The sequence below is a fragment of the Molossus molossus genome, unplaced genomic scaffold (genome assembly GCF_014108415.1).
Source record: "Molossus molossus isolate mMolMol1 unplaced genomic scaffold, mMolMol1.p scaffold_m16_p_19, whole genome shotgun sequence".
Lineage (NCBI taxonomy): Eukaryota > Metazoa > Chordata > Mammalia > Chiroptera > Molossidae > Molossus > Molossus molossus.
This window is the reverse complement of record NW_023425354.1, coordinates 19929268-20071860: the sequence shown is the minus strand read 5'-3', so window position 1 is coordinate 20071860 and position 142593 is coordinate 19929268. Positions and strand designations below refer to the sequence as shown.

At 49.9% G+C, this 142593-nt stretch overlaps 2 protein-coding genes, 1 long non-coding RNA gene and 1 pseudogene across 5 annotated transcripts; all 4 read right to left on the bottom strand.

The window, feature by feature from the left end:
* Positions 1-38977: 38977 nt before the first annotated feature.
* Positions 38978-45802, bottom strand: MRPS23 (mitochondrial ribosomal protein S23). Of its 3 annotated transcripts, none has more exons than XM_036269879.1 (5): positions 45716-45802; positions 45073-45243; positions 41654-41731; positions 41325-41505; positions 38978-40754 (listed from the first exon to the last, which is right to left on the bottom strand). In XM_036269879.1, the coding sequence occupies exons 1-5, from the start codon at positions 45757-45759 to the stop codon at positions 40638-40640; spliced, it is 591 nt and encodes a 196-aa protein (XP_036125772.1). In that variant the 5' UTR covers positions 45760-45802; the 3' UTR covers positions 38978-40637. The 3 variants fall into 3 exon arrangements, with proteins under 3 accessions (XP_036125772.1, XP_036125773.1, XP_036125774.1); XM_036269880.1 differs by having other exon boundaries at positions 38978-40748; XM_036269881.1 differs by having other exon boundaries at positions 41325-41451.
* A 3238-nt stretch (positions 45803-49040) lies between these two features.
* Positions 49041-49976, bottom strand: LOC118634652. The gene is made up of 2 exons (XR_004960384.1): positions 49764-49976; positions 49041-49216 (listed from the first exon to the last, which is right to left on the bottom strand). It is a non-coding gene; the product is annotated as an uncharacterized LOC118634652 (long non-coding RNA).
* A 3960-nt stretch (positions 49977-53936) lies between these two features.
* Positions 53937-55040, bottom strand: LOC118634071 (annotated as a pseudogene).
* Positions 55041-55603: 563 nt separating this feature from the next.
* On the bottom strand, positions 55604-137087 carry CUEDC1 (CUE domain containing 1). The gene is made up of 11 exons (XM_036270014.1): positions 137049-137087; positions 74419-75043; positions 70003-70130; positions 64582-64708; positions 63717-63909; positions 62764-62847; positions 60447-60518; positions 59534-59627; positions 58738-58796; positions 57961-58031; positions 55604-55666 (listed from the first exon to the last, which is right to left on the bottom strand). Exons 2-10 carry the CDS (start codon positions 74737-74739, stop codon positions 57964-57966), a joined length of 1146 nt encoding a protein of 381 aa, XP_036125907.1. The 5' UTR covers positions 74740-75043; positions 137049-137087; the 3' UTR covers positions 55604-55666; positions 57961-57963.
* Between the last annotated feature and the right edge of the window lie 5506 nt (positions 137088-142593).

Here is a 142593-nt window from a genome sequence, read left to right as displayed (position 1 = left end):
ATAGATATTTACAAGGTGCAAGGAGGCCTACGGGAAGATTACGGAGGTGGGGGTGATATAAAAGGTGGATGGGGGGCTGAGGGCAGCTCATCAGTTGGGAAGTTAATGCAATAGTCTAGGCAAGTCATGGGTAGAGCAGTGGTGGGTGGTAGAGCTGGTGCTGTGGGATGGGCCGGGCTATAGAGGGAGGTGCCAGTCAGGGAGACTCCTAGATTTGGGGCCTAGACGACTGGGCACCCAGGAAGATCGTCTGCCATCCCCACCTCCTTTCTCGTCCAGACCTTCAGGCTCCAGTTGATCTCATTGTCCCCAGATGATTCACAGACCGAATCTATCAGCTTCATCACATACCCTCTCCGTGCCCCAGTTTCCTCATCCACAAATGAGGCCAGTAATGGTCATTGTTTACATAAATTTATAGCAAAGAATGAACAGTATATCTACATAAAGTGTTTTGGATGGTACCTGGGACATAATAAGCACTTGAGAAATGATAGCTCTGGTCTTCATCATCACTGCCATAGCCATCGTCATCATCATCATCATCATTGTCGTCATCCTCATCACATCAGTTATTTCCAGACTCCTATGCTGCACCACTGTGCTCCTTTCCACCCCAAGGAGCCATCGCTGTGTTCCTGGGCCTTCTTCCCGAGGCCCATGCACAGTCTACCATCTTTTCCGGTTTCATTTTCTGGCATTTCCAAGACCCCCAAATTGCTGCCCTGGAAGAACTTTTTCCACAAGACTAACTCACTCTCAAAGGGAGTGGAATTAAAATGGAGAATCCTCCCTCAGCTCCACAGCACCCCCTCCTTCTGCATCCGCAGCCGATCCCCCCTCCCCCGGCAGAAGGAAACAGTACAATCAGGACAGAAACTCCGACCCTAGGGCAGCGCTGCCAGCCACCTGACCGGCCAGCTGAAACCTGCTTGTTTCTTTTTCCGCTCCTGAATGCTCACAGACGTGTCTGTCTGCTTTCCGCTAAGTGACTTCCAAAAGAGGGGGACGATCAGATACTTGTAAATATTTTAATCTCTCTTTTCCTTTCTCTCTTGTATCAAAAGAAGTAGGGGTGGGTGAGGGGATGTTTTTCTCCTTTGGGGGTAGTTGAAATTGGCAAAGTCTGAAAACAACTTCATTTCCTGTCCTGGGGGATGATGGATGGTGACAGCTGACCAGGGAACTAGAGCGAGCTCTTAACCCCTTACTTGGCGCTAATCCTCCCACTCCACCTGAGAAGCTGAGAAGGAACCTGAACTAGGGAGTTGCCAACGCAGCCACAGACTGAAGTGGGGGTGGGGCGGGGTAAGCATGGGCATTGGTTTCTGAATTGCTGCAGGACCTTTAGACGAGGGAATAGCCCCCAGGAGGAGAGGGCAGGCGTGACCACTGGGGGTCTAAGACCAGACTGGAAGGAGACCAAGGGCAGACTACAAGTACGTGCAGCAGGCAAGAGGGCTGTTATACCTACCTCAGGAAGAACTGGACACTTGAAACAGGACAGGATACCGTCTCAGGTGTCAGAACCTTTGAAGTTTATATCTGAACAGGAAAATATTTGCTCTTGAAGGTGTGGTACATGGGAAAATGTCACTCAAAATTTTATGATTCAAATCAGGGCTCCTGTGAGAGTGTAAATTCATGCAAAATCTTTGAAAAGCCAATTGGTTAAATGAGTTAAGAGCCACAAAAATATCCATCATGTTTGACTCGGAAATCCCATTTTTGAAGTTGGGTCTTAAAGAAATGGTTCCAAATACAGAAAAAGATGTTTGCTATGGTATTATTATTATTATTATTTATCCTCACCCGAGGACATTTTTTACATTTATCTTCAGATAGAGCGGGAGGGATAGAGGAGGTTAGAGACACAGAGAAACATCGACGTGAGAGAGACACATCGACTGTTTGCCACCCACACGACCCCTATCAGGGCCAGGGACAAACTGCAACCCAGGTACGTGCCCTTAGCGGAAACCGAACCCGGGACTTAGCGGGAACCGAACCCGGGACTCTCTGGTCCGCAGGCCAAAACTGTAACCAAACCGGCCAGGGCGCTATGGTATTATTTATAATAGCAAAACAAACAGCACAGTGGAAACATCCTGCCTATTTATAGGGGGAGAGAGAGGTCAGGTCCATCTTCTGGGGGAATCATCTGGCAGCCTTTTATGAAGAGCACATGATAACATGCAGGTATTTCGTAACAAGGTTGGAAATGACAGTTACATAGAAATTTGTGTACCCTAGACTTTCAACCATCAGCACAAGATGATGGGGCCTGTCCATTGAGAAATCTACTGGAATAAAATAGACATAAATGTATTTATGCTTGTGTTTGGGTGATGAGACCATGGCTAGGGTTTTATTCTTTTTTGTTGTTTTTGTTTGTTTTCTTCTTCTTTGGGGGGGGGGGGGATATTTTCCAAAAGATTTTTAAATGGGGTAGTTCACTTTTGAAGTGGAAAATAATATTTGATCTTCAAATTAGAAAATCCATCTTTACCACCTAATTGAAAAGTTTTACATGGAAGTCATTTTTCCAGAATTTTTTTCATTCTATTGTATAGTCTACTGGTGTTAAAATTCTGCCCCTCCAAGCAGACTAATGCATCTGTGCCCCCTCAAAATGCCTGTGTTCCCTCAGCTTTCATCTGCAAGCAGGAAGGACACTGGTGGGGGCAGAAGCAATTATGGTAGACACAAGAAAACCCAGAGGAAGTTAAGATATCATCTTCCACTGGATGACCTGATTTTCCTAACACACCACTTTCTCTTGGTCAGATCTTACAGAAGCATCCGCCTGCTGTATTCCGAGATAGGCTGTAGCATGCAGATATGGAGGACCACAGAAATGGAGAAGGAGGAAGATCTGAGTATGAGAAATCATTCCTTTCATACCTACAGAAATGGTCGGAGACCTGAATGCTGAAAACAGGAGTGGGGTCCTGGGCTAGGCCTATGTAACACCTAACACCTTAACACCACTTAAAAGTCCCTTCCCAGCCCTGGCTGGTTTGGCTCAGCAGTTAGAGCGCTGGCCCTCAGAGCAGAGTTGTGGGTTCGATACCCAGTCAAGGGCACATACCTTGGTTGTGGTTTGGTCCCCGGCCCTGGTCCAGGTCATGTGGGAGGCGACCTATTGATGTGTCTCTCTCACATCAATGTTTCTCTCTCTTCCTCCCTCCCATTCTGTCTGAAGATAAATTGAAAAGTACCCTTGGGTGAGGACTTAAAAAAAAAGTCCCTTCCCAGCCGCCCTGCAAAAAGGAGGAATACCAGTCAGAAAGGACTAGTGGTCACCACCTTGAATATTAAACACACTGAGATGCTGTCAGGGCCGAACTAGGTGGGTGTGAGACAGGAAGCCCTAGAGGTGCCACCTGAGCCCCTGCTTTGAGTTCGTATTTCAAAGGGCTGACACCCTCTGTCAAAAAAGAAACAAATCAACAAGTCACTGGGGAGCCTGGGGTGAGCTCCTGGCAGAAGAGAATTATTGCTTAAAGGGCTTTTTCTGCAACCTTTTTAAGCTAGCCTGTAAGACTTGCCTCTTAATTATGACTGTTCTGTTTATGAAAATGAAAGGGATTGGCTGATAAATACATAAGGAAAAAACAAACTAAAAGGAAAATGCCAGCAGAAGCTCCTCACTTTGTCAGAGGCACCCCTGGTTTAGGAGCCTCCAGGTGGCTCGGAGGTTCCTGGATCTTTGAACCCTCTGACTTTCTCCCCACCCACACCGTGTCCATGGTCAATCTGGTTTCATCTGCACACCTACCATTTTCTCTTTCCCCATCAATTATTTGGAAGCAAATCCCAAATACTTCATTTTATCTATAAAGAGATATATTTATAGTCTTTTAAAAACCATTGTCACTATACCATGCTCAACCTAAAAAATGTTAGCACTAATTCCTAAATAACATCAAATATCCAAGTAGTATTAACTTTTCCTGATAATCTTATTTACTCGAATCAAGATCCAAATGAGGTCCTTATAATTATGATTGGCATGTTTCAAGACAAAGAGCTAAATTCTGAACTCTGAAATCACAAATTCCAAATTTAGGGCAGGTAGCAGAATAGCTGTCTTAACAGGTGCCAGTCATTAAAGCCAAGCATTCAGTCATTCATTCACTCATTCGTAAATATTTATCAGGGACCTCCAGTACACCAGGCCCCTGCACCACACTGGGATATAATGGCAACTATGATCATTCCCAGAGCCTGTACCATATAGGGGAGTCTGGTGAGAAAGGCAGACCTTGATCTAATGATTACACTAGTAAATGTGTATTTAAAAGGTTGAGAAGTACTATGAAGAAAGGTGCTACAGTCACCAATAACATAGAGTTTACATAACTCTAAAGGACGGAATTAGGATCAACGGGTTGAAGTGTTGGGGAATCAGATTTGGGCACAGTAGAAGGAAGAATTCATATATTCCGAAGCATGAAGGAAGCAGGAATAGATGATTCTAAATAAACAGAAAAGCCAAACACTAGAAACAGATCCAGAAATGACACAGATTATAGGATGTGTAGACAGGGTAGTAAATAGATATCATTTCTTATGTTCAAGAAGGTAGAGGAAAATGTGATCATGATAAGGACAAACAGGAAAAATATTTTATTTTATTTTATTTATTTATTTATTTTGGTACATGCCCCTAGTGGGAACTGAACCCAGGACTCGCTGGTCCGCAGGCTAACGCTCCAACCACTGAGCTAAACCGGCCGGGGCATGGAAAATATTTTAAAAGACCAAAGTCAGACTTCTAGAAATGAACAATACATCTGAAGTAAAAAATACTTGGGGTAGAATTACTGCAGAAGAAAAAAATAATGGACTTGAAGATACAGCAATGAAAACAATGCAGTGAAACACAGAGGGAAAGACCAAAATAATTGAACTTGGTATCAGTGAGCTGTGACACAACATCAAACATATATGTAACTGGAATCCAAAAAGGGGAAGAGAGAGAGGCAGGAACAAAACAATTTGAAGAAATAATGGCCAAAATATTTTCAAGTTTCATGAAAACTGAAAACCCATAGATACAAGAAGCTCAATAAATTCCAAGAACAAGAAGCTTTAAGAACACTACATCAAGCCATATCATAATCACATTACTTAAAACCAATAATAAAGAAAAAAACTTAGAAAGAGCTAGAGAAAAAAAGACACATTACATATAGAAGAATGGTGAAAAGAATGACAGCAGACTTTCAATCATAAACAATGCGAATGAAAAAATAGTGGAGTGACATTTTTCAAGTATTAGGGAAAAAACTACTAGCTTATGTTTCTATACACAGAGAAAATATCTTTCAAAAATGAAAATGAAATAAAGACCTTTACAGACATATGAAAGCTGAGAGAAGTCATCACCAGCAAACTACCAGTACAATGAAATCTTGATGTAGGTCCCTCAGGCAGAATGAAAATTATACCAAAAGAAACTTTGGATTTACACGAAGGATAAGCCCCAGAAATAGTAAATATGTGGTTAAATATAAAAGTCTCGTTTTATTATTACTTAAATCTCCTAAAAACTATTTGATAGTTTAAAGCAAAAATAATAATTGTGCCTTACAGAGTTGCTAACATACGCAGAAGTAAAATGTATGACAATAATAGTGCACAGGCCAGGAGGGGAGAAGTGGAAGTGCAGTGTTGTAAGGTTCTTACATCATATGTGAAGTGGTGTAATATTTCTTGAAGGTAGATTGTGATAAGTTAAAGGTGTAGTTTACAAATCCTGAAGCAGCCACTAAAAGAACAAAGCAAAGATGTTTAGCTAACAAGCCAATAAAGGTGATAAATGAAACCATAAAAAGAATACTTATTTAACACAGAAGAAAGCATTAAAATAGAAATAAAGGAACAAAGAATAGATGGCACAAATAGAAAACAAGCAACAAAATGGTACAGTGATACCTCGGTTCTCGAACATAATTCGTTCCAGGAGGACGGTCGAGAACCAAATTGTTCGAGAACCGAAGCAATGAAACCCAATAGGAAATAATGGAAACTGGATTAATTCGTTCCAAGCCCCAGAAAATGCCTATTTACTGGCCTAATTTGTATATAATATGTAGAAAAACATAAGTCTCAACAAGAAATAAAAGTGTACAGTATGTCTAAGGGTTAAATTCAGTGTAAAGCGTGACTCTCTCCACAAAGCGTGACTCTCTCCACAAAGCGTGACTCTCTCTCTGCACTCACACTGACGACGCAAGCAAGGCGCGCTGGGCCGAATGAACGCCATTCGGCTCAACTCGGCTCATCTCGGAAGTTCGAGTTCCAAATATTTGTTCGGATTCCGAGACAAAAGTTTCGCGAATCTCCTGGTCGAATACTGATTTGGTCGAGAACCGAGGCGTTCGAGAACCGAGGTATCACTGTATATTTAAACCTAATCACATCAATCAACACCCCCCATTAAAAGGCAGAGACTATTGTTCTGGCCAGGTGGCTCAGTCGGTTGGAGCATGGGCCTGTACACCAGAAAGTCATGGGTTCAATTTCCAGTCAGGGCACATACGTAAGTTGCAGGTTTGATCCCCGGTCAGAGTGGGCGTACAGGAGGCAACCGATCAATGTCTCTCTCTCTCTCTCTCTTTCTCTCTTCCTCGCTCTAAAAATCGACCTTTAAAAAAGGGCAGAGCCCTGGTCAGTTTGGCTCAGCGGTTGGAGTATCGGCCCGTGGTCAAGGGAGACCCAGGTTCGGTTCCCACTAAGGGCATGTACCTCAGTTTCAGTTTGTCCCCAGCCCTGGTTGGTCGTGCGGGTGGCAGCCACTCGATGTGTCCCTTTCACGTCGATGTTTCTCTCTCTTTCTGTCTCTTCCTCTCTCTCCCTCCCACTCTATCTGAACAAAAAATGGAAAAAGATGTCCTCGGGTGAGGATAAAAAAAAAAAGGCAAAGATTGTCAGATTGGATAGGAAAGCAAGACACAACTACATGCTTTTTATAAGAAATTCACTTTAAGTATAAAGAACAAGTAGGTTAAAAGTAAAAGGATGAAAAAAGATATCCCATGCTAATGCTAAGCAAAGGAAAGCAGGAGTTGCTCTAAATTATCAGACAAAGTAGATTTCAGAATAGGAATATTACCAGGGATAAGAAAAGGGTCATTTCATAATAACAAAGGAGTATATTCATCAAGAGGACATAATAATCATAAATATTTATATACCTAACAACAGAACTTCAAAGTGCACGAAGCATAATACCATTATTCACAGTCAACATAATTGGGCACATAGAAAATCAAAGAAGATATTGAGGATGCTTTAGAATTAATAAGTAATTTACCAAAGTCACTGGATACAAGGTCAACACACAATCTGTTCCATGTTAGCCATTCTGGTAGGTGTATAGTGGTATCACGTTTTAGTTTTAATGTGCATTTCCAGGATGGCATTTTAAGACAGTTATCAGCTCTTCAGAAATTTTATTTTGTAATGTGCTTGTTCAAGTCCTTTGTTCATTTTTCTACTAGGTTATCTGTCTTTTTTCTTTATTGATTTGTAGACGTTCTTTATATATTCTGTATGTGAGTCCTTTGACAGATGTACAGATGGCAAATATTCTCTTCCACTGTCTGTGGTTTGCCTTTTCACCTTGTTCCAGTTTTAAATTTACTACCTCCCTTTGCTTTGCTTTGTGATTCTGGAACTTTGTGACTCTGAAGATAATATTTCTCCCTTGCCAGCTGGCTTGCTAATATGCTTTGTCAGTGGAAGATACTGGAGGCTCATTACAAGGCTGGGTGAGAAAAAGGTACTTTTTTTCCTTCTGTTGTTCCATTTTTGCATGGAGCAGCAACTGGAGCTGTCTGTGCACAGGGTCCCTGCTGTGTCTACCACAGAGGTGGGCTGCCCTTCCTGTTCGGTGGGTGGCAAGTACTCTCCCGCCGTTTCCTTTGTCACCGCAGTAGCAGACAGGGTGGCAGCCATGCCCCCTCCTCAGAGACCTGAATCTCAGCCCTGCAGGGCTCCCCTTCTAGCTCCTTCCTTATTCACTCTTCCCTCAGCCCTGGGAAAAGTGAGTAACTCAGCTTCTCACAGTTACTACCTTTATTCTATCTTAGCATTCTTTTCTACCTTTTTAAATAGTAAATCCCCCTTTTTTAATATATGCATTACTCTATTTCTTTATGTTAAATTTCCCTGTTCATATTATTGGCATAAATTCTGTCCCCTGACTGGATTCTGACTTACACCCTTGTGGTAGTGGCATTTGGTAAATAAAAGTTCTCGATGTTAACATGCTTTGGCATTTTTGTCGATAATCAGTTGGTCCCACGTGTTGGTCTGGTTTCGGGCTTTCTGTTATGCGCCATTGGTCTATACAGCTGTCTTTTCACCAGCTCCACACTGTCTTGATTACTGTGGCTAGACAATAAGGTGTTAAGATCAGGTAGTATACATTTTCCAAGGTTTTTTTCAAAGTTGTTTAGGCTATTCTAGGACCTTTGAATTTTTACATAAATGTTAGAAATAGTTTGCTAATTTCTATAAAAATGTCTTCTGGGATTTAGTTGGGATTGTGTTGACTCTATAGATCAATCTGGGTTGAACTGACATCTTAACAATACTGAGTCTTCTAAGCCATCAACATTGTGTTGGTCTGTTTGGGCTGCCATGACAAAAGAGACTGGATGGCTTAAACAACAGAAATTTATTTCTCACAGTTCTGAAGGTTGGGGGCCCAAGATCCAGGTGCCAGCAAGGTAGGTTTCATTCTGAGGACTTTTTTCCCAGATTGTAGACAGCTGCCATCTTGCTGTGTGCTCACATTTCCTTGCGTGCAAGAGAAAGAGTACGCTCTAATGTCTCTTCCCATGTGGACACTAATCCTATTGGATCAGAGCTCTGCACTTATGAGCTTATTTAACCTTGACTGGAGGCTCCACCTACAAATATAGTCACATTGGGGGTTCAGGTTTCAACATACACATTTTAGGAAGGACACAACTTAATCCATAGCAAACATCATCTATCTTCCATTTATTTAGATCTCTTTTTATTGCTCCCAACCGTTAAAAAAATGTTTCGGTGTCTTGCACATCTCTCATCAAATGTATCCCGATGTATTTAATATGTTTGATGCTGCTGTAGATGACATTTTTAAAGATTGCATTTTTCAATTGCTGGTTCCTAGAATATAGAAACACAATTTATTCTTGTACATAATAGACCCTGTATCCTGAAACCTTTCTAAACTCACTTATTAGTTTTTGTTACTTTCCTCAGGCTTTTCTCCGTAAAAAACCATGTCATCTGTGGACAAAGATGGCTTTATTTCTAACTTCCCATCCGAGTGCATGCTTTCCCTTTTATTTGTTTGATTTGCCTTATCACACCAGCCAGAACCTTCAGTGCAATGTAGGCAGAAGGCTGGGAGCATTCATCCTCGCCTTTTCCCAACCTTAGGGAGAAAGTACTCCATGTTTCACCACATGGTATGACATCAGCTACAGGTTTTTCTTAGGTGTATTTGATCAGGTTCAGGAAGTTTCCTTCTATTCATAGTTTTCTGAGAGTGTCTCTCATAAGTGGAGAAATTTTTTCAACTACATTTTCCATTGAGATGATCATGTAGTTTTTCTCCTGTATTCTGTTCATAAGGTTAATTACATTAATTTATTATCAAATATTAAACCAACAGGGCATTCTTGGGATAAGCCCCACTACATCATGATGTATTATCCTTTTTATATATTTCTGGATTTGATTTCTTAATGTTTTGTCAAGAATGTTTGCATATGTTCACAAGGAATGTTGTTCTATAGTTTTCTTTCCTTGTAATGTCTTTGGTTTGGGTATCAGGTAATGCTATCTTTATAACGTGAGTTGTGAAGTCTTCTCTATTTCTGAAAAGAATTGTATAAGATTGCTATTATTTCTTCCTTAATGTTTGATATAATTCACCAATGAAGTTGTGTGGGCCTTGAGTTTTCATTAAAGGAAGACCTTTCAATTTATTAATTTAACTTCTTTAATAGAAATAAGTTTATTTGGATTTCTGTTTTTTCTTGAGTCAGTTTTGGTCATTTGTTTCTTTGAATAAATTTGTAAATCTCTCTTAAGTTGTTGAATTTATTGACATAAATTTGTTTATATTATTTCCTTCTTATCAGTTTAATGTTTGTAGGCTGTATAATGTTCCCTCTTTCATATTTGGTATTGGTGATTTGTGTCTGTTCAGTTTCCTTTGATCATTCTAGCTAGAGGTTTCTCACTTTTATTTATTATTTTTAAATGGCTTTTTTTCCATTAATTTTATCTACCATTTGTTTTCTAATATATTAATTTCTGTACTCATCTTTACAACTTCTCTACTTTTTTTTTAGTATATTTCGCTTATATTTTTCTTCTTAAAGTGAAGGCTTACATTGTTCATTTTAAACCTTTCTTATTTTCTATATAAGCTGTGTCTTAGTTGCATCCCAGATATTCTGATAAGTTGCTTTCATTATCATTCCAGTTCAAAATATTTGTGATTTCTTCTTCGACCTAAGGATTATCTAATTGTTGTTTAATTATCAAATATTGGGGAGATATTTTAGATACCTCCTTATTATTAAAATAGACTTTAATTTTACTGTGGTCAGAGAACCTACTCTATATTGTGTCAATTCCCTTAAAGCCATTAATTCCGGTTTTGTTGCACAGTATACGGTCTGTCTTGGTGAAGATCCCTGTGCACTTGAAAAGGCGGTCTGTTCTGCCATTGTTCAGGATAGTGTCCACAAATATCAATTAGGTTGTCAACTGGCTGACAGTGTTGTTTAGGTTTCTAGAACCTTACTGATTTCCTGTCTATTTTTTCTATCCACTACTGATCATTGCCGATGAACAGTTCTGTTAAGTTTTGGGTTCATGTATTTTGAAATCGTTACTAGATGCATTCAGATTTAGAATTGCTAATGTCTTCTGTTTTTAAGCTATGTTTTCTCCATACAGCTGAAGGGGAGAGAGAGAGAGAGAGAGAGAGAGAGAGGACAATAACTAAAAATACTTGTGACTGCATTTTTTCATAAATTTAAGTTTTTAAACAAATAGTAATAGAGATGACCAAAACCAGAATAAAATCAAGCATAATCTCTCTTCCAGAGAGATAAGCAGCAGCACCATTTTAGAACATCTTTCAAAACATTTTCCATGAATATTGTAACCTCCTGTATAAGCAAATAATCACAAACACTTTTCTGTCATTGTTATTATTCAACATTATTTTTAGTGGTCATATAATATTCCGTTATATAGATAACCATAATGAGATGGTGTCACATTACATGTACATTTATCTCTTCGATGTTAATCTCAATAGATATCCATTCACTGGAATCTCCTTTTCAAGTTGTTTCCCTTTGTTCTGTTATCTTTTCTCTCAGTTGAGGGTAATCGACAGATTTACTTGGATGAGCTCCATCTGCCTCCAAGATGTAGATATAAATGGTTCACAATACCGGCCCCAGCGGGAGCCCAGTCTCTGCTCCCGGAAGGGGAGAGACCGCAGTGTGGGTGAGAGCTGGGGAGGAATCACCTCGGTAATGCTGTCCCTCTGTAAATCTAAAACATCTCCCCGATATTTATAAATCACTTTGCACACAAATACTTGGCCCAGGCTTTTCTTTCAGTAAAATTTAGCCTTAAGACAGCGTCTAGCACTGGCTAGTGTGGCTCGTTGGTTGGAGCATCTTCCCATGCACCGAAAGGTGGCACGTTCAATTCCCAGTCAGGGCGTGTGCGGAGGGCAATGGAGGAACAAGAGATCTTTCTTTCTTTCTTTCTTTCTTTCTTTCTTTCTTTCTTTCTTTCTTTCTTTCTTTCTTTCTTTCTTTTTTCCTTCCTTCTTTCCTTCCTTCCTTCCTTCGTTCCTTCGTTCCTTCCTTCCTCTCTCTCTTTTTTTCCCTCTCTCTCTCTTTCTTTTTTTTGGTTAATACTCACTCAAGGATATTTTTCCATTGATTTTTAAAGAGATTGGAAGGGAGGGAGGGAGGGAGGGAAAGAGAGAGAGAGAAGGGACATCAATTGGTTGCCTCCTGTATGACACCAGCCAGGGCTGGGGATTGAACCTGCAACCCAGGTTCGTGCCCTTTGACCAGAATCAAACCTGCGACCCTTCGTTCAGAGGGCTGACTGACACTCTAACTGTTGAGCCAAACCGGCCAGGGCCAATGGATGTTTCTTTCACATTGATGTTTCTCTCTCTCTCTCTAAATCAATGAACATGTCCCCGGGTGAGGATTAAAAAAAAAAAAGACAGCATCTAAATATCACTTAAAGCATTACTTAAGGTGATTCTTCCCCCACTCTCACCCACACTGCTCTCTCCCACCTTCCAAACCCCAAAACACTGGTGTGCCAAACTTCGAGCAACAGGCTACCTAAACATCTACGCTTGCAGTAAAAGAATGATAGGGGTTTTTATTCACCTTACAAAAGAATTCGCGACAAGATTATAAACACAGGGAATTCCACTGTGCGTTTAAAATAAAATTACAAAATTTTACTCCCAAAAAATGACCTGAAGCAACTTTCCCAGAAATAACGTATCCTATATAAAGCGGTGCCCCACATAGCAACCCGATAGTCCGGAGACTTTGAAGTGCTCCTGTGAAAGTGGCTTTCTCCGGGGGCCCCCTGGTAAGTGTCTGACTCTTTGCCTCAGCCCCGTCATACCCTGAAGGGAGTTGCCATGGTGACCATGGGAGGGTGACCTCTGAAGTGAGTCAGGCTCAGAAGAAAAGGTTTCTGTCAGTGTGGCTAAGAAGCAGGGTGCTGAGATGCAAATGGCATTCCCCTTGGTCATTCAGGCATGTGTTTTACTGGTTGAGCCTTGCAGATGGGCTGGAGACGTGCAGAAAGTGCTCAAACAACTTCTGAGGCACAGGAGCTGACACTGGGCTCCCCCTGCTACCCATGAGTGGAAGCCGTAGCAATACACCGCGCCCTGAGCCCGGTTCAGACAGCTGCGTGCACCCAAAGAAAGGCCATCCCCAGGGAGGCAGGTTGGGACTGAATGGCTCTAATTAATTTATTATTGGAGTTCACTGATACAAAGAGAGGGTCACTACATATGTAAATGATGCTGTTTTATCCCAGGATCTCAGTGCACTTAACCAAGGAGATGAAAACTATATCACATTTGTTTAATTAGCTCATTTGAACAGAAGAAAAGCCAGGGAGAAACAAATAGGCTTGAACCTGCCCACATGGATTATTCCTCAACCCCTGACACGGAGACCCTGCTGAACTATTTCTTCATTGCCTTTTTTCATGGTTAATCCTCACCTGAGGATATTTTCCCATTAATTTTTAGATAGAGTGGAAGGGAGGGAAGGAGAGAGAGAGAGAGAGAAACATCACTGTGAGAGAGACACATCAATTGGTTGCCTCCTACATGACCACAGCTGGGGCCAGGGATTGAACCTGAAACCTGAGCATGTGCCCCTGACCAGGAATTAAACCTACGACCCTTTGGTCTGTGAACCAACGCTCAACCACTGAGCCAAACCGGCCCGGGAATACATAGTCTTCTATACCTTTTTTCCCCCAATCATTTAGATGTACAAACCATTCCCATGATGTCTCGCCCTCCACCTCACAGGCTTTAACACAGCTCTTGCTCCTTAACATTATGTTATGGTATCATGGGGATTCCTCCAGGTCAACAGAGATAAATGGAGTTCTTTAATACCTCCATGATATTCTATATAATATTCTGTTCTGTAATATTCTCTAATAGCATAATTTATTCAATATCTGCCTATTGATGGACCATTCTGATTGGATCCAGCTTTTGCTCAGATAAATAGGGTCAATTTTGTAAGACTATATTTATATATCTTATTGTATATATATTATATGTGTGCTATACTGATGTTATTATTTCTATAGGATACATTATCAAAATTGGAATCAAAGGATGTGTTCATTTTTACTTCTAACAGCCACCTTGAAATTACTTTCCCAAAGGGTTTAGCAATTCACGTACCTGTTAGCAATGTCTGACGTCCCTGTTTGCCCACGCACCTGCCGACACCGGATGCTCTCAAGCTTTCATTTTTGCCAGTCTGATGCGTGAAAATGGTATTAATTGTTGTTTGATTTTTCATTTCCCTGACTGCAAGGAGAGTTGAGTGTCTTTTCACATGCTTATCGGCCATTTGTATTCTGTCTTCTGTGAAATGCTTGTTCATATCCTTTGTCCATTTTTTTTAAGTGTTGTTGTTTCCTTATCAGGTTATAGATTAAGGATATTATTTATTGTCTGTCATAGGTATTGTCATTAGTCTTTTGACTTAGTGGGACTTGGTCATTTTTATCCTTTCCCTATCAACTCCACTTGTGAATGTCAGCTTTCACCATTTTTTCCAAGTTAATGGGAAAAGGTGTGGGACTAGGAAAATCACCCGGTGACTACAGAACAGAGAGGAGATTCAAGTGACCAGAGCAACAACTTTGTGCTGGGAGGCCAGGAAAATGAAGTTGGACAGCATTTAGCATCTATAATACTCTTACATCTGATAAAGGGATAGAAGCCTTTCTAGAATTCAACTTCTTTGTTCTGCTTTCAATGTCCCTCCTCCTCTTTAGCTCACTCCTACTCCTCCTTCAAAACTCAGCTCAAACATCACCTCCTCTGAAAGCCTTCCTTGATCCACCCACAAGCTGACCTAGAAGCCGTCCTGTAGAATTCTGTTCCAGCTCTGCTCATGTCATATCATAACCCACTGGTTTGCCTGTCAGTCTGCCCCTCTAGATGAGTGTCCCTTTGTGACAGGACTCACTTTGGACCCTGTGCATTCCCAGGGCCGAGCACCTTTGTGAATGGCTGGAACAACTGAGCAAACTTTTCTTTGCCACCACTGTGCCAGGTGCTGTGGCTGTTGACAGAAGATTTATAACACGTGCTCCCTGATATCAGAGTGATTAAAAACCAGCGAAGACATCATAACACACTACAATGGAAACAACAGCCTGTGAGAGCACCCACTTAGTACACTTTAACAGACCATTGTGTAATTGAGAATGTAAGTGTGACAGAAGTCTCAGGTGAGGGGGTCAGGGGAGAATTATGGAGAATGTGGGACTTGATCTGGATTTTGATGGGCCGTGGGATTTGGACAGGGAGTAAGAAGAAACAAGGGCAGCCAGGTACAGGCAGCAGTGGGCAAAGGGGTGGGACTGGAAAAGGGCATTTGCTGATTATGAAACGGCAGGGAGGCTAAACGGACCACAGCACAAAGTAGGTGCTGGAAGGAGGAGGGAAAACGAGTGAAACAGCACCTAGCCTCCCAGCAAGGATTTCTGGATTATCACGAACACGCACGCTGCCTCCCCAGATTCTGCTGGCTGGTCATAACACTCCGCCATCCATTCCAAAGATGTGTTCACATATGTGTCTCACTAAATTGTAAGCTCCTGGTCTGGAGTGTAGTTTGTAGAATTAATGCCCCACCATCACCAAAAGATGCCCATGTCCTAATCCCTGGGGCCTGTGAATACGTTGCATTAAGTGGCAAAGGTTAATTAAAGTTGCGGGTCATCCTTAAAACAGGGAGATTACCCTCCATTACGTGGGTGGGTCCAGTGCCATTTCATGGGTCCCCGACAGTGGAACAGGGGGCAGAGGTGGAGAGGCAGAGAGAGCTGTGACTGCGGATGGTCAGAGAGATGCGATGTGAGAAGGATTTGGCTTGGAAGATGGAGGAAGGAGGCAACGAGCCAAGGAATGGGGCAGGCTCTAGTCACTGGAACAGGCAAGAAAACAGTTTTTGCCCTAGAGCTTCGAGAAAGGAACACAGCCCTGCTGATGTATTGATTTTAGCGCGATGAGACCCGTTCCAGACTTCTGACCTCCAGAGCTGGAAGATAATAAATACTGTTTAAACCACTAAATTGGAAATAATGTGTTACAGCAGCAATAGGAAACCAACTTAAGAGGGACTGTCTCATCTGTATTTATACACACACATGACCTAGCTCCATCTACTACAGTGTTCAATAAAAGCTTATTTGGTGAAATTGCAAAAGGAATGTCAATTCCTCATGACCCAACACCCTTCCCAGGAAACACAAAGCAAACTATCAACATCCCTGGGCGTAGGGCCACACGCTCCAAGTCACTTTGCTCTCGGCACAGATTTTGTTTTTGCTATGATAAATAACACCACAGCAAACATCTTTCTTCTGGTTGTAAAGCAATTTGCTTATCCTCAGCAAAATTCCTCGGTCAGAGGCGACAGACATTTTCTAGACCTTGACCTTGCCAACTTACTTTCCAGAGAGTTCAAGTTGATTTACATGCTCACTTACAATCAAGTACCACCCCCTCCCAGCCCTGAGCCCAGCAGGCCCTCCTGCACAGCCCCCTCCCAGGACATTGAACTTGACCCTACGCCGATTATCAACAATGAGCAGGAATCTGGACCATTTGGCTATGGTGGCCTTCACCGTGGCAAGAATGACTTCTCCACAGCCATGAGGAACATTCCTTAGGGATACTGCTGGTCCCAGAGGAAGGAACCTGACACATCCCTAGTTTATTTTTAGTCAGCAATTACAGTGAAAAAAAAAATTTTTTTTTAAGAGTTACAAGAAATGATTCTCCTGTGTTCAGGAAGCTAGTAATTTTCCAGTGTCCCCGGATAGGTAGCCTGGGAATTGGAGCTGACTGACCCAGAGGGGAAAGCCGCGTGGTTTACAGGCCCGGTTCTTCCTTTCTGCGGGCCGGGGCTGCTGTCTGGGGTTTGGGCCCTGTGCTGACCGAGCCTGTCGACTGCTGCAGAGCACGGAGGGAGCAGGAGCGCGCAGCGGTTTCTGCACCTGCCTCCAGCCTGCAGGGCGGAGCCGGACCGGACCGCAGGCTGCCCTCCGCTCAGGAGTGCCTGCCTTCCTCTTGCGGGAGAAAACAGCACTGACCGTTCTGCTTGCCCTGCTCCCTCACTCGTGGGGATACCGTTCGAGCGAGGGCAGGTGACCGGCCGGAGGGGCTCACAGCGCCTCCCAGAGACGTGGGGGCCGGAGGCTCCTGCGAAGAGGGCCGGTGCTGCCTGGGCCTGCCTGACGTGGGCGGCGGGCTGGTGGCTCCCCCCTGTGCTCTCTTGCCCTCTGCCCTTTCCCTCCCGGCCCGGGGCACAGACGTGCCCACGTGAAACGGGGCCCTGAGAAATGTGCCCCTGCCCCAGCGGCGCGGGCTGGCACCTTGGATTGGCCCGCACGTGCTTGTGCCAAGAAGGGGACCGCTTTGGGGACCTTCACTGCACTCCCGGCCTCTTCCCACACCTCCTGTGACTGCGGGCCTCGCCCCCAGGTCCTCGGGTTCCCTCCAAACAAGCCCGCCTCCCGGAGAGGGTCCCCAGGCCTCGGGTTCCCTCCGAACAAGCCCGCTTCCCGGGGAGGGTCCCCAGGTCCTCGGGCTCCCTCCGAACAAGCCCGCTTCCCGGGGAGCGCCCCCAGGCCCTCGGGTTCCCTCGGAACAAGGCCGCTTCCCGGGGAGCGCCCCCAGGCCCTCGGGTTCCCTCCGAACAAGCCCGCTTCCCGGGGAGCGCCCCCAGGCCCTCGGGTTCCCTCGGAACAAGCCCGCTTCCCGGGGAGCGACCCGCTGCCTCGGCAGAAAAGAGCAACAGATATTTACAAACTGTCACTGAGCTGGCAGCTGAAACCCCCACTGGGCGAAGCCTGACCCTTCGGCGGGACCCTCCGTGGGGCCTGCTTCCCGCTGCCCCACGCTCCCCCACACCCCCCCACACCCCCCCACACCCTCCCACACCCCCCCACACCCTGGCAGAGCGAGCTGACCCCGCCTCCGCCTCGGGTCCCAGGCGACTTCCAGCCCCTGCATTTTCTCTGGCACTTGGAGGCTCCCCCAGGAGGCGTCATGAGACCGCAGCGGGAAATGAGGAACATATTTTTAAATCAGAAGGGGAAGCAACGTCTTTGTGTCAGCTAAGTGGCTTGGATCCAGGGCTGAGAGACTGTGGCGCGTTTCTCCTCGCAGACAGCAGGTGCTCTTCTAGATGTGGTTATGGCAACAAAATAAATGACGGATAATTGCTTTTGTGACAACTTGCCAATTAAATTAGACTCAGCAGAATAACATAATGACAATTTGTTATGCTCCGGTGGGCACTAACATACCAATCATAATTAAATGCTATGACTGAAATAGAATACGGCTCAACGCAGGAATATATAACCCCAATTCCCTCTCCGTGAAACATTATAGGTTGAGGCTTGATTTTAATTTCGGGAAGATAATGGCATTAGTGCATATCCAAGTGGGTCTGTGGATAGGCCTGTGGCGAGGAGCCGGTCTGAGTGGGAAGACTAGGCCTGTGAGGAAATGCCCAGGGGGCTGGACTCCAAGGTCAGGAGGAAGAGGTGAGCAGCCCTGCTTGTGAGGAGAGAGCTCCGTGGGCTATGCCTGGTCCCGCCAGCCCAGCTGGGAGGGCGAGGAGGAAGCCTTTGCCAGTGGCTTCTGCAGTAACATGTCCAGTGCTGTGGCAACTCCAAGGTCCCCACACCAGAATGTCCCAGTGCTCACCCTTCATGATCAAGGGGCACTGAAGGCCTACTTCATGCTAGGCATATACTTGGTATTCTTCATCCATAAGGCATTTTCTCCTCACAACCCTTAACTAAAGTGAGGAACCAGCCTCAGACATAAGGGACCCACTGAAAAATCAGTCAGTTCAAACCCAGATTGCCTGCCTCCAAAGCCCCTTCCTCCACGTGTCCACCGCCTCTTCTCCCCACACACTTGCTGGCCACATGACTCAGTAATGACAGTAAACACAAGGCATGGGAACATGGGGAGCAGCACAGAAGCAAGCACAGTGGAGGTACAATGTGTGCCCAGTCCATACCCAGGCGCCTGGTCACAGCTGATTGGCCAGGAGGGAACAGCTGACCCAACACAGACCAAACAGATCCTCCCTCTGGGAATTTTACAAGTGAGCTACTTCATTTCCATGAAATGGTCATGAATGGACACATCTGTCTCAGTCCATTTGAGCTGCTGTAACAGATACCATAGACTGGCTGGCTAAGAAACAATAGAAATTTATGCCCAGCCAGTGTGGCTCAGTGGTTGAGCATTGACCCATGCACTAAGAGCTTGCCGGCTCCATTTCCGGTCAGGACACATGCCCAGGTTGTGGGCCCAATCCCAGTGGGGGCGTGCAGGAGGCAGCCAGTCAATGTTCTCTCTCATTGATGTCTCTCTCTCTCTCTCTCTAATATCAATAAAGAAAAAAGAATTAGCCCTGGCTGGTTTTGCTCAGTGGTTAGAGTGTTGGCCCACAGACCAGAGAGTTCCAGGTTCGGTTCCCACTAAGGGCACGTACCTTGGTTGCAGATTGTCCCCGGCCCTGGTTGGGGTCGTGTGGGTGGCAACCACTCAGTGTGTCTCTCTCACATCAATGTTTCTCTCTCTCTCTTCCTCCTTCTCTCCCTCCTGCTCTATCTGAAGATAAATACAAAAATGTCCTCGGGTGAGAATAAAAACAAAAAAAAGAAAGAAAGAAACAATAGAAATTTACTTTTCACCATTCTGGAGGCTGAGAAGTCCAAGATCAACATGCTAGTAGGTGCCGTGTCTGGTGAGACCCACCTCCCGATTCAGACAGCCGTCTTCTTCATCTGCTGCCTCAAGGCAGAAGGGCAAGGGAGCCCTCTGGGGTCTCTTTGGCAAGAGCACTAATCCCATTCACGAGAGCTCCACACTCATGGCCTAATCACCTCCCCAAGGCCCCACCTCATAATACCATCGCATGGGGGATTAAGATTTCAACATATGAATGAGTGTGGGAGGGGGCAGGGGGTTGTAAACCTGCATCCATAGCAAGATTGATTTTGTAAGCGCATCCCTATGTTATAATATACATGCAGCACACGCGGCACAGAAAGGCAGCAACTCAGCTATCAAGTATTTGACCTAAACTAGATAATCTGATAATAATGAGTATTAATTATATATCCAAGTTTTAATATCTTTATTGATGTATTAATCCCAAACCATTCCATAAAAGATTGGAGAAAGTGGCTTTTTTTTTTTTTTTTTAGGAAAGTTTATTTGAAAGATAGACTCCCCACAGTGGGAAAGGGACCCAAGTGGGTTGCCCTGAGGAAGTGACTTTTTTAAAAATCAAGAAACATCCGGCCGGTGTGGCTCAGTGGTTGAGCATCAACCTATGCACCAAGAGGTTGCCAGTTTGATTCCTGGTCAGGACACATGCCCAGGTATGGGCCCGATCCCCAGTGGGGGGCATGCAGGAGGCAGCCAATCGATGTTCTCTCTCATCAATGTTTCTCTCTTTCTCTCCCTCTCCCTTTCTCTCTCTCTCAAATCAATAAAGGAAAAAAAAATTTAATCAAGTAACAATTTTTTAAAATAAGTTTAGAAGGGAGTTCTGTAGAAGGAAAAAGGATAGTTGAGGTTTCACTCTTTGTTCCTTAAAAACTTTACTATGCTTTTTTAAAAAAGTAATAATGCAAAAACCAATCATATAATACTGATATCTTCTTTAAAATGTTTAAAATCCACTCTCCTCAATCCCATGTCCCAACCATGACCACTGACATTAACTCAGTGTGTACCTTGGAGCCTTTTTCCCTGCCTGCACCATCCTTTGAATGTGAAGACAGACCTGATGCATGTATGGATATTACAGGATGTTTAAGATTTGCTTCATATAATCCATGGGTGGGGAAGGCAAGTGAATGGGGTGGAAAAAGAAGAGCCAAACATTGAAAATTGTTGCAACCAGCTAATGGGATGATCTTTACTTTTTATGTGCTTGAAATTTTCTACAATACTGGCTTACATTTTTAAATCCTGGTGTTTTGTTTTTTTTAATGTTTAAAAAATGGAATCATGCTTTATGTAATCACGCTTCAGTTGGCTTTTTCTCTAACATCTTGTTGTGGACATTGCTCCAAGTCTGTACAACATAGGTCAGTCCTATTCTGACAGTTTCCCATTACAAGAATATTCCACAATTTGTCCAACTGCTCTAACACTGATGGATTATTTGCAATGTTTTTCTATAACAGATAATACTAAGTAAACATACTTAGGCATGCATCTGTTCTCTCTTAAAGGAGGGTTTCTATATGGTAAATTCCCAAAAATATAGTTTCTAGGTCAAAGAGCAAATGTGTTTTACATATGACTGATACTGCCAATTCTTCTTCAAAAAATGTTGTATCAAGTTTCAGTTTCAACTGTGTACGTATCTTTTTGTCTGTATCCTTCCCAACACTGAGTACAAACAATCTGGTTAACTTTTGCTGATTTTGACAGGGAAAATGCATCTCATTTTGTTTTGTTTTCATTGTTGCTGAGGTTGAGCATCTTTTTATGCTTCAGATACCACACGTGTTTCTTCTTTGATGAATAGCCAGTTCCTCCCCTTACTCACCTGTCCATGGTATTTCTCTTTCTCACTGATTTGAAGCAACTCTGTCTATTATAGATGTTAACCTTTTGTCTAGTATATCTGTTGAACACATTTCTTCCATTCTTTAACTTTCATTTGTGGTATTTTTCACCATACAGTAGTTGTTGTCATTGTTTATTTTATTTATTTATTTTTTATTAATATTTTTTCTTTATTGATTTTAGAGAGAGTAAATGAGAGAAAGAGAGAAACATCGATGAAGGAGAACATCGATTGGCCGCCTCCTGCATGCCCCCCACTGGGGATTTGGCCCACAACCTGGGCATGTGCTCCAACTGGGAATTGAACCAGTGACCACTTGGTACATGGATCGATGCTCAACCACTGAGCCACACCGAACGGGCTATTTGTTTTATGTAGTCATAACTTCACCTGCTGTCTTCTGGATTTCAAGTCATGTTCAAAAAAACCCTATATTTTCTTCTGGTACTTTCATAGTTTTCATTTTTATTTTTAGATTTTTAATTTATTTGGGATTTATTTTGAATATAGTACCAGGAAAAAAAACAAAAAAACTACATTTAAATTTTCACTGAAATTCACAACCTATTCCCAACACAGTTTATTTCATAATCCATTCTCTACTCACTGGTGTGAAATGCTATCTTGGTCTATACAGTAAGTCCTCATTTCACTTCAATAGGTCCTGCAATTTTAAATGGAACTACATACTATGAAACCAATTTTACCATAAACTAATCAATATAAACAAGACTTAAGTTCCTACAGTATCTCATCAATGTTATAATGAAATAACATGGAATAAAGTGATGTTTTTCAAGGACCTGCTGTACTTAATACTTATATATAATGGGTTTTTTCTCCCTATACTCTCTGTTGTACTCCCCTGGTCTAATTGCCTATTCCTATACCTGTACCATGCTGTTTTAATTATCATAGCTTTATAATACATTTGATAGCTAATAGATATATCACATTCGAATATTTCAAAATTTTATTGGCTATCCTCATGCATTTATCCTTCCAGGTGAACTTTATTATCAAGTTATGAAGTTAAAAATAAAGGCTGCAATGGAATTTTACTAGAATTTCCTTAACTATATATATTTTAAGTTGGAAAGGATGGTCTAAGATGCTCTGGGTGAAAAGAAAAAACAAAAACCATCCACGGGTGCACACACAGACCCGGGATGCCACAGCTGAAATCTAGCAGACCCAGGATCAGTCCTGGAATGATCCCGCTCCATGCCCATGTCCCCCTCCACTCAGTCTGCTCGACAGTCAAATCTTGCTTTTGTTCTATTGGGCTCCAGCTCTAATTCCTAATTACATATGAGTTATGTGTTTCTCTGGCCTTCCAACCATGTCCTGTTCTCCTAGAATGGTGTAGCTGGTCTTCTTTCTCTTTGAACCATTCTTTAATCTGTTCCCATCCACTGAAGTTGGTCCTACCCACTGAAGCTCACCAGTAAGTTCAGGATTGGATGGTGTTTTCAGTGCCATAATAACAGAAAGAAACTTAGGAATCTTTTCGCTCTAACTCCCTTCTTTGACTTTATTTCCACAATACAGACATGATGGGAAATGACCATGGGCTTAGACAAACAAAGTCATAGAATAACTGGCAGGTTAGGAAAGGTGTTTTGACTTTTGTTAGCAACAATAACAGGTAACACCTTTCCCTGTGTCCTACAGAGAAATGGAAAGGAAATATTCTAGGACTATGTTGTCCAAGATTCCACCAGTTCCAGAAAAAGGGTGTCTTCATGATGACTGGGAAGGTTATCCTGGTCAACTTGAAATTTCTACCACTTCCTGATATTAGACTCCATGGGTGTCTAACTGGGCCAGGTCTAGACTGAGACAAGTGCCAAATCTGTACTTGGATGACCTTGAGAGTAAGTGACTCCTTAAATTTGTGCCTTAGTTTCTTTGCTTGCCTCTCCCTAGTCCTAGCCCTGGAGTTTGTGGTGGATACTGGGATCTTCTTCCCAGACCCCTCTACACCCATTCCAGTTGCTGGGACTATCAGCTGATGATGACTCACAGCGTCCCTCAGTGGGACTCACTCTGGCCACAGGAAACTGCCTTGTCCAGAATTACACCCCTTCCAACGCGCAGCCTATGGCCAAAGACTGGCTGAGGTGGGGATGCAAAGGCTCAGCCTCCTTGTCTCAACTTGGAAGGTCTCTAAAGAGCTATCCCAGCTCCAGAGCCTCAGTCCTACCACCAGTCAAGAAGTAACATGCTTGGTAGGCCTCATCAGGTTCTGGAGGTACCGTAGTCCACACCTGGGAACACTATTCTAACCCATTTACCAGGTAACGCCGAAGGCTCCCAGTCTTGAGTGGGATCCAGAGCAGGAAGGGGCTCCAGTGAGGTTCAGGCAGTCCTGCCTCTTGCACTGATTGACCTGACAGGCTCAAAGGAGCTACAGGTGTCTGGTGGGACAAGACAACATGGAGTTTTTGGCAAGTCCCAGGAAGAGAATAATACTATCAATCCCTGTGGTTCTGAAACCAAGCATAACATCTGCAGGAGAAACTACATACCAATTGAAAAGCAACTCCCAGATGCTACAGGACCCTGGTACAGATGAGGTATCTGACCAAGAGACACCAAGTGACCAGGCAACCAGAGCTGCCCATCATGAGCTGCTTTTGTCAGACCATCCGGTCACAAGAGGGAGGGTGAGATGAGGGAGGGAAGGAGTAGGGGGTTGGGGGGACCATGATGTCCATGGAGCAGGAGTTGGTTTGGAGAAGTTCTCCAAGCTGTCTCCCATGACCAGCCCTCCCAAGGCCCAATGCTGCCCACCCACCTGAGGGCAGGCAGGACCAGCAGAGATCCGTCATAAGAAAGAAGTGGTACACTCAGGATCAGCTAAGTAAGCTGCAGGAACATGTAGCTCCGATGCCCATGTCACACACCGGTGTTATCCCAGCCCCCTCTTCACATCTGTGGCTATATAAGGGGTCCCTTGTGGCCAGATGACAGAGGAGGAGAAAATCCAAGCCAAGTTCATAGATGAGTCAGCTCGGTACATGTCAGTGTGAGCCATGGCTGCTGGTACTTGGAGACAGGTAAGAATACATTTGGCACCCAGATGACCCACTGGGGGCATTTCTTGGTGTTTTCACACCTAGTTTTAATAATACATGGACAAGTATAAAAGTGCATGGTAGCGAAAAGGTCAGAACCCTCCCCAAAACACTCCTAATTAAACTTTGCATGTGTCTGTCCATCTCAGAGTCTGCTTCCAGTGAACCCAACCTAAGGCGTCCCCCAAAGTCAGGCAGAGATATTGAGAAACTCAAATGATGCTGACTCAGCTCTTCGACACAAGGAACCCCAACAATTGCACCGCAACCTACTAATCATTAGTTAAGCCTTTCATTGATCTATCTTCACGTTGGTTGTTTCCAACCTGTCCCCTCTCACCGGGGTTCAAGAAAATTACCCCCCCCCAAAAAGAGGAATGTAGCCTAAACCATACTTCATTAGTGACTTCCACTCATGTGCCCTTTTTCCTCACTTGAAATCATATGACTTGGGGACATTTTTAAATAATAATAGTAAACCATTAGCAAGACAAGGACAAATCCAGAGACCTCTGCTAGGGAGCTTGACCACGCTTGTCCTTCAAAAGGGAAAGGAAGAGAGATTAGCATTTATGATGTCTACAAGGGGCTGTTATACAGGAGTATTTTTAGTAAATGACAGAAAACAGGCTGAGTGATTGACAGACAGCCCCATTTGTAATCTGGACATCTTTAATAAAGTCTGCGATGCAGGATTATCAATCTTTTCTCACCTGGATTTCTCCCCTTCACAAGGAGATGGCCTTGATTTTGGAGGCCAGAATAAGTGGCTTCACTATCAAAAGGCTTACTGTAACCAGCTGAGCCCCAGCTGCCCGGAGTCGCAACAACTTTTCACGGGAAGAGTTTTTCTGACTCGTCACACATAGGGAATCAAGTTCTTTACACAAAACCTCCCTGTATTTAATGAAATGCAAGCAAAATACAAATGCTAACTTCGCCCGCCTGCTGGAATGCTGCTCCAAGAAGCTCAAGTCACAATAGCAAGTTTCATGTGTCGGCCGAATGCAAAGCTCTTTCCATCCAGGATCTGTCGACTCGGACAACCCCTTGAAGCAGGTGCAGTGCTATTCTTTTTTTTTTTTTTCCCCTTTATTGATTTTTAGAGAGAGAAGAAGTGAGACAAGGAGAGATAGAAAGATGAATGAGAGAGCCCTGGCCAGTTTGGCTCAGCGGTTAGATAGAGTGTCAGCCTGCGGTCCAGAGAGACCTGGGTTCGGTTCTCGCTAAGGGCATGTACCTCGGTTGCAGTTTGTCCTCGGCCCTGGTTGGTCGTGCGGGTGGCAGCCTGTCAATGTGTCCCTTTTACATCGATGTTTATCTCTCTTTCTCTCTTCCTCTCTCTCCCTCCCACTCTATCTGAACAAAAAAATGTCCTCGGGTGAGGATAAAAAAAAAAAAAGATGGATGAGAGAGAACATCGACTGGCTACCTCCTGCATGCCCCCCACTGGGGATTGGTCCCACAACCTGGGCATGTGTCCTGACCAGGATTCAAACTGGTGACCTCTTGGTTCAAGGGTCGATGCTCAACCCCTGAGCCACACTGGCCAGACTGCAGGGCTATTCTTATCCCCATTTTGCAGATGAGAAAATTGAGGCTCTGAGAAGTTTCATGATTTTCCCAAGATTACAAAATGTTTTAAATGTCAGAGCTCGAACCCCAACCCAGTCTGTCTAAGGGAGAGCCCATGTTTTTAACGATGTCATACTCCAACATCCTAAGGATTTGGGGCAATGTTGTCTATACATCATAGCATCGTAGCCACTTACATTTCAGATTTTCAGACTTATGTATCAAATTTAATATATTTTCTCTGACAATTTTAAAATGTGAGGTTGCATACGCCCCCCCCCCTTTTTGCAGGATGGGGGTGTGGTATATTGCATGTTGTCTATTTTTAAGATCTGTCAATGTATCTAAAGGTATTTCTTATTTCCATATTAGTAATAAAATTCAAATTATAATTTTTTTCCAAATTACAGTTTTTTTAAGGGACAAATAAAAGCCAAAAGGAAGTTCTGTGTTTGACATGCTTTGTTAAAAATAAACGTATTGCAGATAGCACCACATCTTTTCAAGTCTGCCTAATACCAGGTCAGGTGAATTTCCACGTGGAATTCTGCTGCCCAGAATCTCTCTCTTTTGGGGACAGGAGAGTGGAGAGGGGAGAATGCTGGCTAGTTAGCCGCATATTTGTCCTATAACAGCTTCTCTTTTATTGTTTTCTGTTCTCTGAAGCTATCTTCAAGCTTATCTTTTATTTAAACATAATAAGGAAGAAAAGTCGTTTATTGTTTGGAGTCCGATGGTTTCAATATCTAAAGTCTCTATAGATTTAGCTCTATTGCCTGCGTTTGCTGGTTCTCACTCATGGAGCGGGTTTGCTTGTGTGCCTGGTTACCACTGACCACAGGCCAGCATTAAACAAAGAGATTTTTATAGAATAATATGAGGTCCACTGTAAAGGTACCTATGCCCAGAGATGGGCTTCCTTGATGTGTCGGAGCCACACTGGGGGCACCTTACACCAGCTCCAAGGCCTGGGACCTCCTGTGCCAGGACAATCCGGGTAATCAGAACCTGGGTTGTCATTCTGCGTGGAAGCTGTTCCACGTCCAGCTCACTCTCACTCGAGGATGCAGCCCTGGAGGTCCCAGCGTACTGTGGAGAGGGCCTCCCCTCCTGGCTTCCATTCTGCCTTCTCTTCCCAGCGGGCTGAAGACCATCCAGGTCAGTAGCTCTCAGGGAGAAAGTGGTCTCTGTGTCCGTCTTCTCTGGTTCCTATTCTATCGCCTCTGTTGACCTAGTCATTTCTTACTGTCTTGTCAGCAATTTAATACTATTTAAGAAGATTTCAAAAAGTATTTTATGCAGCTTTTACTCCAGGGAGAGAGTTGGTCCAAAGAGTTTGGTAGGCCACTGCTAAGACGTCTCACCCTACAAGTCCCTCGAGAAATAATTAACAGACCAAGTTTGGGAGCCTAAAAATACCTGAACTTTGATTTATGTGTCTTAAGACAAAATGATCAATTTTTCAACATACTTTTTTTTTTTTTTTTTATCCTCACCCGAGGACATTTTTTCATTTTCTGTTCAGATAGAGAGAAAGGGAGAGAGAGAAACATCGACGTGAAAGGGACACATCGAGTGGCTGCCACCCGCATGACCCAACCAGGGCCGGAGACAAACTGCAACCAAGGTACATACCCTTAGCGGGAACTGAACCCGGGTCTCTCTGGACCGCAGGCTGACGCTCTAACTGCTGAGCCAAATTGGCCAAGGCTCAACAAACATATCTTTAATTGTGCTCACTGAGGTCTGGAGTTCACAGAAGAATGGTTTGGGGTCCTCAAACAAAGATGGGGTCTGGAGGTGGGAAGGGAAGATGATAAGAGTCACCCCAGCACCAGGCTCGCTGGCTCTGCCCCTGAGCAGCTGTACAACTCTGGCCAATAATGCCAACGCTTGGCTGGTTTTCTCCGCTGGAAAATGCCAATGATGATAATAATGCCTGTCTCACAATGTTGTCGTATGGGTTAAATGAGACTAAATAATACATGCAGAGCCTTTAGCACAATGTTAAGTGTCTGATAAACATGATGATTATTATTGTCCCTGAGATGCTGATGTCCTCAGACACACACACACACACACACACACACACACACACTCACCAGACTGCCCCCTCCTCCCCACATATGCACATGGACCTAGTCGAGAACCACGGCCTTGTTGAATGATGATTTGAATAAATCAGTTCCGATGATCTGGTTGCTAAGAACATCATTCTGAAGAACTAAAAGGCAGGCCTCCTGGATTTTATCTGCCTTAACTCGTTCTGTGACCTACAAATGGAAAGGACGACAATAACTCCGATGTGCACAGGACCTGGAGATCCCCCCGATATCAGGTCCCCCTGTAGCCACGGGGCAAATTGTGCTGTTGGGATAAAGCAGAAGGCTGTTTGAAAATAATCAAAAATTCTCTCAGGAAGCCCAATTATATTTTTACATCAAGAATCAAAATGCTGGTGCCGCAGCCGTCAGCCCGTCGTTCACCAACCTTTTATCCTGTAATTAAGCCAGATCTGCTGCTGGGCTAATTCTTCCCTGAATGACACCACCCTTTGAGCCAGCCCGTATGTCGGCAGAAGACTTCACTCCGATGATCTATTACACCAATACATCACCGCGGTGAGCTGCCTCCTTAATGATTTATCCATAACACATCATCAGAGAGAGGCACACTCATAATATATTGCTCAATAAGTCTAGGGGGAAAGCCACGAGCAGCGGCCGAGTCGGTGCCCTTACATGGATGGTGTCAGTCCGAGGGGCCCATGCTGGGCTCTCCCTCCCTAAACAAATGTTTATGTAGGTAGGAGGGCTCTCATGCCAATAGGCTTTTAAAATACGAAGAACCATGACCTTAAGAGAGGCCTATAAATCCAGAGCAGAAAGGCCCTCAGCGGGTAGTGGAGTCGAATAGGTAGAACGCTTTTTCTTTAAGCTCCTGCTTAGCAGAAGGCCAGGGCCATGCACTACACAACTCTAAGGGGCGCCATCGCATTGTAGTCTGTGCAAATGGTGCCCCCTAGAGTTGTGCAATATGCAGCCTCAGCCCCCTCACATGGTAGCCCATGTAGGAGGGCTGATCAGTGGCAGAGTCTCTGGCATCAGACTGCCTCGTTTGAATCAAGGTTCTGGGAATAATCCTGTTTCTTGGGCTTGCTGTGAGACTGAACAAGGTCCTGTATGCAGAGCACCTATCACATAGATGCCAGGCATGATGATAGCAGCCTTAACAAACCCTGAGCCAGGGAGCCTGTAGGTCCCGGGCCGGGTAGCACGCAGCCCCTGCGTATTGTGCTCTTTAATCTGTGGGGCCCTAATTTTCATGTATTTATAGCCTGTTTCTTTCAAAAGAAAAAGGAGGGTGAATGGACAAAAGAATGCTTACATACTGGGATAAAAATAAGTAGCAGGGAACATTAGGGCAAAGGGAAAGAAAGATTAAACAAAGTTTGCAGAAAAGTCGTGCATGAAAACACCACGAAGAGTGGGCCATGGGCACACTGCACAACCATCTAGAGAGCAACTTGGCATCGCCTAGAAAGCTGATGGGCACACCCGATGGTCCTGCAATCCCTCTCCCAGGGGTATGCCCTGGCTCAGAGCAACCTTCCCGCACACATGCACAAAGAAAGAGAGAATGATGTTCCCTGCCCACGATATGCTGGAGACAGCAACAAACTGTAAACAAACATCCAGCAACAGGGAAATAGATATATAATAATGACAGCCAGCTCCTAAACAGCATGCACAATACACTAGGAGTATTTTAAATGCTTTATGGCTACTAAAAATTACTTATCTTCACATCCACTCCATTAGGTAGGTACTATCATTAGCCCATTTTAGAGATGAGGAAACTGAGGCAGAGAGAGGTTAAGTAATTTGCCCAACGTCACAGAACTAGTTAGTGGCAGAGCTAGAGTTTAAACCCAGGCAGTCTGGCCCCAGGGCCATGCTCTTAAATACTACCTAATCATTTGTCTAGTCTTCCAGTAGAATACTATACAGCAGTGAGACGTGGATTAACTAGAGCCACATGTGTCAGCATGGCTAAGTGTCAAAGTATAATCCTTGAGTGAAAAGAACAAATGACAGAGGGATGGGTATAGTAGGAAACCGCTGACATGTTTGGAACATGCCAAATGCATTTGGTACAGATGCATACGTTTGGAGAAAATGTACTGTTTTTTAAATGGGAAGACTATCCAGGCAGATATTTAGCCCAGGGGTGAGGAAAAGACAGTGGGCACAGAGGGCTTCCTTTGTATTAAATTTTGCATCTGAAACTGGGTAGTGAGCCTGTTGAGGGGGCAGTGAGGAAATCTGAATATAGACTGGTTATTAGGAGATATTAAATAATTACTGTTAGTTACCATTTTGTTAGGCTTTCTAATGGTATTGCGTTGATGCAAGAAAAGGTCTTATTTTTCAGAGAAGCAGGCTTAAGCCTCAGGTGAGAAGTCATATCTGGACTTGCTTTAAAACCCTTCAGAAAAAAGTATCGATGAACAAATATGAAACAATATTAATAATGGTCAAGTCTATATAAAGAACATCTCACTCGCCCTGGCCAGTTTGGCTCAGCGGTTAGAGCGTCGACCTGCGGTCCTGAGAGACCCGGGTTCGGTTCCCGCTAAGGGCGCGTACCTCGGTTGCAGTTTGTCCCCGGCCCTGGTCGGTCGTGCGGGTGGCAGCCACTCGATGTGTCCCTTCACATCAATGTTTCTCTCTCTCTCTCTGTTCCTCTCTCTCCCTCCCACTCTACCTGAACAAAAAAAAAAGAACATCTCACTCTGTTCTCTCTACTTTTATGAATGGTTCCATAATGAAAATGTAAAGCGTGAAAGGATTTTAAATAAGTACGTACTAAGTCTTGGAATGTGCTTTCTCGGCACACCCTTTCACTGTAGACCCAAAGAATAGGACTTCTGAGGTCTTGTAGTTCAACCCTTGATGCTACAAATGGCTAGGAAGGTGTAATGATGATCCAAGCCACACAGCCAATGCAGCAGATGGGCTGGGCCGGGCTGGGGTCTCCAAGACTGTTCCACACCATCCTCTGCCTCAGTTTGGGGCTAAAGGAGCTCTTTGTAAATGTCAGTAAGCAATGGTGGTGGTGCACCCAGCTCTTTTTCTTTTTAATGCATATTGCCTATGGGTCACTGAGTTCTCATATGTAAGAAAACTTGATCATACCCTGAAAGTTTCATTGTTTTCCACATGACAGTAAAGTACATTTGAGTCCTTGTGACTTTAAATTACCCCTTTGGGGTTTAGCAATGTATGTGTCGGCTAAGCAATAAGCATCTATCATCTATCTCTCATTAATATTCATTCTAGCCTGGCCAGTGTGGCTCAGTGGATTGAGCATCTTCCCATGGACTGAGAGGTCCCGGTTGGATTCCCAGTCAGGGCACATGCCTGGGTTGCAGGCTTGATCCCCAGTAGGGGGCGTGCAGGAGGCAGCCAATTGATGTTTCTCTCTCACATCAGTGTTTCTATCCCTCTCTCCTTTCCTCTCTAAAAAAAATCCATAAAAACATATTTAACATATATTCATTCTAAGTGGCCAAAAGCTCAATGCAACTAAGTCCTGCAGATGAGATTTTCCTAAATTTGAACTTCTTGACTTTACAGGTATTCAAAGTGCTTCTTTTAAGAAGTCATTCTGGGTACTTCAGTCATCAAAAAAGGAGGAATAAACAGTTGCAATCTTGAGAACACGCCGTATTGGAGGCTAAAGAGTCGCCCAGAAAGCCAGGTGAGGCTTGGCTAGAACGCGGTGGGACTGCGGAACATGCCGGGGCCCTTGTCTGCCTGCAGCTCGGGTGACCAGCCCCCTCCTACCTATGGGGCCTGTCTCCCACAGCCCCCTTCTTTTCTCTCACACCCAAGGGGGAGAAAGTCAGGGTGGGGCAGGGACGCCGAAGACAAGCTTTGCCTTAAGATTTAAATTGGCATTTTCTGGGTATGACTGGACAGGAAAACCACATGTCTGGACAGAGAAACCAGGAGACAGGGCGCAGGCACACTCACTGAGGTGAGCCGGGGCCCTCCCTCTCCCCAGTCTGAAAAGGGGGACCCTGTCCATGCTGTGAGAATCCAGCAGCAGTGGTACCACAGCCATTGTCCCTCAAATTCGACCCTGAGGGGCTCGAAGCCTGGAGGAACCAGTGCGTGCCAGGGAGACAGCTGCAGCGGAAGTCGGGCCTGAGAAGGCAGCTCCGGAAGGGCGGAGACCATGGCCTGCTGCTGAGCTAAGCAGGGCCATTACCCTCGCTTAGCAGGAGTCGGGGAGCTAGGGATAAAGTCCAGGATCATCCTTTCTCCGTGTTTGATGTTCAACAGATAATCCTCAGCATGCTTAGGGTTTGAACTGAGCACCCCAGAAAGTGGTCTGAGGAACAGTCCAGCATTTCCTGCCGAATTCTGGAACAGGCAGAGACTGGACCAGTCATCCTCAGCGCCCCTACACCTCTCCTGAGTCCGTCACCCCTGGCTCTGCTCCCCTTCTCGGGGGGCCCAGCACCGGCAGCTCCAGAGCATTCTCTTCATCACTGCATCTTTATTTTGTGCAACTGTAGAAGGTTTGAGAGCTGACATAGTTCTGCCCCAACCAGCATCTTGTTTGGGTTCTGTGCCCCCAAACATACTTGCTGCAGAGATTATTATCCCATGCTTTAGATGGGGAAACCATGCACTTATTCATCCATTCACTCAACAAATACACTTTCAAAGATCTATCAGGCGCCAGACCCAGCGCTGGAACTGAATGAGGCTCAGAAAGGTTACGGGACTTGCCCAAGCCCAGATCACATCGGGAGTGGCAGCACCAAGATCTGAATCCAGTTTTTCCGACTGAGACCTAGAGGGGAAAGAGGCCGGAACGCTTCCTCCGTAAGGCACCTGGGTGGCAGTCTGAGCTCTTATACTCCCCTGGACTAGCCTCCCGGGCGGCCAGAGGCGGGGTTCCACAGCCCGCCTGCAGACCGGCAGGGTCAAATGCAGCGAGAGGGGCCCAGGACAGTGAAGACATGAATAGATCCCCTGGCCCTCCAGGCCGCTCTCCCAGCCCACCACCTCTCAAGAGCAGGAGGACCAGAGAGTTTCAGAAATGCCTGTCCCAATTATTGAGCAGCTTGGGGTGAGGCGGGGGATGGGAGGACAATGTCTCTGAGGTTGGACCCATTTTCTTCGTTGGGTCTCTAGGTAGTGACCCTCCCTTCTCTCCACAATCTGGGGTGCAGAGTAGAAGAAAGAAAGGAGAAAAGTTCATCACAAGGAGGGCAGGAGGAGCATCAATGAGGAAGGAAAGAGACAGAAGGAATAACTACGTAAAAGCAAGTTTTTCAACGAAAGATACCAGCATTAGTTAGTTCCAATAATGAACAGGCTCCCGGGATGTTCTTTGATTTCCTTCTTTGTCTTTTGAAAAAATGGTTTGATTGATAGATTGATTGATTTGGTGCTAGAAGGCTGGAGGAAGGTAGAGACAGCAGAGACTTGGGGGAGGGGTTAAACACGTGGCTGGTGGAAGGGCACACAGTCCACTTCCCCTTCCTTCTCCATTTTAATCGCACGCACACTGGTCCCCACCTTGTGGGAATCAACAGTTGCTGAGCCCCTTCCAAGTGCTGAGAACGGAGACCAACTCATGCCAAGAATTTTGTTCATGTTCTCATTAAGTCCATATAACAACTTGATGAGGTAGATGCTAGTGTTCTGGTTTCACAGATAAGGGAATGGAGGCTCAGGTTATTCACTAATTCACCTAATGTCACAGGCAAAGCCATCGATCAGGGTTTCTCTCCAGGGCTGGGTTTTTTCCACTGCTCTGCACTGCCTCCCCGCCTGCCGCCTGGTCTCCCCCTCCGTGCTGCACAGCAGATTCACAGATGTGTCACTGACAGGAGAAGGTAAGAAAACACTGCTCTGGGCAGAGTCTCCAGGGGCTCAGCACAGTTAGCTCCTTCCTCTCCTGCTCCTATTGTGGTACAAACAGCGCCGGTTTCCCCCCAGGCCTTTGTCATTTGCCCCCCAGCCTAACTGCTCCCGTCTCTACCCTATCCCACACACTCCAGGACCTCAGCTTCCGAAATCTCAGCCAGAATATTATTTTACAAGGACACTCGTCAACCTTGAAAGGCAAGGTACCCCGAGGCAAAGAAATAAAATCATTGTAGTTGAACAGCATGATAGTGCAGCGCCATCTAGTGGTGCTGGGGCCAACGGTCCAGGCCCTGACATTTGCAACAATCGATATCTCATTATTAACCATAATCATGACCTAGTGTTTACTTTTGGAGAAGCGTTCAGTAGCAAGGGATGCCGTGCACTTTTCTGCATGTTTCAGAAGACTGCGATCCTAAATGCCACACTGACTATTAAACAGTGTCCTGCCCATGAGCAAACAGGAAGGAGCGGGGATTGATTGTATATATATCTTTTTCATCTGAGCTGCTCACCAAAAACAAAGCATCCATTGAAGCCACTGACCTTTCACTAACTGCTGGAAGGGAAATGCTTGATAAATAATAAAGAGACCACTATTGGATGTTGCTTAGAACCATCTTTTAATTAAAAGAACTGAGCCACTGGAAGGTCAGGTGACTGACATTTAAGTTTCAGTCCAGGAAACGCATCCATCGAGGGTAAAACTAGACCCAAAATGTAATTTCATTGTCAGCTAGCATTCAACAAAACCCCCTCTCTGTAATCTGCACAGATGGAGGGGGCAGCGGCTGCTACATTTTGTAGGGGACACAACACTTAACTTCCCGCCACCTTGGCCTTCCCCTAGCAACCTTCCCACTTTCGTGCTGCAGCAATAGCCACTTGTCTGGCTCAGCATCTCCACAGAAGCTGCTCCAGGGCTAGGCCCCTCCAATCGGAGACCCGCCTGCCACGCTGAGTGCTTCCCTAGCAGTGACACAAAAGCCATTTCTTGTCTTTTCCACAGGGGAGCAGGTGCCCTTCCTCCACCAGCCAAGGTGACCTTGACCAAGCTGCTCACTGAAGCTGCTCAGGCATCCATCTCACTGAGCACCCTCCAAGGCTCAAAACACATGAATAACTAGCTGGTCGGTCCTCCACCTTTTGGCTGTTCTGGAATAGAACTCAGGAGCAGAGAGACCAGGAACGAAGTAGCAACCTCACCCCTCACCCCTTACATGAGTCACTTTTCTTGTTCCTGACTCTACAGTCCCCTAGCTGAGGCCAGATTGCTTTAACTGTCGGAGCCACATCACGTCACATACCCCACGCTCCTGTGTGGTGAGGACACTGCCAGGCCAGCTGAGAGCCGAGAAGGATGGATGAGGCCCCACACTCTCGAGTGCCTCATCTGGACTCCCAAGAGCAGAGGCAGGCACCAGTGCTAACCTCAGAGGAATCGTATCATCCTACTGGAGTGACTTTGATTAACAAAAAGAACCCATAGAATGTTTTTAAGTGGTGAGTCATCATGTATTTAGAAAAGGGTATCGCCCTGGCCAGTTTGGCTCAGCGGTTAGAGCGACGGCCTGCGGTCCAGAGAGACCCGGGTTCAGTTCCCGCTAAGGGCACGTACCTCGGTTGCAGTTTGTCCCCGGCCCAGGTCGGTCGTGCGGGTGGGAGACACTCGATGTGTTCCTTTCACATCAATGTTTCTCTCTCTCTCTCCCTCCCACTCTACCTGAACAAAAAATGGAAAAATGTCCTCGGGTAAGGATAAAAAAAAAAAAAGGGTATCATTTTAACAAAAATTAGGAACCCCTTGGAGGCACAGATTTTTCCATAATAACATTTTCATTGTCTGCGAACACAACACTAAGTATTACACAGAATTACAAAAAGAAATGGGCTGGCCTTTTAAGGGCACACAAATCAAAGATCAGGTCTATCCAGAAAAAGCAAAAAAAGAACTCTGTAAAACCCCATGAATCCAGGACTATTTCTTTGGGTCTCGCTGTTTAGATGATGGAAGATGTGGGACCACTTTCCTTTGCTGGCTTTCTCGCTCCTCCTGTCCTTTAACAGACAGCATTCACCTGGCTCAGCCTCCAACATCTGTGTCTCTTTACAGTCCCCTTGGACAGCTCATTTATTCTTCTGGCTCCAATGCCTCCTCCCCTTCTCCCAGACACCTAACCCACATCGCTGTCGGCCACCTAAACATTGCCCCATCACTTCTAACTCGGTATGTTAAGAACTGAAGCTTTCACCCGGCCAGTGTGGCTCAGTGGATTCAGCAGTACCCCATGGACTGAGAGGTCCCAGTTTGATTCCCAGTCAGGGCACATGCTTGGGTCACAGCCTCGATCCCCAATAGGGGATGTGCAGGAGGCAGCCAACCGATGTTTCGCTCTCATATCAATGTTTCTCTCTCTCCCTTTCTCTCTCTCTAAAAAAATCAATAAAAACATTTTTTTAAAAATGAATTGAAGTTTTCTTTCCCACCTGCTTGTTAGTGATGCTATTGTTCTGGTCACTCAGGCTTGTAACCTTGGAATCTCTGCCTCCAACTGGAATGGCAGCCCAGGAAAAAGTCTCCCTGACATGTCTCCTCTTCCCACACTCGCTGCCTACTCCCCCAACCACATTATTTATCTCACACCTGGGCAAATCTTCCTTTGACCTGACACTGCTTTCACAATGGTACGTCCTTGCTCAAACTTTCTTTATTCTTTTCTTTTTTTAAAATGTTTTTTTATTGATTTTTTTAGAGAGAAAGGAAGGAAGAGGGAGAGATAGAAACATCGACGAGAGAAACATCAACATCAATCAGCTGCCTCCTGAACGCCCCCTGCTGGGGATTGAGTGAGCCCACAGCCCTGTTATGTGCCCCAACCGGGAATCAAACTGGGAACCTCCTGGTGCATGCATGGGCCAACACTCAACCACTGAGCCACACCAGCTGGGTGCTCAAACTTTCTTATACTCAGCTGAACTCTTCTATAGAGTTATTGGGGCCACCATGATCAAATCCCATCCTACCTATTCAAACGTGCTTTCCACTACTCCTCAAAAGTCATAAAAGCACCTGTCACATACAAAGCTCGTGCAAAGTGAGCTTTGCATTCATTATATCCATTAATCCTCACAATACTAACTAGAAACCCGAGAGACTGTGACAGGCACGAGGTCACACCAGTAAAAAGTGAAGTAGCCAGAGCCAAGATCTTCAGCCTCATCTTGTGCAGACTTCACTGTAACCAGGGCATGTGCCCTCCAGCTCAGCTAACCCACATGGAGGACCTACTCCTGAAAGGCTGCTTCATGCTTCAGTGTGTACAATCAAGAATGTCTGCCCTTGTTTACACTCTGCAGAGGGAGAGCACACTCAGCTCCCTGGAAGGCAAGACCGGGGTAAAGCAGGCAGGACTATACACAGTGGACCAGCTGTGCTAACTGCAGTGACGTGAGCCTGGAAGGAAAGACCAGGGTAAAGCAGGCAGGACTATACACAGTGGACCAGCTGTGCCAACTGCAGTGACGTGAGCCTGGAAGGAAAGACCAGGGTAAAGCAGGCAGGACTATACACAGTGGACCAGCTGTGCTAACTGCAGTGACGTGAGCACAGTCTGGAAGGGGCTCAATAGGGTCTCGAGACTTGATTTGAACATTAGATAAAACTTCCAAGCAGATACCGTTTGAAAAGGACAGTGACGATATGGCTTCCAAAGACAGTGGTGGCAGGGGTGGGGGGTGCCCCCAGCAGGAGCAGCAGCACGCGCCACTTCAAGTCCCCAAACCCCACCCACCCTTCAAGGCTCTCTGTGCAGTGTTCCTAGACCAGTCCATAGCTGACCTCTCTCCCTGACTCTCTACTGTACTTTTATATCATAATTTAAAGGGATTCCTGTTCATCTTATTGTTTTGAAGGTCACTCCGGTCTTCCTGATTATATTTTAAGCTCTTTAAAAGCAAGAATGAGGTTCCACTTCCGTTCTCTCCAAACAATAGGGTCCAGAACCTGATGGCTTTTGCCCACACTGACATTGGGAAGAGTCCAGAACGACCCGAGTAAGCGTCACACCTTTCCCTGGGCTTTGGTCACTGAGATTCAACCTAAAGGAGGTCTGCTAGAAGGGACAGTCTCATGAGTCCTGGTCTGGTTTAACAAGATCAGAAGGTACGGATGAGGGGGGAAACAGGCATTCTCGTTGACTGCTGGTGGGAGGGTAAGTGAGCAGTTTCCATGGTGGATAATAACACAATTGAAGAGGAGCTATTCCTTGACCCAGCAACACCACTGCCGATGCACGCCACAGCTACTAGCATACTAGCCTATTTGCAGCACAACAGAAACACTTTTGTCAACTGGGCGCTGATTAAATCACTATGCACCCACACAAAGGCTCTCCGAGATATATTAAGTGGAAAAACAAGGTACAGAACATATGCATAGTGTCCCCGTACACAGGTCCGAAATATTTTTGGCAAGAAAATGGTGATCACAGTGGTCTTGGGGGAGAAAAAAGGGGTGGCTGAGACACAGGGGTAGGAGACTGGCTTCTTGTCTTTAAGTTTGGAACCATGTGCATGTATGAATTTTTAAAGAAGTATGCAACAAATAGCTTTTTAAAAATCTCTTCAGCCCTGGCTGGTTTGGCTCAGCAGTTAGAGCGTCGGGCCTGCGGTTGAGAGAGACCCGGGTTCGGTTCCTGCTAAGGGCACGTGCCTCGGTTGCAGTTTGTCCCCGGCCCTGGTTGGGTCTTGCGGGTGGCAGCCACTCAATGTGTCCCTTTCATGTCAATGTTTCTCTCTCTCTCTTCCTCTCTCTCCCTCCCACTCTATCTGAACAAAAAATGGAAAAATGTCCTCAGGTGAAGATAAAAAAAAAAACAAAAAACTCTTCATCATTATGGGAAAGAAACTGTCCTTTATTTTCTTATATTGTTATACTTTTCACTGTACATTTTTCTCAGATTTATTCTTATGTATTTCCTATTGCTGTTATCACAAACAGTATTGCTGTTCCTTTTAAAAATAAAAAACTTCCCTTTAAACCCCAGAAACATAAGGTTTAGAGAAGTAATGAGGGACCCCCAACTGTTCCTCTGAGAACAGAACCATCTCCTCCACCTGCTGAAGTCCTCCCAAGGCCTGGCCCAGTATTTAGAATCCAGTGGTCGCCTAACGTTGTTGATGGTGAAATGGACTTCCCCATCTAAGACAAAAGCTTTCCCCAAACAAGAGGAAGCAGTGGTAACAGTGGGGGCAGGGAGGGTGGAGAAGCAACACAGCTGAGACCTGCTTTGGCCTCATGTACTCATTCACCTCCCATTATTTGAGCACCAATGTGCAAGGTGTACAGGCTGCAAGATGGGTGCCCCACCCTTAGTCTACCAGGAGACAGAGGTGTCTGTACACAAAGGATACGGGACAAAAGCTACACAAGTTTTGAAATAAGACATAGCTGAAGCAGTTTATTACCAGTAGCTGAAAAACACTGGCTTCATCACAAATACAAAGGTAACAATCTCAGGAGATGTACCATTTACTTAATAAAAGATATGGAAATGAAGAAAGCGAGACAGTTGTTAGGACTTGTAGGCACACCTGGACACCAGGGAGGCAGGTGGATGCAGGTGGAGAGCATCATTTGAATTGGCTGGCCCCCTCTGGGGCCCCTCTGGGCAATCCAAGAGGTGTCATCTGAACTCAGTCTTGAGCTGGATGTAATTATTCTTTCATTCAACAAAGCCTAGTGTGCGCAGGCCTATGCTGTCTTCAGCACAGTCAATCCATGAGATTGAAGTTACAGTTTTGGCCTTTGGCTATTTTCAATTATAGGTCCTCACAGGTCAGCTTGGCCTCTTAAGACCAATAGTTCTACAACAACAAGTACAAAGATGATCTGCACACAGAAACAACTGACCAAGGAACCACGTTGTATGTTAAGTACAAGTCTGATGGATGCAGAGAAGAGAAACATACAAGAGATAGCCAGCCCACATTTTGTGTTTATTATTTTAGAGGGAGAGAGAAACATCGATGCAAGAGCAACACATTCATCGACTGCCTCCTGCACACCCACTAGCAGGGATCCCTGGGATCCAGCCCACATCCCGGTCATGTGCCCTGACCAGGAATCGAACCGTCAACCTTTCAGTGCATAGGACGATGCCCAACCACCAGAGCCACAGTGGCCAGGGCACCACCAGCCCACATGCTAACACCAAAATCCAAGCAAACCTACTCAGAATGAGTCCCATTTGAACAATACTTACAAAGGTTTCCTCATGCTATTTACAGTTTTAAAGTAAATTTACATTATAAGCAGCTAGGGAATTCTTTGTTTAATACCATTCTAACATAAAAGTTCACATAACTGCTTCTTTCAAACCATGATACTGAGCTTTATGACAACTTAGCAATAGGAACTAAAAGAAGGCAAACATAAGGCCTTCGAGATCCAGAAACATTTACACAGCTCAGCTGTGAAAAGTCGTTCAACATCCATCTAGTGAATCCAGTGCGGAGGTCAGTGTGCGTGGTACAAGCTCTTCAGGGAGGCGGGAGGCCTTTCAACTGCTCTTCAGGTGCTCTGGGACTTCCTTCAGAGGCTGTTTTTCTTCCAACACAGTTTGGGGTTTGACATCCGTGGGTTCAGATTTCCAGGAAACGTGACTATGGTCCTGTTGCTTAGAAGACCAGACATAAGCATGTCATACAGATGTTATTATTTTTTTCTTTTTGTTTTCATATTTTTTCTTTATTGATTTTAGAGAGATAGAAATACTGATGAGAGAGAACATTGATCGGCTGCTTCCTGCATGTCCCCCACTGGGGATCAGACCCACAACCTGGGCATATGCCCTGACCAGTAATCAAACCAGCGACCTCTTGGTGCATGGGTCGACGCTCAACCACTGAGCTACACCGTTTTCACTCAAGTAGTTGGCTGAAGCTATATGACTCAGGTACATTCCACCACTGAGTCAAAAATTTAACATTACTATTTCAGGTCAACTCTGTTATAACAAACAAACATGATAAAACCTCACTGAGGCACAATTTCAAAAGCCCTACTGACAACTCACTTCTTCCTAGTATTAGTCATAACCACAAAATTCCAGTATATTCCATCTAAGAGTATTTGACCTGGAGTTGGGAACATGAACCAAAGTTGGGAAAAGAAAACCAAGCCTTCCTTTAACCTCTGACAAATGGACAACTCATCCTACTGACAATTTTGATAATAAAATACTCACAGCCCTTGCTTCTCCTACTCGTCTTAAAATGACACCTTCGGCCAATAAAGCCTTCCCTGTTTCCACAAATAACTTCTCTTCGTCTGTTTCTCCAAGTTTCTGTAGCTCAATGTACTTCTCCACAAACCTGGAATTCCAAGCAGTCACGTTAGGTCTGTATCCTGTGAGCTCTGAAGACATGCTGTTACAGGGGGTAAAGCATTCCCTTAGCAGGCCTTCCTACGGGAACAATGTTCTCCTCTAGTGCAATTCAACAAAACTCCCCCAACTGATTACTAAATCCTTAAAAATTAAAAAATAAGTCACCCAGGGTTTATAAAATGGCTTACCGTTGACAGGTAGACTTGAAGTTTGGATTGAACAGATCAAAAGCTTTTTGACCGGATCCATAAGCTGAATAAAATTTCCTGGGAAATACAAACAACATGATATAAGATCATGGCCAAGAAGAGACCAAGAAACAACTGGTAGGCCCTAAGGAATTAAGTATAACATGACCTACATAGCCTGAGCCTAACAGTCTTTGGTTTTTTACTTTAAGTAAGCAGATGCATGCACATGGTAAATACATCAAATGTTCCACAAAGGTATCCAGTGAAAAGTAACACCCCTCCTTACCTATACACCCCAATTCTCTTCCCAGGAAGTAAGATTAACCAGATTCTGTGTATCCTTCCAGGAATATTCTACTAATATACAAGCACATAGGCATCTATCATTATCTCTAGCCACACTGTTTATCGTCAAGGGTAGGAAGCATTATTCTACATCTTGCCTTTTTTTTACTTAGTATTTCTTAAAGATCATTTCAAACCAGCGCATGTATATTATTTCCAGTCCTTTGCTATGCTAGACAGTACTGCAATGATTACCTTTATCTCTGTTTCTTAGTGCACTGTGCAAATAAGTCTAATAAATTCATAAAAACAGTATTATTGGATCAAGGTATAAGCACATGTAATTTGGCCTTCCAAACTGCCAAAATGCTTTCCAAAATAGTTGTGCCAATTTACACTCACACCAGTAATATATGACAGTGCCTACTCCCTCATACCCTGAATTACATTTTCCAACTTTATGATCTTTGTCAATTTAATAGTATAACTCTGCCCAGCCAGTGTGGCTCAGTGGTTGAGCCTAGACCCATGTACCAAGAGGTCGCTGGTTCAATTACCGGTTAGGGCACATGCCCAGGTTGTAGGCCAAATCCCCAGTGGGGGAAATGCAGGAGGTGGCCAATTGATGTTCTCTCTCATTGATGTTTCTATCTCTCTCTCCCCCTCTCCCTTCCTCTGTCTCTAAAAATAAAGAAAAAAAAATTTTTTTTAATTGTAACTCATGGTAGTCTTGGCTTTTCTTATGAAACAGACTGAGTATCTTATTATGTTTAAAAGCAAATTGAAGCCCTGGCCAGTTTGGCTCAGCGGTTAGAGCATCGGCCTGCGGTCCAGAGAGACCCGGGTTTGGTTCCCGCTAAGGGCGTGTACCTTGGTTGCAGTTTGTCCCCGGCCCTGGTTGGGTCGTGTGGGTGGCAACCACTCGATGTGTCACTTTCACGTCGATGTTTCTCTCTCTCTCTCTCCCTCCCACTCTATCTGAACAAAATATCGAAAAATGTCCTCGGATGAGGATAAAAAAATAAAAAATAAAAAAAAAGCAAATTGAAGCCCTGGCCGGTTTGGCTCAGCAGTTAGAGCATTGGCCTGCGGTCCGGAGAGACCTGGGTTCTGTTCCCGCTAAGGGCATGTACTTCAGTTGCAGTTTGTACCCGGCCCTGGTTGGTCGTGCGGGTGGCAGCCACTCGATGTGTCCCTTTCACGTCGATGTTTCTCTCTCTCTCTCTCTCTCCCTCCCACTCTATCTGTACAAAAATAAATAAATAAAAGCAAATTGAATTTCCTGTTCTGTAACCTGTCCATGTCTTTGCTGATTTTTCCATTTGGTGGTCATTTTCTTATTGACTTTTTTTTTTTTTTTATCCTTACCCGAGGACATTTTTCCATTTTTTGTTCAGATAGAGTGGGAGGGAGAGCGAGGAAGAGAGAGAGAGAACCATTGACGTGAGAGGGACACATCAAGTGGCTGCCTCCCACATGACCAACCAGGGCCAGGGACAAACTGCAACCGAGGTACATGCCCTTAGCGGGAACTGAACCCGGGTCTCTCTGGACCGCAGGCCGACGCTCTAACCGCTGAGCCAAACCAGTCAGGGCATGACTTTTTTAAAAAATATGTTTTAATTGATTTTTTTTTAGAGAGGAAGAGATAGAAACATCGATCAAACATCAATCGGCTCCCTCCTGCACATCCCCTACTGGGGATCTAGCCTGCAACATGGGCCTGGGCCCTGATCAGAAATCAAACAGGCAACCTCTTGGTGCAAGGGTCGATGCTCAACCACTGAGTCCCACCAGCTAGGCTTCTTACTGACTTATAAGCAAACTTTAGAGCAGTAAAAATAGAAAATCAGCCCTTTGTCATATGTGCTGCCATTTTTTCCCCAGTATGCTGGCTGAGTTTTGATTTTGCTTATGGCACATTTTTTAAGCAGAAAATTTTAATATTTTCATTTAAGGCTTCTGGGTCTTATGTCACTCTTCAAAAGGCCTTTATTATATGCATGTATGCATGACCAATGGACATGGACAACTAAGCGGGGACGGGGCGGAGGTGGGGTGGGGTGGGGGGTGCCAATGGGGTAAAAAGGTAAAATATCTGTAACAAAAAAATAAATAAAAAAATTCACACACACACACAAAAAAAGGCCTTTATCACTCAGACTATTTTTAAATTCTTCCATGTTTTCTTCTGGTACTTTTATGATTTCATTTTTTTTTACATTTAGGTTTTGATACATCTGAAATTTATTTTGTTGTTATAAGTTCTTAAAAATATAAAACACCCCTCCCCAAAAGAGCCACAAAGATAAATGTTCAAAACATTATTTAAATACAAGGTGTTATTATTTTGGCACTGACAGTAAAAGAGAGAACTATAAAATATTTCACATTGTCCAATGATCTATTTACCGAGTTCCAACTGCTATCCACACAAATAATTTTAATATAAATGAACCTGGAAAGCATGCTGACCACGTGCATCCCATGAACCTGAACAGAAAAGTGTTGAAAAAGTATTTAACGCCCCAAGAATTGTTGTGTGTGTTGGGGCGGGGGCTCAAATGAAAGGTGCCTGGACCTCAATAGAGAATATAATAACTTGATAAATTCTTTTTTCTTACATCCAGGAATTGGGGTAAGGACAAGGAATATGTATTAACTTCAATTAGGTACAATTTCTGATCTTAACATTTAAGTCAAAAGAAACCATACAAATTCCCAGTACTAAAACTAACCGACATAAGTATTTGAGAGAAAGGGCTTTGTCAGTTAACTCCCAGTGTTGACCTCCTTAAGCCTCAAGACTGAAATGGAGGAAATGATGCCTACCTTGCAGGGTTAGAGTAAGGCCTAAATGTACTGTTTGTTACGTGCTTAGCACTCGCCTGCTGCACAACAGACGTGTAGAAACAGGTAGCTACAAGTGCAACGATCTGTCAATTGCTGGGCCCCATACTCCACTTCTCAGAACTACTGTTTCTCTCACCTGGGGAGGGCACTGATCCCCTAATTTGGCTAAATTTACAAGGCGTTCTCCACAGGGCAAGCCCCGACTCAGTTCCTATTTAAGGTACCGGCCCGCCAGCTAAACCTCCTCCTGCAGCTCTGCTGCGCCCCACGGCACTCACGCTCTGATCAGATCCTCGTGGTAGAAGATGTCCTGGATGCGAGCTCTGGCTTTGCCGTATCGCAAGCGGGGCCTTCGGAAGACCGGCTCCCTCAGCGGGGGAAAGGCGTTGTAGATGTCAAACCAGAGGGGCTTCTCCTTCAGTACCCCGGCCCGTATGAGGTCCCGAGTCCTTGAGGAAGGACAAGAACGAAGGTCAGCTACAACAGCTTGTCTGAGCCCTGAGTCAGTCTAACCCACAGTCTGGGGCGTCAGCTGGAGTCCGCAACACAGACCCGGAAAAGCGCGGAGCCGGGGTGTTCCCCATCTACAGGGAAGATATTTCCAAACTCCAAACCACCCTAGCCCAGCTCGGGGAGGTAAGTCCTTCCATCTCCGTAGGTGCGTCCCACCCCTCTCCCTTCCTTCCTCTTCCTAGAGACCCAGAGACTCGGGGAAGGGAGAGGTGCAACCCTGAACGTGGAAGTCAGACATTCGAGGAGTGACATCGCCGAGCACAACCCTTCGGAAGCAAGAGGAAGCACGCACGGGCGCCCCGGCCCAGTCACCGCCCCCTGGAGAACGCCTCGCCCTGCTCACACCCGCCCCGGCTGAGAGCCCCCCCGGGGGAGGCCCCCTCGGCCCACCCGGCTCCGAGCACGCACCGCGAGAAAATGCTGCCCACGGTCTCCAGCCGGCTCCCCGCCATGGCCCGGGCCTCTGCCCCGGCACGGTCAGGGGCCACCGGAAGCGGAAGCGGCAGGCGTGAGCTGCGAGCCGAGCGGGCGATCTCGCGGCTGACGGCACTCCCGACGGGAGAGCGGAGCTAGGCAGAAGCAAAGGATCGGCCGACTGGCGCGCCTCGGCGGCTGGCCAGGTTCAGACAGGAGCACTCGATAGCCGAGCGGAAAGGAGGGCGCCAGCCACGGCCAGGCAGAAGCAATAAATGACCGATTTAGGAGACGGATGCATTGCCCTGGTCTCTGTACCCTTTCTGGCCTCACTGTGTCAGCTCCTCTTAGGGGGACTGCGGGGTGGGAAGGTGTCGAGGAGAGAGGTGGGAGGCGCAGGCCACGTCCTGCGGGAGCCAAGCAGGAGGTCAGCAGTTCTGGGCCCCAACTATGCTTCGTCTTGGTTGGAGTCACAGACTACACAGAAGGAAACCGAGGCCAGGGGAGGGGCAGCCACTTGCCCAGGGTCCCACTGGAGCCCAAGCTCCCCACAAAAGCCTTAGGCCCTGCAGCGCCACCTGCCTCCGGTCTAATAGGTGGGCAGCCCGCAACTAGTGTTTTCTCCCCGGGAGGCGTCGCTGCCTAGCCCCCCTTGGAGCTTGCAAAGTAAGAGTGTCCAGAACAAACAAATCCCGAGAAGGAAACTTCAAAAATCTGCGGAAAGTAACCTCTCAGGGTTACCTTTTGGCCCAATAGTCATACTTAGGGTAAAGTTCCCCCAAAGAAATTAAAGGACAATTTCATGGGGACATTTATGCAGGGGTCGCCAATGCAGCATTGTTTGTGGTGGTAAAAAAATTTTTTAAATCTGGCTAGTGGGATATGGCTGGAAAATTATGGTTCATATATTCTATGGAATCTAATGCAGCTATTAAACGACTTGGTTTTTACCTAGATATGTATGTACCTAGATGGATGCCCATGACTTATAGTTAAATGAAACAGGAAGTTTCAGAGAAACACCTTTAGTGGGACCCTAACCTGTTAAAAAGAAAACACTTTACAGTGTGTGTGTTTGTGTTTGTATGAGGATAGAAACTTATGGAAGGACACACGAGGCTGTGAACATTGGTGGTCTCCAGTAAAATTGCAGGAGGGGAAGGGAGAATATTTTCTTTTTTTATCCCTCAGAATTTGACCTGTAAAGACTTTGCATTTATATATGAACTTTTTTTTTTTTTTTTTTTTTGGTACGTGCCCCTAGTGGGGACCAAACCGGGACTCTCTGGTCTGCAGGCCGACGCTGAGCCAAACCGGCCAGGGCTATATATGAACTTTTTAATCCAATGAAATGTTTTGGATCACATACACACAAAATATCTCCCAGGAGCCCATTATCTTCTCCGCAAGAAAGAGCATCAAGTTATCCCTGGGCCTTCCTGCTCCATGGGAGGTGGGTGAGGAGGAGGAAAGGAATGTGTGATGAGTAGTTACTGCTGGTTTGTGTTATCTTGTTGAATCCACACGCCTACCCACTAGGTGGCTATTATTATCTTATTTATAGATTAGAAAGTGAGACCTCAGGGAGTTAAATAACTTGTCGGATAGGTAACTGACACAGCCAAGCTTACAGCCCAGGCTGGGCTCTTTCCAGAACTCCACACTGCTTCCTCAGCTGTGCCTCAAGCTGGAGACCAGTTAACAGAGGGCGTCAGGCAAACTGTCCCCGGGGTCAGGGGACAGGGTGATTTGAGGCCCAGGGCTAAACTGAGAGGTGGGTGTCACTGCTGCCGCAGGACCCTTCGGAACAGAAGAGAGCACAGCTCTGGCTGCTCCCACCTCCCAGTCCTAAGAAGGTCTGGAAGGCTTTGCTAGAAGGAGAGCAAACACACTCCCAGTTAAATATAGTCCTCCCAGGCCTCATAACAAGTTTCTAATTCTGTCCAAGTCAGAGCCAGTTGTCAGCCCTTCTCCCACTCAGGCCTGCCCCCAGAGGCACTGCAGTTACCCTGCTAACGAATTAGAAGGGTTTATTCCAAGTTCAGGGAGGGAACCCAAAGACCCAAGCCCTCCCTAGGAGGGGAATTGCAAGGCAAGAATTTTCTCTCTAGATCTTCTTAAAGAAGTTCTCTCCTCTTCCCAAGCCTTTAAAATCTCCCCTTCAGCATCATATCTAATCATTCTGTGACAGAGAGAGCAGAATGTTGTCCGGTACAGTAGGGGGACCATGGAGATGTGGGGGCAAGATGTACTGGGAACCGCCCTGGCCGGTTTTGCTCAGCGGTTAGAGTGTCGGCCTGCAGTCCAGAGAGACCCGGGTTCGGTTCCTGCTAAGGGCACATACCTCTGTTGCAGTTTATCCCCAGCCCTGGTTGGTCATGCAGGTGGCAGCCACTCGATGTGTCCCTTTCACATCGATGTTACTCTCTCTCTCTCTCTCTCACCCTATCTGAATAGAAAATGGAAAAATGTTTTCGAGTGAGGGTAAAAAAAAAAAAAAAGCTGTACTGGGAACCCTCTGAGCCTACAACAGGAAGTGTGCACCCCAGGGCATGTTCATTCATAATAGGGGAGGAAGTTGTTAGGCAGGCGGGGGCAGGCATTAGAGGCCCACTTTCTTCTCACCACAGCCTCTGGAGGCTGCAAGGGGCTGGTACACTCACACCATGCAGCCCCAGGAATCTGGGTTCTCTCAGTCAGTTGTTCAACCACCTGATGTCATAGGTAATGTTCTGACAATCTTACAGATGAGGAAAGAGAGCTTACAAATTCTCCAAAAGATCATACTCTTTTTACTCTGCCACTCGGTCCCATTTTAGTCCCACTCTTTCACCCTCTAGATGTGCCCACCAATCAGGTCACCTTGGGCAAGTCCCATAACTTTTCAAGCCTATTTCTCCATGTGTTAGAATGTGGATGGCAGTATCAGCTATCTGCGTGGCTTGTGCAAGAGTGAAAGTGATCGTTCTTCTAAAGCCCTCCTCACAGCGCACAGAGTGAGTCCCCACAGCTAAGGAGTCTGATGGCTGTTACAGCATCACTATTGCTGTTGTGTCCTGTAAACCACAGATCGCCACCTGGGACTGCAGCATTTTGAGGATATTTCATAGATTGCCTTATTGTTTTATTTTCTTGTTACATGATCCACCCATCCCACAAACATTTAAGCTTCTACCTGACCCTGTGCTGAGTCCTAGAGAAGCTGACTGTCCAGTGGGAGGGACAGAGAGGCAAATTCATAGCTGATAGCTTATGTGCTGAATGGCTTATTGATTGTATAGTTTCCTAGGGTAGCAGTAACAAAATACTACAGACTGGGTGGCTTAAATAACAGAAATTTATTTTCTCACAATTCTGGAAGCTAGAAGCCAAGATCAAAGTGTTGACAGGTCAATTTCTTCCGACGCTGCTCTCTAAAGATTCTGTCTCCAAACACAGTCACATGCTGAGGTACTGGATGCTAGGACTTCAACATATGGAGGGACACCACTCAGCCTGTAACATTGGTAAGTACTTGTGCTGAGTAGCTTTCGTTTGCCCATCTAGATCCTCATGTACTCCGTGCCTTTCCTCACCCTGCTCTGTGTCCCAGGAGGCTGACTTGTATAGGCTGCATCCCCTAGTCCCCTGCCCTCTGCTCCCAGTTGAGTTCCAGCTGGTACTGCTAATGGGAGGCTTTGGCAGGGGACTGGAAGGAAGCCGGAGAGTGAAGTCAGTCTCTGTTGCCCTGACCTCCTGTACAGTGCAGGACATGAAGCCCCAGCTCCCACCACATGGCCTCTTCACACAACTCTCTCTCACCAGGTTGCAGTCACTTCCTTCCCTCATCCCTTCAGACTTAAACACAGCAAACTGTTCCCCTCAGTTACCAGCCTTGGCGGCCGGGCCATCCCTTGTGGTTTCCCTACACTCTGCCCACAGCTTTGTAAATAGCGCCTGGGAGTTCGTCAGACAAAAAGGGGAAGAGCATGCCCAATAGCAGAACAGCTTTGGTAAGTGGAAATCACCACATATCGATGAAATCATCAATATTGCTACTCACCTTTGGCAGAAAGCCAGGATCAGGGGAAATCAGCTGTTGCTTTCAAAGGGAAGAAAGGCAATAGAATAGATTCTATGCACAGCACAAGGAGCAGTACATCGGCTAGAAGGGAGGTGTTCAGGGAGGAGGTGCTGTATCTCACCTGCGGGCTGTTTCCTGCAGACACTCAGCTAGACTGGGTGACTGTGTCCCCAGGGTGTGTTCCCTCCCTCAGCTTATCTCTCTCACAGTTTCGGGTTGTAACTCTGTTTACTTGTCTGAGCCTATCTAACTGGGCCTCTCTGAGGGCAGGAACCAGAGCTCTTATCTCTGCCTCTCACACCCAGCCTGGTGCTTGGCCCAGAGCTGGCTCTTAGAAAGAGTTTTCTAGTGAACAGCGCGGATGAATAAAGCCAAGTTAGAACAGACGAGGATGCAACCATCTCAGCCCTCCCTTGCTGCCTGCTCACACCCAGCTCTTTTTCCCGAAGGCCTTCCCCAGATACACCCATAGGGAGAAAGCTGTGGTTGAATGGAGATTACCCTGCCCCCCACCACGCACCTGGTCATTTCCAGTTCTGGCCTCACTGATGGACAGATCTCTTTTACAAACCTCTGGGCCTCAGCCTTGTCTGCTGTAAAATGGGCATGATCATAGCACCCACTATATAGCCTTGTTATGAGGCGTCAGTGGGTTAATACCTGCAGAGAGCTTAGAACAGTGCCCGCTGTGTAGTAACTGCTCAATGAATAGAAGTGATAATAACGATTTCTGACCACCCCATGCTTAAGAGCAATAAATCACAATTTATTGAATCACACCTACAATTAAATCACATGGAGCAATTTGCGAGGCATTTTTACATGGCTGCCCATTCATTACTTCAGCAAACAGCAACTCTGCACCCAAGGAGGGTGAGTTCAGCAGAGGAAAGAGAAGCACTTGAGACCTAGACCTGCCCTGGGAGGTCTGTATCACTGTGACTCCTTTTGCAGGCAAGGAAACAGGAGCCAGCTGGGCCTGGGCCTTTTATTATTGGAATGTGTCTGTTGGAGTTTTCCCAGCGGGGGTGAGACCCTTGAAGGCAGCCAGTTCCAGGCTGACGCGGAAGGCAAAGCAACCCAATCTTTAATGTGTTCCTGAACCTCCTGGGTTCTTGGGAAACGCGGATTCTGACTCAGTGGGTCTGGAATAAGGCCTGAAATCTGAACTTCACAGATCCTTACCTCACAGTTCCTGGAATAATCCTTTTGACCTGATGAGGAACTATGACTCTCTAGAAATGACAAGCAGAGGAAACTTTGCTGGCTGTGTGAGGCCTGAATCTTGTATAATCTTAGTGGCCCTTTTAAGAAAGAAAAAAGACAATTTTACAAAATATAAGACGTGAACACGGTAAATTCCCCTTGTTTGGCCTCAGGCCAAACAGGTATTCATGTCTTCCTTCTGGGAAATCTGTATCTGGCCTTCAGTAGCCAGCTACTGCTGCTTCTGAGAGATAACCACCAGGTGGCAGTAGATCTACACAGTCCCCTTCAACCCTCCTCTCCTGCCCCTCTCAGAAATTTCCACATCTTCCTCCAGCTGGCCCAGCCAGCTAATCTAACAAATCAATCTATGCCGTGATAATGGGCAAAAGCGGTTCATGTGCTCCTCTCTCAGTAGCATATTTAACATGTAATGGAAATGGTAAGAGATTGTTTTTTAAACCAAATAAAGAATGCTAATAGGTGAGTTCCATGCACACTGTTGAGTCATATTATCACGATGGCAATGTTTTTAAGCAGGTGGACCTTTCTGTGCTCCACACATGGCATCTATGCAGGGGTTCTAGGTCTTACCACCTGTTCCCCACCCCACCCTATAGTTTACTGTTTAGGCACCAGTTCTAGAGTTCAGCTGCCAGGGTTCAAATGCAGGTACTACCACTTTCTAAGGGTGATGTTAAATTAAGGACTTTAACATTTCTGTGGCTCAGTTCTCTGATCTGTGAAATGGGAGTAATACTGATTTTATGTAGTAGTTGTGGGGATTGGGTAAAATAACATATTTAAAGTACTCCAGAAAAGTGACTAGCATACAGTAAGCACTCAGTCAGCTCTCACGTTCATCATCCCACACCTGCTACCAAACAAGTTCTTTTCCTGTCTTTCCTCCGATCTCAATGCCCTACCAGGTGCCTCAAAGAACAGAGGGAGGGTTGAGACCCCAGCCTGGTAATAACCAGGCCAGTTCTTCTGGGCACAGGATTGTCCAGACTCCATGACCTTCTCTTAAGTTGGGGTTGAGCCCTGGGGACAGCAAAGCATACAAAAGGGGAGGGGAACTGGCTGGACCAGACTCCAGATATCCTGGATCAGCATTTTTGGAGGAGATAAATCTGTGAGTATCACCTTGTGCATACCAAGAGCCCGAGATTTGCAGATGAGCACGGTGTGTGAGGGCAGGTGGCTGGGGAGGTCACCTGGCCCAGCTAGACTCCTTCCTGGGATCGACACACACTGCTCCTCTGCACTCCTCTTTGCCTTCTCCCCCCAGGCCCTCCTCTCTGGTTCCAACCACTGTCATTCTCATCTATACTAACAGGCAAAATGCTGGCTCTCAAACTTTGCCACATATTCAAATCACTTGAGGAGCTTTTACAATCTGATTTCCAGGCTAAAGCCCAAACCAATTAAACCAGAATCTCTGCTCTGGGAATGGGATGCAAACATCAGAGAACCAGGGCTCTAGAACAGTGTTTCTCAAGTCTTAATGTGCATACAAGTCACCTGATGAATTTTTGTTAAAATGCACATTCTGGTTCAGTAGGACTGGGATAGACTCCAAAATTCTGTGTTTCTAACAAGCTCCCGGGTAACACCAATACTCCTGGTCCACAGACCAAACTTTGAGCAGCAAGGCTGTAGGACTATGATTCTTGCATGTGAGCATGTAGCAAACCCTCTGAAGGGCTTGTTAGAACACTCCCCAGGTTCAGATTCAGGAGCTCTGGAGTGAGGCCCGATGACATGCATTTCGAACAGGCTCCCAGGTGATGTCAGTGCTGCTGGCCCACAGCGCACACTTTGAGCAGCAGGGGTGTAGAGGATGGGACACAGGTTTAGGAGTCGGGCAGCCCTGGGCCGTTTTCTGGTTTCACACCTCGCTAGCTTTGTGATGTTGGATAAGTGATTTCACCTTTCTGCACTGTCATTACATCATCTGTAAAGTGACCATTTCTCAGGCAAGATTAATTGGGCTAACATGAAACACCCAATAGACTGCTTCGTGCTCTGGTCCTCAAACTTGATTGCAAAGTTGAATCACTGGAGGAGTTTTAAAAGAAACCAAGCCATGTTTTTTATTTAATTGGTCTGGGGTACTGAGCAGCAGGTTTTTTGTTTGTTTGTTTGTTTGAAACTACTCAGGTAATTCCACCGTGTAGCCAGTAGTAGGTACTGGCCTGGCACCAGGGCTCCCAAACTTTGGATATAACAGAAGCACAGAAGCTGGGCTGCACTCCCAGACTTGCTGATTCAGGACTGGAATGGAGCTGAGAATTGTCATTTCTAACAAGGTCCCAGTGTTGGTGCTTTGTTCCAGGGATGGCACTGGTCCATGGTATCAGTAAAGAGTGTACAGAGCTGGGGTTAGAGGATAATCGTGGTTTACCCAGGTCCAAACAGCAGGTCTGGAGCATCCCCAGCTGTCCCGGGTACACCAATTTACAAGCCCACCTGGGTCCGAGGGTGTGGCGAGAACTTTGTAGGGAGGGCAGGAGGAGCCTGCATGGTTTGTCCTGAGGGAGAGGTCAGGCCGCTGAGCTCAAACATGACGTCAGGGGGAAGAGTGGTGGCCTTTGCCTGCATGACCCGAGGCCCAGAAACAAGATGTGCAGGTGGAAGCCACAAGGAGGCCTTTGGGCTCAACACAGGAAGAACATTTTAACCTTGAGAACTGCCCCGTCGGGAAAGCGCGCCGGCTTTCTCTTTCGGCAGTGAGTTCCCAGGTGTGGGAGACAGCCAGCTGGGCCAGGGAGTAGGGAAAACTAGACAGATTTGAACTGGAAGATGTCTGCGGGGCCGTTGAAATCTGAGCCTGAACATCCCTCCAGCCTCCAGTCCCGCCTTTTCTCTAGAAGCTTTCTGTTTGTTTAAGGTGACAAGCTGGAGCTGTTGCCAAAGGCTGGCTTTCCTGTCGGTGTTTGCCTATCAGCAAGCGGCGTGCTTTCCCAGGGTAAATAGGAAGGCCACCTGGCAGAACAAAGCCAGCAGGTCGGCATGGCGGCGGCAGGTGTCTCCTCGCCAGTGCACTGCAGAGGTCTGAGCTCTCTGGGCCGTACAGACGCTGCGGCTTTAATGGGGAGTGAGGCGCGCGGCCCACGGGGGCGACTCGGGGCTCCCGGGGCCACACCCTGCGCGACAGGGCAAAGGAGAGAGAAGGGTCGGCCCACGGCGCCGGCCACATCAGAGCACCAGGAGAATACCAGGTCTTTATTACAGGGATTCCTATGAAACGGCCCCAAGGGAAAACCCACACATAGGAAAAAAGGGGAGAAAAGAAAAACACTAACAAAGCAACACACACAAGACGTGGGGCTGGGGCTTCCCCGCGGTGCGCCGGGTCGCAGCGTGGAGAGGCCAGGGCCACGGCCCAGAGGCCCCTCCTCGCCCCGGGTCAGACCCAGGGGGAGCTCGGGCGAGGGCCAGGGGCGCCTGTTGGGGGCCACGTCCGGCCGGAGGTGCAACGCCCCTGGGGAAGGGCTCGCCCGCGACCTTCCTAGAACCTAGTCACGCGCCGCGGTGGTGGCGCGGGCGGACGAGGTGCGAGCGCGGGGTGGCCTCCGCCTGCGGACCTGAGCGCCCGCTCCGCCCTCATTATCTCAGGGTGACTTGAGGCCGCCCGGGCCCCGAAAAGGCTTGGCTCCCGCTCCCGGTCCCGCACGGCTGGGCTGCCCAGGGTTCCCGGGTCTCCCAGGAGGTCGGCGCGTTCCCATCCGGACGGCGGGGCCGGGGAGACGGGGGTCTCCCTCCCCTTGGCAGTGGTTGATGCCGGGTAAGGTCCGTAGGGCCGGAGTTTTCCTCCTCGGATCATTCACCTTCTCGCTCCTCGCAAGGGGCACCCAGCAAGCCCTTCTGCCCCAGGCGAGCCCACACAGGCTGGCAGCCTCTGCACCTTGCCCACAGTACCCTGCCTAACCAGAGTCCTCCAGCTCCGGGGTGCCCACCCTCCCCATCCCTGCTGGGGCCGTGCCAGCCTGTAACAGAGGCAGCCTGAGGGGCCCAGGCAGGGCAGTCAACAGATACCTCTCTTCAGTGGCCCGTACTCCCCAGAGGGGCCAAGTGACTGCCCAGGGCTCTCCCACCTGGGCTCTGTGCGCGTCTGTGCCAAAGGGCGGCCTCAGAAAAAGGCTGATGTGCAGGAGACAGTGGAAATAACGGGCTCAAAGTGCCCAGAAGGGGGCTGGGAATGGGGTAGGGGCTCGGGCAGTGTCTGTGGCCCAGCAGGGGAGACGGGGAAGGGGGGAGGTAAAGCCTCTATCTTCAGGCCAAAGAGCCTCCGGTAGGGTCATCCTGCCCTTTGTGGCACTCCAACCTTTGCCTGTTAATGGATTTTTTTTTTTTCAGAAGGGGGTTGGATCCTGCATTTCCACTCATTGCCCATAGAACAGCCTGGCTACAAAAGGGGCCCTGGTCGAACGTTGCCGCCCCCCCACCCCCACCCCCAGGTCCTTCCTCCAATCACAGCATGCAACTCCGAAGTTCTAAGTCCCATTGAAAGTGGCAGTGGCTGGGCTGGACTGTGCTGGAGCTTCACTGGGCCTTGGTACTCAAGCACCATCTGTCCGGCTACAGCGAGGCTCTTCAACTGATGGCCGGAACTGCTCTCCGGCTGCCTCCACCGGGTCAGACCATCTCCAGCGAGGAGCAACTGCTGTCATCTGGTAAGGAGAAAGGATGGGAGAAGTCTTTTTCAATGAAGCCCAGTGGTCTTTCATCACTGGTTCCTGGAGAGATGGTTTGGGGCAGAAGCTACCAAAGACAGAAATCCTCTTTCCTCTGGGGACTGTGTCCGCTTTGGAACTCTGCCTGGAGACACACACACGCGCGCGCGCACACACACACACACACACACACTCCAGGTTCCTAGAAATGGTCCATGTGCAGAACACCAGGGACTCTGGCAGCGAACGAGGGAGTGAGGGGCTGGAATTCCTGTGGGAGCCACTGCGTGAGAAGGGCCGGGAGGTGAGGAAGCGCCCAGCTCTTCTGTGATCCTGTAGTAGCTCAGATGAGCCAGACTAAGGGCACCTGTAGCAGCAGCAAAGTAAATGGGGGTCAGACTTTGGTGGGCCCCACACACCGGCCTGAGGAGTTCGTAAGCCTTTAGTACTCAGAAGACCCACTCAGGGAGCAAGGATGAATGGAGTGCATGTGTTGTGGTGATGCGTGAACAGAGCGGGGCGATGAAGAGGCCAGTGGCTGTTCGCCAGGTGATGAGAAGGGAAAGGAAGAGAAATGAAGTGGGGAAGTCAGGGGGAGAGGCTGGCCTTCCGTGAGTTGACATCTAGAGCTAGGAAGGCAATTGTGGGTGTAGCTGGGGTTCCGGAGAGGGTTGGGGGGGACAGACTGAGATGGAGATTCCAGAAGTATTGCTGATACTGTAAAAGTATTGATGATGCTGTAGGGAGTGAGAATATTTCAAAGAGGGTCAAGGGCAGAGCTACCAGGAGAGATGGGATTGAGGAACTAAAGGAGTAACGGGAGACCGAAAAGGACCCTGAGAACAGAGTTGAGAGGAAGAAGGGCCAGGATTCTGCGGCCATGGGAGCCAAGGGAGGGCAGTTTCAAGAACGACCATGGGGCCCGGCCCGTGTGGCTCAGTGGACTGAGCATCCTCACATGGACTGAGAGGTCCCGGTTCTAATAGGGCATGAGGCTCAATTCCCAGTAGGGGGCGTGTGGGAGGCGGTCAATTGATATTTCTTTCTTACATCAATGTTTCTCTCTCTTCCTCACTCTCTAAAAAAATAAATAAATAAATAAAAGGACAGCATGCAGGAGAGCACCAGACGACACAGCACAGGAAACGGCCCTGGACCTGGCAGGTGTCAATCTGGGGCTGGTGGGAGGGGCTGCCAACTTGCAATGGGTGAAGGAGGATGTCACTTTTTTGCAAGTTGGGTAATTTTTCAGACAGGGAAGAGGAGGGTGTAGATTGAGGAAGGAGCAGGAAAGGGAAAAGCAGGAAGACTCAGGAGAGAGGTGATGGGCGAGGTCCTGATGCAGGAGTGCCTTTGGGGACCCATGGGAAGGAGACGGCAGCAACATTGAGTGGGAGTGCGGGCCTCTCCTGTGGTTCTACGTGAGCCTTCCGGAGAAGTGAGAAGTGTGGGTGCAGCTCCGTGGGTAAGGAAAGCCTCTGAGAAGAAACGGTCTGGAAGTGCCTAGTGGGGGATGTGGTGGGAGTCAACCAGGGGTGACGTGAAGGCCGGCCGCCCAGGCTGCAGGGAGAGGGCACTGCTAAGTGTCCCTGGCTGTGTCCTCTGCACACTGCTTTGTCTCTTCTCCATGACAGCCATCCTGAGGGTGTGTCTGCACAGTCTGAAACAGGGCCATACCTGCCACACTGTGAGCTCAAGAAAGCCTTGCAGATGCTGACCACTGGAGCAGGACAGCAGCTGTGGGGAGGACAGGCAGGCAGCTTCCTGGTGGGGGGAGGGGTTGGAAGAGTCCCGGAGGGTGTTGACGTTCCCTCTTTCTCCCCAGGATGCACAGAAGAGAGGAGGAAAAGCAGCCTGGGGGCCAGGGCTCCAGCCAGAAACAGCTGCCCTGAGAGGGGCTGTTTCCTCATCTGTTGTGGCCAATGCTACCCCGCCCACCCCAAGCTGCCAAAGGGAGAGTTCTGGGTTTTTCTTACGTTGTCTTTTCGTGTGCTGTGTGTCCTGGACTGTTTTTCAACTCGGCCATAAACTATTCGAGAGCAAAGCTGATGTTTATCCCGTCCCCAGCACCTGGCATCGGCAGGTATAATTATCTTTCATCAAATGAATAAATAAGCAAGTAAAAGAAATGCAAAAGACTAGTTTCCGTGCAGAAGCCCTGTCCCCGGTCACCGTGCTGAGGGGAGAAACCCGGAGCCTGCACTGTCTGGTTTCTTGAGCTGATGCCTCTGGACTCCTGCGAAGACACGCAGGCTGTGGGCAGGCAGCGCCTGGGCAGCTCCAAGCCTTACCTCTCACTGTCCTTCCCTCAGGGCTTCCTCCACCTTGGGTACCTCCTGTCGCCTTCCCCGGAAGTCGTCATCTGAAAAGCAGAGTGAAGCTGCCTCACCCTCCACCCAGTATGTCCGTGCTCAGGCACGTCCCCAGGCTGAGCAAGAGCCTGCCCCTGGTTGCGGTGGCACATGCACCCCTGGGGGAGAGGGGTCTGTGAGAAGGCAGCAGGGCACAGTGCAGATGCAGACACCTGTCTGCTAGCCTGGCTCCACCCGACTCCAAAACCTTGGGCAAGATCTGCCCTCAGCTTCCTCATCTATAAAGTGGGACAGGGAGGCTGGACTATCCAGATGACCTCCAAGGCCCTTCAAGCCCTTGTTTCCAGATGTCTCCTGACCACTGTCTAGGTCCCTCTAGCTGAGGCCTAGAGGTCAGGGCTTGGCTGTGGATCTGGGGGGTCTGAGGCAGCGTCTTCTGTCCACGTGGCCTCTGGGAGGGGCTGGATGAACACCTGCCCAGAGCTTGGTTCTCAAGAGCTTGTCTGCCCCTCACACACCAGGGAGGATTTCCCCAGCAAGAGCACCGGCCCTTGGTGCTCCAGCAAGAGATCTGGGTGGAGGTGTGTGGGGGGCTCCCTTTCAGGGGTGGAGAGGCAATGTGGTCCAGGTGGGAGGACCCATTTCTTTGGGGCACCTGCCCACCAACCCTTGATGTGTCACCCGTGAAACACCCAGGCCTCTTCTTAGAGGGATCACAGGCAACTTAGAGACGAGCTCCCCACCCCCATGCCTCACCACAGGTGTGGCCCTCCACGTCGTCCAGGAGATTGGCTGTCGACGCAGCGGCCCCCAGCCTGCCGGCCGTTCAGGAAAACTGTCCCAGGGATGGGTAGGCACTGCCGTAGAACTCCAACTCCCTGCCCCTAGTCCTCCGCCACTCCAAGCTCAGGAAGCTTCCACACACCAGCCTTAGGCCCCCAACACTCCCCAGAATCCTTCCTCCCCCAGGCTCCTTTCCTTGGAGTCAGCTGAGCAGCCAGACCCTGGCTCTCCCCCAGCTCCCATCCTGGGGAGAGAAGTGATTCTCTCCATTCCCCGTTGGCTGTTCAGCTTGCAGTGTCCTGGACCCTGTTTGACACTCAGCGATGGGAGCCTGGGTAAAAACGTGGAAAACCTCATTTTTATTCGAGGAATTGACAGTGAGGAGGCAGGGCCAACATGCTTGAAAAGGCGATCTGAGATCAGTTCACTGGAGATTATCAGGGAAAGTTTGCTGATTTCAGTGAAAGAACCAAGTTCCCTCCCAAGATGTAGTTTCCTCCAGACAAAAAGTACAAAGGCAGAAGGACAACTTCTGAGCCTCCAGAAGGGAGGTGGGGGATGGAAGACGCTGGCCCTCTCCCCAAGCCTGATCATGTGGTCGAGACTGGCACAGAGAGATGGGCAGCAGTCTGGCGGGGCTCGGGGAGAGGGGGAGGCTGCAGAGCCCGGCCCCACTGCTGGGGGAGCGTGCAGCCTCAGGGAGCCCAGCCCGGGGGCTCGGTGCCCCTGGAACCTACCACCGCACCCAGTGCCAGGCCAGAAAGGATACGGCTGATGCTTCAACAAGTGTTTCCTCTTTGACTTCCTCATCTTGGTCTTCTCGGAGAAGGCCCTGGCCAGTTCAAACAGTTTCCTCCGAGTGGCTGGGGGCAGAGAGACTCGTGAGCCAGCCGCTGGAGCACCAGGAGCTGCCCACCAACGAGGGCTCAGGGAAGGCTGGGGCACACCGGCTCATCCCCACCAGGGCGGGGCCCAGGGAGCTGGGGAGGTGATGCCAGGCTGCTGCCCCCAGGGACTGAGGCTGCCATCCTGGGTTGGCCTGCAGGGGCAGCACAGGCTACCGGGAGCTGGACCGGGGACAGCTGGCAGCCGAGATCTAGGTATTCCTTCTGGGCCTGACAAACAGCAATGCATCTTGGCTTTCTTTCCCGCCGCCTCCCCCTCCCCTCGCCACCTCCAGAGATGGTTCTGGGATTTCCGTGACTAATCCCAGATTTTCCTTGAAGTGGAGCCTGAAAGGAGGCAGCCCCGCTCCGCATGGCTGTCTGTGGGGTGCGGTGGGGAGGCCGGGCAGGGGAAGGGATACTGGCTGGCAGCACTTTGTGGGAAGAGGTCACAGACCCTGCAGCCTCCCACCTGCAGAAAGTGGGTTTAGCGAACGCCTCCCCACTCAGGCCCGGCTAAGTCCCCGCAAGCCGCAGAGAATACTGAAACTTGGGGTGGGGGTGGGTGTAGCACATTATTTTTCTGCAGACAGCTGGCTCAGGAGGATTTAAAACTTAATTTGTCTCTAGACTCAGCTGCAGAGGGAGATGAGGCAAGAAGGCTCAGGGAGCCAGCCGACGATTAAAGTGTCACTTCAGTTCACCAAGAGTCAGCTGCATAAAAAATTCCGGGGGCCCCCTCCCGCCCATGAGGGCCTGTCTGAGGAGATCTGGGAAGGGTACATGGGCTGGACTCACATTTGCCCATGTGTTTCAACTTGTCCCTGAATAGGGCATCTTCAGACACAGCAGGGTTGGCGTCACCGGTTCCTGGATGGGGGAGACACCTCTGAGGGCCAGCCAGCGAGGAAGAGTGTCTGCCCGAGGCCCCAGGAGGTGGGTCAGGGCTGCCCCGAAGGACAGGGGTTCAGCCCAGTCCTGCTATTTGAGGAAGGAAGCAAAGAGCAGGCTTCTTCCTTACCCAGGATGGAGCTTGAAGCTAGGAGCACTCTTGGGGTTTGAGGGGCACTTACTTCCCTGCCTGAGCCTCACTTTCTTCCTCTAAACAGAGGGACAGTCCACCCTGGCTGGTGACTCAGTTCATTGAGTGTCGCATGCGTCAAAAGGTTGCCAGTTAGATTCCTGATCAGGGCACACACCTGGGTTTTGGGCTCAATCCCTGGTAGGGGATGTGCCGGAGGCGGCCGATCGTGTTTCACTCTCATATCAATGTTTCTCTCTCTCTCTTCCCCGCTCTCCATCCCTCTCTCTGTAAAACTCAATTTTAAAAATCTTAAAAAATATATAAAAGAGCCCTGGTCGGTTTGGCTCAACGGTTAGAGCATCGGCCTGCGGTCCAGAGAGACACGGGTTCAGTTCCCGCTAAGGGCACATACCTCGGTTGCAGTTTGTCCCCGGCCCTGGCTGGGTCGTGTGGGTGGCAACCACTCGATGCGTCCCTTTCACGTCGATGTTTCTCTCTCTCTCTCTCTCTTCCTCCTACGCTATCTGAACAAAAAATGGAAAAATGTCCTCGGGTGAGGATAAAAAAATAAAGAAAAAAAGAAAAAAGAGGGACAGTCCTATGGTCTGCTGTATGTGTGGAGAAATGGTTCCCATGGGCTCCTGGCCAGCTGCTTCTCTGATCAGCTCCACATCCCTGAAGTCACGTTGGTAGCTGGAAATCAGCCGTGGTGGGAATTTTTCCCACCATGCAGATCACCAGATTGCACACCTAGCCTTCCCTCGCACCCGACCACACTCACAGCCCTGGGGAACCTGCCTGCATCCCGCCGGGTGTGAGACTTAAAGAGGTAGTGGGAGGTGCAGCGGAGGCATTCACCCGTGGTGGACCTGCCTCCTTCCCTCCAGGTCAGTCCCTCCACTTCTCCCCCAGACATGAAGTTTCTAACTGCGTGGACAGTGAGGAGGAATGAGCATGGGGCTAGTCCCAATGTCAGCGCCCAGCTGGCCACCCGAGTCCCCGCCCCTACTCAGCACCCACTTGGGTCTCTTATAGCCCTTTGAAAGCCCCTGCTCTCTACCCTGCAACTCGGCTAATCCGAATCACAGTGTTTGCTAAGTCCCCTGTGAGTCATTCTGATCCATCTCAGTGGCCCTAGTATCTATGGTTAAGTCAGGATCAAGGACAGAGGCTGCTGTTAAAACCCTCAGATATACATCTGGTGGGGCCTGAGCTCCCAGCCTGTGGCTTGTGAATCAGATCCACAGGATTTTCTCCTCCGAGCCAGAATCAGCTGAGCTCCCCTGCCCCCCTCCCCCGCGCCATGGACGGTCTGTGGATTCTGGCTCTGAGGCGTGTGTGCGGAGCGTTATGGCTGACGAGGAGCCACTATGCACATACATAGGCAAAGCCCAGATGTCGAGTGTGGAACAGGGGTCTCTCGGCCTCTTTGCCCCATGTTCCCAGCTTGGCCCTTGTCTGTGTGTCCCAGCAGCTGCTGTCTACCCCTGGCCCTGCTTCAGCCGCTTAGGGCTCTTGCTTTGCACCATCTTACACATGAAGCTCAAACGTCTCTTCCTCCAGTAAGAGGGCAGGGCCTGGCCCACGGCAGATATGCCCCAACTACCGAATGAACGAATGCGTGACCCCTTCCCAGACTGATCCCGCCCTTCTCCTTCCGATACATTTGCTATAACCAGCAGTGTGTCCTCAGCTTTGTTGGTCTGGTCTACTCATTTCTTGGATGTATCTCCGTAAGCTCCCCCAGGGCAGAGACCAGGGCCTGTAAGTCTCTGAGCCCTTGCCCGTCCTCCCCACACGGGACATCATGTAGTGTGGCATGTGCCATTCATGCCCATGTTCCAGATACCGCTGAGGAGTTCCGCTAGCCTGCTGGCCAACCGCAGCTGTGGGCTCCAGCAGCCGCTGGACTGTACAGACTCAGGGCTGCTAAGTGGAGGGACCGTCTCACTCCACAGCGAGAGTGGTGGGGACACAGACCCTCCCGCCAGCCCATTCCCTCACCCTACCCCCAACTCCAAACATGCAAAGCACAGCTGGGGTGCGAGCCCCTGTGCCCTCCAGGCCTCTCTCCCAGGAAGGCAAGGTTACCTGGGGCAGGAGAGGGAAAGCCAAAGTCATTTCCCACAGCCAGGCTGCTGGACTTGGATTTCTGGGACTCGTATTTCAATCGATCTGGAAAAGGACCACGTTCAGGTCAGAGAAGTTAGCGCCTGGGCTGAGACCGAGGCGGTGGTTGGAAGCCAAGCCCCAGGCTTGCACACAAGCACACACGAAATACGTGCACACACACACGTCTGCTGGCTGTCAAAGAACCGGCGATATCACAGGACTTGCTGCCCTGACAAGCACTGAAATGGCAGCGTGTCACAATCGGGAAGACCCGAGAGATCGTATAGTCCAGCCCCCTCGTTACAAGGAAAGGCTCCGAGACCCCCAGCACTTCTGCTGCGGAGCTGGGGCTGGCCTTGGGCCTGTCTCAGCCTGCCCTTCTCCCTGCACACCTCCCTGTGACACGCTGTCAGTCACACACACACATTGCCACTGGGACCTGTGAGACAGACCTCTCATGGCCCTCTCGCTAAACTGCACCCCAACACGCTCTCACCCTGAAGGGGAAAGGCAGCCAGGCTAGAGAGCAGGGTCCCTGGGCCAAGGACCACCTGAACACCCCCAAAACCCATGAACCCCTGCTCTAACATCCTCCACTCAGGGAGGCTCCCACGCTGGCACCCACGGACCCGTCACTGTTCCTGGAGCACCAGACATTGTGGCAAGGCCCGTGTCTGGGGGAAGGAGAGGGCCTGAGAGGGCACACTCTCTTCCTCTGAACATGGAAGAAGGGGAAGGGGCAGCTGGTCCCCCTTGGCAGGATTCTGGGGCTCCCACAAGGATCTTGTGCTGGGGACCATGTCTCAACAGTTCGGATGCCACCCTTGGCCTCCAGCTCCCTGCCTCTCCTAAGCCCCAAGGCGACAGCCGAGAGCAGCCACTCCTTCAGCCCCCGAGAAGGGCGGCAGAGCAGGGCCGCAGGGGTGCCCCACCTCTCTCCAGTGCCAGCAGGAAGTCCCTGTTGCGCTGCAGCTCCTTCATGAACTCCTCATTCTGCAGGAAGAGCGCGATCCTCTCGTCCTCCAGGTACTGCTTCCAGCGGCTCTCCTGGTCCCCGGGCCCGGGCCCGGATGTGGGGGGCAGGCCTCCCTCTCTGCTGGTGGTCTTGGAGCCCCCAGGGTTGCCCTGAGGAGGAGATCGCGCATGTGAATGCCTATTCACAAGGACACACGGTGCATAAACATCTGTGCACATCTAGGTGAACACATGTCCTCCCCCAGGGTCTTCCAGCTGCACCCTGGGGCCTGCACCTCCTTTCAGGATCTAGTCACAGGCCCGAATCCAACTACACGGCCAGAGTCCTCTCTGCTGGGGAAGCAGCAAGGACTTAGAAGCGACTTTTCCTTTCTCTTGGACCACCCTATCCCTTTACCTACAACCTCAATAGTCCTGGAAGGTGATCCCCAAACTCAAAACTGTCTCTGCACCGGCTGTCTCAGGGTGACACCCCTCTACAAGAATGCCTTGGGACATGCCAACCGGTGGGGAGAGGCGGTCTCTGGCCCTTTACCAGGAAAGGGAAGGTGCCCTGGCCCTCCGCCATTGTCTGTCCCCATGCCCACCTCCCTCAAGCCTGGGGTGATGGCTGTAGCCAGTCTCTCAGGGCTGTCACCTTCCCTGGCTGGAACAGGAAACCTCCAGGCCCAGACAGGAAATGAGGCTTTCGCTTCAGCATTCTTTCCCTACAAACCCAGGGCAACAGAAAGAGCCGGGCCTGAGCTTGAACCTCAGAAAGCGAACGGAGCTGGCCCGAACTGTGGGCGAGCAGAGGCGCGCAGGGGCGGCATCCACCGTTACCTGTGTGCTGTCCAGCTGCTGGGGCAGGATGCGGAGGAAGTCATCGGGCAGGTTGCCCAGCAGGGGCGGGTTCCAGTTCCGATAGCGCCTCTGGCTGGCAGGAGGTGCGGAGCCCAGCACATCGATGCTGGAGGGTGACAGGTGACAATGAGGAGGGAACAGTGAGGCCCAGACGTGGTGTCCTAGTCCATCACCCAGGGTCCTGCTCAGAATGGCACTCCTGCTTCCCACGGCCTCGCCGCTCCCAGCCCGAAGGCCCAGCGCTCCAGCTGGTCTTCCCGACAGGCCTGGGCCTAGGTTCCTGCGGCCCCGATGGTCACTGCTCTCCAACCACTGTGCCCTCGAGGTCTCTAAGCCTGTGGAGCTCTCGGTCCACAGCGCCTGTGTTGGGCGTTGTGGATTCAGATGTCGGTGTTTGTGAATGTCCTCTAAAGATAGCAGGGACCGTGCCCCTTCACGCTTGTATCACTAGCACCTAGCACAGCGTGAGCTCACGGCTGCTGAGTAACAGGTGTGCTCCCCTGAACAGACATATAAGCCACCAGCAGCCCAGCCGGCCTGAATGTCATCACGCAGGGTGGGGGGACACGGGGACACCAGGATCCCTAGAGAGCAGAGCACATCCTGGCTCCAGCTCTGGCACAGCCACAAGCCAGCAGGGTGGTCTTGGGTGAGACCTGCTCCCCTCTGGGACTCACTTCCTCATCTAGAAACTGCCACCTCCCTGCCAAAGCGTGGGAGCCCCTCGGCGGGCTGTCCTGAACAAGGTTCTGAAAAGGCACATTGAGACAGGAGGGCAGAAGGGTTCTTGTTCCAGGGGGCGCTCAGGGGCCGATCTTCACAGGCAAGAGGCCTGGCAGGAGCCCTGTGCCAGGGCAGAGGCCAACAGCCAGGAGGGAAGGAGAGGAAGAAAGGCAGCAGCCTGTGCCTTCCCTGATCCCCTGGCTCCGGTCCTGCTGCCCTAGGCCTGAGGGCAGCCTGGGGCCCCGCCAGGAGCTCCCCGCAGCTCCTTGGTGGCCTGCAGCGTGGCAACCGCAGGACACGTGTTCTGCTGAATCAGGGAAGTGACACACACAGAAGGCAGCCGAGGGCCGGGGGCGGTGGGGGCACTTTGGCTCTGGGGCCTGGCTTTGATTTGATCTCCAGCTCCAGGAATCCCACAGCCCCCTCACTGGAGGGGAGCTTTTCCGGCTGGGCTGCCGCTGCCTGTGGAAATAACTTCCTTTCCTTTTCTATTTTGGGCAGAGTGGCCTGACGGGGGCCAGGGGAGGGGCGGGGGCGGCAGCAGACGGGATAACAAGCTGCTAAGTGCGCGGTGGGAGCAGCACAGGCAGACTGGAGCCAAGGGAACCCCGCAGCCCCCTCCCTGCGCAGGAGGGGATGGTCTGCGGAAGAGTCTGCATCGTCACGGGGAGGACTCCTTCTCTCCGCGTCATTCCGCCCTGTCGCTGCGGGCGGTTTCCATTTTCCCGAGGGCCCGAGAAGCAGGGGAGAGGGTACCCCACTGCTCAGGGGCTTGAAGACCACGTTCGATCACTCCCAGCACAGAGGAATCCTCTCCAGGGTCACCATCCTTCCTTGGGCTTTAGGGTCTTTATCTGCGACACGGGTGCCCACCCCAACCCCACCACACCTAGACACACTGGGGAAAGCTGGGGAGGAAGAGCCCCGAAGCCCCATCTGGACTCCTCTAGACATTGTACTGAGAACCCAAGAGGGGTGAGGGACGAGGAGCAGAAGCCCTGTCAGCCGAGTCTCCCTCGCTGCCGGCCCGGGTCCTAGAGGATGGCCAGGCCCAGCCCCTCCCGGGCCCTTGCCCTGGCACCGGCTGAGATGAGGTCAACCCACAGCTGTGAGAGTCAGGGGGGCCCTGAGCCCAGGCAGCCCAGGCAACTCCACTGTGGTCGGAAAGGAATGTCAGAAATGAGCCCAGAGGCAAATAAAAAACTTCCAAGCCTGTAATTTCCAGGGGAAAACAGCAGGTGGCCTGTGCAGAGTGGTCCTCTGGGTCTTTCATTCAGAAGAGAGGAGAGGCCAGGCTGGGGGAGGGAAAGGAGAGAGAAGGCTGGGGAGGCTCTCCCGGCCCTGAGCCTGCCCTTGACCCCTAAGTCGGGATTTCACTCGCAGTCAGATCTCCAGGTTTACCCGTGGAAGATCAGACACCAGGAGGATCTCAGAGTCAAACCTTCCAGGCAAGGTTTTTGGTAAAGCCTGGACACTGAGGCCCAGGTAGGTCAGGCCCTCTCCTAGGGTGCCCAGATCATTCAGGCTCCCAGGCACACTTCCCTGCGATCACCCTGCCTCTCTGTTCCCAACAGGACAAGCCCCCAAACCCTGCCCTTCTGCAGTCTCACAGGCACCCCAGCGACTGGAGGTGACAGACAGGTACCAGGCCATTCCTCCCCCCACCTCCTACTCAAATCCTATCCCCACCAGCAGCCGGGGGAGGTTCTAAAACCCTAACCCAGTCACAGCACTCTGGCTTCAATGCACTCACTGCGGGATAAAGTACAGCTCCTCAGAGGACCCACGAGGACCCCATAATCTGCAAGGGAAACTCGGCTGAGGACTGGGCCCCTCTAGCCTCACCCCGCCATTCCATACTTCCTGGAGTTCCCCAGACGGTTCCCTGCTTCCTCTCCCCAGGTCTCTGCATATGTGTTTCCCTTGCCTGGAATGCCCTCCTGTCCGCCGCTTCACCGGGTCACAGCTCAGGCATCGGCTCCTCTAGGCAGCCTTTGCTGCACACCTGCCCCCAGGTCTAGGCCTCCCCCCGGACTCTGATCTCCTTTGGGGGTGGGTCGAGGCAGTGCTGTATTCATCGCTGCATCACACACATGGTTCAAAGCCTACATACCGCAGGTGACAATACATGCTAGAACTGAATGTCCTCCATGAAGAGACCGGCAATGGCCTTGGGGTGTATCTGGGCTGGGTAGGGCCTGGAGCAAAGGGGCACATGCAAAGGCTGGTGCTGCCTCTTCTGAACACTGGCCTCCGAGGGAAGCCTGGCCACTGGGCGTAGTGCTCAGTGTCAGAGCTCAGAGACCGGCGTGCAGCAGGGTGAGAGGAACTCAGGACCCCTGACGGTAGGCGACTGGATCCACGCCTGGCACTCTGCTGACTGCTCCCCCACCACTCTCACCCAGGCCTCCCAGCAGTGGCAGGGATTAGCTTTCCCATTTCACAGGTGAAGCAAAGGAAGCTCAGAGACATCAAGCAGTGAGCCAAGGACCACACAGCAAAGGCACCTAAAGGATCAGAAGTTAGGCAGCCTGAAGGAAGGGGGAAGAGAGAACACTCTGCTCCGGCTGATTCCAGAACTCAAGTTCTCTTCCCTGTATCTACCCTCAGCCTAGCAAAGCCTTAATTTCTGGGTCCGAGACTTGTCCAAAGTCACAGGGTCTGAACGAGGCCTCTTGAGCTTTGGTCCCAACTGGGGCTCCCATCACTGGGCTGCACTGTCCCTGTCCCTAGCCTTACCCCACGCACAGCAGCCAAACACCCAGTCAGAGCAGAGGAGGGAGGATGTGGCCAGGATACCCATGCCACGTTTACAGTCTCCTGTGGCCTCAGTTTTCCCTTCTAAAAAACGGGCAGAACTACTCTGCCTAATAGAAACTGAACCATTTGCAAAAACATCTTGGGATTAAATTTTTAAAAAGTCAAAGGGAAATCATTTAGCCCCATTCCAGGCTGAAAGTCCTGCCAAGGTCTCACCCAAACCGACCTACTTACTCCCTGCCTCCCACCCCATTACCACCTCCTAGTGCCACTGTGATAAAAGGAGCCCAGCTTTGCTCCTGTCCCGGACTCAAAACATTGCTCTCCTACCCACCCCCCCAACCCCAGCCATAATCTTTTAGTTCCTTGAGCTTCAATCATAGAGATTTTCCTCAATCAGGAGGCAATGGAACACAACAATAAAGAGCATTGGTTTTAGAGTCAAAATAACCTGGGTTCAAATCCCAGTTCTGTTGTCTTGGGGAAGTTATAAAACTTCTCTCTTTTTTTAAATATTTTTTTTCTTTATTGGTTTTAGAGAGAGAGAAAGGGAAAGGGAGAGATAGAAACATCGATGAGAGAGAACATCGATTGGCTGCCTCCTGCATGCCCCCCACTGGGGATCTGGCCCACAACCTGGGCATGTGCCCTGATGGGAATTGAACCGGTGACCTCTTGGTGCATGGGTCGATGCTCGACCACTGAGCCACACTGGCCGAGCTATGAAACCTCTCTTAGGCTCAGTCTCCTCATCTGTACAGTGGGGATGACAGCAGTGCCTATCTCAAAAGCTGTTAGATTTGAATGTGACGGTTTACGGTGCTCCATAAATGGTAGCTGCTATCACTGTCTATATCTGTATGATAAGAGTTGTCTACTACCACTGTCTGAGGCTCCCAAGGTCCCCAGAAGAAACTAGAACAAGTCCCTGGTCCCATCATTTTCCCCCACCCCTCACCACCCCAGTCCTGAGTCATTCTAAGGAACAGTAGCTTCAGGACAAAGAGACACCTGGTTCTAACAAGCCCCACCACAAACATGACGCCCAGAAAAACAAGCCCCTCAGAGACCCAGGGGATCCAGCTGGCAACCAGTATAATGTTAAATTTCCAAATTACAGAGTTCCTGACCTGGAAGAAGTCTCCAAGGACCTAGCAGTCTCTTCCCCTGTCTCTAGTTATTGAACTATCCCAGAAAAAGAGACTTACTTGTTCCCATTACTTTAAAAATTCCCCACAACATCCCCAGGCCAGGGATGGCAAATACATACCCATCCCATCCATTACTGATGCCTGCTGAGGTTCTGTCTCAGCTGAGCAGGAAAGAGCACAGTGATCGATTAGTAACATTTGCACGGGCTCGGGATGGGAAATGTCAGTCACTGCACGTATTTGTCATTCCAGTTCTGCACCTCCCTTGTCTACCGGCTCCCAGAAAGCAAAGGCTGAGCCTTGACTCTGTGTTCCACATGGTGGGGGCATGGCACCTGGTCTGGAGTAGGAATTGAGTGAATGTTTGCTTTATTATTTTTTTAATCCTCACCTGAGGATATTTTCCTATTGATTTTTTTTAGGAGAGGAGGAGAGAGTGTGAGAAACATTGATGTGAGAGAGACATATTGACCAGTTGCCTCCCGCACAACCCCAACCAGGGCCGGGAATCGGACCTGCAACCCAGGTACGTGCCCTTGACCAGGAACTGAACCCACAACCCTTCATTCCGCAGGCCAGTGCTCTAACCAGGGCTGAATGTTTGCTCTTGAAAGTTCTTCTTGGTATCTAGCCACAATGTTTCCTGCTGCAGTAGAAGCCTGTTCTTGCTGAGGGGTCTCGCCAAGATTCCCACTGTGTTTGTACTCAACCCCAGCCCCTGATCCCTTCCCCACGGCCTGCACTCTGAGAGGAGCTGGACTCTCACCGGGGAGGCGGAGTGGGGGGAGCCAGAGGGTAAGGCCTGTCGAACACGTGCATGTGGTAGGCTGGCGGGGAGTACACAGGCGGGGGCTCCTCATCTGAGCTATCAGGTTCCAAAGTCCTTTCCAAGATCTGTATCAGAGAGAATAAAGAAAGAAATATTAACAATCCTTCCTCGAATTTGAATAACATTTACACAAATTCCAGTGTGGACGAGAATGTACAGTAAGGGAACTCTGCGTTGCCGGTGGAAATGTAAATTGTTACAACCAGCACTTTGCAAAAACAGTCTGGCTTTATATACTGAAGCTAAACGCAGGGCTACCCCTGACCCGACAATTCCAACGTACTCAACAGACAGGAAAGCACATGTCCCCAAAAGAATGTTCACAGCAGCAGTATCCACCCAAGTAAGGTTCAGAAACAAGCAAAGCAAATCACCGTGATAGAAGTCAGAGCAGTGTGACCTCTGTGAGGGCGGGGGAGGCCAAGAAGGGGCACAAGGGGCCTGTGGGTTCCCTTGATGTTTCTTGATCTGACTGCTGGTGAGACGTCACTGAGCTGCACACTAGAGATTCATGAACTCTTCTCTACAGTGTTACTGTTGATAACTAACTTGAACATCCTTCACGCCCTCTCTCAAAGTACTTCCACATGGATCATCTCACCTTAACCTCAAACAATGAGGCCAGATAGGATATGGATTGTTACCCCATATTACAGATGAGGAAACTGAGACCCATGCTGGCTAAGTGACATGGCAAAAGCCACACAGTGTTTTTAGAACTGAGTCTCAACTTGAACACGGTCTTGCAGCAAGGGTTCCTCCTTTAGCCAGGGTGGATTCTCAGGGTGGACAGGGGCAAGGACAGTGCCCAGGATGCCTCTCCCTCCCAGACTCCTCTCTTCATCCAGGAGCCAGAAAGAGGGGAGGGAGAGGCCAAGGGCTGGGTGAAGGCCAGGGTTCCTGCTACATGGACTGACCCGAACTCTTCCCCAAAGGACCACAGAGAAGTCTAGAGCAGGAGGCAGACATCAACCAGGAGACCCCAGGTCACACACCCCAGCTGACCTATACCTTAGCCTCCTGCTCCCCACTCCTCTCCTCCCCAGCTCTGAGACCAAAGAACACGGAAAGGTTCAGAGGCTGTCAATCAGCTCAATCAGCACCAGAGTCCCCAGGCCCCATGTTTTAACTTAGAGTTTGCAGAAGTCACTGCTAAACTGACTCTGCTCCGCTTCAGCAAGCCTGGGCTGGGCTGGGCTGCACTGGCACATCCCTGCCCTGAACCCAATGCCCAGGCACTGAGAGTCTCGCAGGGACACCTGGCAGACTGGCAGGTGGTGAGTGAGTGTGTGCGCACGCACACACGCTCTGTGCACACACAGCCAGCTTGACCCAAGGAGACCTCCTGCCCTGGAATGCACTAACGTTCTTTCCTTTGAGGCGGAAAGTATTTAAACAGATGCTTTTGCAGAAAAAGAAGAATGTAGCTGCTTTGCGGGTCACTACTCTGCCTACCCCAAATTTCCACAAGAAGAAAAAAAAGAGAGAAAGAGAGAACACTGAGCTCCATTCCTGTTCATGGGTGAACCCCTGGTGCCTGGCACAGGACAACGGCTCAGCAACTACCTGGTACACCCAGAGACCATGCTGCTGCTGCCCCCCAGCCCGCATTCCCCATTCCCCAGACCCTGCTGTTCTGAGGGCAAGGGTTCCAGGCTGGGGCCTTGAGGCCAAATTCTGGAGGCTGAGCCGCTCCTCCCCCGGGGGCTGGTCTGGTCTGTCCCCACTGAGGCTGGTCTGGGTAAGATGAGTGAGGAAGGGAGCTCAGTGGGAATCGTTCCTCGAAGGAAGCTGCTTGGGTTTCCCATGACTGGCCTTGCAGTTGGCCCCCCAGATTCAGGGAGATCAGGCCTCCACAACTGCACCAGGAGGACTTCTCAGCCGCTCCCACGCCTCAACGAGGCCTCCTGAGGCTGCAAGAACCAGACGTTTATCAGAGGCTCCTGGAGCACAATGAGGAAAAGCCAAGGAGGTAGGCAGTGGGCCAGGCACGCTCCGGAAAGGCTGATCCCCAGTCTCCGGGGACAGTAACCCCAGCCATGTTTCTGGCCTCCCCCTGCCCCGCTCCCCCCAACCCTACCAGCCACAATGAGGTTGTTCTTCTGGCTCTAAAGGTGTTGAAGTTTTCAGCTCTGTGGCCTCCTGGCTTAATTCAGTGTGGGTGATGGATGCCTGCCAGGTGCTCTAAGGGTCAGGGTCTGGCCATTTATCTGACAGAAGATGTTTCTCTGTGGCAAGGGTACCCCTCGGGCCAGCCCACCATCCATCAGACCCCAGAGGGGGCTTTTTCCAGTCAGCAGCTATTGTCATTCCAGCTGCTGCTCATAAATTTTCTGAAGCACTTTCCGCTGGCTCAGGAACTGCCCGCCATGGGCCCAGGCGGAGCTCCAAACGTGGGGGGTTGGGGAAACAGCCCAGGAGGGGTGCTGAGAAGGGACTCAATCGGGAAAGCAAGATTCTTAGAAAAACAGAAGCACACACAGCGTAGGCCTATCTAGGGGATGCTGAAGCCTTGCAGAGGTTCACGGGGCGGTGGGTGCCATGGACAAAGGAGGAAATAGCATCCCACCTGCCAGACTGTCAGAACAAATGAGACTGCAGGAGGGTCAGAGTTTGCAAAGAACCTTCCTTCCAGCTCACACTTAAAGGATATATCTGCAAACACACACACACACACATACTCATGCATACACTCACCCTTCTTTTGCACAAAGAAAACCTCGATTTTCCAACACTCCCTCCATTTGCTAATCCAGGCAGGTCAAAGGAGTGGTCTCCAGGGACAAGAAACTAAAGAAAACTATGTCAAGACAGCAGGAACATGTGTTCAACAGTATTCCCCAAGTGCCTGCTATGTGCCAGGACTGTTTGGGGTGCTGCAGGTGACACGGGGATGAGACAGATGTCACTGACCACAGCGCTTCTCCTCCACCTGGAGAGAGAAATCCCGGCAGCACCCACTGAGGGAGGAAGAGCAAGTGGGCTTCGCCCTGCAAGAGGACTCTGATTGATGGACAGGGGCCACCTGTCCCCTCTCATTCACTCATCTTTCCCTCATTCTTCACTCTCCTTCCAGGTCTCAGCTTAGCCATCCTCTGCTCTGGGAAGCCACCCCCCTGTCCTGCTTCTGGTTTTCCCATCATACCACTCACCACTCCAGGCTGTCCTTGCCTGACTTTCTTGTCCCTACTCTCCACTGCTCTGTGAACTCTGTGAGGGCCGTGCTGAGTAGACTCTGAGGCCACATCTGGGTGCTGGTTTTCTCACTGTAAATGAGGGTAATAATAACACCACCTCACAAAGTCTGTGAAGACTAGAAGAGAGGAGACATTGAAAGCGCGAGGATGGTGCCTGGCACAGGTTGGGGCTCAATGAAGAGCAGAGTTAAATCCCACCACTGGGTCCTTCTGTCCATGGCTGCATGTCTCACATGCCCCTGCTGGCAGCGACCCTCTCACTAAAAGGCTCTGTGTCCATCCTGTACCCAGCATTACAGGTCCTGTGGAGACTGGGGGCCAAACGTATACTGAACTCTTGGATGGGGCCAGGGAGGACTGGCCAGGCCCGGCAGGTGGCCTTGATGCAGAGGAGTGGTCACATCTCCCCCATTTCCCCTACAGCGAGGCGAGAAGGGCTTGGTTTCTTATCGCTCACTACGGCTTCCATCCTGCCCTCGTCAGAGGAAGTCTGTCACTCCTCTTCCATGGCTCCCTGTGCTCCAGGGACACAGCCCAGTCTCTCAGAGGAAGGTCTCAACCTCCTGGTCTCCACTCATTCTAGGATCCTGACAGATGGCCCTGCTGTCCGTTCCCCGGCGACTCATGCTCTATTTCACCTCTGAGCTTTTGCACAAGCTGTCCCCTCTCGTCCACTCTTCTTTCCCTCATTCTTCACTCTCCTTCCAGGTCTCAGCCTAGCCATCCTCTCCTCTGGGAAGCCATCCCCCCGTCCTGCTTCTGGTTTTCCCATCATAGCACTCTGTGAACTCTGTGAGGGCAGAAACTTTTCTGACTGGCCCAAGGTGGATACTTAGGGGTTCAACAGTCGCAGTTCTTGAAAACCACAGGCCAGAAGGCTCTAGCCTGGACTGACATTCACCGTGTTAGACGGGGCCCAGGTGTCTGCATTTTTAAAAAGCTCCTTGCTTCTGATGACCCCTGACTGGGGCCAGGATACCACTGGTGGGTGCTCCGCGCCTGGTGCGTGACTGCATGGTTTCTGCCCAGCAAACCAGGCGGGTGACTGACTTGGGTACCGGTTCCCTAGGAGAAAGGAGGCCGCTCGCAGGCGGTGCAACCCAAGTCCTCTCCAGCTGGAACCGCCGGGCCCTGGGGCCTGGGGCCGCGCCCCTACCTCCGGGGGGATGCTGTCCTCCGAGTCCGAGCTGTCTTCACAGCCGCCCTCCAGGTTCATCTGCAGCAGCTGGTCGATGGTGGCGTCCACCGCGCCGCTGTTGGCGCGCAGCACGCACTCGATGATGTCGTAATCCATGCTGGGGAACATGGTCTTGAAGTCGTCCATGGCCTGGTTGAACTCCAGGCGGCGCACCTGGCGGGCCGGCCGGCTGTTGTTGAGCTCCTGCGAGGCGGCCGCGGCGCTGCCCCCGGCCCCGCGCGCCCCGGCCCCGCCGCCGCCGCCCCCGCCGCCGCTGCTCCGGCGGAACAGGCTGGTCATCTTGCCGAGCCGGTGGGCGAGGGTGCTGCCCGCCGGCGCCGAGCCCTTTTCCCCGGGTCCCTGCGCCGTCGCCGCGCTCGGCGGGGTCGGAAACTACTCCTGCGCCTTCCCCGCCGGCCCCTGGGCGGCCAGGGCGGGACAGGACAGCCGGGCCGGGTCAGGACACTAGGGCCTGGGGCCACCAGCGGCCCTCGGGGAGCGGTCCTCGCGCGGCGGTGGCATCCGGCCTGGGCCGTGGGTGGCTCGATGGCTGGTCATCCACACGCCGTGGGCATCCTGGGGCCGGCTCCACAGACGGTCCCGCCTGAAACGGAGGGAGAGAGTCAGGGGCAGAATGCAACAAACTAGCTCGGGAGACCCCTGCCACGGCCACGGGGGGCTGCTTCCCTTTGCTCTTTCCAGTTGCAGTAACGAGCCGGCCACAGTTCTTCGCTAACACAGGCGGGCTGTACCAGTTGGCAAGGGCTTACTCTGTGCCAGGCACCACCCTAAGTGTTCCGTGTGAGTGAACCCAAGAAACCACTGAGGCCGGTGCTAGCATCCCCATTTTGGAGATGGGAAAACTGAGGCATAGACACTGAGAAGATGGAGGAGCTGGAATTTGAACCCAGGACTATGGCCTCTCAGCCACTCCACCAACCTTGAGGACCTGATTGGGCAGGGGCTTTGTATAGGCGATGCCCTGCCTCTCTGGTCTCTAGCCCCATTCAGTCCCTGCTTCCTCACCTTCCCACATCAGGGTCGCACCGTCATGGTCCCCACCAAGGTGTCCAGTCTGTGCAGAGGTCCTCTAAATCTGTGACAGAAAACCATCCAGCCCACTCAGATCCAGGCGCCCAAATCACCGCCAAGGTCACATATCTGTTAGTGCAGTCAACTGAGGGTTGAATGTGTCTAAAATCATTAAGTTCTGACTTTCTCAGGTTTATCCCAAATTTTACAGTAATTTTGCTAATTATAGAAATGTGGCAGCTTTATTTTAAAGGACTGTTTTATCGAAGGATATTCTTAAGTTTGATGAAACAGGTGCAAACCTGTTTTCCCTTTTTTAGGTCTTGGGTCATAATCTTAACAGCCGATATAGAAATGTTTGTGTGAGCAAATCAATGTGATGATCTTTTCCGTCATGATCTCAAGAGTCAAATAACTGATGATGTGAGCAAGATGAGACCAGAGGGGCGAGGAAGGTGCAGTGATCCTCCCTCACTCTGGGGGCAAAACACCCATCGCTACCACTGATTCTCTCTGTCTCATTAGGTCAGTCTCCTCACAGGTAAAATAGGACCTCAAACTGTCACCAGTGCCTTCTACAGCCACCATACTGAGATTGTAATCTCCACCTCCTTGGAAATTGTCCAGGGCTCATGTTCTGGGGGACTTGCTGGGTGGGTGTCTACCTAGTCCCAGGGAGGTGGGCTGTATTCCAGAACTGGAAACTAGAAGCACATAGGCCCCACATCCCCCCTCTCCACCAGCCCCCAGCACTGATGTCACGGAACTAGAATCCCCTCCCACTTCTGGAGAAAACAAATCAACATTCTGGTATACCTACATCTAGATAGTTTTTCTGTGCATATACGACCATGTGTATAAATTTATTTCACTGAAATGTGATCAAACCATAAATTCTACTTCGCAACTTGTATTTTCCACTTAATAATTTATTATAGTCATCTTCCTATGTCAGAACATATAGATCTGCTCCATCATTTTTAATGCCTGAGTAGTATTCTTTGACTGGGTGAAGTATGATTTATTATTCAACCTCCCCCTCCCTGTCACTTCCCAGATGAGCAAAGTCAGAGCCCAGAGAGGCCAAGGAGACAGAGGGATGACCTCACATGATCAGTCCAAGAATTTTGTTAAGGGAATGAACACAGGAAGGTAGCCAAGTATGACATGGCTTTCCACAACTGGCTTTAGACACCCCAGCTCCCCACACCTACACTCGCCCTACCCCCAACACACGGGAAGGTTGGAGGATGCTGCTCTGACTGCCAGAATGCCCTCCAAGACAGGGCTCCACCCTGGTGGCTGCCTCTGTCCTGGGCTCTGAAGCCTGCCCTGCAGCCTCTAACAAGGACCTCAGGGCCAGGAGGCCCCAGAAGCCAGTGCTCTGGGTGCCACCTGCTGTCCCGGTGTCATCACACCTGGGGTCAGTCCCTAGTGCTAACGCTCTTTGTTACCACCATCTCTCCTTAGTGAGAGAGATGGAGGGACATGGCTCTCATTTTGCCAAGGGCGATCCCTTAGAGAAGGAAGCCAGGACCTCACCCATCCCTGGTGGAGTAAAAGGAAATGGTGGGGCCCACATGTTTCCTATTAAGAGTCCTCTGGACCCATCCCTCTGGGCCTCTCTTAGTGCTGGGAAACCCCAGGGAGACGTTCTCTCATGCCAACCATTTACAGTAAGTGCACGGGTTCAGACCCAGGCTGCCATTCCTGCTGTCATTCCCCCACTGTGGGGCCCTGTGCAAGTCCCCTCTCCTCCCTGGGCCCAGTGCCCTCACTCATCTGTATGAAGCTTCAGTGAGAATTCAACAGGTAGTCCTCAGCCCAATGCTGGAATACGGTTAGCTCAGTGACTGCGGTTGCCCCTGCCCCAGAAGGCTAGCGAAGAGCCAGGAGCAGTTGGTATACCGGCCACGCTGCCACCCAGAGTGGATGAGGTGGAGGATTCTAAGGGATCCTTCTCCACCATCTGGATGTCAACCCCTGGAATTCCCTCTGGAAGGTGATACTGGTCCTCGAGGCCCCAGGGGACACCTGGCTGGCCTGGACAGCTGGAGACAGACAAGTCAAGAAGCCGCTTCCATTCACCCAGGTGCACAGCCTTGGAAAAGTATTCTGTGTGTGCCGTCACATGTAAACAAATGCCAACTCTAAGCCAGCCCACACCCTGCTCCACAACACAGATGAAGAGATGAGACCCAAGACTAGGAGGGAGTTGCCCAAGGACACAGAGCCAGTAGTGGCAAAGTCCAGACTTTTTCATGAAAGAGTGGTTCTGTGCATGAGGAGAAAGTGGCTCAGAAATGGGATGGGAAATGCAGGGGGAAGGACTCAATGTACAGAAATGCCATTTCCACAGGGCTCTGCAATCTCAGACTCCCAAGCCAGGTTGCCTATAATTAGCACCAGACCAGGCTTGAGGCCCCCACCTCTTAGGGATCATCCCCTCCCTCTCTCACAAACCCAAGTGCAATCTGAGGCCAGGGCTGCGGCGTGGCTGTCGTGTGGCTATCGTGACTGGGAGCTGAGAGAAGGACTGTTCTCAGGCTCAGAGTCATCTATCTGTCCCAGGCTGCCTTTTGCAACCAGTGTGACTCAAAAGAAAAACAATGTAAAACACATGAAAGAGTTAAAGCAGGAGATTTAGGTTTATGAGCTGTGCCAGGTGCTTTCACATTTAATCTTTATTACAGCTCCAGAGATAGATGTCATCGTCTCTCCATTTCACAGCTGTGGAAACCAGTTCAGAGAAGTTAGGTAACTTGGGAAAAGTCACACAGCCAGTAAGTACATAGAGAGGCCAGAATTAGGACCTTACTATCTAAGAGCCAGAAATGCCAGGTCAGGCTTGCAGGGCTAAGAGCCAAGGAGCCTCAGAATGCAGCCGTGTGCGTCCCAGGCTCGGAGACCAGGCACAGCCTGGCCGACAGTACAGCAGAGGAAATGTGACCCAGACGACACCGAGGAAGGGAGGGCAGGAGGGGAGTCTGTTGGCTGTGCCCCAGAGCTGGCTCTGTGACCTTGGGGAAACCACTTCACCTCTCTGAACCCCAGCTGCTGGGCACTGGCAGGGAAACAGATAACCCGGACCGGCTTCGGAAGAAGGAAGTGAATCTAACCTGCTGAGCCCGTTAGACGCCATGAAGTCTGACTCAAGGGCTCTCCTGAACTCAGAGTTGTCAGTGCCCTGGGGGTTGTGAAGCAGAAATCACACACCTGTCCTCCTCCGGGTCCCAGGGAGCCAGGCCTTCACTTCCCAGTGAAGGAATCCAGGCCTGGCAGGGGGTGGCAAACGGCCAACCTTCCCTCCAAGCCTGAGTAGACAGCCAAGGCCTGAGTCACTCCCTCCTGGCCCAGAGAGGTAGGCACGCTGCCCCAGTGTCGTTCTCTTGACCTTGCCCAAGGTCATCCCAGCCAGTCTCCAGGAGGGTGGACCCCTGGGCAGGGTCCACAAAGGGGGATGCGAGAGCCCAGGAGCCAAAGTCTAGGTTCCCGTTCCGACTGGGCCTAATAAGGTTGTGTGGCGTGGAGAAATCACTTCACTTCTTTGAGCCTCAGCTTTCTCGTTTGCAAAAATAGGGATAATACCTGCCTGGCAGGGGTGCTGTGATAGAACTTACAAGACTGCCTGGAAGAAGTTCTCTTGTAAGGAAGCACCCAGCGAGACGGGGCGTGGCCTAGCCTCAGGCTCTGCCCTTTCCCTGGACCACACTCTCACCCTGAGCAATCTTATCCCGTCATATGGCTTTAAACTCCATCTGCACACTGAATGCTGGCCCCCAGATCCTCTCCCCCTGAGGTCTCCTGGAACACATCCTTCCACTCCACGTGAGCCCAGCAGACCTGTTACCCCCACTTGGATGTCCCCTAGCAGCTTCAACATAACAGGTCTTCTGCCTTCATTTCCCCCAACCCCAGCCTGCTCCTCCTCACCTTCTCCATCTCTGTTAATGGCAACTCCATGTGGCTCAGGCCGAACACTTGGGAGTCATTCTTGAGTGCGCACATTCTCTCACACCCCACAGCCAACTGCAGCAAATCCAGCCTCCTTTGTCTTCCAATTGGTTCCAGAGACTGGCCCCTCCGCACTACCTGGGCTGCTGCCGCCCCTAGTCTGTCTCTCCACCTGCCTGCTGCCTCATGCCACTCCTCTGCCTCGAACCCCAGTGGCTCCTCGTGTTCTTGGAACACAACCCAGATGCGCCTTGTCGTGGCCCATCGGGCCCACATGGTCCTGCCTGTGCCACCTCTCCCACTTTGCCATCCAACCACGCACACAGGCGCACACGCACACGCACACCCCCCCACTCTCCCCTCCCCTCACTCACTCTCGCCGCACTGGACCCTTGCTGGTCCACCAAAGCCTTGCATGCTTCCATCCAGGAGCCTCTGAACGCACTCTCTCCACCATCTGCTATGTTCTTCCCACAAATATCTACATGGCTGCCTCCCTCCCTCCCTGCCTCCCTCCCGCCCACGACACAAACATCACCTTATCGGAGGGGCAGTACTACCTACCCCATCCGCTGGTGTTCCCACACCCTATATCCTCATGAAACAGATCACCGGAGAGATTTTATATTTAGCTCCTTGACCATTCTCCCCACTTGAATGTAAGCTCCGTGAGGGCGAGGTCTTCGCTTTCGTCGCTTGGCATTCCCAGTGCCCAAGAGTGTCTGGCTCTGTCGACAGGTATTTGTTAGGTGGGCAAGTGAAGGAGGGAAGAAGAGACTCACGAGCACAAGAACTGGGTCGTCTTCTCTTCCTTCCTCCTGGGGTGCAATGCGGGGGGTCCAATTCCAAAGCCCTTTCTCCTCTATGTTCTCTTGTAGTCCTCACAACAAACCATGTACCTAGGAGCACACGTTGCTCCCTACCCCACCTCACTGACAGAGCAACCGAAGCCGAGGCAATCCAGTGACATGGTCAAGGTTCCATGAGCCTTCATCACCTGGCCTGAGGGTCTCCTCTGTGGCCATGGGCTGGTGTCAGGCTGGCTCCCTTTTCAAGCCAGCGTCAGCTCCAGGGGGCAGGAGGTCAACCCCCTTCAAGACCTGACTTGACATTCCACTGCCCCCACGAGGACCAGGACTCACTTCCGAAAGGCGGGGTTTACAAGGGGTGGGCTGGAAGCCAGAGGTCCCAATTGCCAGCACCTCCCTGCCCACCCCTCACTCTTCCAAAAGTGGGTGGAGCTGCCCCAGGCCAGCTCTGACCCTACACACCCCTGGTTTACCTCTCTGAAAATCCCCAAGGGGCAGGGACAAGGGACAGATAGGTTCTAGGGATCCATCTGTAATTGCTTTGATCACAGCCTGGACTCACTGTCTCTTGTCTAAGGTCTGGGCCCGGCCCAGTGTCACCACCATACCAGGCCACTAGGTGGTGTCCCAGGGCTCAGGCCATGACTGCCCCTAAGCAAAGGGCAAACAGAGCAGCTTCTCTCTCAGAACTCAAGAATCTGCCCCACCCCCACCCGTGGCCTGCCTAAAAGGGAAAGGAACCACCCAACCACCCCAGGGATCTTAGAAGCTAAGACTTGAAAGTTTCAGAATAATGTTTTCCCGAGGTAGGAAATACGCCGTGCACATGCCATCGATGTATTTCCTGTGTCCCTGGCAGACATCACTAATCCATCCAGGTATTACTGTCCTCAGAACCGTTTTTTTTTTAACAAAGTGCTCTGGGCAAGCCACTACCGAGTGATTAGCATTGGCATGCAAGACCCAACCTGCTTGCCAGCCCTTTCGCGTCCCAAAGGAGAAGGGTAGGCCCAGGCTAGCTTTGTCCCATCAGGAATCCAGGCTGAAAAGCCAGCAGGACCAGAATGAGGTCACATGGCCCCTGGGACACTTGTGTAACCATGGTTAAGTTCTGGGGAAGCCTCAAGTGGGTAATAGCAGTGTTAATGGAGAGGCTGCTGGGCTGGGGCAGCTGCACTCCTGTCCAATGGCCACCTCAGACGTGGAAGGGGCGGGGCGCAGGGACGTCTGCCCAGCTTCTTGGCTTCTGAGCTGGAGAGGTGGGGGGGCAATGAAGGGAGAGTGGGGCGAGAGACAGAGAGAGACTCTCAGGGTCTGCATGCATGCACGCACGTGTGTGTGTACACGTGTATAAGTGTGTGTATAGGTGTGTGAGTTTCCAGTGGGGAGGGGGAGAGGGCGGCCCTGACAGAGGCGTCTTGTCCTCCTGCCTCTGCACAGGCTTGTTTTCTTCCCAAGCTATTAATGTCGCCGCAGCTTCAAAAGCCGGGTGACCTTTAAATGCCGAGCCTCCTGCTCCTGCCCAAGGCTCGGAAATGGCTTCATGGAAACTCAAACGGCCACAGCTGCTGGGGCGGCAACACGCCAGCCGCATTCCCCAGGGGCCTGGAGCTCTTGGGCAGCCACATCTGTGCCCACCTCCAGGGCGGGGTGGGAGTCAGGAATGGCAGAGAGGACCCTTGGGCACAGCCACTGGGGAAAGGAGGCTTGGTTGGACCTGAGGGGAGGAGCAGGAAGAGAGAGAGACAGACTCAGCTCTGCCAGGACCTGTTTCGTGATCTTGGGTGAACCATGTACCTGTCTGGACCATCCCCCATCATTTACTGTAACCCAGCGGTTCTCAACCTACGGGTCGCGACCCCTTTGGGGGTCCAACGACCCTTTCACAGAGGTTGCCTAAGACCATCGGAAAACATATTTCCGATGGTCTTAGCAACCCAGACACTGCTCCTCTGTCCGTCTCCAGGCGGGTCGGCCCACATGCAGACACGCCCACATACAACATGAGGAACTGTAGTAAAGGGCCGCGGCATTAGGAAGGTTGAGAACCTTCTAAGTGTGGAATAGAAAAAAATCTTCCTCCCCTGAAAAAGTCTTTTAAAAATCTGTAGAAGAAAAAAAAAAAGGCTGAGGGAGACTTTTCTCTCCTTATTTTTTTTTCTCTCTTGCCCCAACTTCTGTGGCCAGATCTGTAGCCACTGGGGGCTGTCAGGCAAGGACTGAGGCACGAGGTGTCACAGGAAGGTGTAACGTCCTTCCCCTATGGAAGGACTGGCCCCGCAGCCTCAGTCCTGAGGACGCCATCACTCATGTCTGCTCCTGAGCCCCAAATATCAGGCTTGGCTGCCCTGAGAGGCACAGTCAAGAAGCCAACTCTGCCTTCCAGTTGAACAGATCCAAGATTAAGCCTCTCAGGCATAAGAGCCATATCATTTCTTTGGTTCATCTTGGTAGCTAATGGTAATAATAGTAATAATGACAACATAACACCAATGCCTGCTTCTCGGTGTGCCAGCCACTATTCCCAGCGCACTGGCATGCTGACTCTTTGCATCCGCTCTACAGCCCTGTGAGGTACTTATTACCACTGCTATTTCCACTTTATGGATAAAGAGGCACAAAAGAGTCGAGTAATTTGTTTAAGGTCACACATCTAAGTTGCCAAGCTGACATTTGAGCCCAAGAAGTCTGATTCCAGCGTCGACACTCTTGATCCATGGACTTGACCACCCCTCCATGTTCCCTGGAGCCGAGCACAGAGGGGGAAAAGAGCAAAAACTTAGAAACTGTGAACGCATTAAGTCCCCACGGGGCAGAGTGGCCCCTGGAGAGGCTGGGGGCGCGAGGGAGGAGTCCTCAGGCAAAGCCTCATGAGGAAGGAAAGAGCCCGGGCAGTTTCCTTACAGAAACCTTTCCCCACCCCAACAAGCTTATCAAGTTGCCCAGGCAACCGTTTTCCACCTCTACCTGAAATGGTTGGGATTATTATCACAACAATCCCTCTCTCCATCCACAACCATCACCATCTCAGCCAAGACACTCAACCCAGGCGCCTGGGAGATCAAACCTTATTGCCCCACCTGGAGGCCCTAGGTCTGAGCAGGCCCCTGGGCTGGCCTGAACTGCGCGGACCTGGGACTGAGTGAAACGGCCCAACTGGGAGAAGGGAGCCGCTGGCAGCTCAGGTGTGTGGCAGTGAAGCTGGGCCGGCTCCAGGCATGAGCTCATGCTGGCCCAGGCCCAGGCCCAGCCCCTTGGGAAACAGGAGCCAGCTGCCCCTCCCTGGGCCTCTCCTTCAGGCAGTTAGGGTGAAGGTCCCTCCACAGGCAGGGCCTGCATGGTCTGGAGCTGAGCCCCAAAGTCTGGACAGCCACAGGAGATGTCTCTGGGCCCCTGGGACAGGTGGCCTGTCAACACCACCACATTTAGTATTTCATTTAGTATCTGAGCCTGTCTAGGGAATCCAGGCCAAGGAACCAAGGTTAGAGATGGGTGCCCAGGGTGAGCCGTGGAGGGTCCTGGGACCAGAAGTCTCAACTCCTGCCCCCTCCCCCCCTGACATGAACACATACTTCTTTGTACCCACTTCTATGGAATTCATGTAATATATATAATGGAAGACTATATAACTGAAGCAAAAATGAGGCATCTGTATATGCCTCTGTGCCCAAGACTTACTGCTAAGGGGAGCGAAGCAAGGCACAAAACATGAATGTAGTTACTACAGGTATACCTTGGAGACACTGCGGGTTTGGTTCCCAACCTCCGTAATCAAATGAATATCGCAATTATGCAAGTTGTAGTCTCTTTTGCTGGTGGAGGGTCTTGCCTTCCATGGTAAACAAAGCAACACCTGTGAAGCGCAATAAAACAAGATACTCCTGCATGCTGTGGTGCACTGTGGTGTGTGTACGTCTGTACGTGTGGCGGGGAGAGCACTCTGAAAGGCTTCCTAAGACACTGATGACACGGCTGCTGCTGGGGAGCATTAGGTCACTCGAGACAGATCGGGGAAACTTTTCTCTGTATATCCTTGTATAGCTTTTAAATTTGCTTCATATTCATTTATTAATTTTAAAATAAAATTAGCAAATAACCTATAAAGGATATCAAAGTTTTAGACACACCAGAATAAAACCTGCCAAATGAGTGCCCTTTCAGAGGCCAGGGAAGAGGAGGAGGGCTTGGAGTCCTTCCTCTGCCTTTTGACGTGGCCTGTGGCCCCTCAGCCCAGCACCAGGGCCTCCTGGCTGAGAGGCAGAGGACCTCCGGCAGTTACAAGCACTTTTTTTTGGTACGTGCCCCTAGCGGGAACTGAACCTGGGACTCTCTGGTCCGCAGGCTGATGCTCCAACCGCTGAGCCAAAACAGCCAGGGCCACAGCACTTTTTCATGATGCCCTAAGAGAAGTCAGTGTGGCAACTGAGGGAGGATCAGGAGTTCAGGGCAAGAGCACAGTAATGCTCCCAGGGTGCTGCGGGCAAGCAGGACACCATGATTACATGCAATGAAGTGTGTCTCTTGATTTCATTCAATGCAGTGTCATGTTTGGTACATATATTCCTATTTTCCATTAAAGTAACTCTATTTCTGAAGCATATTTTGATTTACCATCCAGAGCAATAAAGCGTTAAATCTTAAAAAAAAAAAATCAAAGTGATAGCCTTACCAGTGGGTTTTTTTGTTGTTGTTTTTAAGATTTCATTGATCTTTAGAGAGAGGCAGGAAGAGGGAAACAGAGAGAGAAACATCAAAGCGAGAGCGATACATCGATTGGCTGCCTCCTGCATGCCGCCTATGGGGGATCCAACTCACAGCCCAGGTATGTGCCCGGACCAGGAATGGAGCCGGCGACCTTCCGGACGGCGCCCAGCCAACTGAGGCACACTGCCAGGGCGCCAGCGTTTGTGTGTGTGTGTGTGTGTGTGTTTTAATGTTCTTTTTGCATATATGTATTATCTACAATGGACGTGAATTATACTTTTTAATAATAATTATAGCAAATATCTATGAGCACCTACTGTATGCCACGTACTTTCTAAGCACTTGGTATGCATAATCTCATCAAAGCCCCACAGTAAAGCAATTATTATACCCAATTTACAGAAAAGAAAACCGAGGCTCAGTTTAAATAACTCATGTAGGGTCGCACAGTCAGTGACTGAGCCAAAATGTGAATTACAACAGTCTGCCCCATAGTCCATGCTCTTCTTAACCTCCACCTTATACTGTCTCTGTCATTAAAAAAACAACAAGAAAGAAAGAAAAACTGAATGATGATGAAAAAAATCTTAAGGAAAAGGTGAACCACAGAGCCTCCCGGGCCTTAAAACTTCTGTAATCTTTAGAATCCCATCAGTCCTTCCTGCCTCGACTGATCTCGGGCCTTCTCCAGTCCTGCCTCAGTGGGAACCAGACACCGCTCCTCCGCAGAGGCACCCCCATCCCTCACGGTCAGGTCCCGTCCACTTCTTGGTGGGGTTGCCAGGGAGAATAAGGCCCAGGGGGCAAGGTGACAGCCGGGGCCACAGCTCCAGGTGGAGGGCCCACTGGGGCAGAGCAGGGGCAGGTCTGGCCAGGGAGCTCCTCGTGGAGGGGGAACCACAAACTGGTTTTCACTGGGGCTGAATCTCGGGTAAGAGGCCGCAAGGCACAGTGGTTGAGGTGGGCCAAGCTCAGCTGGAAGCCTTATCCCCACTCCACCGTGGGGGGTGAGGGCCCTTCTGTGAGTTCGTTCCTCTGTAGGAAGGGATGCCTACGCCTCCTCGGATGGGCACGCACTGGCTTCGCAGCTGGAGGCAAGCCCTAAGGTCACATGGTTCTAGGGGCTGAGTCCAGAGGGCCCAGGAGTCAGGCCTGGGATTATGATCTTGACTCAGCCCTGAAGGGGGAGCGTGTTCAGCACAAAGGCCGCCCTCAGGGGGCTCTGGGGCTTCTGAGTGGAGCAGGGAGCTGGGCCAACAGCCCCACTCCAGCCTGACTCTGCCCCTAGAGAAGCTTCCTAGGGAAAGAGAAGTGACTGGAATGTTCCACGGGCCCTGGGTTGCCCAGGCCTCCTGCTCCTGCTGGGGGTAGGGGTGGTCTGATAGGAGAGAGGCTCCCAGGCCCTGGGCAGCAGGAGCCGGGCACACAGGCAGAGTGGCCTTCTCAGCAGCGCGCTGAAGCAGCTGAGGAACACGAGCCCAGGGCTGGGAGCGGAGGCTTGGGGAGGGGGGCTGGCCCTGAACTTCAGAAGAGCAGGAGGCAGCCGCAGCTGGGAGGACCACTGCCCCGCCTTGGCCACCAGGACACCATCAGAAATTCCACCCCAGAGAGAAGGGCCCAGCCCAGATGAGACTATTTAGAGCCACTTACCAGGCCAGCTTCTCCCTCCAACCGCAGGCTGCTCCCTCCTCCTTGCCTCCACCCTCTGCGCCTGAGCTCCCCTTCCACAACCACAGCTGAGGCGCCCCGAGGCCAGCTGCCAGGCCTCCTCTCCCACCTGTAGCCCTCCCTCATCCACACGGCCGTGCTTCTACCTGCCCACGAGTCCACACATGCCCTCTGGAGAGGCCATGGTTAGGGAGGCAGGAAGAAACCGCATGTTCTCACTTCCTCCGGTGCGTGTTGCCAAAGGTCACAGAACTCAATAGCCACAGCGCTGGGATTTGAACCCCAGTCTCAAGACCCCTGGGCCAGTGCCCTCTCCCTGTGCAGGAGCACACACTAGCACACTCCAAACCGGCTCAAGTGCCCAGGAAGTGCCCGGGTGTGCGCCGAACACAGCTCACTCAAACCCATTCACACACAATGCTACATGCCCATCTCGGGCCCTCAGCCACAGACAGACACCTGCTTCAGACTTGACTGAACTCTCCCACCCAGCCCGGGCACTCCATCCACTCTCTCCACCCAGCTCTGAAGCTGTGTTTCTAACGTTACAGTCAGTCTCCTAAATCCCCACTAATGTGCCCTAACCGCACCCTCACCCTTCCCACAGCCTACCCTGCTCACGGCAGGGCCAGATGTGGCCCAGGATCCCTATCTCTTCCCCATTTTTGCTCAGAATGGTTTTCACAGTGCCTGGCACAGCGACAGTGAGGTCAGGCTGACCTGACATGTAGCAAAACTGGCCAGAAGTGGGAAGTGGGACACCCTAGCCAAGGCACCGGCTTCTGGCCTATCTGCAGGACCAGTGGGGCTGGTAAGCCTAACCCTCAAAGCTGACAGGAGGAGGAGGCAGGAGCTCCTAGGGGGTCCCATAACCTCCCTTCTTTGCCTCCAGGAAGCCTCAGTCTACAGCTCTGGAAAATGGAGAGAAATAGCCCCTACTCAGTCTGACCTTTCTCACCCCTGAAACTTCGCAGGGAAGCAGAGACATGGGTAGGGGTGGGAGCATGGATCAGGGTAAAAGAAAGACACCACTGTGCAAGACACAAACCATGATGACGCCTCTGCAGAAGGAGGTAGCTGGAAAGCCCTGTGTCCTTTCTTTAGCTACAGAACCAGACCCCTTTCCTGAAATGAAATCCTCAGCAGATGCCCATTCTACAAAGACATGAAGCAGAAACCTGCCCTCATCCCCTTCATCCAGCAATTATGTGTAATCAGAGAGCCTGCCATTGACTGAGTGCTGGTGCATGATGTCAGTTACTCCTCACGATAACACAGGACTGTCGATGATCACCGTCTGTCTTTATCAGAGCCATTTTACAGGTAGGGACACTGAGTTATATGTGACCTAGAGGCTGTCCGGGACTGCGTCACATCCAAACTGCACGGCTGTACAGGGCAGAGACCGGCGTACCTGTCAAGTCTCCTGACAGCAGTTTGAAAGCTTGGGTCTAAGCTCACATGCTCTCATCTCCCAAGCTGCTTGTCCCTCTGCCTGTTTCCGCCCCCTGCTACAAGCTGCCCTTCCGGAAATGAAAACGTACTTATCAGTCTGAGAAGCAAATGCTCTCTGCACTATAGCATTGTATCTCGGAGGACAGTAAGACTTCATCAGACATCCCTGAGGTGTTTGCTAAGAACACATATTCTCCATTCTACCCTTCAATCAAACTATCTAGGGCTATGGCCTGGGAATCTGCATGTTAACAAGCTCCCAGGTGTAGTCTGATGCCCAGTAAAGTGTGAGGACCATTATCTTACAGGGTGATGCAGTTCAGAGCCCCGGATTCTGGTTTTAGTTCCATCACAAACCAGCCAGGTGACCTTAGGCAAGTCATTTTACCTCCTGGGCCTTCAGGTTCCCATCTGAAAAATGGGCAGGAAGGATGATATGATCTCCAAGATCCCTTTCACTCCTGACATCCTCTGGGTCTGACCTGAGTCCCCAGATGGTCCATGGACTGAGTTTCACGGACTATTCAGTCCCCGAAGCAGCCAATATACACTGAAGGCTCACACTGAAAAGAGTTCCTAATTGTTTGATTTGGGGAGATTTGGCTCCAGGCCCTAAACAAATGCCTTTTGGATTATCGACGACACCTCCCTGGCCCCATGAATATCTATTTTCTTCATTCCAGACCGAGCCGGCCAGATTCTGTAAACACTGGGTCCCGCACCTGAGCTTAGTCAACAGTCATCAAACAAAGGCACTGCCAAGTCACCCTGCAAGCCCAGACTCGTCCAGCTCTGCCTGTCACAGGGAAGCAGCAGCCTGGGATGTGAGGACCCTTCCTTTCCTCCTGTCGCAGAGTGGGCACGAGGCACAGGTCAGATAGAGGGTGCAGCCAGAATGGCTCCAGCCTACAGATGGGTTACAAGGTTATCCAGACTTGAGGAGTATGAGGTGACAGCAGGGGACGCATCCAGCAGTAGCTGGGACCTTCCAAATGCAGCTAGCCATTCCTTGTTCCCTTGGCTCCTAGAGAGCACCATTAAAACACGTGTTCAGCCAGTGCTCAAGCATTGCTTGCTAGTGGCAAATATATGACTCACTCATCCATCGAGGTCTATGACTCCTTGAGTGTGGAATGTGGGGGTTATCAGACCCACAGCCCACGGACACGGGTGAATTCTGATTCATGCTACCTTTGTGTATGGTGAACCCGTGGGCACGCAGGCGCATGCAAAAACCAACCAAAGGGGAAGGACGGACAGTGGGAAACATCTGTGAATTGTACCCAGGGTCTGCTGATCCTAGTCATTGAACAATCCTGAAATAGATCATTCTCTCACTCTGACAATAATGACTGCCCCAGATGATTGTGTACAGCACTTAGAGTTTCCAAGGCTGGGAAAGTGTCCACAAGCCCTTTCCATTCAGCCAGGCTCTAGGCTGGGCACGTACCCGCAGCAGGAGACCCACCCTGGCAGTACACAGGCACTTGACCTACCGGGAACCCTCACAACAGAGCTGCGAGGTAGGAAGTGCCGTTTCACAATGAGGAAATTGAGGCACAGGGGAATTAAATGACCTGCCTGAGGTCCCACAGCCAGGAAGTGGTGGAGTCAGGATTCTACCCCAAAGCCCACACTCCCAACCACTCACCACAGTGTCACCCTACTCACAGTGGTGAGCCTCCCAGCTCGGCATGGGGCAAAGAGAGAAACTGAGGCTGCAAAGGGCTGAGAACACAGTCAGCCTGGCAGTGGTCCCACCTCCAGGCAGCCTGGGGCAGGGAGAGGCAGCTGTGCGGAGCGGGCCCACAGTAGGAAGACGGAGTAAAGGTGGGGACACCCAGCTCAGCGCGGGGCACAGCCCCACCACATGCCTCCTCAGCACCACAGCCGTCCCAGGCCCGGGCAGAACCCCTCAGGGCTCCACTCTCACCCCAGCAGAGCCTCCCCATCCCCGTCTGGGCTCTGGTCAAGCTGTTTCCATCCTAACCACAACCGCAGCAGCCTGAATGAGTCAAGGCCGGGCAAGAGGAAGTGGCCTCACTAGAAAATCATTAACATGCAGGGCTGAGCTGGGGGCCTTTGTTCTTGAGCAAGGACTGGAGCATTTCACTTTCAGGAAGGAGCTGGGAGGGTGGGGCACGCTCCGAATTGCACAACCAAAGGCACAGGCTCAGACACACACAGGTCCCACATGGAAATCAGCTTCAACAGTCCCGGAGGGCAAGCACCAGCAAACCCACAGCCCTCAGACTTGGGGTGCACACAGAGAGGGTACAGGCCAGCCTAGCTCCATGGCTTTTCAAAGCAGAGAGGCTTCCAACAGGGGGGACATTGGTGATCAATCCTCTTCTAAGTCAGGGAAGCCAAGCAACGGAAGGAAGCAGAGAGGCAGCCCAGGGAGAGTGGGAACTCAGGCCTCCGTACTGCAACCGTGGCGGGAGCCCCAGGTCCCAGAGATGAAAAATGCCCCCCACATCCGGCTGGGAGGGGCAAGACTGCCTTCCTGAACCCACCCGCTTCTCAAAAAAATGTCCTCCCTCTTCCAAACATGCAGGTGTCTTGTGTCCCCACCTGTCTCCCAGATACAAGACAAGAACAGCAAACAGCCCTCACAGGCACCCCTGCGGCCTGCAAACACTGTGTCCAGAGCAACACTTTTTAGGGGAAAAGTCAGTGGACAAGGAAAAATCTGTTTTTAAAAGTGTAACACAAACAGCAAGAATAAAACAGGCTTCGAGCAAGCCCCACAGGCCCCTGGACGCAGGACTGTCCCTAGATCCCAGGGAATGGGCCCTGCTCCCCTCCCTACGTCTCAGGGGTCAGTCAGAGGCTAAGGTTTCACTCTGCTCCCCTCCTGCACCTCATTAGATCTTAACCTGCAGGCCCTTGAGGAAATGGGGAGAAATGGGATTCTTGTCCTTTGTCAATTACAAAGTAAACAGCTCTCTGGGGGATTGACCTCCTTTGGGGGGATCTTCTCACCCTCTCAGACCCTTCCTTCCCACCCACCCCAGGGCTCATGGTAGGTGGTGGCCTGTTTAGGGGAGCTGCCCTTTCTATCTGTGTTGTGGGACCTCTGCCTGGCAGGGGCAGGCCACCCACAGGTCCAACTCACCCCCCTCAAAGCCTCTCTGTTTGTAAAGGGCTTTCGGGGACAGGAAGCAATAAACACAGTCAGGTGGCCAAGACGCAGGGGCTGATTATGCAGTTTATGGATTTTCCAGGCCTCTTTGTACTCTCCCACCAGCTGCCAGGCTCTGTAGAGAAGTGCTGGTGAAAGACAAGCTTGAAAGGTGGCCCTGTGACAGGACTAAGCTGGGTCTTTCTGAGCATATGAGAGGGGAATGCACGCCTTGACGGTTCCGCTAGCACCTTCTCATAGCCTCAGAAAGAAAACGAGACTCCCCCATAACTAAGCCCAGCCTGCTAACAGTGAGCCCTCTCTCTCTCTCTCTCTCCAGCCCTGCTCACCTCTCCACCCAGCTCTAAATTACTTCCGAGGAGGCTGACTCCCAGAGGGGAGGGCGTGCCTGGCCAGGCTGCCAGCTAGCTCAGGCCAGGTGGGTGGCCCACCTTTACAAAGAAGCTCACAGCTCAGCTTACTTTAGCTGCCTTGGGAGCGGGGAGCAACTTGGGAAAAGTTGAGACTGGTAGGGAAGGTGGTTCTGGGATGCATGGCCTCCCCAAAGCCAAGCTCAACTCACATTCCCCAAAGGGGCTGTACCTGGGGAAATGGGGGCCCATGTGTGCAAAGCTATGAGTGTACGGCGGTTTTGACAGCAAGAAAAAAAAAAAGGAACACTTCCTCTTGTTTCTCATTACCCAGTAACCAATAAAAAACACAAGGAATGTCCACTAAATGGAAAGACTTGCAGCCAAGACCTTGGCATGCAGTGCCAACCTGGAATGACATGAAAAACCAAGTCGCAGAGCCACATGTACATGACAAGTTTGTTTGTGTCCTTTCTATTTGGATATGCACAGGAAGACACACCAAATACTAAGTGGCAGTTATCTAAGGAGCCGGGGTGCATGCTGTTTACTTCATGCACCTCTGCATCCTTTGAAGTGTTTACAACAAACATGCATTATTTCTGTAGCTTAAAATTACGAATTTTTTAAAAAGGGTAGGTCCATTGCTGATGGGATTGTAAAATGGTACAGCTGCTGTGGAAAACAGTTGGGTGGTTCCTCAGAAAGTTAAACCTAGAATTACCCTATGATCCAGCGATCCCACTCCTAAGTATATACCCCAAAGAACTGAAAGCAGAGATTCGAACAGATATTTGTACACCCACGTTCATAGCAACATTATTCACAATAGCCCAAGCGTCAGTCAACCAGTGAACGGATAAAACAAAATGTGGTATACGCATGCAAGAGGATATTATTCTACCATAAAAATGAATGAAATTCTGGTGGATGCCACACCATGGAAGAACCTTGAAAACATTCTAAGTGATACAAGCCAGACACAAAAGAACAAATACTGTGTGATTCCACTTTTATGAAGTACCCAACATAGGCAAATTTCTAGAGACAGAAATTAGAATAGTGGTGACCAGGGGCTGAGGGGAGGGGGGAATGGAGAGTTCTTATTTAACGGGCATAGAGTTTCTGTTTGGGATGATGAACACGCTCTAGAAATGGTGATGATCATACAACATTGTATATATACAGTGCGACTGAATTGTCACTTGGTTTAAATGGTAAATTTTTGGTGTTATGTGTATTTGACCACAATAAAAACAAATAAAGCAAAGTCAGGCAGGATGAGGCACTGGGCTGTAGAAGAGACTGTGGATCCCCAGGCAGAAGGGGGCACTACTTGGACTATTCAGAGAGATGGCAACCAGCACACAGGAAATCCTGTCTGCACAGAGGAGCTCTGTCCCCATCTGCATGGAGTGGGCCAGGGGACAATGACACCCCTGTTGATGAGGACTGTTCACATGGTCGGCGCAGTCACACATGCCACGAGGCTGGGAGGAGATGGCGGTGCAGGGGTACTTTCTGAGGCATTTGGAATAGTTGGATACTATTAGAAAAGGTTAAAGGGGAGGCGAGAGGGGAGGTGGTGTGCCTATACTTCGGGGCAAAGACGGGAAGGTCGGGACAGAGAGGGAATAAGCAGGGGTCTGTCCCGCGGGTGCTCTGGCAGGCAGAAATCTCATCCACTCATCAATCATGTAACAGACACAGAGCACTCCCAGGTGCCAGGCAGTGGGAATGTTGGGGGGACTGGGAGGACCCACTCATCTGGTAAACACCTTAGTGTACTTTCAATTGCACCACCCACCTTGCTAAAAAAGAAATACACCTATAAAAAGAAACCCGAAGCTGCCTCGCCTCCACTCCTCAGAAAGTGAGAATCCCTCTTACTTAAGGGCAAGCATTTCCATCCAGAACAGGAAATAAGACCAAAACTGCCAGCATGGGCAGGCCTCCTGGTAACTGCGCCTCATTCACACAGGTGTGCCTGTCGGCCAGTTACCAGGTCTCAATCGATACCAGATTCTTTCTTCCCAAAAGGGAAAAACCAAGAGAGGAGCGTGGGCACGCCAGCGTGGGACGCCAGGGCTGGAGGCCGTGACTGGTGAGTTCAGACTGCTCCGGTACCTGGCTTCCTGAGGTCTTATCCTGCTCATCTCCCACTGTGCAAGGACAGAGGAGCTGTGCATGGGGCACATCTGTGGTCAGTAGCAGCTCTGCCTCACTCGAGATAAGACTATGTAAACAGTGGGCTTTGTTGTAAAAGGACAGTGTATCCAGGCCTTCCCGGAATGTGTCCTGTGTGTATAGTGTGCACTGGAAAAGGAGCTAGGTAGCTCTGAAACATTGTGACTTGGCCACTGTGACCTTTGTAGAGACCCACTCTTAGAACTGTACCGTCCAATAAGGTAGCCACTAGTCACATGTGGCCAAATAAATTTAAATTTAAAGTAGTTAAAATTAAAATTACAATCCTTAGTCGCATCCTCACATTCCAAGTGCTCAGCAGCCAGCCACCTAGGCTAATGGCCATCATACTGAACAGTGGGTTTCCCGCGTCACAGGAAACTGTATCAGTGCTATTCCAGGACCCAAAGGGGAGCCCTCCTCTTTAGCAGTATGAAGATTGGAGGGCTTCATTGCAATTATATGGGGGGACCAAGGACTGTGGACAATTGATTCCCAACAGATGAGCCCTTCCACATCCTTCTGGGAAGGGTGAGTGAGTGCAAAGACCCCTTCTCCTGGGCAAGCATCTAGGGTGAGCATTAGGCCCTCTTGCTCCAAGATCAAAGCTTTGGCCTGGTTCTTGTGAAACTTGACACCCAGGCAAAGAGAAGCAGAAGTCCAGTCAGGAGCCCAAGTTCTGGTTTCAACATGCACTGGTTCCAACACCCTACAATTTGCGTTGCCAGGAAAAAGGAGGTACTTAGCATTGTCAGGTTCATCAGCTGAGGCAGGGGTATGTGTGTGCGTGCATGCGTGCGTGTGTGTGTGTGGAGGGGGCGTGTTTATTAAAGAAAAAAACATCATTTCGAGGAACCTGATGGGTCAGGCTAAGGAAATGAATCAAAAGGGGTTCTGAGAATGCGAATGATGACTGGTTGTATCTCTGAACTAATCACAGAGAAAAACTGGTCAAGGCACCTCCCACCCCTGCAACACCCACCAAATCTGATGATACTAAATGACTGAGACACCTTCACTCCTAACTTAACCAATCTCCTAAAAAATTTCCCCATTTGAGTCACAGAGGCATCCCCCTGAAAGTCAGCCAAAATAAGATATACAGCTGCAGTGTTTCCAGCAAACCCCAGATTCAGGACTGGGGGCTGGGAGGAGAGTGAGCCCACAACCCACGAAGTGTGGAAATGAAAACCCGAGGGGAGAAGCTGGGAACCCGGGTTTTGGTCCTGGCTCTGCCCCATGGATCCCTGAGCAAGCTCCTTTTTCCTTTTAACCTTTTTAAGAAGAAAATGAAACAGATATAGAAGACTGCACACAACAAGTGTAAGTTTAATGAACGAATTCAATGAACAAGGTGAACACCCTGTAACCACTCATATCAAAAAAAACGAAACTGCCAGTCAGAGCAAAGCCCTGCCCGGTGCCACCAGCCGGTTTTTGTAGTCACCACTTCCTAGCATTTCTTCATCACTCAGATGCACATCCCTGGACCCTGCAGTCTTGAATGCTGTTTGTCTTTAAGTCTATTTTAATCGACAGATTCCCCGTTCATTCTTTTTTTTCCCCTTATAGTTTATGAGTTGAAGAACCCAGACCAGTTGACTAGAGACTTCCTAACTGTCTGAAGTTCATGGAGTGAGTTTCCTTTGCTCTCTGATGCTCAGTTACTACTTTTTTTTTTTTTTTTTAAGAGAGAAGCAAAGCCTTGGTTTTTGTTTATTTTTTCATTAATCCTTACCTGAAAATATTATTCCATTGATTTTTAGAGAGAGTAGAAGGGAGGGAGGGAGAGAGAGAAAGAGAAACCTAGACGTGAGAGAGACACATCGATTGGTTGCCTCCTGCACACCAACTAGGGCTGAGGGTTGAACCTGCAACCCAGGTACCTGCCCTTGACCAGGAATTGAACCCGTGACCCTTCAGTCTCTGGGCTGACACTCCAACCACTGAGCCAAACTGGTCAGGGCATTAGTTACTTCTTGACTAGCACTGTCCTGCCCAATTTATGGGGCTCCTGTAACAATAAAAGAGACGGCTGAAAGCTCATCAGGAAACACTTATTTTGTTAAGCAAAGAATGCAGGATACAAACTGATACATATGGTATGCTTTCAACTACACAAAGAAAAAATGCATCGCAGGAAGGACCAGGAGGAAATAGGCCAATATATCAATAGTTGTACTGAGGGTAGAATTCTGTGTGCTCCCCTTTTTCCTCTCTTATATTTTTCCACAATTAGCATATAACAATGTGATAGGGGACCGGTCATTTTTAAACATTTTAAGGAAAACAGTGCTCTTAATGTGTGGCATGAGATGAAATGTGTCAGCAAGCTTGTCCACGCTCCCTCCACAGGACCACCTGGTTCTGCTGGCTGTTCCCACGGCCACCACCAATCCCGCTGAGACCCTCAGCTCCCCAGACCGGCTTCCTTTGATGCCTAGTCTCATCTCCCTCATGTCTTCCATTTGTGCCGCCAACAGAAATGTAAAACAAGCCGGGTCACTTCCCAGCCCCCCAATCTCTCCGATAGAGATCAGACCCCCCCTTTTTCCACATCGGTCACCACACTCAATGAGCAGCAGGGTGACCTGTAGGGCTTGTTAGACACACATTGCTGGGCTCCACCCCACAAAGCTCCTGGTTGTCTGGGTCTGGGGTGCAGCCCCAAAGTTTGCATATCTAACAAGTTCTCAGGTGATGCTGATGCGAGGGGGTCAGAGACCGCACGGGGACACTGATTTGCACCGCTCCTCTGTCCTTCTGAACAAGCCCTGTCCGGCTTTCAAGACCTAGCTCAAGCTCCCCCTTCCCAAGAGGCCTTCTCTGGAAACGTCAGCCAGTATTGATCTCTCTCTGCACTTCCAGACCACCTCTAGCACTGAAAGTGGTCTGGTGGTCTGAAAGAGGAGAGAGAGCACTTAGTGGCCATAATGATGGCCAGTGTGGCACTTCATCATTTGCTGTCTCCCTCCATCATATCAGCTGTTAAAGGCAGAGGCACACTTCAGTGACCCCCCCACTTCCCAGGAGATATTCTGCATGTCCCAGGTGAACTGAATCTGTTTCATTCCCAGGCTCCTCAGTGACATCCACACAGACTTGTAATTGTTCACTCATTCATTCACTGTCAGCCAGAAAACACTTAGTGAGCACCTACTGTATGTCAGAATGCACAAGATAAAAATCTCTTTTCTTGCCCTCGCCGGTTTGGCTCAGCGGTTAGAACATTGGCCCATAGACCAGAGTCACGGGTTCGATTCTGGTCAAGGGCACATACTTCAGTTGCAGTTGGGTCCCTGGCCCTGGTCAGGGTTGTGCAGGAGGCAACCAGTTGATGTGTCTCTCTCACTTCAATGTTTCTCTCTCTCTCTCTCTCCCTCCCACTCTATCTGAAGATTTGTTTTTTATGAAAAAAAAAAAAATCTCTTTTCTTCACAGAGACTAAGAATGAATTACAACAGAAGCCTAGAGACTGGGCCCTGGGACAGACCCTTCCCACTGCAGCCCAACGCCATGCCTGCTGCGGCCCCAGAGCCGGCTCCACACACAGCCTGGGCTGAGGGGCAGGTGCCGTGCCGCCAGCGAGCACACCCGTGTGGTCACTCCCTCGTGTAGCCTGGGGAAGGTCTGGCCACCAGTTGCAGGCTTTGTTGTTCCCCAGTGAAGCCACCCTGAACTCGGGAACAGGATTTATGGGCAAATACTGTTAGGAAGACAGATGTCCAAGCAAGAAGGCAGAGCAGCAGGAAAATGGCTGTGACTGTGCAGGCCCGGACTGCCCAAGAAGACACGGCCTCCCTGGCCGGTTTGGCTCAGCGGTTAGAGCGTCGGCCTGTGGTCCAGAGAGACCTGGGTTCAGTTCCCACTAAGGGCGTGTACCTGGGTTGCAGTTTGTCTTCGGCCCTGGTTGGGTGTGCAGGAGGCAACCACCCGATGTGTCCCTTTCACATCGATGTTTCTCTTTCTCTCTCTCTCTCTCTCCCTCCCACTCTATCTGAACCAAAAAAAAGGAAAAATGTCCTCGGGTGAGGATAAGAAAAAAAAAGAAGACACGGCCTCCTAATGATCAGGCGGCAAGTCTGAGGAGCAGACCTCCGCCCCATTTCCTCAGATGTCTGGCGCTCTGGATGCTTTGGCCTCTGCAAGACATTCTGAGCAAGCGGAGGAGACCATGGCTTCTCCGGGACCTCGGCCACTTTTACTCCTTTGTGCCCCAGTTTCACTACCTAATATCTATTTTATAAGTAGTAAAGCCAAAGAACGAAATGGTAAAGATCCCCCTTTGGAAGAACAGAAGGTGAGAAGAACACTAATGCCATTAAAAAACAGTCAATAGAAAACAGAGTAATAATACCACTCTGAGCAGAAGAAAGAAACTGCAAGGAGCTGAGCAGGGAAGACCCATCACTGCCAGGTGAGGAAGCCCCAAAACGTACATGGGCTCCCAGGAGCAGCGATCTGAGCTGAGGGGTCCACCGGATCTCCAGGGAGCGTTTGAAAGACAAAGGTCCAGGCCCCCTACTGCATTCTGGTGCATCCTCCAAGCCCAAGCAAGTCAAAGCGTTCGAGTGTTCTGGGTCACTCCCACCTAAGAGACACTGCTCCAGAGGTGGGTAGCAAATCATCTTCTAAGAGGGGAAGAGGGCGAGGCAGTGGCCACAGGGGCTATAAAATGCCCAGGGTGCCCAGAAACTAGCTGGGGAAAATGTCAGCACTGACTGCTTCATCCTGACTGCTCCTCCCGGCACTGTTCCTGTTCCTGCACCCTATTGCCTTCACCCCGGCAGCCCTCCCTGACCAGCTGTGACTCTGTTTCAGGACTCAGACTTCAGACCTCCTCCTCCAGCAGTTCTTGCCCTCCTGGCTCACCCCTGTGAGTCTCACTGCTCCTGCACAAGCAACGGGGCAGCACTTGTCACACGATATCACAATTACTAGCGTGCCAGTTGGTGTCTCCAACAGAAAGTGCCCACATGGAGGGCAGGGATGTTTATTTTTTTTAGCGGGGTGTTGGGGGGGTGGGGGTCTCCTTCAGCTCATTGTCCTCAACACTCAGCAAAACCAGGCAAGCAATATGTGTATTTATGCTAATCAGGAGAGAGCGGGGGGGGGGGGGGGGGGGCATTTTAAATCAAACAGCCCCACCAGGCAACTTCTTCAGAACTCGAGGGAAACTAGAGTAAACAATTTTTAAAGCACTTCTTATGTGCCTCGGAGAAGAAGGAGATGTGGGAGGTTAGGGGCCTAAAGCAGCAGAGCTGGGCAAGAACCAGGCAGTTTGGCTCCACCGTCCTTGCGCTCCACCACTCTGCTCTGGGATCTGTGGTTCAAAGGGAGAAAGAATTTTTTTTTTAATCTGAAAAAACATAGCCACCTCTGAAGTCCTTGCTCTCTGTGGCTTTGGGGTCACAGCAACTCCAAACTCTACCCTTTGGACAAGGCTCTGATCCAGGTGGCTGTCCACAGGAGCAAGATCAGTTTGTCTCTGCCACAGGTCCCTCTCAGGGAGGTGCCAAGGGCGTCGCTGCCTCCGTCTGGGAGAGCCCAGGAGTCACTGGTCCCGGCTGGGAGCTCTTGGAGGTTCAAGTAGAAACAGGGGCAAGGACAATGCCATCCAGGGCCTTGGTGTAAAAAGGTTTTTCTGTCCTGTGCAAAGTCTCCTGGCCCGCAGGTTAGGAAGCAGCAGAGGGGTGTGGCTCGCACCTGCCCCATCCAGCTCTCTGGACCCAGGAACGAGCCAGTGAGGGGGATGTCCCACTAGCCCAGGGGGCTTTACTCAGAAGAGGCTGTAAAGAAAAGCAGGAATTCTGAGCAGCACAAAGTAGGCCGGAAATAAAACTGTTCGAGTCAATAGAGTGATTGAAAACAAACCGTATGTCAGGCACTTGGCGAGGTACATCCCCAGCCTTTATTTGGTTTTCCCACCAACCCAACAAGGCAGCTACTTCTCTCCTTGTCTTACCAACAGGAAAGTCAGATGAGAGGAAGCCAGGAGGCAGCCCTCAGAGAATGGAAGTGTTTGGCCAAGGCTCAGTAGAGTTAAGTGTCTCTGAGTCAAGCATGAAAGATAATTGTTCTTTGTCCTCTATCTTTCTTAAAGACAGACAAAATAAAATGGGATTTAGGTTAGATTCCAGAAGAAAAGTCTTGACTGTAAATTGGCGTTCCCAGGATAAATCCCCCCAAATGGCCGCTCCATCTAGTGCCTATTCCACGGGCAGGAGACCGGGGAACCTGACTTTGACCACCACGAGAGCACTGCCCAACACACTCAGAGGTCGCCTCCGGCAGTTTGGCTCCAGCGCCAGTCTCGAGGGAGGCTTTTAAACAATGCAAAATCTGAGGCTAAACACACCCTTTGCTAAATTTAACAAGCGGAGAGGTCTAGAGAGTTCAGATGTTAACATGAAGTGTGGAGTTTGTGGATTTAATCAGTGAGGTGCATGCATCTGCGTTCAAGTTAGCACAAGTGCTACAAGTCTACTGTTTCCCTGCTGGCTAACACAGTTTGTCAAACCCGCAGTAACAGAGACGACTACGGGAAGTGTGGCAGGCAAACAGCTCAGGCCGCTTGGCCTCCGGAAGCCTGGCCTGCGTGGGCTGCTCTCACCCCCTCGCTGCTGACACACTGGGAGGCCGGTGAGGACACAGGGCAGATCCGAGCTGCCCCGGGCTGCTCAGGCCAACACTTCTGCTCTGGCCTGGAACAGAAGCCTCCCCTAATGGGCTGTGATCATAGAACACCCTGGGCTGAGGGAGGGGGAACCTGGGAGGCTAGATCCTAAGCAAGACGCTGTCTAAAGAGAGGTTCCTGTTTCTGAATGCTTCATTTCAAACCAGGCTTCACTGGTTTGAATCAAACACAGGATTCACTATCCATCAAAGAACAGTCATGGGACAACTTTGTAGTTTACCCTGATGTGGGGTTTCCTTAAGGTAAAAGGAGTCACATTACCAATGAGGTGCAAAAACTCTCACTCCTGCAGGAGAAACCAAGGCTGGACAGGTTAAAGGCCTCACCCTCATGATCCCACCAAAGAATCAGAGCTAGGCCCTGGCCAGTTTGGCTCAGCGGTTAGAGTGTCGGCCTGCGGTCCGGAGAGACCCGGGTTCGGTTCCCGCTAAGGGCACGTACTTCGGTTGCAGTTTGTCCCCGGCCCTGGTTGGTCGTGCGGGTGGCAGCCACTCGATGTGTCCCTTCACATCGATGTTTCTCACTCTCTCTCCCTTCCTCTCTCTCCCTCCCACTCTATCTGTACGAAAAATGGAAAAAATATCCTCGGGTGAGGATAAAAAATAAAAAATAAATAAAAAAAAGAATCAGAGCTAGTGTCCAGCTCTCCCGCCCAGCATCCCACACTAGGTGGCCAGTAGCTGCCCTGGGAATGCAGTAGGCCCAGGGGGGCTGAGAGTGTCTATAACCACTGCACACTTCGCTCCATCTTATGGCCTCATGATGCACCAGATGTGACCACACAGGGCAGGCCGGGCCAGGCGCCATGACATGGGGTCCCTGGCTGGACCTGACCATAGCTCCGCACCCAGGGCATTCCAGGCCATCACAAGACCTTCTGTCAATCCATGCACTGCCCCCACCTCCCCCTTTGATCCCAAATAGGGGAGGGGGCTGAAGAGCAAAGAAAAGCCTTCACTGGGCATCGATTTGCCCAAAGCAAAGGCAACACAAAGGCTGCACCTGTTTCCATGGAGACGCGATTGGCTAAGCAAAGGAACAGAGGGAGAAACACAAGCCTGTCACCACCTTCCGGGCCAGCGTGATGGATGTCGGCGGGCCAGAGCCCTGACAGGAAGACAACGGGAAGATTAAAGGTAATCAGAAGATCTAGAAGCCACACCAGGAGCCCTTTCAGTTAGGAGAGAGGGTAGCCCCCACTCTTGAGAAAGGTCCTGAACAACAACAAAAAAATCCCAAAGAGAAATCCAAAGTGAGTGATTATTCACTTTACAAAAAGGTTCTTTGCTTGACAAAGGGATTCCCTGGAATACCAAAACCCGGTGGTGCACTGGAGCGCTTGTTTTGTTTCATTATTTGCTCCTCTGAGGCTGAGGAGGGCAGGGGAGTAACTTCCAACTGAAAGTTTGTAAGAAAAGATGACAAAATTCCTAAGGGGAAGGGAGGAGAGCTGGGGACAAGACATCTGTTTATAAGACATCTGTTGGGAGTGGCCCACAAGAAATCGGGACAGGGCCGCTTTAAGACAGATGGAGCGAGCGGAGCGCCTGTGTCCGGCCACGCAGAGGGCACGGGAACCTAGGTTATGCGGAGGAGGCTGGGCAGCACCGGGTTCCAACAGGTCCCTGGGTGGGAGTATGGTCCCCCGAAAGCATGGCACTTTCAAAGCTATTAAGCTAACAGCAAATGTGGGGAGCAAAAGGGGGCAACTCTCATCCCCCTAGGGCATCAGGAAGGCCAGAGGCTTGAAATGCTCCTGGGTGAGGGCCTGAGAAAAATGCCAACAGTAGGCTCAGCGGATGGCAGGGGCTCAGGAACAGTAATAGGAGCCTCCTGGCTGTTCATCAGGTGACACGTATTAAGCGCCTCTTCGCATATGTCATCCTGGGAACGACGCCACCCACCCACCCACACAGCCCTGCCCTTGGAGAACCTCAACCAGGCCTTCACCCCGCTCAGTCTTTTCCTGACTATAATTCCTACAGAGAACAAAAAGCAAGCATAACAGCAGCAATATCTACTGAGCATGGTGTATGGGCCAGACGCTAAATAGCCACTGTCTCATTTATCCTCCAAGTCACCCGATGAAGGAGATACTCTTATCGCCATGTACCGAAGGGACAGACAGCACCGAGAGGGAAGTCATTTGTCCGGAGGGGTGCAGCTAGTGCTCACACAGGTCTGCCCAACATCAAAGCCTGCGAACACTAGGCCACACCCGCCCACTTAACAGAGGGAGATGCTGAGGATGACGGGATGCAAGCCACTTGCCTTGAGGCTGGGGCCAGGCTCTGAAGACCTGCTCTTCTGACCCACCCAAGGCTTTTTTGCCTTGTGATCCTCCTGGGAAGGCCAGCCGGCTTTCTTGGTGGGGTACATGCTCTGTGGCCATGAAGTCTCTCTCCTGCTCTGGACCCCGTTTTCCTGTAACCAGGAGGCATTATCATAGTGTGAGTCCCCACCATCACACTGAGAGAAGAGGAGCTGGGGAAAAACCCAGGCATGCATCCGAGGTGTCACCAGGGAGCCCAAGGGAGGGACAGGCTCAGTCCCAGTTCTAGCAAAAGAGTCCCAAAGATCCATGAGCTCTGGAGTGAGCCATGAGCAAAACCCCTGGGCAGCATCTCCAGGAGGCAGTTCAATGGTCTTCTCACCAGGGTACATTTGGAAAAACCCAGGGACTTCCTGGGGGTGTCAGCCATGGTTGGCTTTCAGAGAATCCATTTCCAAAACCTCCACTTCCACGTGCAGTCCTTCCTTAAATTGAGGTGCTGGGAACCATCTCGTCTACCAACGCTCCTTTCACAATGGCCCTCCTCCATCCCTTCCGAAGGAAAGGCCCACCCCAGCCATCTCAGCGGCACCCTTGTGCTCTGCCCTGGGGTGTAGACGCAGCCCTCCTGGGAGGGGGGCGGGGGAGGCTGGACATGAGAAGGCTTATCTACCCATCTGTTTATTTTAGGGTTAGAATTAGGAAACAAGGCAGTTGCCACAGGGACACACCTGTTGAGCACATTTATTGGAATAAAAAAAAAGGAATTCGACTTTTTCTGACTCTGTGCGGTTTGGCTGATGGCTCTAACAACGAGGTCCAGCTTTGCCAATCAGGAGTTACAGCAGTTCCATAACTGCACAGGCTGGGTTTGCCTTTCTAAGGCTGTGACAAAAATATATTTCAAGTAAGTATATGACGTACAGTAAGCCTGGAAATGCATTTTACTTAAAGTTATGATGAGAAATTTTATATGTGAGTTTTTAAATGTGTAAGGGGATACATTTCTTCAAAATTCCGTTGATAGGAGTGAGAAACAGCGTGAAGTCTGCCGCGTCACTGCCCTGGAGCCACACTCAGGGGCTGCAGCGTCCAGGCCACCGACAGACCCACGGGGCCACGCACACAGTGGGGACTCAGGAGACGGCAGCCACAGTGTATACGACAAGCACGAGACCTGGAACCTGGCGTAAGTTTGTTTCTGCTTCTTCTTGGCTGTGTGAATCTGGCTAAGTCACCCAAACTCCCTGAGCCTCAGTTTCCCCACAAGTAAAGAGAATAATATCATAAAAGGTATAGTAAAACCCCTGATGATGATGGTGATGATGATGATATTAAATGAATAACAGAAAAGAGCATCAGCATAAACAGCCCCAAATAGTAGCTAACCAGCAAGTGCTTTCTTTTGGGCTTGGACAACTTTATGGTATTTTTTTCTACAGGATGCTAATGACTGGTATTTCTTGAGCACACGCTGTGTGCCAGGCACAGGTCTAACTAAGTGCTTCACAGGCCCCAGCTCATTTGTTTTCACGACAGTCACATGAGTTAGCTGTCACTCTTAGCCCCGATTTATAAGAATAAAAACTTCACACGCTTGTCCAGCTCAGTCATCTAACAACAAAAAGCCGAAGGGTCTGTTTGATTCCAGAGCCTGTGCCCTAAAACCTCCCTCCTCACAGTGGGGCTTTCAACCAGCAGCATCTGCACCAACTGGGACCTTATTATAAAAGCAGGGTTATGGCCCTGGCAAGCTAGCTCTGTTGGTTAGAGTGTCATCCCAATATGCCAAGGTTGCGGGTTCAAACCCCAGTCAGGGCACAAACAAGAATCAATCAATGCCCAGCCAGTGTGGCTCAGTGGATTGAGTGTCCTCCCATGGACTAAGTCCCAGTTGGATTCTCAGTCAGGACACATGCCTGGGATGCGGGCTCGATCCCTAGCGGGGAGTGTGCAGGAGGCAGCCATTTGATGTTTGGCCGGTTTGGCTCAGCGGTTGTAGCACTGGCCTGTGGACCAGAGAGTCCCGGGTTCGGTTCCCGCTAAGGGCACGTACCTCGGTTGCAGTTTGTACCCGGCCCCGGTTGGGAACCAGGGTCGTGTGGGTGGCAACCACTCGATATGTCTCTCTCACCTCAATGTTTCTCTCTCTCTTCCTCCCTCTCTCCCTCCGGTTCTATCTGAAGATAAATGCAAAAATGTCCTTGGGTGAGAATAAAAAAAAATTTTTTTTAAATAAATAAAATAAAAAAGAATCAACAATAGCCCAGGCCGGTTTGGCTCAGCAGTTGTAGCACTGGCCTGTGGACCAGAGAGTCCTGGGTTCGGTTCCCGCTAGGGGCATGTACCAAGAAAGAAAAAAATCAACCAATGAATGTATAAATAAGTGGAACAACAAAGCAATGTTCCTCCCTCTCCCTCTCAAATCAATCAATCAATCAATCAATCAATTAAAAACCCAGCCCTGGCCGGTGTGGCCCAGTGATTAGAATGTTAGTCCACAGACCAAAGGGTCTCAGGTTCAATTCCTGGTAAGGGCATATACCTGGATTGCAAGTTCGACCCCTGACCCCGGTTGGGTCCTATGCAGGAGGACACCAATCAATGTGTCTCTCTCATATCGATGTTTCTCCCCCTCCCTCCCTCCCTTCCACTCTCTCTAAAAAAATCAATGGAAAAAATATCTTCAGGTGAGGATACACACAAAAAAAGACAGAAATGCAGCGTCCTAGGACCCATTCCAAACCTACTGAATCCGACTCTGCATTTTAGCAACATCCACAGGTAATTCCTCTGCACATCCAAGTTGGAGAGCCACTGCTCTGCACAACCAGTCTGGCTGATTTACCATCCTGGTTTTTTCTGGCCGAAGGTAATAACACAATGTTTGCTTTCTCCGGGCACACAGCTGGCAATTAAAGCAAGATGGCTGGGGATTATAATCATCCATCAGTAACACACACAAAACGTATTTTGTTAAAAGGGCTAGGAAGATTTACATTAAACTGTCATCAGTGGTTAGCTCTGAAGAGTGGGGTGGGATTGGGAGAGGCGGTAGTCAAAGGGGCTTTCTATTTGTATTGTTTGAAATCTTTAATAAAAGTAATGCAGTTGTTGGCTATATAATTAAAAAGGAAAGCATGTTTTAAAATGCAAGTACAGGTCACTGGAAACTGTACTCTATCAGCTATATCTATCCAATGGCAGTCCCCAACCCCAGGCCCTGCAAAGTCAAGAGAGGGAGTCAACAGGGAGGCTTGATGGAATAAAAAGAGTGCTGTGCTTGGTCAGAAGACCCAGATTCAAGTCTAGGCTCTGCCCCTAATTTTCTGAGGGACCTCAAGGCTCCCACTTAGCATGTGTGGGCCTGTGTTTCCTCCGCTGTAAAATGGGGGTCCCCACACACCCTTCCAGCCCCAGAGTGTTGGTGCACGGCCTAACCATACAGTGAGATGCATTAAAGGGCCCTAAGAACTGCCAGGTGCCATGCAACGCAAGGGCCAAGTGTTTTCTTAAAAAGAAAAGCGATGAAAAACAGCAGTGAAACATTCACCCTCACCCATTCCATTCCCTAAACACAGATAGTCCATGACTTTATAAGGAAGATATACAGAGCAACCTGGATTTAGATTCTGTGAGCCTCAGGCTGATTTTCAAATCCTTATTCGAACTTAAAAGTTAGGTTTGGACAGGGTTCAAAACAGGAAAAGAAAGGGCTATTTCTCTGTCTGGCCCATTTTCTCTGCGCTTGTCACGGGCTTTCTCTGCAGGCCCCCAGCTCCCAGGAGGTTCTGTTCCAGGGTTCTGTGGACTTCCTGTTCGGGCACAGCGGCTGCCCCTGCTGTGCTGTCTGTGACTCCACGGAGCCATCGCCGCGCTGCCTCCCAGCTGCTCTTGACACAAAAGACTTGGGGTTCACTGTTTGGCTCGCTTCTGGCCAATGCCTTCGCTTCCCCACTTTTACCTTCCCGTTCAGCTTTGCAGAACGGAAAACAGCAGGAAGAGTAACCCCTTGCTCCTCTGGAGAGTGTGGAGCCGGGATACGGAGGGATAAGGTGACCTGCTTCAACTCGCATAGCTAGTTCAAAACGAACAGAGCTGGGTCAGGTCTGTGACCTCCGGAAGCACGGACGGCCTTTCCTTAAGGCTTCTCGACCATTCTTTGGAGCTTTTCTGTCACTGATCTCACCCCCGCCCCCTTCATTCTAGTAGACGTGGGAATCCGAGGACTAAAAGCCGCTATGGCCCTGGCCAGGTGGCTCAGCTGGCTGACACATCATCTTTTACACCAAAAAGGTTGCCGGTTCCATTCCTGGTCGGGGCACATACCTAGGTTGCTGATTCTATCCCCGCTCAGGGCAGGTATGCAAAACAACCAATTGACGTTTCTCTTTCACATAAATACGTCTCTCTCTCTCTCTCTCTCTCTCTCTCTCTCTCTCTCTCTCTCTCCCCCCTCCCTTACCCTCTCTCTAAAAATCAATAAACATATCCTTGGGTGAGGATAAAAAATAAAATAAAATGGAAGCCGCTGCGATTTTCATCACACTGAACGATCCTTAAACCACACAATCTCAAAGTATCCTTGAAACTGAGCCAGAAAAGAATCCCCTGCCAGATTTCCCAAGGAGAACCAGGCCCTTCTGAACCATTATAAGCTTTAGTTACAGTCATGTAATGGCAAAACATGCCTCGGGGCAGACAGTCCCCCCTCCCTGCTTATAGGTAAGAGAGCCCTACCACCTTTCAGGCTTGGGAAGAGGATTCTATATAAGAATAAAGCCCTTCATGCAGAGTAGGAGCTCAAACTGCAGCTATTCCCATCATGATTATCCTCATTTGGGACCATCCATCCCAAAGATAGGAGTCTAAACCCAGCTGCACATTCGAATCACCTAGGAAAATTGTGTGTGTTTTTAATACTAATACCAAGATTTTATCCTCAGTGATTCTGATTCGGTGGTCTGAGTGGGACCTAGGGAGTCAGTACATTCTTTTTTCTTTTCTTTTCATTTTGTTTTGTTAATCCTCACCTGAGAATATTTTTCCATTAATTTTTAGATGGGGGGAGGGGGGTGGAGAAAGAGGGAGAGAAAGATCAATGTGAGAGAGAGACACATCGATTGGTTGCCTCCCGCACAAGCCCGACCGGGGCCAGGGGTCGAACCTGCAACCCAGGTATGTGCCCTTGACTAGGAATCGGAGCCGAGACCCTTCGGTCCGCAGGCCAACACTCTAACCACTGAGCCAAACCGACCAGGGCGCATTTTTTATTTATTTTTAAAATAACCATTTTATTGAGATATAAATCACATACCATATAATTCAGTCATTTAAAGCATATAATTCAATTTTTTTATCCTCACCCAAGGACACTTTTGCATTCATCTTCAGGTAGAGCAAGAGGGAAAGAGGAAGAGAGAGAGAAACATCGATGTGAGAGAGACACATCAAGTGGTTGCCACCCACATGACCCCAACCGGGGCCAGGGACAAACTGCAACCGAGGTACATGCCCTTAGTGGGAACCAAACCTGGGTCTCTCTGGACTGCCGGCCGACACTCTAAGAGCTGAGCCAAACCGGCCAGGGTTAATTCCATTTTTTAGTATAATTCAATGATTTTTAGTATATTCACAGATATGTGCAAACATTACCACAGTCAATTTTAGAATATTTTCATCCCCTCAAAAAAAGAAACCCATACCTATTCATATTCACCCACCTTGCTATGGTTTATTTTTTTAAAATCCTATCAATTCTTCGTGTAAAATGTTTTTAGCATATCAGTGCTTTATTTTTCTACATCTATTGACATGCTTGTTGTTCTTTTAAGCTGTAGAGACAGGAAATTACACTGACAAATTCTTGCACTACTGAATAAACACAGTACAGCTATGAGGTTCTATTGTATACACAGTTGGCTTTGATTTTGAAAAATATTTTATTTCAGATTGTTTGCATCTACCTTCACTGAGCCAACGTGTAAGGTGCCTGCTGTGTGTCAGGCACTGTTCAGGCCTCAGGACGGTCAGTGGACAGAACAAAGACCTGCTCCTGCAGCGGCGTTCTGGCTGCTTCTGCTTTGCATACCCTCTCCCTGCCTGGCTGTGGTTTCAAGTGCACTTTTCACAGCTCTCCGGTGATTCTAACGTGGGCCTCTGGCTGAGAACTGTGTTCTAAATCAGTGCTTCTCAGCCTTTAACATGCATACGAGTCTCCTAAGGATCTTGCAAAAATCCAAATTCTGACTCAGTACGTTTGGTGTGAGGCCCGAGAGTCTGCATTTCCAACTAGCTCCCAGGGGAGGTCAATGCAGCTGGCCAAGGCCTCAGGAGGAGTGGAACCCAAAACTCAAGGTCTTGGGCAGATGGCTGGAAAGTTTGTAAGATTCTTACAAAGATAGTGTAAAAGGCCAGCTCTGTCTAGCCAGGCGACAGTCCACTGCCTCCTGGAAGCAGACAGTCAACTCTATGATCTCAGACTGGGGCACAAGAACCCAGAACCAAAGCCTGTCCCCAGATGACTCTCTCTTTGGCTTCCCGTTGGCTTTTTGCGTTCTAGCAAGAGGCTGCAGACAAGTGTGGCCACAAAGACTCACTAGCAAATTAATCATGACACCACACCCTGCAATCACGTGGAGCTGCCTTCTCAGCACCATCCAAGGGAAACACCAAAAGGAAAGGGCCCTAGTTACTTTCACTTGGATGAGCGGGGTGGAGGAGAACATGGCCCAACTTGGCAGGATGGCCCAGCCAGAAGGAGCTGAAAACAATAGCAACTCTCGTCAGCCAGACTCCTCTGATCAGCCAAGCAGGAAAGCTTCCTGCCTGGAGCTGGCTAGGTAAGTGCACAGTTGAAGGGACTCCAGGAAACATGAGCAGGGAGGGGGCTGGGCGGGCAAGTCCCTTCTGGCTTTGAGGTTGGTGCCGTTTGTGACCCTGCACAACATCACGAAACAACACTGTGCGGGTGCCTACTATGTGCCAGGGAATTACACAGAAATACTCTCATTTGATCTCACATCAACTTGGGAAGTCGGACAGCATTGTTTTCATTGGATAGATGAGAAAACCGAGGCTAAGTGGATAAGTGACAATCGAACTTAGAGAGGACAGAGCCTGGATTGGAACCCAAACCTGGCTAATCCTTCCCACTTCCTTACACTGTTCCTCAAAACTCTTAAATCTCCCAATGCCTCAATTTACCCTTTCACTAGGGCAGGGGAGTCAGGCAGAAGGGTTCAAAACCAACAGGACTGAAAGTGGCTTTGGGTCTCTAAGAACAAAGGGAAATGCTTATCATCATTATACTGATTATTAGTATTTATCATCACTAGAAGTGTAATTAAGAGACACTGGGAGAAAAGATTGGTGTCTCTCCTGGCACTTAGGATGCTAAGCAAGGCCCTGCCCCAGGCAGTTTCTAGCACAGGTCACTGCAGTCCTCAGTCCCTCTGAGAAAGGGTAAAGCGCACCTGATGCTCCAGGGTGAACCCCCAGGAACCTTTGGGGGAAGGCTCTGTCTGTGAGATAGAGCGACTCCAAAAACCCAACAGCTCAAGGAAGGAGACCGAGCTGGGTCACAGCAACATGTTCTGGCACCTGGGTCACCATGCCAGGCCCAAGGCTGAAAATGAGGCTCAACCAATGTATCCCTGGGTCTTGAGAGTGAATCTGAACCAACATCCTATCGCTTCACCTCTCCTCTGCATAAGCCACAAAAAGCTTCCTGAAGCCACTCCGAATGAGTGCCACACTTTCAGGACCACGGACCCGAGGAATGAAGGCTCCATGCAAAGAGCCCCAGACCCATACTATAGCCAGGCCGGCACTGGCCTTTGCAGAGGCCCCACTCTGGATTAATTTTATACCAATAGAACCCAAACAAATGGCTTCCGACTGTCATGGTCCATAAAGTTCTGAGGTTTAAAGATGAGTTAAGGAGGGGGGACCAACAATAGGGAAATGCTTAGGTTAGCAATGGAATAGTCAATATTTCACTGGATGAAATAGTATACAGCCATTTAAAATAATGTTTTAAAACCATACGGTTTCATTAAAAATGCCAATTATGCAGCATTACATGAAAAAGCTTATACAAAAGAACATAATCAGCAAGATCACAACTATTTTCTTAAATCTATGCACATAAAAAAGGAACAGAGGGAAATACAACCAAATGTTATCAGAGGCAGGTTTTAAATGATCAGCATGATCATTTTGTGTTGGAAGTTAAGCATTTTCCATTTTTCCTTTAATGAACATGTGAACCACACAGGGCAAGAGGAGCACATTCTGACTGCACTCAGCACGTCTGAGAAGTCGAGGTGATGGCATACCCCCACCTCACCCCAGGCAGCCCACAGCAATGAGATAGAACAGACACAGCTGTAGTCCAGAGGTCTTTGGACAAACTAGCCAGCGGGATACCCTTCCCAAGGGGCTGACATTCTCCAGGAAACATAACAAAAAGCCCACTAGCCCTGAAAGTGCTCTAAAGGATTTGGAGGGAAGATGCCAAAGTGAAACATGGCCCAGTCCGGTGCTCTGCCCCAGGCAGAGAGGCAGAAGACAGCTGCCACTGTGGGGTCCCATGTCCCTCAGAGACCCCAAGCAGATGAGAGGAGTCCTGCCCACCACACACCCCAGCACAAGGATATAAAGGAAACTAGCTTCACCATATGGGGCTCAGGGACCTCTTGGGAATGTCAGTGGGAGGGAGAATGGCAGGTCCCCAAAGCCATGTGCAAATGTGAAGAAGGAAGAGGGTATAAACAGAAGGAACTACACCAGCTGTCTCTAAAAGAAAACTAATTACAGAGGCTGCTCCGCCTGATGAAGGCCTGGTGCTAAGGCACAGATCCTCCCGGGGCCCAGCCATCGCCCGGCCAGCACGGCTGCCAGCGACTGGCCCAGAGGCGCGCGCAGGAACCTGGCGGGGGCTGCAGGCCTGCGGCCTCCCGAGCTGGGCAGGGAAGCCCAGGTCCACAGAGCAGCTTCCGCGAGCCCTGCTTCCTGAGAAGTCTGCAGCTAAGAGCAGGAGGCCTGTGTCCTGTGCCAGGCTGGGAGACACTGGAATGTGGAGAGGACTAGACATTTCCTTCTCTGGAAATTCTAAAGACCTCAGCATCTGGAATAGTTCAACACTAAGATGGAAAAGAAGAAAAAAGTGATGTCCTCGACCTTTGAAGCTGAAGAAGGGGCAGAGTCAAACAGAGAGGCTAAAAATACAAGTTTTCAGGGGTCCGTCACTGAGGGCTCAGGGCAGGAGCTCAAGTTCCCCATCACTGTTGGGGCTCCTCTTGGATGTGCTCCTGCGGCCAGCATTTCTGCTGAGACACTGGGGAGAACGCATGAAGCCGAGGAGGCGGGAAGGGCCTGAGAGACGGACAGGGTCTTGTCCCTGTTCTGCGGCTTCCGGTTGGGGGTGGGGTAAGTCCCTCACTCCTCCGAATGCGGTGCAAGGGGGATCCGTCCCAGCTACTGCGTGAAAAATGTTTGCCGAGAAAGGTAGGGGACAGTCCTTCTAAAAACGATCCGCTTCTAAACAAATGGAAAGTGTCACAATGATTAGTGGGGTGTCATTATGATTAGTGGGGTGTCATTATAAAGTGGGGGCACTTTGCTTCCCTTTCATGACAACATGCAAATGAGAAGCAAAATCAGATGAGCACATTAATTTTTTTTTTTTTTTCCAAACCATTCACTGATCCACTCTACGTGGGCCAGGGCTGCCTGCGGAACATGAAATGGGGCTCAGAGGCTGCGGGCCACACGGGCCTAGAGAACGGAGGGAGCAGCTCAGCGCTCAGGAGAGAAAGGGGGGGAAAAGGAGTAAACAAATGAAACCAGGGAAGAAGTGAGAGAGTTAGAAGCGAGACTCCATCCTCCTGGGAATGAGCCTGCATCCCTGAGAGACTGAGATGAAAGGGAGGCGCAGCTGGGGGAAAGCAGGCCGTGAGAACAGAAGGGCAATTGTTCCCCAAGACAGACCAGGCACCGCACCCGAGCACTGCGGCTTTGTGCCTTAATGTAATTAAGGGCCCGGTGGGGGCCAATGTTTGGAATCCTTTAACTCCTCGCCAGCCATTCTCACACAACAGCTGAGCCAGAGCGTGCGGCTGTAGCTGGGAGCGGGGCGGGTTTCTGGGCAGCTCAGCTAAAAGGGGGCACAAGGGGCAGGAGGGCCAGGGCAGCAGGAGGCGAAGCCCTCATTCATGGCCTCTGAGGGAGAGGCACTTCCTCCTGGGCACTGTCCCCAGGAGTTCCCTGAAACCCTGCCACTGCCCTGACCCCAGTTAACACGCCCACTAATTGCTGGGGTTGCAGAGAACCAGAAAGCCGGAGGAGCAAAAGAGCCAGAGTTAATTAAGCAGAGGGGAAAAAAAAGTCTGCTTCTCGGTTTTTCATTTCCCTCCTCCCCACACGCTCTGGGCTGGGCATCCAGTTTCAGGGAAGCTCCGGAGGCAGGAATCTCCACGCCGGGAGCCAAAACCAACAACAGCACATGGAAATGACTGCACAGGAGCAGCTGGAACTAGAGGGCTCCTCGCAGCCTTGTTCCACAGCTCTCCAACCCTCCACGTTTCCCAGAGGTGCGGTCAAGGGGTCCACTCCCCACCCACCCAAAGGAAAGCCTCACATTCTCAGAGGCGATGGGATGTTCCGTAGGCTAAACAATAATAATGCAGCGTTAAGCACCTGGCAAATATTACCTCATTTAATCTCACAACTACCCTATGAGGTAGGTACTATTCTTACCCCCACTTTATAGATGAGGTGACTGAGGCTTAGATGAGATAAGTACTTACCCAAGGTCAAGAAGCTAGCAAGTAGCAGAGGACGGATTCAGATCCCTGGCACCCTGACGCCAAAGCCTGCGCACTGACCCCCTACCATGCTGAGGGTCACTCAGATATTCTAGTACACCAGAAACAAGCCTTATGGAGCTCACGACCTGCTAGAAGGTTCTTAGCCAAGGGTCCTTAAGGTTTTGATGAGATCCATGGACCGAACCCTTCCCTGTGATTGTGTGTGCATGCATTTTCCAGGGTGGAAGGGGATGTCAACGTTCTCTTTAGATTATCAAAGGGGTCTGGGACCCAAAATGAGGTTAAGAACCATGGGCCAACAGGTCTGCCAAGTTGACTCAAACACTCTAGACCTTCTGATCTGAGTCCTCTGCTGCCTCACCTCACCTCCTTGCTTTGAAGAGACATCCACGAGGGCAGCCTAAGTTTCTCCAGAAAGGGAGGATGTTCTGGCAGTTTAGAATTTGGCAACGCAGCCAGCCTGCCTGGGAGAGGGTACAAGAAGATGCACCATGGGGGAGGGGGGGAAAGGGTTAATAGCTGGGCCCTACAGGATTAAAGGAATTTCCTACACAGGGTTTATTCTTTCTTTGCATCACTTAAAAACAAGTTCCAACATTGTCCCAGTTCTGATCCTGGATTTTGCTCGCGTCCACGTAGAGGAAAATTCATTGCCAGCAGCCCCAAACGATCAGAAATTAGCAGGGAGAGGAAGTTTCTTTTCCAAACTAATTTGCTACAGTTTTAAAGACCATTGTCTGTCTTAAAACAAAGGTATCCTTTAACGGGGGCCACTGTCCTCATTTTTAGATGCTCCAAGACAGCAAGCAATAGCAATGGTGCTGCTGTCCAGGTCTGACAGCCAGTATTATCAAGCACGCATTCTGTACGCTGGGCTCCGTGCTTTATCCACGTTTATCTCATGTAATCCTCACCTCAGCTTTGGGAGGCAGGGGCATTATTATCTCTAACTTCCAGGTGACAAAATTAAGGCTTCAGCCCTGGCCGGTTTGGCTCAGCGGTTAGAGCGTTGGCCTGCGGTCCGGAGAGACCCGGGTTCGGTTCCCGCTAAGGGCATGTGCTTCGGTTGCAGTTTGTCCCCGGCCCTGGTCGGTCGTGTGGGTGGCAGCCACTCGATGTGTCCCTTCACGTCGATGTTTCTCTCTCTCTCTCCTTTCCTCTCTCTCCCTCCCACTCTATCTGTACAAAAAATGGAAAAATGTCCTCGGGTGAGGATAAAAAAAAATAATAATAATTAAGGCTTCAGAGAAGTTACACAGCTGCCAAAGAACACACAGCAAGTAAGTGACAGAGCCAGGATTCAAACCCAGGTCTACCTGACTTCAAAAGATGGGGCTCTAACAACTCCTAAGATGGTAGTTCCAACAAATAGAGTGCTCGAGGAGGGAAAACCAGAGTCGGATGCATGCTGTAAGAATGGGTTGCAGTTCTCATCTACTGCTTTCTCTCCAACCAGGTTACCGAGTCCTTGGTGTTTAAGATCCTTGGTGGCAGTCTGTGCGATGGAGACAAATTCTGGGCCTTCCTGTGTCACATGCTAGTTGGGTGTGTGATTGAAGGGGACTGAACTGGCATCTTCATCCAGTGGGATAGCAAGACCTTCCTTGTAGGGATATAGAAAACTGCATACATCTAGATACATAGTAAAGACCAATAATAATTATAGTTTGAAATGATTTCACATATAGGGAAGGTATAGAAAAGAATACAGTGAACACCATGTGCTCACTTCTCGCATAATAAAACATGAAACCCTGAAAAAAAAAAAAAAGATGGGGCTCTAGACCAGGGCCACTAAAAGCGAATCCACAGACCATCTACACACTATTAGTTACGGGTCCTTCAAGTACAGGAAAAGAAAGTAAGAATTTCGAGACATTTACAGCAATTTGACATTGCTATAGCATCTGGGCATGTGACCACGGACTGACTTCCTCTTTGAGCAGGGTATGCGGAGACCAGTTCACTGTCACACTTGGACAGACTGCTCATGCTCACTGGGGCCACGGATGAAAATTCATCCCCGAATGAATGAAGAAACAACCTGTCCTTCACGTCAGGCAGTTTGAGAAGCACTGTTCTAATGGATTCTGCAAAGACAGAGGCCTCCAGCACGCAGTTTTCTAGCACAGTGCTTCTCAGACTTGAATGTGCACACGAACCACCCGGGGATCTTGTTGAAATGCAGACTGCCGTGGGCCTGAGACTCTCTTTTTCTAACCCAGTGAGGACAGTACGGCTGGTCTGGACCAGCAAGGCTCTAATGGGACAAATGCACTGGGGCAGATGAGGCTGGTGCTAGAAACTCTGCCTGACAAAGCCAGCCAGAACCCAGCAAAGGGGCCAAGAACAGGCCCACCACTCAGGACTGGCTGTGCAGAGGGCAGAGACTTTGCGTGGGACTGGGCTCAGCTCACCAGCAGCCCTTCCAACGCACCTTTCCCCACTCCAGCCTGAGCCTGGGAGACCCAAGGGCCCTTTTTTCCTGAGTTGAAGAAACAGAAGCCCTTTCTGTCCCAAGGGCTTGAGAGAAGGCAGAGAAAAGCAGCTCAGAAGCATTTGCAAACATCCAGAGGAATCTACGGATAGCCGTGCCCCAGAAGAGATGTTCTGTGTGCCCTCCTGACTCTGCTCATGCCAGACTGCCGCGGGGTCGCAGACAGTGACGCCCCAGGGCCGAGGAGGGTTACTACACATGCGTGTTAGCGCAGCACTTTTTATTTCTTAAAAAAGAAGTAAGTGCTAAGAAACCTAACTAAGAGCTAGAAGCCTCTGAGGAAGGGGTATAATGTGGGTCACTCCAGGGCAGAAATGGCCTCTTGGTGGCTACTCCTGCAGCCAGAAAGGGCCACAAGCAACTCACCTCCAAAAGGAGACCCGAGCCCAGCCAGTGTGGCTCAGTGGTTGAGCAGTGACCCATGCACCAAGAGGCCACTGGCTCAATTCCTGGCCAGGGCACATGCCCAGGTTGTGGGCCAAATCCCCAGTGGAGGGCATGCAGGAGGCGGTCAGTGAATGTTTTCTCTCATCCATGTTTCTATCTCTCTCTCTCCATCTCCCTTCCTCTCTCTCTAAAATCAATAAAGAAAAATTAAAAAAAAAATAAAATAACAAAAGGAGACCCCTGCTGTGGCCGGTTTGGCTCAGCAGTTAGAGCGTGCCCTCAGACTGAAAGGTTGAGGGTTCAATTCTGGTCAAGGGTGCATACCTGGGTTGTAGGTTCGATCCCTGGCCCTGGTCTGGGTCATGTGAGAGGCGACTAACCCATGTATCTCTCTCACATCGATGTTTCGCTCTCTCTCCCCCTCCCTCCCTTCCACTGTCTCTGAAAATTAATGAAAAAAATATCCCCGAGTGAGGATTAACAACAACAAAAAAAACACCAAAAAAACAAAAGGGGAATATGTTCACCTCCCTCAGGTAACCCTCAGTTACATGTCCTGTTCCCTGGAAATTCTTGACAGTAGAGACCTTCGTCCTTATAACCAGTCTCAGTCTCTCCTAATTCAACTGAGTGGTACAAGGACTGAAGGACTATGTGCTTATTACAGAAGCAATGACCAGGAAAAGCCCCAGATCTCCTGTTCATTCAGGGGCTCACTCATCTTTTCATTTATGGCGCAAGGGCCACATGCCAGGCACCATCAGGAAGTGTGCATACAGCATGGACTCAGAAGCCGAGGGCCCATTCCTCCCGCTGCTCTAAGAAGCAGGGAATACATGATAGCAGGGCCCTAGAGCCATTAACTAAGGCCAAAGGCACTGCCCGCTCCTGGAGCCACAGGGAAAGAGTTCACATATGCACTGACTTAGGGAAAGTCGACCCCAGGGTGGGACTGGGCATTTGAAGTTGATGGTACTTGACAGGGGCTCCTTCACGTGACTCATACAAGGTGAAGAAAGGCCTGAGGGTGACTAACACACACAGCAAACAACGTTAGAGAGGCATGTCCCCGCCAAAAGTGTCTGGACAGGATGCCAGCCCAACTCCAAGGAGCGTCAGGCTGAGATCCTCCTCCGGATCTCAGATGACTCTCGTGAAACCACAGACCTCTCTCCTTTGCAAAAAACAAATCGCGTTCTCCTACCTCCAAACCCTGCCATGTGCTATTTCCCTACATAATGATCCCACCCCGCTCCTCTCCACCCAACCACGTCCTTCCCTCTCCCAAAGTTGTGCTTAAAACAACTCTCCAGGCACTAAAGCGGGGTTTTTCAACCTTGGGCACTACTGACATTTGGGGCCAGGTTATTCTGTTTTTGGGGTTGTCCTGTCTATTGGAAGTTATTTAGCATCATCCTCAGCCTCTACCCACAAACACCAGTAGCACCCCCACCCCCAGTTGTGACAACCAAAAATGTCTCCAGACACTGCCAGTGTCTTCAGAGGGACAGTCCTCCCCGTTTGGGAATACTGCACTAGAGGGATGGCCCACAACCCTGGCTGCACATGAGAAATACCTGGGGAGCTTATAAAACTCACCCATGCCTGGGCCGCACCACACACACATTCTAATTCTGGCCTAAATTCCACAAGTAAACAAGAATATCTGTCATTTTACAAGTCCTTAATGTTCTTTTAATGTGTTGGCTGGGTCCTCCAGAATCTCTGCAGAAGCAGGAACTAGATCTTCTTTTTTCCTCTCTCCACAAAGTTCCAGACAGTGCTCCATAGGTTCCTCCTATTTTAGGCTAATCTAAAAAGTTTGGAAAGTTATTGAGCTTCCTTCACCCCTACTTCAGATGAAGAAGCCACTTTATTATTTTTTATTTTTAAATATGTTTTTATCGATTTCTTTTTAGAGAGAAAGAAAGGGAGAGAGAGATAGAAACTTCAATGTGAGAGAGATACATCTATCGGCTGCCTTCTGCACACCCTCTACTGGGGATCCAGTCCAAAACCCAGGCATGTGCCCTGACCGGGAATCAAACTGGGACCTCTCAGTCCATGGGACGATGCTCAAGCCACTGAGCCACACTGGCCAGAGGAAGAAGCCACTTTAAATAGCCCAAATTCAACACCACATGACAAGAAAGAATTTACAAACTTCAAAGGGGGGGTGGGGCATAAGAATCTAGCCACCTGCCCTGGCTGGTTTGGCTCAGCGGTTAGAGCGTCAGCCTGCGGTCCAGAGGGACCTGGGTTCGGTTCCTGCCAAGGGCATGTGCTTCGGTTGCAGTTTGTCCTCGGCCCTGGTTGGTTGTGTGGGTGGCAGCCACTCTATGTGTCTCTTTCGCATCGATGTCTCTCTCTCTCTCTCTCTCTCTCTCTCTCTCCCTCCCACTCTATCTGAATAAAAAATGGAAAAATGTTAAAAAAAAAAAAAAAGAAAGAATCTAGCCACCTGATTTTGGACCTGGTGTCCAATCTCTGAATGAGACCCGCTTCAGGCTCTCCCTTGGGTGGGAGGAAACTGCTGAATGGCCGGGGTGCCAGCAATGTCTGCCCAAGTTTATTAGCCCCCCCCCCCCAATGGAAGGTGTGAGGCTGGGGCCAGCAGCAGCAGTAGAAACTCCGGTCTGCCAGATTGGAGGCTGCCGGCTTTCTCAGGCTGACAGTCATTTGGGAATACATGCATGCAGGCTCCATACCAGCTCCTTGCTGAGCCCGAAGGTCTAGGACCTTTTCCCACACCTCCCTTAAGAACCCGGAGGATCTGGAGAGTTGACTGAGAGAGGCATGGTCAACGCTAACAGAGGCGGTCAGGTCCGTGTCCTGCCTCCGCTCCTCCCCACCCCTGAGGGTGCCCCTGCTGGCCACCTCTTCAGACAAGACAAAGAATGCAGTGTCAAGGGAAAGGATCGGGTTATTAACCCGTCTTCCCTAAGAAGTGGGAACACTTTCGTGGCTCACTCACTCAGTAACAAATATAAAAAGAAGACCTTACAAGTGATCTGAGTGCTCAGAGAGCAGACATACTATCCTCCCTCGTGTTTATACTTGAGTTATCTTAAAGACAAGCTGCTGGGAGGGGAATCCAGGGACCAAACCCCCCAAAGACAGCAAAGGCTATTCAAGCTCCCAAGTCAGCTCTCTCACTAAAATTCACTGGCTAATACAGAAGAATGCAAATTGCCAGTGTGGTTACCTTACATTTAATGAATGATTTAGAGTTTTTTTCTGGGATTAGACGTGTTTACTCTCCATTGCCAACAGGGCGAGCAAGCCTTAACGCTCTGCTTCAGGTGGCCCTGGCCAGCTTGTCGCAATCGGCCTAGCCTGCTGAGGTGGCCAGCAGGGCAGACGTTTTTTTCAAGCTTCCTTCCCTCCCTCCATTACACACATACACACACCGTTGCCTAGAGACTGAACACATTCCTGATGCTTACTCTTCTTTTCATTCTCCAGAAGCTGGGGCTTTGGAAACGAAAAGGGGCCTCCAGGAAACGTGCCAGAGGCAGGGGAGAGGGGGAGAACCCAGAGTGACATTTCCTCCCAACAGGCCGCCCCCCTGCGCCCTCCCTTTTCTCCCCAGGTTTGAAAGCCTGGCAGGCTGGCACTGAAGGGCTCCCACAGGGAACAAGGCCCCTTTGAAAGCTGTGTTTACCCCAGCCCAGGGCAGGGGTTGCCATGGCCACAGGCCACCTTGGCAGCCCAGAACAGGCCTCAGGCCAGGAACTCACCCTGACCTTCTTCTAGGGGACCCTACTGGCCCCCAAAACCCCTCCCCTGACCCCTCGCTACTGCAGGAAATGTTGATTTTTTTCCTTACGTCATTTATTTTATTTTTTAAATTTATTTATTGGGGTGACATTGGTTAATAAAATTATATAGTTTCAGGTGTACAATTCTATAGTCTATCATCTGTTTATTGTATTGTTGGAAATGCTGATTTTCATCAAATCCTCAGCTGAAAACAGAATCCTGAAGAGAATAAAAGAGGATTCAAGCTCCTCTCAGGGCAGTCTAAGTAGTTCCCCAGAAAACGGTGGGCAACTTGGCCTGCCTGCTGCCTGCCGCCCAGAGAGGTGGCCGGGGAGGGCTACACGGCCTCCTTGCCTCCTGGGGCTCCTGCCTCCTCACCCCGACCCCTGCGGCTGCTAATGGCGATGACTTATTTATGTAATTCATTACCTCCGCCTCCTCCCGGAGCCCAGCGGGGCTGGCCAGACCTCAGCGGGCAGCCACCACCACTAGGCCCAAGGACAAAGGCGGGGGACCAGGCCTGCCAACTGTCTCCCTGGCCCTGAGAACGTCAGCCCTCGCCACCGGCCCCACATTCCTCCCTTGTCCCTTCCCCCAAGAGAAGCCAGAGGGAGCCGAGCCTCTAAATAATTCAGCCCTCAAATTGCTCTGTGGTCAGGAGGGTTCCTTCATTTATTTTTTAACTCTCCAGTCTCTGCAGTTTCACAAGGGGAAGTACTTGAATCCCAAACCTGGACCTGGTTTTAGACCCGGAGCCTCCCAAGCTCCAGGCCCAGGACGGAGGGGAAGGAGCCACTCAGCTTCTAGGTTCCACAAATGGCAGGGCCCCACCCACGGTGGCTGGGAGACAGATGGGGCAGTGGCAGGTGGGGCCGCAGGCACTCCAGGGGCTGAGTCTGCACCACCCTGCACCTCGCAGTGCTGGTGGAACTGAATGAATAGAAGGACCCCAGGGCAGCCTGCTACACTGGCCTGTCAGCAGTCTCCGGGCCACCAGCTTCCTAGCCTCTCTCGGGCCTCTTCTTGTACCCCCACCCAACCCCATCCAGCCCTCCTGTTCGTTCTAACTCTGACAGGCTTGGGCACACAGTATGACTACACAGCCCCAGGGCTGGAATGGCCAGCTTTGTCTATTGCCAATTATCTGATTATTAATTAGCTTATATTTTATTTATTGTAACCTTTATTTATTTCATGTAACCCTCACCATAACCATATGAAGTAGGTACAGCAAATATTCTCATTTCACAAGTCAGGAAGCTGAGACTCCAGGAAGTTAAGAAATCCCCCTGGGTCATTCAACCAGCAAAGAACAAGGATTCAGACTCAGCCGTCTAATTCCAGACGCCACGCCTTAATCCCCGCATTACATGAACATATGCGTATGCTGCGCACATGGAGTCGTCAAAGAGCAGAACTAACTAAGCACAGAGAGGTAAAGTGACTTGCCCATATTCACACCACCAGCTGGGGCAGCCAGTTGGACAAGGAACCAAGTCCCATAATCAGGGATGACATTCCACATCACAGTTTCAACCACAGAAGCATCCACATTTACCCAAGTGAGAGCAGGCTCAGGGGACTCTCTTACAATGTAATGGTCTAATGGTCTATAAACCTAGCTTGACCACGGACAATGTCCCATGCTAGTCCTGTCCACTCTCTCAGGTCCCTGCTCCATGACCTTCCAACAAACAGCTCCCCTGCCTCCACCAAGACTTTTAAATTCTCTCACACAGGCCCTGGCTGGTTTGGCTCAGTAGTTGGAGCACTGGCCCACAGACCAAAGGGTTGCAGGTTCAGTTCTGGTCAAAGGCACGTACCTCAGTTTCGGTTTGGTCCCTGGCCCTGGTCCAGGTCATGTGGGAGGCAATCAATCCATGTGTCTCTCTCACGTCAATGTTTCTCTCCCTCTCTCTTTCTCTCTCTTTCCCTCCCTCCCTCCACTCTATCTGAAGATAAATGAAAGAATGTCCTCAGGTGAGGATTAAATAATAATAATAACAAAGAAATTATCTCACACAGTGTTATAATCTCTCCCACCCCCCTTTAGGGTGGTGCAACCTCCAAGATTCCTAATGAGAAATCCTGCACCACCGAGCCAGCTAATATTTATGCAGCACTTTACAGTTCTCAAAGCTTTCTTACTGGTATTATCCAATCCACTCAAGGGAAACTTGGCACCTTTTTGAGGACTGCCTCCAGCCCCATTCACAGGGGAAGGCCCCCCCAGCCATGGTGGTACTATGTCCTCCAGGCTACAGCTGATTGGACCAGCGGGACACAGCTCACACAAATGGGCCAATCAGATTCTTTCTCCAGAACACTGAATCAAGGTTCTGAGAGTCATTCAGTCCGGAATGAGGGGGTACAGTTGGGAGCTGTCCGCCATGACATCTGGCACACATGTACAGATGCAGAGGTCACCCTATTTCCTGCCCTTGATTCTTCCATTCCCCTGTGGCTTCAGAAAGCTCAAGCTGGTTTCTGTTACTTGCCATCAGTAGAATCTGAATTAAAAGATGGGCTGAATTATTATCCTCCTTTTATAGATGAGGAAAGAGGCTCACAGAGGCGAAGTGACTAAATGAATGTCACAAGACCAACATGTCGTAAAACAGAGCTTAAATCCCTGCTGTGACTTTCCTTCCGTGACATCCCATGCCTGCTTTCCCGGATTAAAGGAAGTGACAGGTGTTCCCTTCCTGTAAGTGAAAACGTGGTGACTGAGGATAAGTGATTAGGCCAGAAGTACTCCAAAGGACTAAAGCCAGGGACAGAAATACAAAACCCTCTCCTTAAAACCACGAAGACAGCCCTTTGCCAATCTACATTTCCCAGTAGCCCTTGCAGTTGGGTTGGGGCCATGTGACTAGTTCTAGCCAATGAAACGAAAATGGAAGTAACAGGTGTCAGTTCCTTGCCAAGGCAATCAAAGGCCAGGGGCTGCCTCCATCTCCCTCTTCCCCTCCTGTGGTAACCTTGAAGGCCCCATATTCCAGATGTTGTGGCCACAGGTGGAGGAGGATGGCCTAACCCACATCAGACTTTCCACGAGCGCAAATTTAACCTGGATTGTGTCAAGCCACTGGGATGTCAGTATTTGACTATTAACACAGCTCTCCGGACTGAAAAGGACTGATTATTCAACCTGGGCCCTTCAGCACACTGTTCTGGTCTGCAGGACGCTACATTTGTTCATTTAACATTCATTTGTTCAACAAAATATTTCTAGAGCACCAATGCCAGATGCTGTAATGGGTACAGCCAAGAGCACAAGAGTATAAAAAAGTCCAGTCCCTCCCATTAAGAAGCTCCCCATCTGATGACCCCCAGGTGCCACTTTGGACTCAAAGGAACAGTGGCACAGGCCTGAAAGCAGGACCTCCCACCCCGACACTGGCTGACTGAGCCCGGAGGAAAGGTAAGCTGCTTGGAAGCAAAGGCAGCTTGTCCCAGTGACCCCAGGAGGTCAGCAGCCAAGAGCATGAATTCACACCAGGCTTTCACACCCTGGGCTCTACCAGCTTCCCTCCTGCCAGCCTCACGGCCACACACAAGGGTTTCCTTTGCCCTGGGCACAGGACAGAGGAGAAAAGGAATCAAGGAAGAGTCACCAAGAGAATAAGTTGCTGGTAGAAACAGAAGTAGCAAAAGACACCGCTCAGCCGCCTTCACCTTCCCCTGCAGCAGATGTATCCTCTCCGGGGAGTCACCCTCCTGCTTAATATATTTTAGCCCAAAAAGTCTCTAACAACTGAGTTTTACTCCCCTTACCCGACATAGTTAAGGACCAACCAGAGAAGTCGTCAGTCTGTCAGGAACTGGTGTCTCACTACAACCCTCCTTTAGCCCGAAAGCCGGATGAGAAGTTAAGCAGGCATGGTCGCCATACACAGTTGTGTGGGTTGTTCACTGCACAAGGTACCCATCCAAAGGGTGAATGGAGCTAGAATCCAGCCTATGTTCTGCTTACCAAGCTGCACCCAGGAGAAAGGGTCCCTTCTTCTGATTCAAATGGAGATGTCTGCTATCTGCTGTTGCCATAGTCGTACTAGAGCTGGGGCTACCCGCCTTCGAAGCGAAGTTTGGGGATGGTGCATGGGAATTCACTATACCGACCTCTCTACTTTTGTGTACGTTTGAAATTTTTCACAGTAAAAGGTTAAATAAAAAAACGTCTCACCCAGTAAGTGGCTGTGTTACTTGGATAAGTTGTAGGTGGTCCTCTAATAACAACGTCATTTTGTTCGGCATCATTTCGTTATAACATCGATGAGATGCTGGAGGAACTTAACTCTTGTTTCTATCAATTAGCCTATGGTCAAATTGGTCTCGTTGTTTTGCCACAGTTCCAAGAACTTATCAATGAGGTTAAGTGAAGACTTACTGTACTTTACCCCTTAGCCTTCAGCCTCAATTCCCACATCTCAAAAGACAATAATCCCTGACTCACAGGGTTGGCATAAAGACTCAATTCAATTAAGTGAAATGCTTGACACGGAGTTAGTCTTACAAATGAAAGCTATTAACAGTAGCCGCTGCTGATGACTGGGAGCAGGAAGGAAATTGAGGCAAAATGGGAGCACAGGGGCATTGCTGAGAAAAGCAAATGACCTGGGAAATGTGTGCCAAGAAGCTAGCAAGAGCCTGAAAACACAACCACCCTATTAACGTGCCTGCTTCGGGCTTCCAGGGAGCGGGGCAGATGGAGAGAGTTTTCTTGCAACCCCTCCTTCTGAGGCTGACTTTACCTTCCTCTGGGGACCCCAGCCTCAGCTCAGAATCCAAATTACGGTCCACAGAAAGGTCACAAAGGGTGGCTCAGCCTCCCAGCAAACTCAGAGGAGAACAGGGCGGGACTTGGCGGGCAGGAGGCACACCCTTCTGGGAGGCTCCTTTCTGGAGTCCTAGAAGTGAGCCAGAGGTCCCCAAAATGTCCCACGGGTCAAGCATTAGCACCCTGCCAACTCCGCTGGTCAGAGTATGAGTAGCCATTCACATCCCTGAAGGTCAAAAGCTATTTTTTAATTGTCTAGTTTTATGTAATAAATTTTTATGTTAATATCTTCAAAATTATCACTGCTGTGTGTGAACGTCCCCAGTGGTTTGTTATTCAAAGATGACAATGACATCCCTATTCATTTCTCCTTAAGGGTCATGCCCCGAGCCTCACAGGGACGGAGGGGGCTGTGGGTGGCAGTGACAAGGAGATGGGAACCATTCCCAAAGTCCCTGGAGGGGCCTCGCCCTTGGCTCGAACCACCAAGGTCCTGCGTGTCCGCCTGGCCTCTGCCCTGGGAGAATGACACAAAGGGCTTCTGGTTTCAGTCAAATGCCATCTCACTCACTCACTCTCTCCTTTCTTTCTCCTGTTCCAGGATGAAAGCTAATAGGGCGATTCATTCTCTTACTGAGTAGACTCATGTGAAAAAGGGAAGTCACCCAAGTTCCCAATCCTCTCTCTGTTGAGCACAAGCCTCTCCAGGGCTCATCCCCATACACACTTCACAGAAATACAATAACAGAAATTCCACTAACAAAGCCCACCCTTGCCCTGGCCGGTTTGGCTCAGCGGAAGAGCCTCGGCCCGAGGACCAATGAGTCGCAGGTTCGGTTCCAGCCAAGGGCACATACCTTGGTTACGGTTCATCCCCGGCCCTGGTCAGGGTCGTGTGAGAGGCAACCAGTCGATGTGTCCCTCTCACATCGATGTTTCTCTCTTTCCCTTTCTCTCCCTCCCATGCTGTCTGAAGATAAATAGAAAAATACCCTTGAGTGAAGATTAAAAAAAAAAAAAAAAGCCCACCCTTCACCTTCCCTTTCATGTCTCAAGAATTCACTATGCTTGGCAGTTTTCTAAGTTTCTGAAGCTGTCACAGCTGAGGGCTGCCTTGGGACTTAAAGACAGTCTTCAAAATAAAATGTGATAGGAGAGGAGAGAGACACGTGGCCCTTAAATCCGCAGATGGCACAATCCCTCACAGCAGATAGTAAAAATCCACCCAGAAATCGTCCTTCTCTGTCCCTACTGGCTCTCTCCAGCTCTGTCCCAAACTTAGAAACAGCTGTTTCCCTATAACTCCAAAAAAAGCTCTCATATGCTCCGTCTCCTCATTCTTTCCAACACTGTGATCCGTACACTTAATCTACCTCGAGGCTTAGTTTATCCCTCCCTCAGCTTGTCAAGTAAGAAGAGGAACAGTCACAGAATAAGTACAACACTGCAGCTTCTAAAGCCCTCTCATACCCACCCTGCCCAGACCCAGCAGCCTGGCTATCTGAGTCTGGATCCTAGCTCCTCAACTCACGAGCTGCATAGCCCCAGTCAAGTGGACTGAACCCTCTGAATCTCAGTCTTCTCATATGTAAAGTGTGATAAGACTCTATTCATAGGGTTGAGTAAATAAATGAATACTCTTAAAATGCTTAGAAAGGTTCCTGGCATGCAGGAAGCATGGAATAAATAATGTTAGCTATTAGTAGACCATCACAACAATCCTGTGCATAGGTGGTGATTGTTATCAGCTTTGTTTAATTGATGTGTTCAACTGCCACTTATTCTTGTGCCTATAACATCACATGAACCTCAAGAAAAGTACCAATTAACAAATTAAGTAATCTGTTCAGAATGACACAGTCCATGCATGTCCCAGCTGAGACTGGAACTCTAGTCCTGAACTCCGTATCGCACACACAAATTTCACACTTGAAAACGCTCCCCTGCCCGCACCCCAGGCATGGAAATTTGAGAAGTCCCATGGATCAGCATCAAAAACAGCTTTCAATTCAGTAACCCCCAGAGAGGGGCAGTATCTCAAGGGAATGCTGCAGGATTTGCCAAGCAAATTTAATTTCCATTTGTTTTCAGACTCCAAGAAAATACACCAACGCGGCCTTACAGGAGAGGGTGCCACCCCATCCGCGGTGTCAAAAGACCCCACAAGGCTGAGGATCACACTGGCCTCGACAATGTTTCAGACTAAAAGGGCTCCCTCGGGAGGCTCCTGGGCTGTCAGCGATTTGCTAAAAAGGTCAGTGCAAATCATTTGGGAGCACACTGTGCAGGCACGGCCTGAGACATGTGGATTCCTGCCAAACCCATATTTTTTTTAAAACATGCACTGTCTTCACCCTTGATAAATAGCAGCCAGGCTACAGGAATATTTCCATTACACCCAAAAGCCTACATGCCACTACAACTCACTGAAGTGGACATTTCCAATTTGAAAAGCAGTCCTCAATAGAAACATCTAAAGACACCCCAACCTTTCCAGCAGAGGTAACCAATCTGGCATTTAGGGAAGTTCTAAACACTAGTAAGTAATATTTGTGGAAACAAATGATTTGGTAAACACATGACCTCATGCCCAAAGTTTAATTACATCTAATAAATGGATTAAGTCCATCTTCTAGCTCTATTATGAACATTCATTAGAAGATTTCAGGCCGGGCTGGGTAGTTCAGTTGGTTACAACATCGTCCCGATATGCCAAGGTTGTGGGTTTGATCCTCAGCCAGGACACATATAATTATCAACCAATGAACATATAAATAAGTAGAACAATAAATTGATGTTTTCTCTCTCTCTCCCCCCCCCTTCCCTCTCTCTAAAAATCAATAAAATAAAATAAAAATTTTAAGATTAAAATAAAAGAGAGAGAGATTTCTAGCCTAGCCAGTGTTTTGAGCATCATCACATGGACTAAGAGGTCCCGGTTCAATTCCTAGTCAGGGCACATGCCCAGGTTGCAGGATTGAGCCCTAGTGGGGGATGTGCAGGAGGCAGCCTATCAATGTCTCTCTCTAAAAAAATCAATAAAAGCATTTTTTAAGAAAAAAGATTTCTACACAAGCACATTCATAAAAACTCCTCATATATTTCAAGACTGTGATGAAATCACCTCATGGCCATGCTGGAGAGAACTAGGAATACAAAGGGGCTAGAATTGTAGCCTTGGCTCTACCACTGACTAGCCACGTGATTCCATGAAATAATAATAAATAAAACAACAATAGCAATAACAATAGCAGCAGCAGCACTTAGCATTTTTTGAGGACGTATAATATGCCAAACATCGTGCTCAGGGCTTTACAGGTATTGAGTCCTCATCAGCAACCATTGGAGATTAGTACTACTCCCCTTGCATGGGTCAGGAAACCCAGACTCAGAGAGAATAACCGCCCCGAGAACACAGCAGCAACCACCAGGGGCTGGATTCAGACAGGGCAGTCTGACTTGGTGTTCTTAACCACATACCATAGGTCTTTTCAAAGTGCTTAACGACCCAGAACCCAGGACCACAAATTCCTCTAGGAGCCTTCTGGATCATCTTCGAAATCCTTTCTGGCTTTAAAATTCAATGATTTTCTTCTCTTGTAGAAATAAAATGAATTTATGACTGTGAGAAATAAAAGACAGTGATGCTCTAGCACTGCTAAGGTGGGATGAAACATCTGTGTGTGCCTCACCCAGATGCAGTCAGGGGAGGAAAAGTGCTGATTTTCTAAGATAATGATGCTCTGTGAAACAACCAGACTGGCCCGGACCACCTCGTGCAAAATGACAGCTTGAGGTTCTTAGAAGATGCACCAACTTGCAAAGGTCTGCAAGTTCTCAGCTATCATCAGCTCTCAAACCTTAATTTGACCTTTTTTTTTTCTTTAAGGAAAGTCAAATGCAAGAAAATGCTGCAGAATAGGGGTGAGTATAGGCCCTGTGGCATACTTAACACTTTGCTTGTCTCTGGGCTCTACACCTGCTCATGGAAAACCCACCTCATCCACGTAATCTGTGTGTTACAGCTTCCCTATGTCCCCCTTGCCCATGGCTCAGTAGTCCTATAATTGCACAGGGCTTTGTCCTGTGCACACCCGCCGATATCTTCATACACTCCCTCCCTCACCACCCAGCCCGATCTCCAGACACTCGCCCAGTGGGCTGCCTTCCCCGACTCCATCACTGATTTATCTTCCTCCTCTCCCTGCTCAGCACAGGAGTTCCCTACCCACTCACCTTGCCACTGGCTGACACAGCCAATGGTGAAATTCTCTCCCAGCTCACCCTCCTCTCACTCTCCCCAGCTCACTCTCTCAGCTCCTGGTACAGCCTGAAACTGAAACTAATCTCAGAGCTGAACAAAGGGAAATCATTTCCTACACTGATCATCCTACATGACCACAGAAAGTCTTTCCTTAAAAGAGCTCCAAATCCGGCTTGCTGGTCACCCAAAGGAACAGAGCTCCGCAGGTGCCCCGCTAGAACAGAATACTTCCTTAATGATTAGGGGGTGACGGGGTTAGAGGAGGAAGCAAGAGTTTGAGCCACAGTGTTTTCTGCTGCTGTTTCTCTTCCATTTGCCCAAGTCGATTTAAATTCACCCTAGGAACTGCAGCTCACCACCTGGTATTTTAAACTCATTGTCCAGCATCAGTTCACATTTGGCTCACTCTTAATAAGATTCTCTTCTGAGAGCAAGCCTTGTTCTCTTTGGAGATCTCTATAAGCCATCTTGCTGAATGCAGCTTACGTTGCTATACCACATGCTTTTCCTAAATTTAAAAAATGTGGCCTTTATTTTTGTGCAAGGAACAACAACAAAAAACTAAAACAAACAAAGCAAGTCAACATAAATGAACATAACGTCAGTCCGTGATGATCTTTCAGAGTCGTACATTTGGGGAAAGATCTGAAGCTGTGTTTTGTTGATTACCCTTGCTCCCAGCACAATTTTGGGAGCCTTCCTGTGTTGCTGGGGACATAATACTTTTGGCTTAAGCAAAACAGAATTGGAAGGGTAAATATATTGACTGTACAAGTGAAGGGTAAAAGAGTAATAGCTTTTGGGTTGTCTGCTACTCATTCTTCATTCAACAAAGGTTACTGAGGGCCCCATATGTGTCCCTGAAACTCTTCTAGGTGCTGGGCCAGCAGGGTGAACGAGATGAACTGCTAGCTCCAGCTGAGCACACCATTCTCAGGAACGTCTGAGTAGGACATGATGCTTTCTCTAGTTTCAACAGCCAGACAAACAGTCAATACCTATAGGTTTTCTGCAGCTCTCTTCACAAGGGTTGGTTGGGCTCCAGGGCTGTGGGGAACACCCAGGAAGAATGTCCTCTGACCGGGATCAATGCAGGGCAATCTCCAGCCTTGTTAGGCAGATATGGTTAGTGTCTTGGCTCACTAATTAATGGGTGAGCCGCTCGGTGTTACTGGGCAGTCTTCAGTCACTCCAGTGGTAAAATGAGGGGTTCGGCCAGATATCAGCAAACTTCTAGTTCAAAAATTCCAGCTCCTTTGACCCGCCTCTCACTGAGCTGACACAGACCTCTTAGGGCCTCTATTTCATCTTCCTGTCTCCAGATGAAACCTCTTAAACCACAAAGACAAAGGGAACTGGTTCCCATGCCTAAAGACCTTCAGGGGAGACCATTCCTCTCTGCTCCTATTAGTCACTTGTTCTCACATCCCATCTGGAACATTGTCCTTGTACCTTACTTGATCCTTCCTCCGCAGCTTGGATTCATTTGCCTCTGGTTCTGCTTCTAAGTACGCAAACAAGAGTGAATCACCGTGTTCTGAGCAGTAACTCTTACGAGATTTTTATTTCTTCTCCAGCATGTTCACTGCAGGCATTATAGGCGGTGACTATTAAAAGCCACAAAGACATCAAGGAAGCCAACCACACTTCCCAGTTCCTGCCTTATCCTGGCAAAGATGTTGCCGGATCCAGAAAATGTGACCCTCAGTTCCACTCTGAGTTCACAAAGTAGGAGAATAATAATGTCACTGCGCCATGGCCAGATCAAAAGCCCCAGAAATAGCAGCCACCTTGACCCTCACTAGGCTCAAGTGCCCTCTTCCGGGAAGCCTTCCCTGTCCCCGCTCCTCTTCTGTATGGCAGAGCACCCCATTCCCCAGGGTTCTGCCTCATCGCAGCACTTGCCATGGCAACGAGAATTCTAGACTAATGTATCTGTCTCCCCTACTAGACTGTAAGCACCTTGCAGGCAGGAGCCATGTCTCAGTGACCTCTGTCCTCGGGGACAGGCCCCGTAGAGTGTCTGGCCCAGGATTCTCAGCAGACTATGCTAGTCTGAGCCCTTCAGACACATTCCAATGATGCTTGAACATCAGCAGCCCTTCAAGCAGAACACAAAACCCCTCCAATTCCCTGCCACAGCCCTCCACCCCCCCCTAGCTCAGTAGGGGTCTCTCTCAGAATTTCCCTAAGGATGTAAATGCTTGTAGCCTGGGCCTCTTAGGTTCAAATCCTGGCTCTGCCACTTTCTAATCATGTGCTCTTGGGCAAGTTATTTAACCTCTTTATGTCTCTGTTTCTTCGCTGAAATAGAGAGATAATAACTCATAGGGTCTTGTGAGGATTAAATGAGCTGATCCATGAGAAGTATCGGGAACAAGGTCTGACCCATAGCAAGTACTCAGTGAGTGTTGGAATTATTATTTCCTAAGCCTTTTACTTCACAGAACCTCCCCACTGCCAGCAGCTTCTACTCTTGTCCATATATTGCCACCCCCTCCCCGCCGCCCCACTTGACTCTCTCCTCCAGGACCAATGTTAGCATTGACATAAAAAGTCGTTCACCCCCCCTCACTGACTATGATCCTCACCCACCTCCACCAGCTTATAAGGCAATTTCTCCAAAGAAAAGGGAGAAGAGTTGGTTCCACAGCAGGGCTACGAATGCTGAGTCATTCTGCCCCCAACTATTCTTCTACATCCATCACCCTTGACATTTCAGTCTCCCCAGCTCCTCACTGTGTGGTCCCTTCGGTTCATAATTTAAGAGCCTCACCCTACCTATCCCACCCCTCCAAAAGCCAGCCTCAGCCTCTACAGTTTTTACCAACGATTTGCCTTAACAATAAGGAGGCTCAGAACATTAGCACCATGTGCAGTAAAAATAATAATAATTATGTTGTCTACTGTAAAAAGGTTTACTCTTGGTTGCCAGATGGGAGGGGGTTGGGGGCTGAGAGAAAAAGGTGAAAGGACTAAGTAGTACTCATTAGCAGTTATAAACTAGTCACAGGATGTAAACACAGCACAGAGAATACAGTCAATAATACTTTGATCACTATAAATGGTGTCAGGTGGGTACAAGACTTACCAGGGAGACCACTTTGTAAGTTATACAGATGTCTAATCACTATGTTGTACCTGAAATTAATATAATATAATATAATATAATATAATATAATATTGTATGTCAACTGTAATTGAAAAGTAGATACAATTTTAAAAAAAGAATGCTTACTCTTTGTCTGGCATACATGTTATATCTCCTTTAACTCTTTTTTATTATTATTATTAATTTTTTTTTATCTTCACCAGAGGACATTTTTGCATTTATCTTCAGATAGAGCAAGAGGGAGAGAGGGAGGAAGAGAGAGAGAGAAACATTGATGTGAGAGAGACACATCAATTGGTTGCCTCCTGCATGACCCCAACTGGGGCTAGGGACAAACATGACCCCAACTGGGGCTAGGGACAAACTGCAACCAAGGTGCATGCCCTTAGCGGGAACCGAACCCGGGACTCTCTGGTCTGCGGGCTGACGCTCTAACCACTGAGCCAAACTGGCCAGGGCTCCTTTAACTATTTAGAGCTGAGAAACTGAGGCACTTACAAGGTCACAGAGTAAGACGGAGAGTTGGGATTTTGACTGGGGATGAGTAACTTCTGATCCTATACTCTAAACCACGAAGCTATGTGGAAATGGGCACAAGTGGCCGGATTGCCTCCTGGGGGTGGAGGTTAGACCAACGGAGCTGGAACTTTCTTCTCCCACCATTCATTCCTCAAAGACACTTGCTGCCATCGTAACAAAAATGAAATGGTCACATTTTATGAAAAGGGAGTTTATGTTGACAGGCATTGTGTCGTATTTATCATTATGACCTATTTTAAAGACAAGAACAATGCTGCATGGCGAGAAGTCCGTAGACTGCTCTGACTTCAGGACTGTCTGAGAGGCTGGAAGTTGAGGGGATCAGAGAAGCGCAGAGTGAGCCGGCACAAACCAGCATCCTCAACTCACCAGCCGGTGGCAGCCCGGCAGCAGCAGACAGACAAGTCTGGGCCCCTGAATGTGAATCTTCAGTCACTGCCACAGGACCCTTACATCCCACCAAGACAACATCCAAGCCACAAGGCAGGGACTGCTAGACCACAGCATTTCCAAGGCCCTTTATGGCTCTTACTTCCCGTGAGTGCAACAGCCAATAAAACAGAGGCATCACCTCTTCCAGGCCACCATGTATATAGTCAGAGGTGATCCCTGTCTGACTTCCAGCTTCCTGCCTCCAAGGCTCTAGAATATTCCTGCCTATGTTGCTTATTGCCAGGGTGGGAATAATCAATCCATCAGACAGAGTAAATGTAGGAAGCTCTGAAGGAAGAAATAAGTGTGACTGCCACTATACGCCAAACACTGTGATGCTATTTAAACAAAGAAAAATCCCCATGAGCTTCCAGTGTCTGGGGGCACTTTAGCCTAAGAAGGGCTTCTTAATACCAAGGCAAAGAAGTTGTAGATGGCAGACTCTACCAAAGGCTCTTCCAGATCCCCAGCAAGTGTAGATGTCACAAACACCTGAGCGGCAACCAGGGCACAGTGAGCTTTGGCTGAGAAACAAAAGGCAGGCCAAGCCTTTTCAGAGATGCACTGGGTGACAGCCATCTTCTCTGGCCCCCACGTGCCTTTTTTTTTTTTCCTCACCGGAGGACATTTTTCCATTTTTTGTTCAGGTAGAGTGGGAGGGAGAGAGGGGAACAGAGAGAGGGAGAGAGAGAAACATTGATGTGAAAGGAACACATCGAGTGGCTGCCACCTGCACAACCGACCAGGGCCGGGGACAAACTGCAACCGAGGTACGCGCCCTTAGCGGGAACCGAACCCAGGTCTCTCAGGACCGCAGGCTGACGCTCTAACCGCTGAGCCAAACCGGCCAGGGCCCCCACATGCCTTTTAAAGTCCAAAGGGAAGCCCTGACCGGTTTGGCTCAGCGGTTAGAGCGCCAGCCCATGGACTGAAGGGTTGTAGGATTGATTCTTGGTCAAGGGCACATACCTAGGTTGTGGGTTTGATCACCAGTTAGGGTCATGTGGGAGGCAACCAATCGATGTGTCTCTCTCACATCAATGTCTTTCTCTCTCTCCCTCCCTTCCACTCTATCTAAAAATCAATGGAAAAATATCCTTGGGTGAGGATTAACCAAAAAAAACCTTTGAAGGAGAAAAAATAATAATAAATAAATAAAATTCAGAGGAATCTCAGGAACCTATAATATGTAGACCCTGGTCTTGGACCACTCTACCCCAAGACCTTCTCTAGAGGAGGAGTGTCTTTCACATTTAAACTTTCTAATAAAGCGCCTTCTCCCACCTCAACCCCTTTTCCCCAAGAATGAGAGGAGCTCCTCAAGCATCTGGCTCCTATATACCACGGAAACACCAGAATACCCATCCCTTACCTTACCCCTATATTTACCTAATTCAATAGCCCTGTGGCACCCGCCCAGTGCCCAGAGCCTTCCCACCACATAGACAGCAAAATCAGCCCCTGGCTAGCTGTAGGGAGTTGGAATTTGGTCCAGAGTTTACAGGTCTCCATAGCTGTAAACCTAAAGTGGCATCAGAAGGTCAGAAGAAAAGACCACCTGAGAAGTCTACTCTTCACACCCTAGGTTTATTCACTGACCAGCCACAAAGGAGGAAACTGTTCTGAATGACCTAGGCTGAACCACAGACTCTAGATCAGGGGCCTTCATAGGGTCCCATTTCCAAGGGGTATAGTATCTTCTGATATTGCATACAGAATGTGTCCCTAGCCCTGGCTGGTTTGGCTCAGCAGTTAGTGTCAGCCTGCAGATCAAAAGGCTGTGGGTTCGATTCCTGGTCAAGGGCATGTACCTGGGTTGCAGGTTTGATCCCAGGCCCCAGTCAGGGTTGTGTGGAAGGCAACCAATTGATGTGTCTCTCTTACATCAATGTTTCTCTCTTTCTCTCCCCCCTCCTTCCCGTCCACTCTATCTAAAAAATAATTAATGGGAAAATATCCTTGGGTGAGGATTTTAAAAAAAGAATGTGTCCCTGCACATGTGCATGTTTTGGGGGGTAGGGAAGGAGTTAGAGTTTTTATTTGATTCCCAAAGGGTCCCATGACCCCAACCTCGGACCTCAAATTCCCCCTATCCATCATTCTTTTTTTTTTTTTTTTTTTGGCACGTGCCCCTAGTGGGAACCAAACCCGGGACTCTCTGGTCCACAGGCCAACGCTCCAACCGCTGAGCCAAACTGGCCAGGGCTCCCCCCATCCATCTTATCCCTAGGCCATCCTTGCTATCCAAGGTCTCTCTCCTATCCAAGGCTGTGCCCAGGCCTGAGGCACCACTCCTGTTCCCTTGTCTCCTGCTCCTTCCAGCTGCAGAAAGTTGACAGGGGGTTTCAAACCCAACCTTCCTGCCCACAGCCTCCAGCTTCCTGGTGACCAGAACCAGGTTTCTCTCCCCATCCCAGAGATGCCCCCCTCCATTCACACTGAGGTTCCAACAGCATCAACCCCAACAACAGAGAGGGCCTGATTTCACACTTAATAATCCCACAGGGGCCAAATCTCGTGAGAGATGACTTCCTCGTGAGAGAGTTCCTGGTGTCCCTCACCTTCAGGCACACCTAGCTAACTCCGCCCAGGCTGTAGAGACGAGCATGCTTGGCAAAGAAAAGAGATGAAAGACCAGAAAATCTTCCTGAGTCCTTTCCCTTGGGCCAGGTGGTTCAGGGTGTGGCAGGCTAACCGACAGGAAGGCTGTTCCCTGTACCCTATCACCCAGCATCTTTGGTGATGCTCCTACCTGAGGGTCAGGTGGGGAGTAGGATGGGCTTCCTGTACCCTGTATCACCTCTAGTACAACTTTCTTCTGAACTCACAGCCATTCCCTTCACACTCCACTCTCACCCAAAAAGAGGAGGAAAGAAAAACCTAAAACGTCTCCCCCCTAACACAAACTCCTCTCCAGGAATTTAATTTCAGTATAAATTTCTTGGAGCTAAAACTTCTTTTACGGAGAAAAGAAATGGGCAAACCCCTCCTAGGTGTCCGGCAAGGGTGCAAGGAGGAAAGGCAGAGGCAAGAATGAATTGAGGCGAACACCAGCCCCCCAGGGCTCGGCGGCCGGGCACCGGGCGCGGAGGGGCGGGGGAGCAGGGGCGGGGACAGCGCTTTCTGAACTTTCCCCAGCAAGACGCGGGAGATGTTGCTCCCCGGGGACCGGGTGGGACCCGACCAGGCTGAGGCGACCTGTAACCTCGGCGGGGGCAGGAAGCGAACCTCCCATCCTCCTAAAAGGAGCTCTGCCCCCAGCAGGCGCCCCCGCCAGCCGCCGCGAGCCAGCCAACGCCCCCAGGCCGGGGCAAAGCGGGGAGGGGCGCCCACACAAAAGGGGGAGCGGCCGCAGCAGGGACTCGGGGCGGCGCCGCCGGGGGAGGCCTTGCCGCCTTGCCCCGCGCAGCGCGCCCGCGCCCACCCCTGACCCGCGCGCCCGGCTCCCAGTCCCCACATGCCCGCACGCCCCGCGCGCCCACGGCGGGTAGGAGGAGGGGGCTCGGCCGGGAAGCGAGGCCGGGACCCGCCGCACGCGCCTGGGCGGCCAGGGCTCCCGGGAAGCCGCGGCGGCAGCTCCGGGAATCAAACTCGCGCCGGCCCGGCCCTCCCTTCGGTGCCTGGGCGATCGGTGCCCGAGAAGGTGGGGCCGCCGGGCCGGGGCCGGGGCCGGGATGGCGCACGAGGCGGCCGGCGGGGGCCGCGGCCGGGGGCGAGAGGGGGGTCTTACCGAGCAGCCGCCACGCGCGTCCGCGCCCCGCGGGCCGGTGGGGCCGGCGGCTGGGGGAGGGGCGGCGATCCCGCGGCGGCGGCGGCGCGGCTGGGGCGCGGGAGGCGGAGAATGCGAGGCGAGGCCGGCTTCCTAGCGGCGGGCGGCGAGAAATGCAGCTGTCCTCGCGCGCCTCCGGCGGGGCCACAAGTGGGGCCGCGCGGGGAGGAGCGGGGCGCGGGCGGGGCGGGGGCCGGCGGCGCCCCGCGACCCTCTCCGATGCCCGACGCCTGTCGGGAGAGGAGGGCAGCGGGAATGGAGGGAGCAGCAAGGAAGCCACAGGGTGGCAGGGGCGGGGGCTCGCCGGGTGAAGATCAGGAAATCCCCGCCGCGCCCCCCGCCCCGCGCCAGCCGCCGTGACTCCCCAGCTGGCGGGCAAGAGGGCACGAGCGAGGGGCCTCGGTATCCGGGCAGAGCTGGGTGCCGGGCGTCCTGCCCCTCCGGGCTCGGGGCGCGGCGCGGGGAAGGCGCATCCAGAAGAGGGTGGGGCGGGGAGACCCCAGACCTCGGTTCCGAGGGGAACCGAAGAGCAGGATTGCCCCGAGAAGGTTGGAAATGTGGACCCACGTCTGCGCCTGGGGCAGCTGAGGTGTGGGGGAGGGACGGCCCCTGGGAGTCAGGGCTCAGGAAAGGGAACGAAGTAAGATGTCGAGGTCAGAGGAGATAGTGTAGTGGGAAGGAGGTCAGGAAACCAAAGATGATGGCCCATTCACACCGTCGGCTATCACCTGCCCGCTCCCCATCTTCTCTCCAACATCCATGGCCTTTTCAGGGGCTTCTGAGACCTGAGATTTTCCACAGAACTTGTTCAATAAATGGGAAATCAGTTTTGACTATTCTTTTTTCATGTGGTTTGGTTTCAAACTCCACTTTGGGGGTGGTAGTGTGGGGCAGGCGGTGATCACCAAGCACTTGATAGGAGGAGGAGCTACCTAGGGGATCTGAGGAGCGTGAAGGAGCAGCCGGCCCGCGCTGCTCCAGACCTCTCGCGAAGGGTCTGTGCCCTGCTCCTGGGCAAGCCTGTGTTAGAGACCTACTTGCCCATCTGGGCCCAGAGCCCAAGGAGGAACCCCTCTCCCTCCACCTCTGAGGGCTTGCAACCCGCTAGCTCTGCTGAGACGAGTCAGCACGCTCAGCCACAGAGATCTGATGGTAAAAACCACAAACCAAAGCACCCAGACACCAATGTGTTTCCATTATTTGCATGTCAAGGGTAAGTTTCTTCAACAAATTGGGAACCGGGGAGGGGGAGAAACCTCAGAACCCCACCCTCCTTGGGGAGACCCCACATTAGGTTAGTGTGTTGAGTGGAGTTACATGACTGGGTCCCAGACCCCTCTGACCATCTCCTCTCTCCCATCTCTCCCCGTGCTCCTTCACTTGTTAGTACATTAGTTGCAGGGGGAGGGGGAGATTGAAACCCCAGAAGGTGATCCCATCAACCCCAGTTTAAAGATTTTTAATCTAGAGGAACTGGCCCAAGCCTCCATGCTGATGCCTGGCTCCTGTCCTGAAACTGTGACTGAGAGTTCAGGACTTATCCTCCCTGCTGGTCATCTGGATTTATGTCATGTGTGTTCCTTTACACTTGCCCACAGTGCAGGTCACTTGCCACTTTTCTGCTTACTTGCCTGATCGTCCCTGTCACCTTGGCATTTCCAGGGCCAGGAAAAGGCATCTGCAAACACGATGTCCCTGTTTGTACTCCACTCTGAGTGCTCATAAAAGCATTTAATATATTATTAATACAGTTATCAAATGAAACCAGTCACTGTAATGGATGCTCTGCCCTGAAGAACTCTTCCTTTCAGGGCTGTCTTCCTGGAAGCTTTCCTCAGACCCCTTTCCTGCCTTCCAGACCCCCAGGGAACCTCCCTAACTCACCACTGCCTCTGAGCTGAAAGTTCTCCAGGGTCCCAGGCCAGGCCTGTTTCCTGTGCTCCAGTCCCTGGGACACAGCTTGCCTGCAGAGGCTCTCCACCTGCAGGTCCTTCAGACACCTCACCACGGAGACTAAGAGTGAACTTGAACTCAGATCCCCTTCCTCCCCAAGTCTTCTCCTTATCCTCTGGCTTGGCAGCTGGAAACCTTAGTCCACCTGGCCCTTCCCCTGAATTCTATTGGTTACCAGGTTCCATGCATTGCAATGTCACTTCCCCTCACTCCCCTACTCCCCCAGCTTGTCCTGGTTGAGGCCCCTGCTGTCTCTGCTCATCTCAGAGGATGAGATGTCCCTTTTGCATTCAAGCCTAACCTTCCTGTCTGCTTCAGGAGACTATCAGTTCTTTCTTTCTCCCACTCTCTCTGCTTGGAATCTAACTATTAGTAACTAACAGGACAGGATGCCCCCTGCTAAGAAACTCTACCTCAACCCTGCCCTGCCCTCAGGCCCTTGCCCTAGTTCTCTCTCGCCATTCATCTACTTGCTCTAAGAAAGCAGCAGGCACTGCCTCTGCTTCTTCAATCCCCATTTAATCCTTGATCTTCTACAATCAGCTTTTTTGCCTGTTGTTCCAGTGGCTCCCAGTGTTTTCAACCCATGGGCCTCTCCTGGGCCCTATGCTCCTCCCTGGCCCCCTTGCAGCCCTGGATGCAGTTAACACCTCCTTGAAATGATTCCCACACCCACTGCTTGCCCTCTGACCCTCTTGGTTTCCAACTTCATTTCTTCAGCTGTGTCTGCCCCAGGGCTCAGTCCTCTTAACTTTTCCATACATCTCACAATTCCCAGGATGTTCTCACACAGGGAATAGAGGAGTGGGTACCAACCCCTGAGTGCTCCATTGACATGCCGCATAACTTTGGGCCAGTTACTTAGCCCTCTCTGTGCCTCAGTTTCCTCTTCAGTGCCTGCCTCAAAAGAATTAAACAAATCCACACTCACGAAGTGCCCAGAACAGTGCCTGGAACGTTAAATGTTCAGTAAGTGCTAGTATTGTTATTGATAATAATATCACCGCATCTGCTGTCAGGTGCAGTGTTTTGATGACCAATTCCTGCATATGCCCCTTCTCTCTGGGTCCTGACTGGAACGCGTGGCTGCCATTGGACAGGCTGTTCTAAGTCACTCACCTCAGCATGGCAAGCCTGGGATTCGTCATCTGCACATCATCCTTTGCCAAAATTCTCTGTCCTGGAGAAGGGCACCTCCCACTCACCCGTGCTACCAACTTCACACGCTACCATCCTCCTCTCCCACATTCAAAACCCTAAGTAAACTCAGGGCTTTCTACTTCCTGAGTTTCTCGGGACTCGGCCCAGTTCCATTCATTCCCACTGCTCTGCCCTGGTTCAGGCCACCAGCCCCCTGCCTTTCAGTCCCTCCTCCTCAGTGCCAGTAGTTTTATCTAAAGCATAGACTGGGGATGTCTCCCTCCTGTTGAAAAGATGGATGACTCCCCACTGCCTGGAGAATGAGATGTAAACAGTTTGGAGAGGCCCTTCCCAGCCTACCTTTAACCTATGATCCAGCCCTTCCCCTTTCCTATGCTCTCCCCACCTGCCCACCCCCAGGATAGGACGGGTAAGGCCACTTGCTGTTCCCACAGAGTACATGGGAAGCTAAGGAAAGCCTCTTGCTAAGACTCTGGGTAGATTAAGCACAGGGAGATGAAAGTGAGTCTGCCGTGTCTCACCCCCAACGTGAGGATGAGGCTGACGGGAGCTGTGGGGCTCAGGCTTGGAAAGAGCGGGTTCAGCTGGATCACAGGGAAAAGAAAACATTTCCCCTCTGGGATTGCCCCAGCCCAGGACAAATGCCAGGGTACAAATGGTACACAAGAGCATGTGCCTGTGGCTTGGGAACCAACCACATTGCCCCTGCCGCCAGCCCCCTCCTCCAATCATATAAGGCAGTTTAACAGGACCCAAGGTGGAAAAGAAAGTGGTATAAACATCTTATAGGAATTCCTTTCTCCATCTTCACCCTTTTGACTGAGAAACGCAGAGGCAACTTTGAAAGAATTGGTGCTATCACTTGGGGTTTTTTTTTTCCCCTTTATTGATCTTAGAGAAAGTGGAAGTGAGAAGGAGAGAGAGATAGAAACATCGATGAGAGGGAACATCAACTGGCCGCCTCCTGCATCCCCCCCACTGGGGATCAGGCCCACAACCTTGGCATGTGTCCTGACCAGGAATTGAACCGGCGGGCAACCTCTTGGTGCATGAGTCAACGCTCAACCACTGAGCCACACCGGCTGGGCTACTTGGGTTTTTTGTTTTGTTTTATCCTCACCCGAGGACATTTTTGCATTTATCTTCAGATAGAGTGGGAGGGAGAGAGGAGGGAAGAGAGAGAGAGAGAAATATCGATGTGAGAGAGACACATTGAGTGGTTGCCACCCACACGACCCCAACTGGAGCCAGGGACAAACTGCAATCGAGGTATGTGCCCTTAGCGGGAACCGAACCCGGGACTCTCCAGTCAGTGGGCGGATGCTCCAACCGCTGAGCAAAACTGGCCAGGGTCACTTGGAGGTTTTGGACCAACCAGGGACGGGGACAAACTGCAACCGAGGTACGTGCCCTTAGCGGGAACCGAACCCGGGTCTCTCTGGACCTCAGGCCGACACTCTAACCGCTGAGCCAAACCGGCCAAGGCTCACTTGGAGGTTTTGAAAGAAAACATGGACAAATGGTGGAAGCAGTGACCCCCCCCCCCCAAAAAAAGTAAATGGCCCCCTTCTGGGACAATAACTAGATGGATACCTGTGGGATTGCCAATCTCAATTTCATTTTAGAGAAGGCTTTCCGGAACCCTCACCCTTTTGCAGAGTGCCGGTGCCAATGTCATGCCTGTGGCACTTTCTTTGAGCCTTTCTTCTCTTGCATAACAGACTGTTCCCTTGCAGTCCCTTTGTCCATCCTGCCAGCCTATCTATAGCACGTGGTATTGTAGCTGGTATCTGTGTGCATTCCAGGGAGGCAGGGGCTGTCTTCTGTCTCAGCACCTGAACCTCCCTGCCCAAGGCCTGGCAGGCCCACGAGTGAGTCAATATCTGCCAAAGGACTGACTTCTGACAGGTGGGCGAGATATGCCTGGTTTGCCTTCACTAAAACCACGGGTCTTCCTGCACTGGTGATAGTTTGCGAGGCTCCGGGGTCCTGCTCTCGGTACAGAGGCTGCCAGCTTGTCCTGTACAAGGTGGTGAGGTGGGGAGTAGGCATAGATAAATGGAATTCCATGTAACCATTAAAATTGCTTTTAAAAAATATTTAACCCTGACCTGTTTGGCTCAGCAGTTAAGAGTGTCGGCCTGTGGATCCAAGGATCTCAGGTTCAATTCCAGTCAAGGGCACGTACCTGGGTTGCATCCTCAGCCCCAGTGGGGGTCGTAAGGGAGGCAACCAATCAATGTGTCTCTCTCACATCGATGTTTCTCTCTCTCTGTCTCTCTCTCTTCCTCCCTTCTACTCTCTCTGAAAAAACAAAAAACAATGGAAAAATATCCTCAGGTGAGGATTAACAACAACAAAAAAGAGCATTTAATACCTATAAAAATGTTAT

Bases quoted from the DNA above. Each gene is read 5' to 3' on its own strand.
- CUEDC1 (XM_036270014.1), bottom strand. From the start codon at position 74,739: ATGACCAGCCTGTTCCGCCGGAGCAGCGGCGGCGGGGGCGGCGGCGGC. The intron at 59,628-60,446 runs GTGAGTCCAGCC...CTCTGCCCCCAG, and splicing joins GTTGAAACACATGGGCAAAT to CCACTCGGAGGAAACTGTTT. The intron at 58,797-59,533 runs GTATCCTTTCTG...AACGGCCGGCAG, and splicing joins CACTTGTTGAAGCATCAGCC to GCTGGGGGCCGCTGCGTCGA.
- MRPS23 (XM_036269879.1), bottom strand. From the start codon at position 45,759: ATGGCGGGGAGCCGGCTGGAGACCGTGGGCAGCATTTTCTCGCG. The intron at 45,244-45,715 runs GTGCGTGCTCGG...TCCTTCCTCAAG, and splicing joins GTGGGCAGCATTTTCTCGCG to GACTCGGGACCTCATACGGG. The intron at 41,506-41,653 runs GTAAGCCATTTT...CCCCTGTAACAG, and splicing joins TTCAAGTCTACCTGTCAACG to CATGTCTTCAGAGCTCACAG.